The 144,179-nt window shown below is 42.4% G+C and overlaps 2 protein-coding genes across 5 annotated transcripts; both read right to left on the bottom strand.

Annotated features, from left to right (window-relative positions):
• Positions 1-31,353: 31,353 nt before the first annotated feature.
• On the bottom strand, positions 31,354-89,411 carry LOC106604576 (gamma-aminobutyric acid receptor subunit alpha-2). Of its 4 annotated transcripts, none has more exons than XM_014199347.2 (10): positions 89,063-89,411; positions 88,456-88,540; positions 87,320-87,435; positions 76,087-76,154; positions 71,564-71,784; positions 68,712-68,794; positions 66,678-66,821; positions 54,894-55,046; positions 42,991-43,193; positions 31,355-33,098 (listed from the first exon to the last, which is right to left on the bottom strand). In XM_014199347.2, exons 2-10 carry the CDS (start codon positions 88,524-88,526, stop codon positions 32,790-32,792), a joined length of 1,368 nt encoding a protein of 455 aa, XP_014054822.1. In that variant the 5' UTR covers positions 88,527-88,540; positions 89,063-89,411; the 3' UTR covers positions 31,355-32,789. The 4 variants fall into 4 exon arrangements, with proteins under 4 accessions (XP_014054825.1, XP_014054826.1, XP_014054822.1 ...); XM_045718042.1 differs by lacking the exon at positions 31,355-33,098 and adding an exon at positions 42,655-42,845; XM_014199350.2 differs by lacking the exons at positions 87,320-87,435; positions 88,456-88,540; positions 89,063-89,411 and adding an exon at positions 84,414-84,558 and having other exon boundaries at positions 31,354-33,098.
• Positions 89,412-104,790: 15,379 nt separating this feature from the next.
• Positions 104,791-119,500, bottom strand: gabra4 (gamma-aminobutyric acid type A receptor subunit alpha4). The gene is made up of 9 exons (XM_014199352.2): positions 118,869-119,500; positions 118,517-118,635; positions 117,392-117,459; positions 117,024-117,244; positions 116,722-116,804; positions 114,831-114,974; positions 114,370-114,522; positions 110,311-110,567; positions 104,791-108,430 (listed from the first exon to the last, which is right to left on the bottom strand). Exons 1-9 carry the CDS (start codon positions 118,952-118,954, stop codon positions 107,876-107,878), a joined length of 1,686 nt encoding a protein of 561 aa, XP_014054827.1. The 5' UTR covers positions 118,955-119,500; the 3' UTR covers positions 104,791-107,875.
• Between the last annotated feature and the right edge of the window lie 24,679 nt (positions 119,501-144,179).

Here is a 144,179-nt window from a genome sequence, read left to right on the forward strand (position 1 = left end):
TTGTTTCTTATGGTAACCATTACAGTGAACCTTGAGAGGAAATATCTATTATTGAGTTGCAGGGTGATGACAGATGTTCCAATAATGTAATATATTGTGTAGCAGCCTATACTATGAATGGTGCTGTTTCTAGGCTATTCCATTATTTTCCACATGGTGTCCCCTTGCACAGATGACAAGAATAGGGGTAGAGGGTGGAAAAATCATTGCCATGGCAACATAAGACAGCAGCCCACTCATACTGAGTAGGTCCCCAGAATAATGTTCAGATAAGAAATCAAATGAAATATCTTGCCACCGCTTTCATCTCTGACTTCTGTGTGTGTGTGTGCCTCTTTCTCACGTTGACGTCGCTATTACAATTCTCCTTCCTTACCAATTGTGATACATCAAGGGCAATTGTACTGTTTTTCTAGGTATTCTACCAATATGAAAACGCTAAGCTTTTTCATAATCAGTTTGTTTCCAACTCGTTAATTGTAATAATCAATTAGCTCAATCGGTTGCTGATGGATGCAGGTTTTTCAGTGCCAGCACACTCATTAAGATTCGGATTAATTCGGCAAGCAGATAAAACGAGGCTTCAGACTACCTGTCACAAGTGAATTATTCAACATTTATTGATTCTCTATGCTATGAGGGTACTCATTTTAATTTGTTGATCAACTACCCAATGACTCAGGCAAGACACTCAGGCACTTTATCTGATTTCATGAATTTGGGATTCAAACAGGTTCTGAGAATCTTTAATGCAGCACCACCGACCAAATAGGACTGTGAGAAAATGTGGGTTGATTTATTTTATTCAAATAATTAATAATAGTTTAAAGTTAGAGATTTTCACCATTGAGTCCTCATTGTAAACAGTCTCAACTCATTCTTGATGTACCACAGTATTCTATGACTGTAAATATCTAAAACTATTCTTATGTTTTTTTTTACACCTAAAATTGATATATTGAGTGATTAGTTAAAGGTCCAATGCAGAAGTTTTTATCTCGATATCAAAATATTTCTGGATAACCATTGAGTACCTTTCTGTTAAACAAATCGTTTCTTAGCAAAGAGCAATTTCTCAAGCAAGAATTTAGCTAGGACTGTCTGGGAGTAAAGGAGGGGAAAACTGAAAATGAGGTGTTATTGGCAGAGAGGTTTGGAACTCTATTATTGGTCTATTAACTGCCCAACGCATCACTGTGGGAAAACTACCTGCCCTCCAGGACACCTACAGCACCCAATGTCACAGGAAGGCCAAAAAGATCATCAAGGACATCAATCACCCGAGCCACTGCCTGTTCACCCTGCTATCATCCAGAAGGCGAGGTCAGTACAGGTGCATCAAAGCTGGGACAGAGAGACTGAAAAACAGCTTCTATCTCAAGGCCATCAGACTGTTAAATAGCCATCACTAGCACCTTAGAGGCTGCAGCTATATATAGTCTATATACATAGACTTGAAATCACTGCTCACTTTAATAATGGAACACTAATCACTTTAATAATGTCTACATATTTAGCATTTCTAATCTCACGTGTATATACTGCATTCTATTCTACTGTATTTTAGTCTATGCGCCTCCGACATTGCTCGTCCAAATATTTATATATTCTTAATTCCATTCCCTTACTTTAGATTTGTATGTATTGTGTGTATTCTTGTGAAATTGTTAGATATTACTTTTGAGATATTACTGCGCTGTTGGAGCTAGAAACACAAGCAATTCGCTACATCTGCAATAACATCTGCTAAACATGTGTATATGACCAATAACATTTGATTTGATTTATGTCACCAGGCGGGCCAAAACTCCCACCAAAACAGGCTGAAATTTCAGGCAGTCTTTTCAAACAATGCCCAAAAGGGCATTATCATAATTTTCAAAATGTTACACTGTTATTCTAGTGCTTCTACATCTGTATTGCTTGCTCTTTGGGGGTTTAGGCTGGGTTTTTGTTAATGCACTTTGTGACAACTGCTGATGTAAAAAGGGCTTTATAAATATATTTGATTGATTGATCATGTGTGGAAATATAAGTGTGTGTGTGTGTGTCACTCAGATTTCATCCAGACAGTGTACATCCTGCATCCATGAAAAGCAGTGAACAGCTGTCTGTATACTGACTCAGGACTGTACATTGTACTGACTGATGAGTGATAGATTGCATTAATATAGGCTAGTACTAGGTTAGCTAGGGCACTTGAAATGGGACAAATAAAATTACGCACATTGTCCTGCCACCATGTTTACATCCAAATACGCTACAATGTCCACTAAGACTACCTGTGTAGTAATATTCTTTACTAACAACATTGTATTAGCGGTCTAGGGCACTGCATTGCTACAGAACCGTGTTTGATCCCGGGCTGTGTCGCAGCCGGCCACGACCGGGAGATCCATGAAGTGGCGCACAATTGGCCCAGCATCGTCTGGGTTAGGGGAGGATTTGGCCGGCCAGGATGTCCTTGTCCCATCATGCTCTAGCGACTCCTGTGGCGGGCCGGGAGCATGCACGCTGACACGGTCGCCAGTTGTACGTTGTTTCCTTCGAAACATTGGTGCAGCTGGCTTCCGGGTTAAGCGAGCAGTGTGTCAAGAAGCAGAGCGGCTTGGCAGGGTCGTGTTTCAGAGGACGCATGGCTCTCAACCTTCGCCTCTCCTGAGTCCGTACAGGAGTTGGAGCAACTGTAACTACCAATTGACTATCTACAAATTTGGGAGAAAAAGGGTAAAAAAATAAATAATAACTGAAATAAAATGTTATATTTGAACAAGTTATGAATGAGAAATTGGCTCTAAATCCCTAGTTCCATATCACCTCCAAGAGGCCATTATTATCCAGGAAGGGTTTTTCATATTGAGTTTGTAATCAATCAAATCAGTCAATGTAAAGGTTGTACCCTACCTGGAGGCAATTTGACTGTATATTAATATTATGCTCTTCTATTTCCAATTACTTGATATGATTGATTCACTCAGGCCCCTGTGCATCCAGATACCAGAGCATCTATCTGCCATGTTACTGCTCTGACAAGTTTTGTGTTTTCAAGGCCTGGTCTCAGAGACTAGACGTAATATAGTAAATGTAAATCAGGGAAGTTCAAATGAGTATATGTTAAGTTTGATATGGTTACATAAGACAGATGCTTACTTAAGGCAAAAACGGTGGTTGATTGGGGTGGATGGGTGGTTGTCTATTGCTAAGATCTAACAACACAAAGGTTGCGAGTTCAGGCTGCAACTTTAGTATTTTAGCCAATTAGCAACTTTTCAACTACTTGCTAATTTACAACTACTTAGCGTGTAAGATAAACATTAACCTTTAAGCTAACCCTTCCCCTAACCCCTAATCTTAACCCCTAGCATAGCTAACGTTAGTCACCTAGCTAGAATTCGTAACATATTTCATACATTTAGCAAATTTCTAACATATTGTACGTTTTGCTAATTCTTAAGATATTGTATGTTTTGCAAATTCGTAATATAATCAGAATTGTAATTCTTAACATATTATACATTTTGCTGATTCATAATATATCATACTAAATGGAGTGTCGCGGATTTACGTTGCATATCTTGCACTTCAAAAGTATTTGAGTGGGGGGTGCTCTACAAATCAACACAACAATGAAGATGCGTTCTTATATTCACTTTGGAACAATCTGTTCGTCTTAGCCAAGGCCCCAATATTGTACAGACTGTGCTATATAGCCAAAGTGTTTGTCGGTCAGTTATACAATCGCTCAAGACTACATGTATACCTTTTCATTTATACATTTCATTCAACATAGCAACAGCCTTTCAGTTGATATGCAATTCAGTAACAAAAATGGATAACAAATTAAAAATAGAGATGGGAGATGTATGAAGGGTGGAACTTTGATTGAATCATAGTAACAAATGAAACAAGCAAGCACTAAATTTAACTTCAAACTGTAGTTTAGTCTCTTGAATGAACAATGTTCACCTTTGTTATTTTGTGCTGAATGCTGAATGCACTAGCACGTTGTGAAGCCTGCTTTTTCGGTACCCTCCACTCGTATCCTGCAAAACTACTGGTTTATAATCTCCTAAGGCCCAAGGACTGATCTCACGCTTCTTACCCCATAGTCCATGTGCTTTGCCCCTTTTCTCTTCTGCTGGGCACTCATTCGAGTGGGTACACACATTGAGATCAGAGCAGACCAGGGGGAATCGTGACACAGTATCGTGCAGGGATCATCCACTAGATTCAATAAAAGGGCAAAACATTTTATTTTTTTATTTTCTTGAGTGGATGGTCAGGGGGCCAGAAGATAATGTAAAAATAATTTGTAAACTCCAAATTGACAGCAAGAAGCCCAAACAGATATAATACTTGACTAAAACATAATCATTTCAAACCTTGCTTACACTTATATACAATCACTTGTCTCTCTATTATGTGTGGGAATACTTGGGAACAGTTTTTTTTGCCTCAGGGGGCAAATAAAACCAGATGGGGAACCCTGGTATCACAGGAGGTTGGTGGCACTTTAATTGGGGAGGACGGGCTTGTGGTAATGGCTGGAGCGGAATAGGTGGAATGGTATCAAACACATCAAACATGGTTTCCATGTGTTTGATGCCATTCCATTTACACAGTTCCAGCCATTATTATGAGCCGTCCACCCCTTAGCTGCCTCCTATAATTGTGTAGGGTTCCTGTAGGGCTAAAGTCAAACACAAATTTTAATACCCAAGCTATTTATCATTAAAGCATGTTATTCCCAGAGTTCCCTTGTGTTTTCCTAGCACTCTCTCTATCTACGTGTATCTGAGGTGAAAGCTGGTGCAGAGAAGCCACAAAGGGCTGTTTCAAAAAAAATTATATAAAAAAGTAAAATATAAAAGGATTCCAACCAGAACAGTTCCCCTTTGAAGGGGACTAGAAAGATGGGGAAGGGACAAAGAGAGAGAGGGGGGATGAAATCGTGAAGTAGAGAGAGGGGGATGAGATAGTGAAGTAGAGAGAGAGAATGAGACGGAAATATGTTTCAGAGAAGTTAATGCAGGGTCCTGAAACTGCTGTTGTGACTAAATACCATTAGTTTACCAGCCAACAAGTGTTTTTTTTCTTCCTCATCCCCTGAAGAGATTTCAGTTCACACATTTGTGAGAACTGCCCGGCTGGCCAGTGCACAAAATCTTTAAGTTCTGATTCCACCCCTCTTTGAGCCTTTGATGATTGCCTTGTTAAACAGAATTTCCAGCCATCAATGGTCTCATATCACTTATATCAAGACTTACTGCTATTACTTATACATAGTATTTTAAAGTGCACAACGCATCACCGGGGGCAAACTACCTGTCCTCCAGGACACCTACAGCACCCGATGTCACAGGAAGGCCAAAAAGATCATCAAGGACAACAACCACCCGAGCCACTCCCATTTCACCCTGAGAGACTGAAAAACAGCTTCAATCTCAAGACCATCAGACTGTTAAACAGCCATCACTAACATAGAGAGGCTGCTGGCAACATACAGACTCAAATCTATGGCCACTTAAATAAACAGACTTAATAAAAGTATCACTAGTCAGTTTAAATAACGCCACTTTAATAATGTTTACATAGAGGTATCAATAGTCACTTAAATAAAACCACTTTAATTGTAACGGTCCTCGTAGTAAGTGGACCAAAGCGCAGCGGGTTGAGTGCTCATTATATATTTATTTTGAACACTTAAGAAAACCAAAAAAACGTACGAATGACCATGATTACAGGCTAAACACAGCTATGCAATCACAACTTCCCACAAAACCCAAACAAAACACACCCCTCTATATAGGACCTTCAATCAGAGGCAACGTGGAGCAGCTGCCTCCAATTGAAGGCCAAATCAATAAACTAAACACAGAACTAAAAAGACTAGACTAGAACATAGAAATATACTAACATAGAACATAGCCTAAAAACCCCGGAAAACACTAACCAAACACCCCTCTACATAAACACACACCCCAAACCACATAAAACAAATACCCCCCCTGCCACGTCCTGACCAAACTACAATAACAAATAACCCCTTTACTGGTCAGAACGTGACATTAATAATGTTTACATATCCTACATTACTCATCTCATATGTGTATAAACTGTATTCTGCACCATCTACTGCATCTTGCCTATGCCGCACGCCATCACTCATTCATATATTTATATGTACATGTTCTTATTCATCCCTTTACATTTATCTGTATTTGTGTGTATAAGGTAGTTGTTGTGAATTTGCTCGATTACTTGTTAGATTTTACTGCATAGTCGGAACTAGAAGCACAAGCATTTCGCTACACTCGCATTAACATCTGCTAACCATGTGTATGTGACCAATAAAATTTGATTCGATTTTCTTTAATGGAGCCTAAGCATTAGATCCCACTGTAGCACCAAGTTTCACACCAGGTGCTGATTCAATCATCATCTCATATCATATCAGTTGTACCACAAGCAGATGCTGATATTCAGTTGTAGGTTTTTCTAATTATAGCCAGTAAGAATACAGTAAGAAAGGCGGGAGATAATATTCTAATTTGCACTGCATCTTCAGCATTGCATGAAGAATTTATGATGCATACTTCAGTTTTACAATGATGATTCTATTTTTAGTACACAAAATAGTTGCCCCATTTGGAAGGATAATCAAAGCCATAATGATCTTGGATAGAAAACATGACATTTTCTTGGATATAAAGTCTTTGCCTTTGAATGGGAGAATCGAGGCGTTATGTTTAATTTGTGCTGAATTGATTGGCATGTTAAAAAGATGGGAAAGCAATGAAAGGGCCTGAAATGGTACACAATTATGTCATAGTTTGCTTGCTCCAAAATTGGAGCTTTTTACATCTAACATAATTTGATGTATGTGTAGTGTGGAGGCAAATGGAAAGCTGTCCACAGTAATTATACAGTAATTATCCATTGGCATGTCTCTGTGCTCTGTAATTACATTTGAATTAAACCTGTAATGAATACTGATGGTCAGGTCTGACAGTAGATAACGGATACTACTATTATATACTACTATAATACTACATATATACTACTATCCAGAGACAGATCTTTGTCAAGATTACAGCACCCCTTCTGTTCTAATTTTGAGCTATCCGTCAGCCATGTCCGATCCAGAAGCTGTCTTATAAACTGTAGAGAAACTGCAGAAGATAGAATGTGATAGAAGGGGGGAAAGTAGAAGAATGATACTCTCATAAATGAAGGTGCTATCTAGAACCTAAAGGGTTCTTCGGCTGACCCTTTTGAGGAACCCTTTTTGGTTTCATGTAGAACCCTTTTAGTTCCAGGGTTCTTCTATGGGGACAGCTGCAGAACCCTTTTGGAAGTCTTTATTTTAATTATTTTTTAAAGAGTGTATAAGACAACTGGAATGTGATGTATTTCATCAGATGAAAGCGTGTTTTATCTACGGGTCGACTGTGGTAGTCTGTGCACACATGGGATTTAGCCCGTGGTTGGTAGAAACTTCAAACTCAGGCTAGAAGAAGGAAATCTAGATGTTAATTTCCTCTTCAGCTTACTGAAAGGGACTCACGCACACAGCTTCTATTTGATTTCTGCCAAGCAGACCATGAAGTAATCTCTCTCCTCCAATTTCTGGAATGTATTGACAGCAAGGTGAAATAAGGAAAGCACCAATCTCGACCGTGCGCTGGTTAGAAAAATGTGTCTTGTCCTTCTCTACTTCTCTCTTTCTCTAGCTTGCGGCTCCAAAACCATTCAGAAAGTACAGTGGTATCCATGACCCTCACGACCAACTCTCTGTGATCTGTACACTGTGTTCATACAAGATGTCTCTGTATAGTCACATTCATTGAAAGAATAATAATGCTTACAGATTCTTCTCACAGATGTCAACACAGCTGTGGATTGGGTCTGGTTCTGAGTGTTCACATTGTCTGCTGTTTGTCTCTCAATAAGAGGAGCCACAAACTGTGATGTAACTGACAAGTTGAGGCAGATTGCCTGGTGCTTCATGACCCATGGTTCTAAACATCTGCTGCCATTGCACCATTGAAAAATGCATTGAAGAGGCTTTTGTAAATTGCTCTTGTTATTTTACACAAGACTGACCCATAGGGAATTTCAGCTCTTAATAATGAACGGTTAATTCTAATTCTAATCTCAATTCAAGAGATATTCTATATCTTCGCCTACACGTTCTCACTTATCATCCACTGGTAATATGAAGGGTGACCATGTATCACTGATTGGTGACCATGTAGCTACACTCTTAGAAAAAAGGGTTCCAAACGGGTTCTCCAGCTGTCTCCATAGGGGAACCTTTTTTGGTTCCAGGTGGAACTCTGTAGTATTCCATGTAGAACCCCCTGTGGAAAGGGCTCTACATGGAACCCAAAACAGTTCTACCTGGAACCAAAATGGGTTCTTCAAAGGGTTCTCCTATGGGGGCAGCCGAAGTACCCTTTTTGTTCTAGACGGCACCTTGTATGATTGGTGACCATGTAGCTCTGATTGGTGGGTTTGACCTCAGCCTCCTTAATTCCTTCCTTCCAGAGAGTGACTGTAGGTTCCTCTGAGTGACTGGAGCTCTTCCAAAGTGAAGTTACAGACTGCACTGTTGGCATGACAACCGCCAGGATTGTCAGTGACATGACTAGAATTTACATGAGCTTTGGTTTCCTGTTCTAAGGATTATTAAACCCCCCAAAGAATAGGATATCTTTGGATATAAAGGATATTATGTCTGAGGAACTTTATTGAATCAATGAACAATCGACTATTACAAATGCATCTATCTATATAGGCCTACTGATTATGGTTTAGATCAAAGAACTTGAGATAAATCCAGAAGATCATACTCACTAGAATATTCATTTTATATGGTGCATTTTGGATGCCTAGCATTGTCAGGGAAACGGCCACTCTGCTAAGATCCTGTTTGGCTCTTCTCAGACAGCTGAGCATGGGCCATCTGGACTGTCTAGGCTCCAGAGATAGGCCCATCTGGACAGATCATGCCACCCATGCAAGATGCCAAGTCCAAAGGCATGTCAGCAATCATAGGCTCTTATGACCTTGGTCTTTCAAATCTGATGAAGATCGGGCCATATTTACTTCTCCCTTTTTAAAGGGATAGTTCAATTTAAAATGGTCCATCGTTTTCATCCATTAGCAGTCGCTCAGACCTGTAAAACTGCATTATTGTGTTGTTTAAAATAAAATGTTTACCACAGTTATCAAAAAACAGCAATACATCTAACTTTTAACAATAAGTGACTAAATGTGAATTATAATTACACCGTTTTACACATGAAATGTGACTGTCCCATTTAAGTCTTGTCTTACAACTATTTCAGACATGGAGGGCGTATTGAGTATACAGCATTCCATACAGAGCTCAAGAAGTTTATTAACCTTTACAGTGACAACTATATCTATCTTTTATGATTTGTTATGGCATGATGACAGCCAACTGCTTTGGTGTAGCAGACCTCAGTCACTGGTCAGTGACACAGGACACTTGGCATGCTTTATTTTGTAATACTGCATCATCTCTTCGTCTGCCCACGTTTTCTCGCATACCCCTAGAGCATCGAGCCAGCGGGGTGGTGGCACTGGAATCCTCATCTCTCCCAAGTGGACATTCTCTCTTTCTCCCCTGACCCATCTGTCTATCTCCTCATTTGAATTCCATGCTGTCACAGTTACCAGCCCTTTCAAGCTTAACATCCTTATCATTTATCGCCCTCCAGGTTCCCTTGGAGAGTTCATCAATGAGCTTGACGCCTTGATAAGTTCCTTTCCTGAGGATGGCTCACCTCTCACAGTTCTGGGTGACTTTAACCTCCCCATGTCTACCTTTGACTCATTCCTCTCTGCCTCCTTCTTTCCACTCCTCTCCTCTTTTGACCTCACCCTCTCACCTTCCCCCCCTACTCACAAGGCAGGCAATACGCTTGACCTCATCTTTACTAGATGCTGTTCTTCCACTAATCTCATTGCAACTCCCCTCCAAATCGCCGACCACTACCTTGTATCCTTTTCCCTCTTGCTCCCATCCAACACTTCTCACTCTGCCCCTACTCGGATGGTATTGCGCCGTCCCAACCTTCGCTTTCTCTCTCCCGCTACTCTCTCCTCTTCCATCCTATCATCTCTTCCCTCTGCTCAAACCTTCTCCAACCTATCTCCTGATTCTGCCTCCTCAACCCTCCTCTCCTCCCTTTCTGCATCCTTTGATTTTCTCTGTCCCCTATCCTCCAGGCCGGCTCGGTCCTCCCCTCCTGCTCCGTGGCTCGACGACTCACTACGAGCTCACAGAACAAGGCTCCGGGCAGCCGAGCGGAAATGGAGGAAAACTCGCCTCCCCTGCGGACCTGGCATCCTTTCACTCACTCCTCTCTACATTCTCCTCTTCTGTCTCTGCTGCTAAAGCCACTTTCTACCACTCTAAATTCCAAGCATCTGCCTCTAACCCTAGGAAGCTCTTTGCTACCTTCTCCTCCCTCCTGAATCCTCCTTCCCCTCCCCCCCTCCTCCCTCTCTGCGGATGACTTCGTCAACCATTTTGAAAAGAAGGTTGACGATATCCGATCCTCGTTTGCTAAGTCAAACGACACCGCTGGTCCTGCTCACACTGCCCTACCCTGTGCTTTGACCTCTTTCTCCCCTCTCTCTCCAGATGAAATCTCGCGTCTTGTGACGGCCGGCCGCCCAACAACCTGCCCACTTGACCCTATCCCCTCCTCTCTTCTCCAGACCATTTCCGGAGACCTTCTCCCCTTCCTCACCTCGCTCATCAACTCATCCTTGACCGCTGGCTACGTCCCTTCCGTCTTCAAGAGAGCGAGAGTTGCACCCCTTCTGAAAAAAACCTACACTCGATCCCTCCGATGTCAACAACTACAGACCAGTATCCCTTCTTTCTTTTCTCTCCAAAACTCTTGAACGTGCCGTCCTAGGCCAGCTCTCCTGCTATCTCTCTCAGAATGACCTTCTTGATCCTAATCAGTCAGGTTTCAAGACTGGGCATTCAACTGAGACTGCTCTTCTCTGTGTCACGGAGGCTCTCCGCACTGCTAAAGCTAACTCTCTCTCCTCTGCTCTCATCCTTCTAGACCTATCTGCTGCCTTTGATACTGTGAACCATCAGATCCTCCTCTCCACCCTCTCCGAGTTGGGCATCTCCGGCGCGGCCCACGCTTGGATTGCGTCCTACCTGACAGGTCGCTCCTACCAGGTGGCGTGGCGAGAATCTGTCTCCGCACCATGCGCTCTCACCACTGGTGTCCCCCAGGGCTCTGTTCTAGGCCCTCTCCTATTCTCGCTATACACCAAGTCACTTGGCTCTGTCATATCCTCACATGGTCTCTCCTATCATTGCTATGCAGACGACACACAATTAATCTTCTCCTTTCCCCCTTCTGATAACCAGGCGGTGAATCGCATCTCTGCATGTCTGTCAGACATATCAGTGTGGATGACGGATCACCAGCTCAAGCTGAACCTCGGCAAGACGGAGCTGCTCTTCCTCCCGGGGAAGGACTGCCCGTTCCATGATCTCGCCATCACGGTTGACAACTCCCTTGTGTCCTCCTCCCAGAGTGCTAAGAACCTTGGCGTGATCCTGGACAACACCCTGTCGTTCTCCACTAACATCAAGATGGTGACCCGATCCTGTAGGTTCATGCTCTACAACATTCGCAGAGTACGACCCTGCCTCACACAGGAAGCGGCGCAGGTCCTAATCCAGGCACTTGTCATCTCCCGTCTGGATTACTGCAACTCGCTGTTGGCTGGACTCCCTGCCTGTGCCATTAAACCCCTACAACTCATCCAGAACGCCGCAGCCCGTCTGGTGTTCAACCTTCCCAAGTTCTCTCACGTCACCCCGCTCCTCCGCTCTCTCCACTGGCTTCCAGTTGAAGCTCGCATCCGCTACAAGACCATGGTGATTGCCTACGGAGCTGTGAAGGGAACGGCACCTCCATACCTTCAGGCTCTGATCAGGCCCTACACCCAAACAAGGGCACTGCGTTCATCCACCACTGGCCTGCTGGCCCCCCTACCTCTGAGGAAGCACAGTTCCCGCTCAGCCCAGTCAAAACTGTTCGCTGCTCTGGCACCCCAATGGTGGAACAAGCTCCCTCACGACGCCAGGACAGCGGAGTCAATCACCACCTTCCGGAGACACCTGAAACCCCACCTCTTTAAGGAATACCTAGGATAGGATAAAGTAATCCTTCTAACCTCCCCCCCTTAAAAGATTTAGATGCACTATTGTAAAGTGGTTGTTCCACTGGATATCATAAGGTGAATGCACCATTTTGTAAGTCGCTCTGGATAAGAGCGTCTGCTAAATGACTTAAATGTAAATGTAATGTAATGTAAATCTAGCATCTGCAGTGCAACATCCAAGTATGAGTCAGGGCAGGAATGGGAAAGTCCTTGGGGGCCTGATTGGCAGTGGTGGAAAAAGTACTAATTTGTCATACTTGAGTAAAAGTCAAGATACCTTAATAGAAAATGACTAGTAAAAGTGAAAGTCACCCAGTAAAATATTACTTGAGTAAAAGTCAAAGTATTTGGTTTAAGTATCAAAAGTATAAACCATTTCAAATTCCTTATATTAAGCAAACCAGACGGCACATGTTTTTTGGGGTTGACGGATAGCCAGGGGCACACTCCAACACTCAGACATAATTTACAAACGAAGAATGTGTTTAGTGATTCTGCCAGATCAGAGGCAGGGGATGACCAGGGATGTTCTCTTGATAACTGTGTGAACTGAACAATTTTCCTGTCAAAATGTAACGAGTACTTTTGGGTGTCAGGGAAAATGTATGGAGTAAAAAGTACATTATTTTCTCCTGAACGTAGTGAAGTAAAAGTAAAAGTTGGCAAAAATATAAAAAGTAGAGTACAGATATCCCAAAAAACGACTTAAGTAGTACTTTAAATGATTTGTACTTAAGTACTTTACACCACTGCTGATTGGCGTCAAACCTTTTCCGAGGGCAGTGGATGAATATGAGTTTTGGTTTTTGGTGTCGACATGGTGATTTAGTGGCAGGGATGCTCTTTGTACAGACAAGCTCTTCTTCATTGGTCATATTATTAGCCCATGTACTGTCAAGGGAAGCTTGGCTGTTAAAGAAAATCCCTTCTTTCTATGGTTGCCAAGGAAACTGTTTAGAGGCTATTTTCTCCTCACATTTTTTTATAGAGAAAAAGACAGATTCTGAGGACAGTTGACCTTCAGCAAACAAAAACACAGTGAATGATTCATATTCTTACAAATCCATTTAATCTTGTGACATTATGTCATAATAACAGTAAATTGAAATGTTGTATGATATTATTTCCCCTCAACCCTACAGTTTAATTATAAGCCATGAGCTTTATTTTTTATGCCTTGTATAGTGTTTATAACAGTTAAATCTGTGAAAGCAGGAAATCCCTATCCATTTTTACCTTCGAAGACAAGACATGATATATTTTTAGAGTTGTTTGGTTCTAGCTAGCTTGTCACTGAAAAGTGTAGGTGTAACTATGTGATATTATCGTGAGTTACATATGTAAAGTAAAAATATCATCAATTCCTATGGAAGAACACCTGCCAAGGAAGGTCACCCTGAAAGTAAAAGGTTATATTTAAATGAGAAAACGCCACAGCATGACCGAGGGGAAGTGTTTACATCGTCTTTGATAAGAATCCATTCGTGCTATTTTGAGGTCTCTTTCAGTTGAGACCTTTGATGTCACCAGTTATGACATCTGTTCAGCCTCTGCTCTGGCCCAAGCATGCTGAACTAAGTAAGCCAGCAAATAGTAGTCTGGCCAAGCTTGCAGAGTGGTGAAAAGCCTGCAGCACTTAAGACATCTTCAGTCTACAACAGAATCCTTCTCAATTGTGGTGTGTACGTCGATTCCTGTGGAGCCACTGATGTATGAACAAAACAAACAATTGTTTAATCCGCTCATTTAATCAAGCCCAGTTGTCCAGTGAAATTTCAGGCACTTATGGTAAACCTCCTTCACTCCAATAGTTCATGGAAGATGGGATTCCCCGGTGAGACTATAGGTGTCATCAGTTACCACAGAGTGTGACATGTACTGCTCTACTTCACAAATGAAATCACACCACTCAATAAGGCTTCACACATTTGGGGGAAAAAAGCATTGCTTCCAGGAATGTGATAGATAGATAGACAATGTGTGCATACTGTGAAATGCGGCACCGGTGAAGCCAACCATAAGGGTGGAGAGTCTTCCGCCTCAGTAAGACAGCCACTGAACCAGAAATTACATGGCTTCGAGGATATTTTTTATAAAGTCAGGATGTTATCCAAGATGGCGTAGCAGTCAGACATCTTTGTCTTTGTCCTGTCGTGTCCCTTGTATATATATTTTTATATATTTTTCTTCACATATCTTTTTAAAATATTTTCCTAAACCTCAACTTCTAAATACTCTCATGCAACCCGCCTTAACCAATATGGCGTGGATCTGTATTTTTCTAAAGTATTTCTATTTACTTTGGATCTGGAATCCTTTAACTGAAGCTAGTCAGCTAACAAGCTACCAGCTATCAGTCAGCCAACCACTGCTAGCGGTCATCAGCTAACCTTTAGCTCGGAAAGTTCTCGCCAGTTCGTACAACGTGACTCAAACCAGAGCATAACGGACCTATTTTTTTCTATCCATATCGCCGGATTCCTACTGCAAATCCTGAACATTTTCATCTGGATCTTCGCAACCAGCTAACCACAATCCCGGGTGACTACTCCTGGCTAGCGTTTCCATCCCGGAGCAAGCACCAATTAGCCTAAAGCTAGCCCAGCTAGGGCTCCTGGGCTACCACCGAAGCCCACTCCTGGGCTACAATATCCGGATCCCTTCTACTGCCGGTACGGGGCACGGAACCCCGCCGATCCTCTACGACTGGAATACCGACAATCTGCCCGAGGATTCCAACAGGCCCCTCAGGCGTGACGTCTGCTGAAGGCCCATTCTGCTAACCGCAGCCTGCTAGCTACCTAGAGCTACTTGGAACCCTACTAATCCACGACTGGTCTATCGACGTCACTGCACGAAGAGGCAAAAACAGACTTACCTCCATTGCGACGTCCCCCAAAGGCCCTTCTGCTAACTTGCTAGCCCCGGTCTGCTAACTTGCTAGCCCCGGTCTGCTAACTGCTAGCTTGCTAGCCCCGGTCTGCTAACTGCTAGCTTGTTAGCCCCAACCTACTAACTGCTAGCTTATTAGCCCCGGCCTGCTAACCGTCTGAATCGCCGTGTCCCCAGCCAACCCAACCTCTCACTGGACCCACATGATCACTTGGCTACGCATGCTTCTCTCTAATATCAATATGCCTTGTCCATTACTGTCCTGGTTAGTGATTACTGTCTTATTTCACTGAAGAGCCTCTAGCCCTGCTCAATAGGCCTTAACCAACCATGTTGTTCCACCTCCGACATATGCGATGACATCACCTGGTTTAAACGTCTCTAGAGACTATATCTCTCTCATCATTACTCAATGCCTAGGTTTACCTCCAATGTATTCACATCCTACCTTACCTTTGTCTGTACACTATGCCTTGAATCTATGCTATCGTGCCCAGAAACCTGCTCCTTTTACTCTCTGTTCCGAACGTGCTAGACGGCCAGTCAGTATAGCCTTTAGCCGTACCCTTATCCTACTTCTCCTCTGTTCCTCTGGTGATGTAGAGGTTAATCCAGGTCCTGCAGTGCCTAGCTCCACTCCCACTCCCCAGGTGCTCTCATTTGTTTACTTTTGTAACTGTGAAAGCCTTGGTTTCATGCATGTTCTTAACATTAGAAGCCTACTCCCTAAGTTTGTTTTATTCACTGCTTTAGCACACTCTGCCATCCCGGATGTCTAAGCCATGTCTGAATCCTGGCTTAGGAAAACCAGCAAAAACCCTGAAATCTCCATCCCTAACTATAACATTTTCCGCCAAGATAGAACTGCCAAAGGGGGCGGTGTTGCAATCTACTGCAGAGATAGCCTGCAGAGTTCTGTCTTACTATCCAGGTCTGTACCCAAACAATCTACTTCTAAAAATTCACCTTTCCGGAAACAAGTCTCTCACTGTTGCCGCTTGCTATAGACCACCCTCTGCCCCCAGCTGTGCCCTCGACACCATATGTGAATTGATTGCCCCCATCTATCTTCTGAGCTCGTCCTACTCGGTGACCTAAACTGAGACATGCTTACCACCCCGACCATCCTACACTCTAAGCTTGATGCCCTCAATCTCACACAAATTATCAATGAACCTACCATGTACAACCCCAAATCCGTAAACACGGGCACCCTCATAGATATCATCCTAACTAACTCGCCCTCCAAATACACCTCTGCTGTTTTCAATCAAGATCTTAGCAATCACTGCCTCATTGCCTGCATCCGTAATGGGTCTGCGATCAAACGACCACCCCTCATCACTGTCAAACGCTCCCTAAAACACTTCTGCGAGCAGGTCTTTCTAATCGACCTGGCCGGGGTATCCTGGAATGACATTGACCTCATCCTGTCAGTAGAGGATGCCTGGTTATTCTTTAAAAGTGACTTCGTCACCATCTTAAATAAGCATGCCCCATTCAAAAAATGTAGAACTAGGAATAGATATAGTCCTTGGTTCACTCCAGACCTGTCTGCCCTTGACCAGCACAAAAACATCCTGTGGCGTTCTGCATTAGCATCGAATAGCCCCCGTGATATACAACTTTTCAGGGAAGTTAGGAACCAAATATACACAGGCAGTTAGGAAAGTTAAGGCTAGCTTTTCAAACAGAAATTTGCATCCTGTAGTACAAACTCAAAAAGTTCTGGGACATTGTAAAGTCCATGGAGAATAAGAGCACCTCCTCCCAGCTGCCCACTGCTCTGAGGCTAGGAAACACTGTTACCACAGATAAATCCACTATAATTGAGCATTTCAATAAGCATTTCTCTACGGCTGGCCATGCTTTCCACCTGGCTACCCCTATCCCGGTCAACTGCCCGGCACCCTCCACAGCAACCCGCCCAAGCCCCCACCATTTCTAGTTCACCCAAATCTAGATAGCTGATGTTCTGAAAGAGCTGTAAAATCTGGACCCCTACAAATCAGCTGGGCTAGACAATTTGGACCCTCTCTTTCTAAAATGATCTGCCGAAATTGTTGCAACCCTATTACTAGCCTGTTCAACCTCTCTTTCATATCGTCTGAGATTCCCAAAGATTGGAAAGCTGCCGCGGTCATCCCCCTCTTCAAAGGGGGTGACACTAGACACAAACTGCTACAGACCTATATCTATCCTACCCTGTCTTTCTAAGGTCTTCGAAAGCCAAGTCAACAAACAGATTACCGACCATTTTGAATCCCACCGTACCTTCTCCGCTATGCAATCTGGATTCAGAGCTGGTCATGGGTGCACCTCAGCCACGCTCAAGGTCCTAAACGATATCATAACCGCCATCGATAAGAGACATTACTGTGCAGCCGTATAACATCGACCTGGCCAAGGCTTTCGACTCTGTCAGTCACCACATTCTTATTGGCAGACTCGACAGCCTTGGTTTCTCAAATGATTGCCTCGCCTGGTTTACTAACTACTTCTCTGATAGAGATCGGTGTGTCAAATCGGAGGGCCTGTTGTCCGGACCTCTGGCAGTCTCTATGGGGGTGCCACAGGGTTCAATTCTCAGGCCGACTCTCTTCTCTGTATACATCAATGATGTCGCTTTTGCTGCTGGTGATTCTCTGATCCACCTCGACGCAGACGACACCATTCTGTATACTTCTGGCCCCTCTTTGGACACTGTGTTAACTAACCTCCAGACGAGCTTCAATGCCATACAACTCTCCTTCCATGGCCTCCAACTGCTCTTAAATGCAAGTAAAACTAAATGCATGCTATTCAATCGATCACTGCCCGCACCTGCCCGCCCGTCCAGCATCACTACTCTGGACGGCTCTGACTTAGAATACGTGGACAACTACAAATAGCTAGGTGTCTGGTTAGACTGTAAACTCTCATTCCAGACTCACATTAAGCATCTCCAATCCAAAATTAAATCTAGAATCAGCATCCTATATCGCAACAAAGCATCCTTCACTCATGCTGCCAAACATACCCTCGTAAAACTGACCATCCTACCGATCCTCGACTTCGGTGATGTCATCTATAAAATAGACTCCAACACTCTACTCAACAAATTGGATGCAGTCTATCACAGTGCCATCCGTTTTGTCACCAAAGCCCCATACACTACCCACCACTGTGACCTGTATGCTCTCGTTGGTTGGCCCTCGCTTCATACTCATTGCCAAACCCACTAGCTACAGGTTATCTACAAGTCTCTGCTAGGTAAAGCCCCGCCTTATCTCAGCTCACTGGTCACCATAGCAGCACCCACTCGTAGCACGCGCTCCAGCAGGTATATCTCACTGGTCACCCCCAAAGCCAATTCCTCCTTTGGTCGCCTTTCCTTCCAGTTCTCTGCTGCCAATGACTGCAACGAATTGCAAAAATCACTGAAGCTGGAGACTCATATCTCCCTCACTAGCTTTAAGCACCAGCTGCCAGAGCAGCTCACAGATCACTGCACCTGTATATAGCCCATCTGTAAACAGCCCATCTACCTCATCCCCATACTGTATTTATTTATTTATTTATCTATCTTGCTCCTTTGCACACCAGTATCTCTACTTGCACATTCATCTTCTGCACATCTACCATTCCAGTGTTTAATTGCTATATTGTAATTACTTCACCACCATGGCCTATTTATTGCCTTAACTCCCTTATCTTACCTCATTTGCACTCACTGTATATAGACTTTTTTGTTTTATTTTTTCTACTATATTATTGACTGTATGTTTTGTTTATTCCATGTGTAACTCTGTGTTGTTGTATGTGTCGAATTGCTATGCTTTATCTTGGCCAGGTCGCAGTTGCAAATGAGAACTTGTTCTCAACTAGCCTACCTGGTTATATAAAGGTGAAATAAAAAATTCTTTGTGATTTCATAGTCAAAGATACTACAGAATGAGTTAGTAATGCGTGATAAAAATATCACTTCCCCCTCTGTTTGCTGCTACATCAAGAAATAGGTGAAAATGTCCCCTTAAAGTTACAAGGCATATCAAGGTAATTTGCTTATAAATCAACTTCTGTTAGGCCAAATCGTTTCACAACAATTCTGGCTAAGCCCTATTCCCCCATTTTTCATGAATAGGTTGTTCATAGCATGTGAAATTGTTAAATGAATTCTACAATGTAGTATTTTTCATACTATTTACTATAGCAGTGCAAAAAGTGCATTATGATAGATAATAATAATAAGTACCAAAAAAATGCTAAACATCTGATTTTTCTAGCAGTATAAGGCATTACTAGGTAGCATTCATGACCCTCTCATGAAGATATGTTTTATATGGCCTTCCACTTAACATTAACATTAAATTACAGCTCAATTTGAGCAAAATCTGAATTTGCGATTAATCGTGATTAATCAATGCAAATCCTGCGATTTAACTTGATTTAAAAAATAAAAATGTTTGACAGCCCAAGTTTAGAGGTATTGATTTGTTGCCCAAGATCAAGGAAGTGACAAAACAGCAGCCAATTCTCAAAAGACTGACTTAGTCACTTCTTAGACAAACATAGCACCACCCACTTCTATGAATAGGTCTGGCCTCAATTCCCTAGGAAAGCAGACCTCTGTACAGGGATTGGGTTGGCCAGATTGAAGTACTCGGCCAACCCACCTCGGTTCACTTTAACTCCTGGTGAGTACCAGTGTTATAGATACAAGAATGGCACCAAGAACTTAGGTGATTTTAATGGCTGTAGGCAATAGTTAATGTGACTGACTTAGGTTTGGAAGCACAGGAGAAAATTCTAAACCTCACAGCACCTATGACTGATGTATGGTGGGCTTGTACCAGCAAAGGACGCATACGACAGACACTACCAAAAGGGTGGTCAGGAACTGGCGCCCCGGTGTTATTGGTTCAACCAGTTCGAGTTAGTCATCAGAGGCCAGTTATAGGAGGCCAAAGTAGGCACAGGAGGAGTTTTGACCAGGGTGGGAGTAGCCCTGTCTGGATGGATGGTATTGGAATCCCCATGGGAGTTCCAGATGAATACAACGATATGAATCAAAATAGGTGAAGGCTTTAACACTATGTTCTTTTGGTGGTTGATAATAAATAAAAATGTGGATTGGATTAATTACATCTATTATAAATCAACAGAGATTCATGAATGAAACCGGGTATGCAGTAAAGGGGATCTCTGACCAATTATCCGCCACCTCCCTCATGACCTGGGAAAATAGGCTGGCTCTCGATATGTTATTGGCAGAAAAAGGCTGGGTATGTAGAATGATAGGGATTCATTGTTGTACTTTATTCCTAATAATACAGCTCCAGATGGATCAGTGACCAAGGCCCTGGCCGGTTTAACCACAGAACTCTGGGGTGGATACCACACTGACTGGGTGGTTTGATAGTATGTTTGGAAAATTGAATTCTTTTATAATCACCGTGTTGTGGGCCGCTTTCACCTGTATGAGTGTGTTGATGTTGTGTGGTTGCTGTTTGATTTCGTGTGTGAGAGGTCTAACCACCAGGACTCTAGAGAGATCGATGACGCAACAAATGATGAGGTACGGACCGATTCCGAGCTCCGACCAGTGGGATGACAAATACAGGCCTCCAAACCTAGTAGATGGCTCTGATTCCTTCAATCACGAGGAGCCCATGTTGGATGAGACTATATTTAAGATTATAATGAAAATCCTAAAAAGAAGAGTTATAATTGGAAATAGGCCTAGAACAGTCGTTGATGAGTATATGATGTAAATACATGTATTGGTTTTGTTTGATTTTGTGTGACATTTATAATCCCAATCAAGGTTGAAGTATCAGTGTGTAATATTTAGTCAAAGGGTGGATTGATAAAGGAATTTATATGTTTAACCTCTCTGGGGTATGTGGGACGCTAGCGTGGGACGCACACTATTCAACAGCCAGTGAAATAGCTGGGCGGCAAATTCAAAACAACAAAAATCTCATAATTCAAATTTCTCAAACATACAACTATTATATCCCATTTTAAAGATACACTTCTCGTTAATCCAACCACATTGTCTGATTTCAAAAAGTCTTTACGGCGAAAGCATAACATTAGATTATGTTAGGACAGCACCTAAACAAGAAAAACCACACAGCCATTTTCCAAGCAAGGAGAGGTGTCACAAAACCAGAAATACAGCTAAAATTAATCACTAACCTTTGATGATCTTCATCAGATGGCACTCATAGGACTTCATGTTACACAATACATGTATGTTTTGCTCGATAAAGTTCATATTTATATCCAAAAACCCCATTTTACATTGGCGTGTAATGTTCAGAAATGTTTTGCCTCCCAAAACTGCCGGTGAATGAGCACATCAATTTACAGAAATACTCATCATAAACATTGATAAAATATTCAACAATTATTTAAAGAATTATAGATACACTTCTCCATAATGCAACCGCTGTGTCAGATTTAAAAAAAACTTTACAGCGAAAGCACACTTTGCAATAATCTGAGTACAGCGTTCAGACACGAAACCAAACCCGACATTTTGTGTAGTCAACAAAACTCAGAAATAATTTTAAAAATATGAACTTACCTTTGATGATCTTCATCAGAATGCACTCCCAGGAATCCCAGGTCCACAATAAATGTTTGTTTTGTTCGATAAAGTCCATCATTTATGTCCAAATACCTCCTTTTGTTCATGTGTTCAGTCCACTACTCCAAATGCGTGCAAATGTCACGACGAAAAGTAAAAAAAAGTTATATTTACGTTCGTAGAAATATGTCAAACAATGTATAGCATCAATCTTTAGGACGTTTTTAACATAAATCTTTAGTAATAATCCAACCGGACAATTCCAATGTCTTCAGAAAAGAAAAGGAACACAGCTAACTCTCACGTGAGTGCGCGCCTCTGAGCTCATGTCATTTTCTCACTCATCAACTTCCAGGCCCTCTTGTTCGCTCCATATTCACAGTAGAAGCATGAAACAACGTTCTAAAGACTGTTGACATCTAGTGGAAGCCTTAGGAAGTGCAAAATGAACCCTAAGTCACTGTATACTGGATAGGGAATCACTTGAAAAACTACAACCCTCAGATTTCCACACTTCCTGGTTGGATTTTTCTCAGGTTTTTGCCTGCCATATGAGTTCTGTTATACTCACAGACATCATACAAACAGTTTTAGAAACGTCAGAGTGTTTTCTATCCAAATCTACTACTAATATGCATATCCTACCTTCTGAGCCTGAGTAGCAGGCAGTTTAATTTGGGCGCGCCTTTCATCCGGACGTCAAAATACTGCCCCCTACCCTAGAGAAGTTAAAGTAATGACTAAAGAATTCCACCCTGAAACGTATAAGACTATGTGAAATGTATTAGAATTATAAGACTATAATCCAACAATGTATGTGTGAGACAAGTTAAGGGCGAGAAATGTATGGTTGAGAAAACAATGGACAATTGAACTACACATGACCTGGTTGTAACTCTGAAAACTCACAACAGGAAAGAGGGCCTCTAATCTAGAGGCTCCCACTCTAATCTAGGGAGGAGAGGCTGGTAGAAAAGTGAAACTGTGTGTGTGTGTGTGTGTGTGTGTGTGTGTGTGTAAGTGGGGGTTATAAAATGACTGTGTATGCATTTTTGACTTCAGAGCTCTTGTGAATAAAGAACAACAAACCTTTTGTAGAATCTGAATCTTTGCCTAATTATTATTAAACCCAGGGTCTTACAAACCTCGGGAATTGGTCAAAGCTTAAATGATTGTTTAGTTATCATCATTGGGATTGAAAATTCTCGTGACAATAGTAAATAATGGCTACTTCTCAGAGAGTTTTGAACTGTCAAGAGGAGTTAAACAAGGGTGTCCGCTGTCAACATATCTATTCGTTATGGCCATCGAAATGCTAGCTATTAAAATCAGATCCAATAACAACATTAGAGGATTAGAAATCCAAGGCTTTAAAACAAAGGTGTCCATGTATGCCGATGACTCAAGTTTTATATTAAGTTCGCAAGCTAGATCCCTGCAATGTCTCATTGAAGATCTAGATAACTTTTCTGTACTCCCTGGACTAAAACCTAATTATGATAAGTATACAATATTACATATTGGATATTTAAAAAATACAACTTTTACATTACCTTGCAGTTTACCTATAAAATGGGCTGATGGTGAAGTAGACATACTTGGTATTCATATCACAAAATATATAAGCTCTCCACAACAAATTTCAATAGAAAACTTGTAAAAATAGACAAGATCCTGCAACCATGGAGAGGTAAATACCTGGCTATTTATGGAAAAATTGCCCTGATTAACTCCTTAGTCAAATCTCAGTTTACTCACTTACTTATGGCGCTGCCTACTCCTGATGGTTCGTTTTTCAAATCATGTGAACAAAAAAGTATCTCGCTTTATCTGGGATGCTAAACCAGACAAAATAAAACGTGCCTATCTATATAATGAATATGAATTGGGTGGGTTGAGATTATTAAATATAAAAGCACTAAACCTCTCTCTAAAAGCTTCACACTAAATGGTTCTCAAGGAGACCACTAAGAAAAGCTCATCCATTGTTTAAAAATGGCCTTTTTGCCGATTGCCATGACTTATTTTCGATTAATTGAAAATTATACTTTTTTCAAAGTATCTCTCTTCTTCAAACAAGCATTGCAGAGCTAGCTACAATTTCAATTTCATCCCCCTGAAAATATAGAACAAATATTATGGCTGAGCTCAAATGTGCTGGTTGATAAAATACCTGTATTTTTGGGAAAGATGTTTGAAAAGGGTATTTTGTTCTTAAATTATATTGTAAATTGGAATGGTAGAGTTATGTCCTTCATGGAGTTATCAGAATTGTACGGGAAGGTCTACTCAATCCAAGAGTACAAACAATTGATTACAGCATCATCCCAAAAATGGAGGAGGCAAGTGGCAGAGGAGGAGGTAGGGAACTGGTCTGTCTGCCCAATATAAAGGATCAAAACTGGCGGAGGAATAAAAATAGCATAAATCGGAAAGTATACCAGTTTCATTTGAGGACCAGGATGTTGACAACTGTGCCATACAGATTGCAAAATAGTTGGGAGAAGATTGTTGATGTACTGATTCCATGGTACAGGGTGTATGAATTGATATATAAAACAACACAAGATTCAAGACTTTGTGCTTTTCAGCTAAAATTATTATATAGAATTCTTGCCACCAAGAAAATGTTGACTATTTCGGGCATAAAATCATCGAAGCTCTGCAGATTTTGTTGTGAGGATACAGAATCAATCGTCCATTTATTTTGGTATTGCCCTCAGGTAGCCTGTTTCTGGTCTCAGGTTCAGGAATGGCTAAAAATGCATAGCATTGATCTAAAATTGACCCTAGAATTAGTATGTTAGGAGACTTGGAGAGACCGGGTCAGTCAATTACTAATATACTAATATTCTTAGTAAAAGTATTTATCTTCAACTCGCAATCTGTGGATTCTATTCGATTAGATAGATTGAAATTGTACGTTAAACATCACAGCATAGTTGAAATATATGTTGCATAGAAATCCGAAGAGGATGGCCAGCAGAGATAGGTGGGATGGGCTGGGGGAAGCTGAGGGTTGGGATGTGGAATTGGAGACCAGTGGGAGTGGAGTTGCTGTGCGGGAGATAGAATGATGGTTAAAGATAAAAGTCAAAAATAAAGTCAAAATAAAACATAATAAAAAGTACATTTGAATGACACTGAGGGGCAGTGTTTTTACAGCCAATGCCAGTTTGCCTGAGGCTGATGCCGTGCAGGTGTTTGTACACATGCATATACACACTCTCATTCAAATAAACGCATACAAGAATACACACATACATGTAATAGTGCCAGACTTGCACACAAACATATACAGTTGGCATTGCTGTTATGATTTTAGTTGTCCTTGATGTCCTTTGTTTTTATTATATATTTTTTGTGCTTTTTTTCCATTGTTGTTTGCCGTTTTCTTCTGTCTTTTTCTTTTTTCTCTTTAGTTCATTCTCTTTCTTGGTTGTTGGTGCATTGGGGGGTTCTTGGGGGTGGGGAATGGAATTAATTGTATTTTTTATTTTTATTTTTCTTCTGGGGGGACAGTGGGAGGGGTCTCGGATGGTTGAGGGACCAGCTATTAGGGAATTGCCAGGGGGATCTTGGAGGGTTCGGGTTCACGTTTTTTGGCCTGGTGGGAGATCTGTTAACGTGCCCTTGAGCAGGGCATTGACCCTGTATGCTTCTGTGGTATGGTGTAGGTGTTGTTCGGCTTCACTGCAAGTATATTGTATATTTCGGGTATTAAATATTTTTTTGTTGTCTTTTTTTCCCCTCGCAACATTAAAATAATGTCCCATTTACATTGTTACATTTATTGACAGTCCCTAACTAGCCCCAGAGATAGGCTATCCAATGTCAAACCAACTTTGCCACAGTCACACACCAGCTGGCTGAAGCTAATTGGCTAAATAAGTTGGCAAGCACTAGCTACCCTAGGCGACTTCAAGACACAAGACCTGGTTAGACTATTTCAAGTTATCTAGAAGGGTGAGTGACTGCAACTGTGTACTGTTTTGGCAGAGTGAAAGTACAAACGCTTTCCACGTTCAAACACACACGAGACATTCACATCAAAGCACACCTCCAAGACCCAAATCTCGTTCTCAGGCGCATTTGCTAATGAGGAGAATTGAAACCGAGGCTACATCAGGAAGTTCAGCCCCCCTTTCATAGAGAAGCTGTGGAGTGAAACCAAAAGACCAAATGTGTAATGAATTAATTGAAAACTTTACTCAGATATTCTATGTCTTTAGCTTGCAGCTATGGAAAAAATGACAATTAGAGCTTTGTAGAAATTAGAAGCTGCTTGTGTAGGAATGTCGGGTGGATTTCTATTTACACCTGCAAACTGTGTCCCTAAACAATACATACTGTACAGTATATGCTATCTTAATTCGATGAGCAGGATAATCCTGCAGCAACAGGATAAATCAAGTCTGGCATTTTAAAGTAGAAATTACGTTCCATAAGTACACAATGTTGAGAGAATTTCATCCATCGTCTTTAATGCGTTGACATTTCCAGATGAACCATGATGCGGAGTCGTTAAAACACCTAAAATAACCTGCACAGCACATTAGTCATTCTACTCCCATATCCAATCTGATGAGTAAAAGCGTTTGGTAAACAGAGCAATCGTGGCAAGATTCCTGCTTTTGGCCCTGAAGTCATGTAACTGTAGCAAACACTGAGCATCGCATCCACACACTCATCCCTACATTTCTATAGGAACTTGAACTGGTACAGAGGCTCGACTGAAGTCTTCTTTTCATCTGTCTGCATGAATTACATTTAGTTTGACAGATCACAACATGGAAAACAAATAAAAAGAATTACAGTAACCTTGGATTCCCATGAGATATCACAGTGGAACATCTAATTAAATCGATATGACTCATCGGAGCAAGTTCTCAAATGATATGATATCAACCTTTTTAGATTGATATTGGATTAGACTAGCTGGTGATGACAGAGAGGACAGCCACATTATATCACATAACACACACTGGCTGATTGTGTTCCCTACCATTATATGGGGATGCGTTGTTATAAGAAGACATCTTTTATGCTTTTTGCTCATATAAACACAATTTAATGGTGATTTGTTAGACAAACTTAATAACAAAACAATTGAAATTGTTCTCTATGTCACCAATTTTGGTAATGTAGAAGTCTTCATACAGTACACATGAAAATGTACACTTCAATAGTTCATAATATATTAAAACTCTTGAGACAAAGAGTTTGAAGAATGAGTAAAGTGAATAACAAACATGACATAAACAAGATGGTGCATGTTAATAATCAGTAAAGGTAGGACCTCCCGAGTGGCGCAGTGGTCTCAGGCACTGCATCGCAGTGCTAGCTGTGCCACTAGAGATTCTGGGTTTGAGTCCAGGCTCTGTCGCAGCCAGCCGCGACCGGGAGGCCCATGGGGCGGCGCACAATTGGCCCAGCGTCGTTCGGGTTAGGGAGGGTTTAGCCGGCAGGGATATCCTTGTCTCATCGTGCACAAGCAACTCCTGTGTACACTGACACGGTCGCCAGGTGTACGGTGTTTCCTCCAACACATTGGTGCGGCTGGCTTCCGGGTTGGATGGGCATTGTGTCAAGAAGCAGTGCGGCTTGGTTGGGTTGTGTTTCGGAGGACGCATGGCTCTCGACCTTCGCCTGTCCTGAGTCCGTACGGGAGTTGCAGCGATGAGACAAGACTGTAACTACTACCAATTGGATACCACGAAATTGGGGGGATAAAAAAATAATAATCAGTAAAGATTTGATAAACACATTCATAGTTAGTACCCTGAGTATGCGCTGGCAGGAAAACCTCAGGGCCCTACAGTACATAACCATTAAAACACAAAGTTAATGATGAGCAGATTGGTAGAAAATGAACATATTTAACACAAACATATATAGATACATGATAACTTTATATAAAGGTAAACAAATGTATTAATAGAGTGTACATACTGGTCCAATTTTACTTTGAAGCACTTGTGGGTGTTTGGTCCACGATCAACCTGTAAAATATGGCTAAATTGATCTGAGGATTTAGAAGAAGGTAGCACCATTGTAGTCATCAAACAATGCATTGCATTGATTCCACTTCATACAAAGCAGGGGTTGGAACTGGTTCAGGGAACAAAGGCGGAAAATAACAAAACATTTAGAGGAACAGAAACAGAACCGGGAACGAAAGTAATCTATAATGTTACGGAAAATAACCATTATTATAATTTTTTCAGTCCTACAAAAAAACGTTCGCAACAGGCTGTAAAAAACGCCAGCGACAGGCCGTAAAATCACTAGCAACAGGCTGTAAAAAACACCAGCAACAGGCCGTAAAATAAAAAGCCAGAAACAGCGAGGGACACAGTCCCCCTCAAAAACTAGTAGAGACGCTACTGAGTGTTTGCCACCTCAGTTTATTTGAGACAGGTAATAAAGTTCTCTCTACAATCCAATATGTATTTCATATACAGTGTATTGTATTGGGGGCTACGTAGGGGGAGAGTAAAAAGCCAGCTACAGTCTGTACGACACAGTCCACCTCCAAAACTAACCATATTTGTTTAGTAGAGACCCTACTGAGAATTTTCCACCCCACTTTAGCTAAGACAGGTAGTCAAGTTTTTCTCTACAGTCCAATATGTGTATTGCACTGCTGTTAATGGAATGGGTGGAAGGGTCCAGCACCACTAAGTACAGTGCATTCAGACGATTTAATCAATCGACACTCAATAGACCATAATTACAAAGCAAAAACATGTTTAGATTTTCTTTTGCAAATGTATAAAAATAAACGACTGATCACATTTAAATAAGAATTCAGACCCTTTACTCAGTACTTTGTTGAAGCACCTTTGGCAGCGATTACAGCCTCAAGTCCTCTTGGGTATGACACTACAAGCTTGGCACACCTGTATTTGGGGAGTTTCTCCCATTCTTTGCAGATGCTCTCAAGCTCTGTCAGGTTGGATGGGGAGCGTTGCTGCACAGCTATTTTCAGGTCTCTCCAGAGATGTTCGATCGGGTTCAAGTCCGGGCTCTGGCTGGGCCACTCAAGGTCATTCAGAGACTTGTCCCAAAGCCACTCCTGCGTTGTCTTGGCTGTGTGATTAGGGTCGTTGTCCTGTTGGAAGGTGAATATTTGGCCCAGTCTGAGGTCCTGAGTGCTCTGGAGCAGGTTTTCATCAAGGATCTCTGTACTTTGCTCTGTTCACATTGCCCTCAATCCTGACTAGTCTCCCAGTCCCTGCCTCTGAAAAACTTCCCCACAGCATGATGCTACCACAACCATGCTTCACCGTAGGGATGGCGCCAGGCTTCCTCCAGACGTGATACTTAGCATTCAGGGCAAAGTGTTCAATCTTGGTTTCATCAGACCAGAGAATCTTGTTTCTCATGGTCTGAGAGTCTTTAGGTGCCTTATGGCAAACTCAAAGCGTGCTGTCATGTGCCTTTTACTGAGGAGTGCCTAGAATCTGGCCACTCTACCATAAAGGCCTGATTGGTGGAGTGCTGCAGAGATAGTTATCCTTCTGGAAGGTTCTCCCATCTCCACAGAAGAACTCTGGAGCTCTGTCAGAGTGACCATCAGGTACTTGGTCACCTCCCTGACCAAGGCCCTTCTCCCCCGAATGCTCAGTTTGGCCGGGAGGCCAGCTTTAGGAAGAGTCTTGGTGGTTCCAAACTTCTTCCATTTAAGAATGATGGAGGCCACTGTGTTTTTAGACCTTCAAAGCTGCAGAAATATTTGGTACCCTTCTCCAGATCTGTACCTCAACACAATACTGTCTCGGACCTCTACAGACAATTCCTTCGACCCATTTGTTCTGACATGAACTGTAAACTGTGGGACCTTACATAGACAGGTGTGTGACTTTCCAAATCATGTCCAATCAATTGATTTGACAACAGTAGGACTCCAATCAAGTTGTAGAAACATCTCAAGGATGATCAATGGAAACAGGATGCAACTGATCTCAATTTCGAGGCTCATTGCAAAGGGTCTGAATAATTATGAAAATAAAGGTTTCTGTTTTTTTATTTGCAAAAACATTCTAAAAACATTCTAAAAACTGTTTTCACTTTGTCATTATGGGTAGTGTGTGTAGATTGATGAGGAATAAATGTATTTAATCCATTTTAGAATAGGGCTGTAACGTAACAAAATGTGGAAAAAGTGAAGGGGTCTTAATGCTTTCCGAATGCACGGTATTAAACCATTTGCCCACACAAGACCACTTTTTTTTCCTTTTTTTTTTACAGACTATTGGGTAATGACATTAACATACTCATATACATGTTATTAAAATTGCATTTATTTTAAATGTACAGTATCAGTCGAAAGTTTGGACACCTACTCATTCAAGGTTGTATTTATTTTAGACATCAAAACTATGAAATAACACACATGGAATCATGTAGTAACCAAAAAAAGTGTTAAACAAATCCAAATATATTTTAGATTTTAGATTCCTCGAAGTAGCCACCCTTTGCCTTGATGACAGCTTTGCACACTTTTGGCATTCTCTCAACAAGCTTCACCTGCAATCCTTTTCCAATAGTCTTGAAGGAGTTTCCACATATGCTGAGCACTGGTTGGCTGCTTTTCCTTCACTCTGCGGTCCAACTCATCCCAAACCATCTCAATTGTGTTGAGGTCAGGTGATTGTGGAGGCCAGGTCATCTGATGTAGCACTCCATCACTCTCCTTGGTCAAATAGCCCTTACACAGCCTGGAGGTGTGTTGGGTCATTGTCCTGTTGATAAACAAATGATAGTCCCACTAAGCGCACACCAGATGGGATGGTGTATCGCTGCACCATCACACCTCCTCCTCCATGCTTCATGGTGGGAAGCAAACATGCAGAGGTCATCCGTTCACATACTCTGCGTCTCACAAAGACACGGCGGCTGGAACCAAAAATCTCACATTTGGACTCATCAGACCGAAGAACAGATTTCCACCGGTCTAATGTCCATTGCTCATGTTTCTTGGCCCAAGCAAGTCTCTTCTTCTTATTGGTGTCCTTTAGTAGTGGTTTCTTTGCAGCAAATCGACCATGAAGGCCTGATTCACGCAGTCTCCTCAGATGTGTCTGTTACTTGAACTCTGTGAAGCATTTATTTGGGCTGCAATTTCTGAGGCTGGTAAATCTAATGAACATATCCTCTGCAGCAGCGGTAACTCTGGGTCTTCCTTTCCTGTGGCGGACCTCATGATAGCCAGTTTTATCATTGAGCTTAAATGATTTTTGCAACTGCACTTGAAGAAACGTTCAAAATTCTTGAAACGTTCCGGATTGACTGACCTTCATGTCTGAAAGTAATGATGGACTGATGTTTCTCTTTGCTTATTTGAGCTGTTCTTGCCATAATATGGACTTGGTCTTTTACCAAATAGGGCCATCTTCTGTATACCCCCCCCCCCCACCTTGTCACAACACAACTGATTGGCTCAAACGCATTAAGGTAAGAAATTCCACAAATTCACTTTTAACAAGGCACACCTGTTAATTGAAATGCATTCCAGGTGACTACCTCAAGAAGATGGTTGAGAGAATGCCAAGAGTGTGCAAAGCTGTCATCAATGCAAAGGGTGGCTACTTTGAAGAATATAAGAATATTTTGATTTGTTTAACACTTTTTGTTAGTTACTACATGATTCCATATGTTATATCTACAATGCAGAAAATAGTCAGAATAATGAAAAACACTGGAATGAGTAGGTTGTCCAAACTTTTGACTGTTACTGTACATTGTTTTCAACATAGCAGTATTTGAGCAAACTTTCATAATAAATCCTGTTATAAATAACAAAATAATTGACAGAAAATACATCAAATGATCTATGTATTTTTTTCATATGGTTGCAATGCTGTAAAACACTGCACTAGAGTGCTTAAAAAAATCAATATTCCCAAAGTTTAGCATGTCTTTGCAGGGCGACTTTTTACATAATTTGTTTTTAAAGAGTTTTGTTTTCAGCATAATGACTTGTTGCTAGCAGAATGGAATTTTGGTTCCAACCCCTGATTCAAAACAGTTAGTTCACCTATATGTTTTTCATGACAAAATAAGTTACAGAAGCTTATCAAGTTAGCATTCAGTTCTAGGTGCTCAATACGGGGCGGCAGGTAGCCTAGTGGTTAGAGCATTGGGCCAGTAACCGAAAGGTTGCTAGATCAAATCCCTGAGCTGACAAGGTAAAAATCTATCATTCTGAGTTTTGGTAACTCTTGCTAGTGATTGAGTAGCGTGTAAATGTGTGTGTGTGTAACGCATTGTCATGCTCTGGTACATAATAACGCCTTATCCAATACATGTATATCATAGACGAAAGGTTACAAAATAAACCGCACAGCAGATTATCATGCTGCAGTATTTCTTGTGGTCTTTCTTTTGCGCAGTTCAGTGCTGTTTTGTGTGAGGAAAATGGCACCTGCCTTCAACGTAGTATGTACATATATATATTTTTTTTTATAATAATCAACTTGAAACATTATTACACAGTATGGTTTGTTTTGCTTATGTTGATATTTTCTTTAACAATAATAAGTTACATTGCAATACAACAAAAGCATTCAAAAAAAAGATTACTCTTTTTTTGCATTGGCTTGTATAGAAAAAGATAACTTCATACCATAATTGAGAAATCACTGGTTAATGAGAAATATTAAATTGTTAGCCCACAAAAAAGTTAACATAAGAAATATAAAAAAAATATTTAAAAAAAACGTTTTGACTTAAATCTCTCGATTCTGCAAATAAACATCTCAAGGTTCCTTTCGTAGACTTTTCAAATATGTAAACATCACTGGTCAATAAAACCATAAGATAAAATAAATGTATTGTTCACTGATTTACATAACCAAACACACAAGTCATGACTATAAATACATCTATATTTACAAAAGCAGTTCTTTCCAAAAGCACTGCAGAATGTGGTGTAGAAAAAACAGGACAGAGAGGGAGAAAAAGCAATCCAGGGCTTGTCTGTCTTGTACCAACAAAACAAGAGTTAGCAGATACTGGTCGTATTTGGTAAGTATTTTAGTTCCGTAATTTGGTTATATTACAATGCAGGAGGGAGAGACCTCTAGGTTGAGGGCACCATATCCTTTATATGCGGTTCTCTGTTTAGGTATGTGGCCCAGTAGACTAAATTAAAGCTGCTAAACAGGACTGGGAACATAATCCTTGAAATCCTATCGATTTTGCTCACACTATTGAAAGTCTTCTTTGGGTCCGTTTTGCCACCCACCTTGCCAACCGCCATGTTGGGGTCAGCGGCGCCGCCCTTGGCGATGGTGGACAACCCAGAGTCCTTGGTGATGTTGGGCGCATAGTTGGCCACTGCCACGGCGTACGCGTTGTTCTTCTTCATGGCGGAGGCCTTCTCTTTTTTCTGTGGAAGGAGCCAAAGTTAGTAGCTAGCAGTCGTCAGACGGACCTGTCACTTCCGGCCAGCATGTGTTCCTGACAGTCCTGGATGATGAATGCACCCAGGGGAGGGTCTTGTGATAATAATGAATGGGATCTGGGATAGGATAGTGCATCAATCTAAATGCAGAGAAGTGGTAAAATGAAGGTTAGCCGGGCCTCCGATATGCTGTCAGGCACCACACTGTCAACACAAATTACTGTCACCGCTCACTCTGTCATTCATTCACTTGGCTATTTACAATTTACACAAGTTTGCGAGGTGAGAATGAGTATTTTATATATTCCCTATTTCCTTAGTTACAGAGGTAATGCTGCTTTCCATTCTACCGTCCTAGCCACTGTCATTTCCAAGTGAATTCAGCTGTCATACTGTTGTTCGGTGGGAAATAGTTAGTGATTCTATGGGCAAAAGCCACAGTGCATTTTAATTTCCTTTTATTACTTTGAAGGAGCCCTGCAGTATCCACTATATTTAAATATACTACAGGTAACTGCCAAAATAAAGGAAACGCCAACATAAGGTGTCTTAATAAGGCATTGAGCCAACACGAGCCAGAACAGCTTCAATACACCTTGACATACAGTAGATTCTACAAGTATCTGGAACTCTATTGGAGGGATGCCACACCATTCTATCACGAGAAATTCCATAATTTGGTGTTTTGACTCAGGCGCTGCTCCAGAATCTCCCATAAGTGTTCAATTGGGTTGAGATCTGGTGACAGACGGCTATGGCATATGGTTTATATTGTTTTCATGCTCATCAAACCTTCCTGTGACCACTCGTGCCTTGTGGATGGGGGCATTGTCATCCTATGGGGCATAGCCCCAAAAAATGATGGCCTGCACAGCATTTTTATACATGACCCTAAGCATGATGGGATGTTTTTTGCTTCATTATGCTGAACAAAAATATCAACGCACCATGTCAAGTTTTGGGCCCATGTTTCATGAGCTGAAATAAGATGCCAGAAATGTTCCAAATGCACAAAAAGCTTATTTTTCACAATTTCTTTTACATAAGGAGCATTTCTCCTTTGCCAAGATAATCCATCCAACTGACATGTGTGGCATATCAAGAAGCTGACCATTACACCGGAGCATTTTATGCTGGGAACAATAAAAGACCACTCTAAAATGTCCAGTTTCACATAACACAATGCCACAGATGTCTCAAGTTGAGTGAGCGTGCAATTGGCATGCTGACTGCAGGAATATCCACCAGAGCTGTTGCCAGATCATTTAATGTTAATTTCTCTACCATAAGCCGCCTCCAACATAGTTTTAGAGAATTTGGCAATATGTCCAACCGGCCTCACAACAAGGGCTGTTGAGGTGACTGTATTACCGCCACACGGGCGGTCACGAGTCATGAAGGCAGTCAAATTCCACATGAATATGAATGCCTTCATGACTCGTGACCGCCTATATCTTCACGTAATTAGGTTTCTCCAAGCTCTGATGCTGCTGATGGTCATTAGTAGCCTACCAAACTTGATAACTGCCTGGCACTCAGCACTCAAGAATAGTCTGATGGGTGATATTAGCCTATCACTTGGGAATTATATATTATCACTTGTGAATGATGCCCAGCATAAGAAAATATATATATTTTTTAAACATTCTAATCATAGATGTACACCTTATGTAGCCTAGCCCATAGGCCTATATGTTTTAATAAGGTTTGTATCACAACTAAAGTTACAACTCAAAGCTTAGTATATAGGAATACCTATTTCTTTGTTAACCGCTCAACACAGAATAGCAGCATGTGCGCACTACCTCAAATCGTTTGGAGAAAATATCCTTTCTATTTTATTCAGCTTTGTTCAATTGTATTCTTCATACTATAAAATAATGCCATGGAATTCTAAGCAAATCTTGTCTGCTTAATGAACTAGTGTAGCCCACAGCCATTTGGCGTAGCCAGATCAGGACCTAACATAAGGCCAACTCAGAGTATGCTATTCTGTTCTTCTGAAATAGACTACATTTTCTTCATATCATGCTTCTTTAGACATGTCTAAAATAAATAAGGGATTTATTGTGAAGGTGTAGGCTATATTACATGGATTTATTATACTTTTTAAAATGTAGATGTTCCAAAGGTCAGCATCAGTGGCTTGTTGGCACTGTGGAAGCCAGGAGATGCTAAATGTGTTTATGTTAATTAACGGTCAATTACCGTAGAGCCGACAGTTATTTGCTTGTCAATCACAGGCTGACTAAATTCCGTGACCTCCAGAGCCCTACTCACAACTGCAGACCATATGTAACCACGCCAGCCTAGGACCTCCACATCCAGCTGCTTCTCCCCTGGAAACGTCTTAGACCAGCCTCCAGACAGCTGATGAAACTGTGAGTTTGCACAACCAAAGAATTTCTGCAAACTGTCAGTAACCTTCTCAGGGAAACTCATCCGTGTGCTCGTCGACCTCACCAGGGTCTTGAACTGACTGCAGTTCGACATCGTAACCGACTTCAGTAGGCAAATGCTCACCTTTGATGGCCACTGGCACGCTGGAGAAGTGTGCTCTTCATGGATGAATCCCGGTTTCAACTGTACCGTGCAGATGGCAGATAGTGTGTATGGCGTTGAGTGGTTTGCTGATGTCAACGTTGTGAACAGTGTCCATGGTGGCAGTGGTGGTATGGTATGGGCAGGCATAAGCTATGGACAACAAACAAAATTGCATTTTATCAATAGCAATTTGAATGCACAGAGATACGTGACGAGATCCTGAGGCCAATTGTCGTGCCATTCATCTGCCGCCATCACCTCATGTTTTAGCATGATAATGCACGGCCCCATGTCAAAAGGATCTGTACACAATTCCTGGAAGCTGAAAATGTCCCAGTTCTTCCATGGCCTGCATACTCACCAGACATGTCACCCATTGAGCATGTCTGGGACGCTCTGGATCAACGTGTACGACAGTGTGTTCCAGTTCCCGCCAATATCCAGCTACTTCGCACAGAAATTGAAGAGGAGTGGGACAACATTCCACAGGCCACAATCAACAGTCTGATAAACTCTATGCGAAGGAGATGTGTCGTGCTGCATGAGGCAAATTAGGCAAACCAGATATTGACGCCCCTAACTTGTTTTTGTTTTATGCATCTGTTGGTCACATATACCTATCTGTATTCCCAGTCATGTGAAATTCATAACATTTATTACAATTGACTTATTTCCTTATATGAACTGTAACTCAGTTTTGTAACTAATTGATGCATGTTGCATTTTTATACACTGCTCAAAAAAATAAAGGGAACACATAAACAACACAATGTAACTCCAAGTCAATCACACTTCTGTGAAATCAAACTGTCCACTTAAGAAGCAACACTGATTGACAATAAATATCACATGCTGTTGTGCAAATGGAATAGACAACAGGTGGAAATTATAGGCAATTAGCAAGACACCCCCAATAAAGGAGTGGTTCGGCAGGTGGGGACCACAGACCACTTCTCAGTTCCTATGCTTCCTGGCTGATGTTTTGGTCACTTTTGAATGCTGGCGGTGCTTTCACTCTAGTGGTAGCATGAGACGGAGTCTACAACCCACACAAGGGGCTCAGGTAGTGCAGCTCATCCAGGATGACACATCAATGCGAGCTGTGGCAAGAAGGTTTGCTGTGTCTGTCAGCGTAGTGTCCAGAGCATGGAGGCACTACCAGGAGACAGGCCAGTACATCAGGAGACATGGAGGAGGCCGTAGGAGGGCAACAACCCAGCAGCAGGACCGCTACCTCCGCCTTTGTGCAAGGAGGAGCAGGAGAAGCACTGCCAGAGCCCTGCAAAATGACCTCCAGCAGGCCACAAATGTGCATGTCTGCTCAAACGGTCAGAAACAGACTCCATGAGGGTTGTATGAGGGCCCGACGTCCACAGGTGGGGGTTGTGCTTACAGCCCAACACCGTGCAGGACGTTTAGCATTTGCCAGAGAACACCAAGATTGGCAAATTCGCCACTGGCGCCCTGTGCTCTTCACAGATGAAAGCAAGTTCACACTGAGCACGTGACAGACGTGACAGAGTCTGGAGACGCCGTGGAGAACGTTCTGCTGCCTGCAACATCCTCCAGCATGACCGGTTTGGCGGTGGGTCAGTCATGGTGTGGGGTGACATTTCTTTGGGGGGCCGCACAGCCCTCCACGTGCTCGCCAGAGGTAGCCTGACTGCCATTAGGTACCGAGATGAGATCCTCAGACCCCTTGTGAGACCATATGCTGGTGCGGTTGGCCCTGGGTTCCTCCTAATGCAAGACAATGCTAGACCTCATGTGGCTGGAGTGTGTCAGCAGTTCCTGTAAGAGGAAGGCATTGATGCTATGGACTGGCCCGCCCGTTCCCCAGACCTGAATCCAATTGAGCACATCTGGGACAACATGTCTCGCTCCATCCACCAACGCCACGTTGCACCACAGACTGTCCAGGAGTTGGCGGATGCTTTAGTCCAGGTCTAGGAGGAGATCCCTCAGGAGACCATCCGCCACCTCATCAGGAGCATGCCCAGGCGTTGTAGGGAGGTCATACAGGCACGTGGAGGCCACACACACTACTTAGCCTCATTTTGACTTGTTTTAAGGACATTACATCAAAGTTGGATCAGCCTGTAGTGTGGTTTTCCACTTTAATTTTGAGTGTGACTCCAAATCCAGACCTCCATGGGTTGATAAATTGGATTTGCATTGATTATTTTTGTGTGATTTTGTTGTCAGCACATTCAACTATGTAAATAAAAAAGTATTTAATAAGATTATTTCTTTCATTCAGATCTAGGATGTGTTGTTTAAGTGTTCCCTTTATTTTTTTGAGCAGTATATTTTTGTTCAGTGAAGTTCAGAAACCACACCTGTGTGGAAGCACCTGCTTTCAATATTGTTTGTATCCCTGGCAGTTACATGTATATGCTTTTTTGAAAATGAATAAATACATTCTGAAGGATGGGTTGAAACCTTTCCACCTCAGCTTTTATGTTTTTTTGTTGTTGTCACTAACTGATTAACAAGGTGCAAAGTGTCTTTTCCCCATCAAAGTCTTATTCACTTCAAACGTATCTCCCGACACAGAAAGAGCCCTTATCACTCTATGGCTCTTTCACCGTTTCCCTCTCCTTTTAGTTATTTTCTTTCATCTCAACTCAGTTATCCTGGCTTTGCTTCATGGGGTCGCCATCCCTGAATATTAACCCATTTATCCTGGCTATGCTTCATGGGGTACCAATTTACTCTCCCCTCTCTGAACATTTAAGTAAAATATGTGCAAACTAGATGGGATGGCGTATCGCTGCAGAATGCTGTGGTAGCCATGCTGGTTAAGTGTGCCTTGAATTCTAAATAAATCACAGACAGTGTCATCTGCAAGGCAACCCCACACCATCACACCTCCTCCTCCATGCTTCATGGTGGGAACCACACATGCAGAGATCGTCCGTTCACCTACTCTGCGTCTCACAAAGACACGGCGGTTGGAATAAAAAATCTCAAATTTGGACTCATCAGAACCAAAGGACAGATTTCCACCAGTCTAATGTCCATTGCTTGTGTTTCTTGGCCCAAGCAAGTCTCTTCTTCTTATTGGTGTCCTTTAGTAGTGGTTTCTTTTCAGCAATTCGACCATGAAGGCCTGATTCACGCAGTCTCCTCTGAAGAGCTGATGTTGAGATGTGTCTGTTACTTGAACTCTGTGAAGCATTTATTTGGGATGCAATTTCTGAGGCTGGTAACTCTAATGAACGTATCCTCTGCAGGAGAGGTAACTCTGGGGCTTCCTTTCCTGTGGCGGTCCTCATGAGAGCCAGGTTCATCATAGCGCTTTATGATTTTTGCGACTGCACTTCAAGAAACGTTCAAAGTCCTTGAAATGTTCCGGATTGACTGACCTTCATGTCTTAAAGTAATGATGGACTTTCGTTTCTCTTCGCTTATTTGAGCTGTTCTTGCCTTAATATGGACTTGGTCTTTTACCAAATAGGGCTATCTTCTGTATACCCCCCCCTACCTTGTCACAACACAACTGATTGGCTCAAACGCATTAAGAAGGGAAGAAATTCCACAAATTCACTTTTAACAAGGCACACCTGCTAATTGAAATGCATTCCAGGTGACTACCTCATGCCAGCAGCCTACCACCCTGCATCCCACTACTGGCTTGCTTCTGAAGCCAAGCAGGGTTGGTCCTGGTCAGTCCCTGGATGGGAGACCAGATGCAGCTGGAAGTGGTGTTGGAGGGCCAGTAGGAGGCACTCTTTCCTCTGGTCTAAAATATATCCCAATGCCCCACTGCCGTGTAGGGTGCTGTCTTTCGGCTGGGACGTTAAATGGGTGTCCTGACTCTCTGAGGTCATTAAAGATCCCATGGCACTTATTGTAAGAGTAGGGGTGTAAACCCTGGTGTCCTGGCTAAATTCCCAAGCTGTCCCTCATATCATCATGGTCACCTAATCATCCCCAGCTTACAATTGGCTCATTCATCCCCCTCCTCTCCCCTGTAACTATTCCCCAGGTTGTTGCTGTAAATGAGCATGTGTTCTCAGTCAACTTACCTGGTAATAAAAGCTGGTTGAGAGAATGCCAAGAGTGTGCAAAGCTGTCATCAAGGCAAAGGATGGCTACTTTGAAGAATCTCAAATGTAAAATATACTGCTCAAAAAAATAAAGGGAACACTTAAACAACACAATGTAACTCCAAGTCAATCACACTTCTGTGAAATCAAACTGTCCACTTAGGAAGCAACACTGATTGACAATAAATTTCACATGCTGTTGTGCAAATGGAATAGACAACATGTGGAAATTATAGGCAATTAGCAAGACACCCCCAATAAAGGAGTGGTTCTGCAGGTGGTAACCACAGACCACTTCTCAGTTCCTATGCTTCCTGGCTGATGTTTTGGTCACTTTTGAATGCTGGCGGTGCTTTCACTCTAGTGGTAGCATGAGACGGAGTCTACAACCCACACAAGTGGCTCAGGTAGTGCAGCTCATCCAGGATGGCACATCAATGCGAACTGTGGCAAGAAGGTTTGCTGTGTCTGTCAGCGTAGTGTCCAGAGCATGGAGGCGCTACCAGGAGACAGGCCAGTACATAAGGAGACATGGAGGAGGCCGTAGGAGGGCAACAACCCAGCAGCAGGACCGCTACCTCCGCCTTTGTGCAAGGAGGAGCACTGCCAGAGCCCTGCAAAATGACCTCCAGCAGGCCACAAATATGCATGTGTCTGCTCAAACGGTCAGAAACAGACTCCATGAGGCTGGTATGAGGGCCCGACGTCCACAGGTGGGGGTTGTGCTTACAGCCCAACACCGTGCAGGACGTTTGGCATTTGCCAGAGAACACCAAGATTGGCAAATTCGCCACTGGCGCCCTGTGCTCTTCACAGATGAAAGCAGGTTCACACTGAGCACATGTGACAGTCTGGAGACGCCGTGGAGAACGTTCTGCTGCCTGCAACATCCTCCAGCATGACCGGTTTGGCGGTGGGTCAGTCATGGTGTGGGGTGGCATTTCTTTGTGGGGCCGCACAGCCCTCCACGTGCTCGCCAGAGGTAGCCTGACTGCCATTAGGTACCGAGATGAGATCCTCAGACCCCTTGTGAGACCATATGCTGGTGCGGTTGGCCCTGGGTTCCTCCTAATGCAAGACAATGCTAGACCTCATGTGGCTGGAGTGTGTCAGCAGTTCCTGCAAGAGGAAGACATTGATGCTATGGACTGGCCCGCCCGTTCCCCAGACCTGAATCCAATTGAGCACATCTGGGACATCATGTCTCGCTCCATCCACCAACGCCACGTTGCACCACAGACTGTCCAGGAGTTGGCGGATGCTTTAGTCCAGGTCTGGGAGGAGATCCCTCAGGAGACCATCCGCCACCTCATCAGGAGCATGTCCAGGCGTTGTAGGGAGGTCATACAGGCACGTGGAGGCCACACACACTACTGAGCCTCATTTTGACTTGCTTTAAGGACATTACATCAAAGTTGGATCAGCCTGTAGTGTGGTTTTCCACTTTAATTTTGAGTGTGACTCCAAATCCAGACCTCCATGGGTTGATAAATTGGATTTCCATTGATTATTTTTGTGTGATTTTGTTGTCAGCACATTCAACTATGTAAAGATAAAAGTATTTAATAAGATTATTTCATTCATTCAGATCTAGGATGTGTTATTTTAGTGTTCCCTTTATTTTTTTGAGCAGTGTATATTTTGATTTAACACTTTTTTTTGTTTTCTACATGATTCCATGTGTGTTATTTCATAGTTTTGATGTCTTCACTATTATTTTACAATGTAGAACATAGTACAAATAAAGAAATACCCTTGAATGAGGTGTGTCCAAACTTTTGACTGTTACTGCAAGTATTCACACCACTGATTCAATACTTTGTAGAAGAACCTTTGGCAGTGATTACAGCTGTCAGTCTTCCTGGGTAAGTCTGTAAGAGCTCTCCACACCTGGATTTGGCAACATCTGCCGTTTATTCTTTTCAAAATTCTTCAAGCTCTGTCAAATTGGTTGTTGATCATCGCTAGACAACCATTTACAGGTTTTGCCATAGATTTTCAATTAGATTTAAGTCAAACTGTAACTCAACCACTCAGGAAAATTCACTGTCTTCTTGGTAAGCAACTCCAGTGTAGATTTGGCCTTGTGTTTTAGGTTATTGTCCTGCAGAAAGGTGAATTAATCACCCAGTGTCTGGTGGAAAGCAGACTGAACAAGGTTTTCCCCTTGAATGTTGCCTGTGCTTAGCTCAATTCCATTTCTTCTTTTATCCTGAAAAAACTCCCCAGTCCTTAACGATTAGAAGCATACTCATAACTAATGATGCAGCCACCACTGTGCTTGAAAATATGGAGAGTGGTACTCAGTCGTGTGTTGTATTGGATTTTCCCCTAATATAACACTTTGTATTAAGGACAAAAAGTGAATTGCTATGGCAATTTTTTCCCCCTCAGTATTACCTCAGCGCCTTGTTGAAAACAGGATGCATGTTTTAGAATCTAATTTTTATTCTGTACAGGCTTCCTTCTTTTCACTCTGTCAATTAGTTAAGTTTTGTAGAGTAACTACAGTGTTATTGATCCATACTCAGTTTTCTCCTATCACAGCCACCAAACTCTGTAACTGTCTTAAAGTCACCACTGACCTCATGGTGAAATCCCTGAGAGGTTTCCATCCACTCCGGCAACAGAGTTAGGAAGGACACCTGTATCTTTGTAGTGACTGGGTGTATTGAAACACCATCCAAAGTATAATTAACAACTTCACTGTGCTCAAAGGGATATTCTTATTTTTTACCAATAGGTTCACTATTTGACTGAGGGACCTGACAGATGATGGTGTGGGATAGAGATGAGGTAGCCATTCAAAAATCATGTTAAACACTATTATTGCACACAGAGTCCATGCAACTTATGTGACTTGTTAAGCACATTTTTTACTTTCACTCGTGATCTTATTTAGGTTTGCCATAACAAAGGGGTTGAATACATATTGACTTTTCAAAAAAAAAATATATATAATTCCACTTTGACATTATGGGATATGGTGTGTAGGCCAGTGTAACACAACAACTTGGAAAAAGTCACGGGATGTAAATACATTCTGAAGGCATTGTATGTATACATTCATACGTATGCAGATGGTCTTCCAGGTACAGCATTGCCTGTGGCTGTCGAACAGGAAATGACCTGAATGCTGATGCAAACACAACACATGCAAAGGACCTCGGGTTTAAAATCATATGGAAATGGTTGGCCACCTTCAAAACAAACAGATCACCATATACTATCTCTGAAAATGCTGCCTTTTAGGCCATCGGAGGGGGTTATGCTTCCATTACCTTGTCATTCACAATGCTCTTCCCATCCCAGGCCCAGCTGCGCTTTGTGAAGTAGTTGACGGTGGCAAACTCAATAAGGGCAGAGAAGACAAAGGCGTAGCAGACAGCGATGAACCAGTCCATGGCCGTGGCGTAGGCCACCTTAGGGAGGGAGTTACGAGCACTTATACTCAGGGTGGTCATTGTCAGGACAGTGGTTACACCTGGGGGAACAGCAAACAGTTTCAGCTTGGTCAGTTTCCTTTGATTATCATTCAATTATTTAAGTACCTTATCAACAGATACCATGTACAGCCAAATAATTACATTCGGGTTAGCAAAGTAGTGTAGGTGTATAGTAATGACACAACATAAAGTGAAATGTTACTGTTTTATGTCATTTAGGAGAATGCATAACTGAACATGTACCAACATATGCTTTACTGTAACATAAAAGCAAGATGACATTTAGGATGCTCCAGTGTTACAGGAAAAGCCTGGGGCACAACTTGAAGTTATAAGGAGATATCTAGGCAAATCTTTTTATTTCCCATCTATTCAATGGAAGATGGGATTAAAAGGACAGGCTACAACACCAAGAGCCAACAGGTAGGCTGCGATTTAATAATCTGAATGGTGTTGTTGTTATTTACTGTAGGATTTGGAAGGGGAGAAAGTGGACAGTTAAAGTTATGTAGACTCAATTAGCCTAGCTAATGTTAAATAGCTTTTCTTGGTTTGATCAGCGGGGAACCATCAGGTCCTTGAAGGCCTAAGGATTTATAAAAATGTATAAATAAAATATAAAAAACATTTTAATTTCCATTTCATATTTACAATAATTGTAATAATTTTCTGATTTAATTTCTTCAGTTTGTGTTAGAAAGAGAAGGGTTAATACTGAATAGAAACAATTATCCAATCAGGATATTCTTTAGTGGTATCTGGGTAGAAACATTGAGCCCGCTCAGCCAGCCATTGGCTAGGTCTTCAGAAGCTGGACAGCTTTACTATTGTATTAAAGCATAATTTTGGAGTGATAGTGGAATGAACATAGGGCTGTGGCGGTCACAAAATTTAATCAGCCGGTGATTGTCAAGCAAATAACGGTCGGTCTCACGGTAATTGACCGTTCGTTAATTAACAAACACATTTAGCATCACGTGGCTTCCACACATGTTCAAAAGTCTAACAAATCCATGTAATATCAAATTCAAATCAAATTGTATTGGTCACATACACTACCTACTCATTCAAGGGTTTTCCTTTATTTTTACTATTTTCTTCATTGTAGAATAATATTGAAGACATCAAAACTATGAAACAACACATGTGGAATCATGTAGTAACCAAAAAAGTGTTAAACGAATCCAAATATATTTTATATTTGAGATTCTTCAAATAGCCACCCTTTGCCTTGATGACAGCTTTGCACACTCTTGGCATTCTCTCAACCAGCTTCACCTGGAATGCTTTTCCAATAGTCTTGAAGGAGTTCCCACACATGCTGAGCACTTGTTGATTGCTTTTCCTTCATTCTGCAGTCCAACTCATCTCAATTTGGTTGAGGTCGGGGGATTGTGGAGGCCAGGTCATCTGATGCAGCACTCTATCACTCTCCTTCTTGGTAAAATAGCCCTTACACAGCCTGGAGGTGTGTGGGTCATTGTCCTGTTGAAAAACAAGTGATAGTCCCACTATGCACAATCCAGATGTGATGGCGTATCGCTGCAGAATGCTGTGGTATACATGCTGGTTAAGTGTGCCTTGATTTCTAAATAAATCACAGACTGTGTCACCAGCAAAGCACCCCCACACCATCACACCATCACTCCTTGCTTTACGGTGGGAAATACACTTGCGGAGATCATCCGTTCACCCACATCACGTCTCACAACGACACGGCGGCTGGAACAAAAATCGCACATTTGGACATCAAGACCAAAGGACAAATTTCCACCACTCTAATGTCCATTGCTCATGTTTCTTGGCTCAAGCAAGTCTCTTTTTCCTGTTGGTGTCCTTTAGTAGTGGTTTCTTTGCAGCAATTAGACCACGAAGGCCTGATTCACGCAGTCTCCTCTGAACAGTTGATGTTGAGATGTCTGTTACTGAACTCTGAAGCATTTATTTGGCCTGCAATTTCTGAGGCTGGTAACTCTAAACTTATCCTCTGCATCAGAGGTAACTCTGGGTCTTCCATTCCTGTGGCGGTCCTCATGAGAGCCAGTTTCATCATAGCACTTCATGGTTTTTGCAACTGTACTTTAAGAAACTTTCAAAGTTCTTGAAATTTTCCGTTTTGACTGACCTTCATGTTTTAAAGTAATGATGGACTGTCGTTTGTCTTTGCTTATTTGAGCTGTTCTTGCCATAATATGGACTTGGTCTCTTACCAAATAGGGCTATCTTCTGTATATCACCCCTACCTTGTCACAACACAACTGATTGTCTCAAATGCATTAAGGAAAGAAATTCCACAACTTCACTTGTAAGGCACACCTGTTAATTGAAATGCATTCCAGTGGACTACCTCATGAAGCTGGTTGAGAGAATGCCAAGAGTGTGCGAAGCTGTCGTCAAGGCAAAGGGTGGATATTTGAAGAATCTCAAATGTATTTTGATTTGTTTAACACTTTTTGGTTACTACTGTACATGATTCCACATGTGTTATTTCATAGTTTTGATGTCTTCACTATTATTCTACAATGTAGAAAATAGTAAAATAAAGAAAAACCTTTGAATGAGTAGGTGTTCTAAAACTTTTGTTCGGTAGTGTATGTCAGTTAGGCTCCACACCCCTTGTAAATCAGATTCGTGTGATTCATTTTAAGATGTTATTTGGCCACTTAAGTTGTGATACAAACCTTATCAAAACCTATAGGCCTATGGGCTAGGCTACATGAGGTGTGCAACTATGATTCGAAAAAGTTGCAAAGTGATAGGCTAATATTGTCACCCATCAGACTATTCTTGATTTAATCCCGTCTTTACATATTCTAAATAATAATGTGTCAAATTTGATTTGATTTAGATTGGACCATTATCATGCTCCTGTCTCAAAACAGGGGCAATGGGGAAGAATACATGTAATCTATGCACTTAAATAACTAATTGAGGACACTTTTCCCCGTGGTTTATTTTCATGCCAGCCAGGTAGGCTATTACTCCTGTTTTAAAGATAAACAATGCGCTTAATATTAGTAAAGTTCAGAAATAAATATAGTAGGCCTAGCCTATAGAAAGCTGATGGATCCTCCTCTTTTTAGTAGAGGCCATCACTGTTTTCTCAAGCAATTGCATAGCCTATAGAAATGTTGCGCAACATGAGCACATGGGCTCTCATGAAGTGTTTGATTAGATTTTCGAATACATTTGCATTGATGTCAGAGTGATTAGAGGGAAAATAGAGTGCTGGGTACCAGGCAGTTAGCAAGTTTGGTAGGCTACTAATGACCATTAGCAGCATCAGAGCTTGGAGAAACCTAATTACCGTGGCTAAACAGTCACGTGGAATTTGACTGCCTTCATGACTTGTGACTGCTGGTGTGGCGGTAATACAGTCACAGCAACAGCCCTAAATGAACCAATCACATTTTGACTTGCAATGGGTGGGACCATTTATTTTTTAAAGTGATGTGTCTAGGCCTCACTACTGAGAGTGCAAGAGGTAATGAATTCATAATACAGAATAACAGTGGGTGGCGGCAATACACTAATAGTCTGCCATAAAACATTGAAGAAGAAAGGGGCGCATGATAAAATAATCAGCGTTAGCTAGCTTGTGTTGTAGTAGTGTGACAAAGGTGACAGCGTCTGTAGCAGCTTTTCAAGGTGGACTTCAAGTTGGATGTTGCTAATTTGTTATAGATTAACTTTCAAACTTCATTTACAAATGTCGATCATCTGGTAAGTGGCACTGATTTTTGTTGCAGCTCGCTTGTTGTGAGATATCTCTTTGAAAATAATGACTGAAATATTATTGCAATTAAACTTTAGAGCACAGGTTAGTGTGATGAACGTGATAAAATATATTTGCAATGGGAAGTAATAGCTGGTTTGTTAATTTCATTTTGGAAATGAAATGGTTGTGCTTTTGTATTGTTATGATTTTATGGGGCCTACTCCAGTGAATGGGCTGCTTATTCTTTAACATTATTTGATGCTGTGTGTGACTGCTGTCTCTGCGTGTCATCAAAACGGGCTCTCTTTCAGCACCATGGAGTGCACAGGTATTAGGGTCGCTGTCCTTTCAGCACCATGAGCCTGTCAACTTTGATGTGACACTGTTGTTGTCGCTATTGGTGATAGTGGTGTTAGCTACCATAGGTTGTGTTAACGGTGCATTATTTTATGCTATGTGTCACATACCAGTTCTGTCTGTGTGTGCAGGAGCCCAAAGAGCAGCCAGGCTCTTTGGGCTCCTCCTTCTGTTTTTCAGTTAGGGATTTTTTCTTAACGTTAAGGATCCCAATTTTGTTTATACGTTTTAATATTTAAACGTTAACACTCCTAATTGCAACATATGGTGCATTTGTTTTCTTGTAGGCGTAAGTAAAATACCATGTAAACTACTTGGTACCGGTGGCCCCTGTATATAGAGTCTTTATTGTTGTTCTTTTTGTGTTACTTTTTATTATTTTAGCCTACTTGGTAAATATTTTATTCTTATTGAACTGCACTGTTGGTTAAGGGCTTGTAAGTAAGCATTTCACGGTAAAGTCTACACTTGTGGTATTTGGAGCATGTGGGAAATAAAGTTTGATTTGATGTCTTCTACCTGAACAGTGCACCTTGTATGTCAATGGTGACATTGATCGATGACACAAAATATATCAAAATAATAAGCAGACTTCTCAGATTTTCTCGTGCCACATTTGCGCCTGATGTTTTGATTTGAGGGCTGTATGAAAACATCCCCACTGAAGTTCAGCTTAGCTCAGATTTATTTTAATGAGTGGGAGGGGGGGGGGGGAAGTATCTGCAGATTAGAGATGAGACTGTATTTACTCAGAGTATTTTTAGAACTAAGGTCCAGAATAAGTTCTTTGAATTTCTTTAACCAAGTTTTTTCTTCAACGTTCATTCGCTGCCAACTTCTCTGTGGCACTGAAATAATGAGGAGACTTAAAGGGACACAGAGAATAATAAACCGACTAACTCCTCCTTTTCAGAGAAAACCCAATCATATCTAGAAGTGGCCTGATCCCTTAAATCTGGTTACACAGCTATGGGCCATTTCTACCATGAACACATCAGGAATGCTGTTTTTCGGTGCATACTATTTTGTGATGTACTTCTCCTTTATGTGATATACTGTGTTTATCATGTGAATGGTATTCACCTCTGCAGTGATATGACATCTACACCATTATCCAGAAAACCAAAGACCCAATCCAATTCGCATACTGCACCAACAGATAGTGCCCACGAAGCGCATCACTAAGCTAAGGACCCTGGGACTAACAACTCCCTCGGCAACTGGATTCTGGACATCCTGACGGGCCGCCCCCAGGTGGTAAGGGTAGGCAACAACACATCTGCCACACTGGGCCCCTCAGGGGTGACATGCTTAGTCCCCTACTGTACTCCCTGTTCACCCACGACTGCGTGGCCAAGCACGACTCCAACACCATCATTAAGTTTGCTGATGACACAATGGTGGTAGGCCTGCTCACCGACAACGATGAGACAGCCTATAGGGAGGAGGTCAGAGATCTGGCAGTTTGGTGTCAGGACAACAACCTCTCCCTCAGCGTGAGAAAGACAAAGGAGCTGATCATGGATTACAGGAAAAGGAGGACCGAACACGCCTCCATCCACATCGACTGGGCTTTAATGGAGCGGGTTGAGAGCTTAACCTGTTGGGGGTAGGGGGCAGTATTGACACGGCCGGATAAAAAACGTACCTGATTTAATCTGGTTACTACTCCTGCCCAGTAACTAGAATATGCATGTAATTATTGGCTTTGGATAGAAAACACCCTAAAGTTTCTAAAACTGTTTGAATGGTGTCTGTGAGTATAACAGAACTCATATGGCAGGCAAAAACCTGAGAAGATTCTTTACAGGAAGTGCCCTCTCTGACAAGATCTTGTTCTTCTTGTCTCTGTTTATTGAAGACTGAGGATCTTTGCTGTAACGTGACACTTCCTACGGCTCCCATAGGCTCTCAGAGCACGGGAAAAAGCTGAATGATATCGAGGCAGCCCCAGGCTGAAACACATTTGCGCGTTTGGCAAATGGCCGATCAGAGGACAATGGGCTTAGGCGCGTGCACGAGTCGACCCCGTGCTTTATTTTCTTTCGTCTTTTTACCTAAACGCAGATTCCCGGTCGGAATATTATCGCTTTTTTACGAGAAAAATGGCATAAAAATTGATTTTAAACAGCGGTTGACATGCTTCGAAGTACGGTAATGGAATATTTAGAATTCTTTTGTCACGAAATGCGCCGTGCTCGTCACCCTTCTTTACCCTTTCGGATAGTGTCTTGAACGCACGAACAAAACGCCGCTGTTTGGATATAACTATGGATTATTTGGGACCAAACCAACATTTGTTATTGAAGTAGAAGTCCTGGGAGTGCATTCTGACGAAGAACACCAAAGGTAATCAAACTTTTCTAATAGTAAATCGGAGTTTGGTGAAGGCTAAACTTGCTGGGTGTCTAAATAGCTAGCCCTGTGATGCCGGGCTATCTACTTAGAATATTGCAAAATGTGCTTTCACCGAAAAGCTATTTTAAAATCGGACATAGAGTGCATAGAGGAGTTCTGTATCTATAATTCTTAAAATAATTGTTATGCTTTTTGTGAAAGTTTATCGTGAGTAATTTAGTAAATTTTTTGTAAATTCACCGGAAGTTTGCGGGGGGGTATGCTAGTTCTGAACGTCACATGCTAATGTAAAAAGCTGGTTTTTGATATAAATATGAACTTGATTGAACAAAACATGCATGTATTGTATAACATAATGTCCTAGGGTTGTCATCTGATGAAGATCATCAAAGGTTAGTGCTGCATTTAGCTGTCTTCTGGGTTTTTGTGACATTATATGCTAGCTTGAAAAATGGGTGTCTGATTATTTCTGGCTGGGTTTTTGAAATCGGACAGTGTGGTTAGATTAACGAGAGTCTTGTCTTTAAAATGGTGTAAAATAGTCATATGTTTGAGAAATTGAAGTAATAGCATTTCTAAGGTATTTGAATAACGCGCCACGGGATTTCACTGGCTGTTACGTAGGTGGGACGAAATCGTCCCACTGGCCCTAGAGAAGTTAAAGTTCTTTGGTGTCCACATCCCAACAAACTATCATGGTCCAAACACCAAGACAGTCGTGAAGAGGGCACAACAACACCTATTCCCGCTCAGGAGACTGAAAGGAGTTGGCATGGGTCCCCAGATCCTCAACAGCTGCACCTCGAGAGCATCCTGACTGGTTGTATCATCACCTGGTATGGCAACTGCTCGGCATCTGACTAAGGGTAAGGCGCTACAAACATTAATGCGTACGGCCCAGTACATCACTGCGACCAAGCTTCCTGCCATCCAGGACCTCTATACTAGGCTGTGTCAGAGGAAGGCCCAAAAAATTGTCAAAGACTCCAGTCACCCAAGTCGTAGACTGCTCTCTCTGTTACCGCACGGTAAGCGGTAACAGAGCGCCACGTCTAGGTCCATAAGGCTCCTTAACAGCTTCTACCTCAATCAATAAGACTGCTAAACAATTAATCAAATGGCCAGCTGGACTATTTGCATTGACACCCCACCCCCTTTGTTTTTACAGTGCTGTTACTTTCTGTTTATTATCTACGCATAGTCACTTTACCCCTATCTACATGTACATATTACCTCGACTAACCTGTACCCCCGCACGTTTACTCGGTACCGGTACTCCCTGTATATAGCCTCGTTATTGTTACTTTTTTTACTTTAGTTGATTTAGTAAATCAAATAAAATCAATTTATAAATGTCTCCATGTGTATAAAGCATATTTTTGTAGTTTATATTCCCCCAGGGACTACAATCAACCCCCTGCCTTTTGTAAACAGGCCAAGTCCTGTTGACACTGGTCACACCATTAACCTGTTGGGTCTAGGGGGCAGCATTTGCACGTCTGGATAAAAAAAATGTACCCGATTTAATCTGGTTACTAATCCTACCCAGTAACTAGAATATGCATATACTTATTATATATGGATAGAAAACACTCTAAAGTTTCCAAAACTGTTTGAATGGTGTCTGTGAGTATAACAGAACTCATTTGGCAGGCAAAACCCTGAGACATTTTCTGACAGGAAGTGGATACCTGATGTGTTGTATTGACTTTAAACCTCTCCCATTGAAAAACACAGGGGTTTAGGAATATTTTGGCACTTCCTATTGCTTCCACTAGATGTCACCAGCCTTTACAAAGTGTTTTGAGTCTTCTGGAGGGAGATCTGACCGAACAAGAGCCATGGAACGGTGATGTCCCATTAGACACCTGGCGCGCTACTTCATGTTGGGTACCCTCGTTCCAATACGTTATAAAAGGCTATGCATTCGTCCACCTTGAATATTATTCATGTTCTGGTTAAAAAAGGCCCTAATGATTTATGCTATACAACGTTTGACATGTTTGAACGAACGGAAATATATTTTTTCCCCTCGTTCATGACGAGAAGTCCGGCTGGCTTACATCATGTGCTAACGAGACGGAGATTTTTGGACATAAATGATGAGCTTTTTTGAACAAAACTACATTCGTTATGGACCTGTGATACCTGGAAGTGACATCTGATGAAGAGAATCAAAGGTAATGGATTATTTACATAGTATTTTCGATTTTAGATCTCCCCAACATGACGTCTAGTCTGTATCGCAACGCGTATTTTTCTGGGCACAGTGCTCAGATTATTGCAAAGTGTGATTTCCCAGTAAGGTTATTTTTAAATCTGGCAAGTTGATTGCGTTCAAAAGATGTAAATCTATAATTCTTTAAATGACAATATAATATTTTACCAATGTTTTCTAATTTTAATTATTTAATTTGTGACGCTGACTTGACTGCCGGTTATTGGAGGGAAACGATTTCCTCAACATCAATGCCATAGTAAAACGCTGTTTTTGTATATAAATATGAACTTGATAGAACTAAAAATGCATGCATTGTCTAACATAATGTCCTAGGAGTGTCATCTGATGGAGATTGTAAAAGGTTAGTGTATCATTTTAGCTGGTTTTATGGTTTTGGTGACCCTGTCTTTGACTTGACAAAACATTACACACAACTCTTGTAAATGTACTGTCCTAACATACTCTAAATTTATGCTTTCGCCGTAAAACCTTTTTGAAATCGTAAAACGTGGTTAGATTAAGGAGATGTTTATCTTTCAAATGGTGTAACATAGTTGTATTTTTGAAAAATTTGAATTTTGACATTTATTTGGATTCAAATTTGCCGCTCTTGAAATGCACCTGCTGTTGATGGAGTGCACCACAGGTGGCACGCTAGCGTCCCACCTAGCCCCAAGAGGTTTTAAGCTAGCCTTCCTCTTGGCCACTAGCACTCGATTAAATTACCTTGCTACAGGAAGAATGAAAATTCACTTGGCTTTTCAGGCTGTCGCACAGGATTGCATTTAAAGTGTTGCTCATTCATTGCACAGCAACACAAACAGCTATTGGGGCTGCAGAGGGGGTTGGAAGACAGGCTAACGCACACACAGGGCACATCCCCAAGGCTCCTGGCACCACAGAGAAACACTGAACCGCAGTTAGACACGCAGAGGGGTTCGTCTAGGACAGTGGTTCCCAAACCTTCAAACATTCACCCTCCAGCTGCGTGCCTCCTCTAGCACCAGGGTCAGCGCACTCTCAAATGTTGTTTTTTTCCATCATTGTAAGCCTGCCACACACACACACTATATGATACATTTATTAAACATAAGAATGAGTGTGAGTTTGTCACAACCCGGCTCGTGGGTAGTGACAAAGAGCTCTTATAGGACCAGGGCACAAATAATAATAATAATCTATAATTTCTCTCTTTATTTAACCATTTTACATATAAAACCTTATTTGTTCATCGAAAATTGTGAATAACTCACCACAGGTTAATGAGAAGGGTGTGCTTGAAAGGATGCACATAACTCTGCAATGTTGGGTTGTATTGGAGTCCCAGTCTTAAATCCTTTTCCACACACAGTCTGTGCCTGTATTTAGTTTTCATGCTAGTGAGGGCCCAGAATCCACTCTCACATAGGTACGTGGTTGCAAAGGGCATCAGTGTCTTAACAGCGCAATTTGCCAAGGCAGGATACTCTGAGCGCAGCCCAATCCAGAAATCTGGCAGTGGCTTCTGATTAAATTTTCACAGAACCACTTGTTGCAATTTCGATGAGGCTCTCTTGTTCAGATATCGGGTAAGTGGACTGGAGGCAGGGCATGAAAGTACCTGTAATTGCGCACCCAAGTCAGTCAGGTGCTTCGCTATACCACATTTGACACTGTCCGTAAGCTGGAGTTCATTTGCACACAAACAAATCATACAATGATGGAAAGACCTGTGTGTTGTCCTTGTTAATGCAGACAGAGAAGAGCTCCAACTTCTTAATCATGTCCTCAATTTTGTCCCGCACATTGAATATATTTGCGGAGAGTCCCTGTAATCCTAGATTCAGATCATTCAGGGGAGAATAAACATCAGCCAGATAGGCCAGTCATGTGAGAAACTCATCATCATGCAAGCGGTCAGACAAGTGAAAATGATGGTCAGTAAAGAAAACTTTAAGCTTGTCTCTCAATTTAAAATAACTTGTCAATACTTTGCCCCTTGATAACCAGCGCACTTCTGTATGTTGTAAAAGCATTACATGGTCGCTGCCCATATCATTGCATAGTGCAAAAAATACATGAGAGTTCAGGGACCTTGCTTTAACAAAGTTATCCATTTTCACTGTAGTGTCCAAAACGTCTTTCAAGCTGTCAGGCATTCCCTTGGCAGCAAGAGCCTCTTGGTGGATGCTGCAGTGTACCCAAGTGGTTTCGGGAGCAATTGCTTGCATGCACGTTACCACTCCACTATGTCACCTTGTTAATGTGGTTGGATGTTAATTATTTGACTAGGATGCCTGTATTTGACATTGTGTTGTTATTTCGCTGAACACTAGATGGTTTCATTTGATTTTTGGCAGTGAAACGAGGCTACTCAGATGAGAAAAAAACCTCACCCAAATGTATAGCCCCGTTGGAAAACATAAATGGACTGTTTTAAAAAGATATATACAGTTGAAGTTGGAAGTGTACATACTCCTTAGCCAAATAAATTTCAACTCAGTATTTCACAATTCGTGATATTTAATCCTAGTAAAAATTCCCTGTCTTAGGTCAGTTAGAATCACCACTTTATTTTAAGAATGTGAAATGTCAAAATAATAGTAGAGAGAATTATTTATTTTTTATGGAATTTTCCAAGCTGTTCAAAGGCACAGTCAACTTAGTGTATGTAAACTTCTGACCCACTGGAATTGTGATACAGTGAATTATAAGTGAAATAATCTGTCTGTAAACAATTGTTGGAAAAATGACTTGTGTCATGCACAAAGTAGGATGTCCTAACAGACTTTCCAAAACTTTAGTTTGTTAACAAGAAATTTGTGGAGTAGTTGAAAAACGAGTTTTATTGACTCCAACCTAAGTGTATGTAAACTTCCGACATCAACTGTATGTATGTATGTATGTATGTATGTATGTATGTATGTATGTATGTATGTATGTATGTATGTATGCATGTATGCATGTATAAAATAAAAATATATATCACTTTTTTATTTGCCGTACCCTGACGGCATTGCGCATACCCCTGAGGGTACGCGTACCCCAGTTTGGAATACCTGGTCTAGGATAACATCACTGTCGGATAAGGAGCCCCATACTCACCAAACACAGTCCTAGCTGGCACGGACTCTCTGTTCAGCCAGAAGGACACCTGGGAGAGGATGACGGTCATAATGCATGGTAGATAGGTCTGGATCACAAAGTAGCCAATCTTCCGCTTCAAATGGAAATGTGCCGTCATGACAGTGTATTCGCCTGTAGAGAGAGAGTGCTTTATTCATTTATATGGCCTCAACTACAGTGCCACTCTTTGAAGGATAGCGTTATTTATTTACATCCGATTCTATTCATTTTTTCACCAGTTCATATGTGAATTCATAATAATATGGATGTGGATGCTTTGGGTTGGATATGCAATGTTCAAAAAACTATGGACTTTTCAGAGTTCAAACAATAAGCCTATTGAATAAAGCTTTGTACATTGTATAACCGCAATGCAAAACTAAACCTCTAACGAGGATATTCAATTATGCCAATGCCGCAGCAGCATGCATGACTTGTAATGGGAGAATATCTCAAAGAGAACCCAAGATGAGATGAGAAAGATGTTTACCCGTGTCAACAGAACAGAGAAATAGATCACATTTGCTTTGATTCTGCAATGACGACCTTGATACTGCAACTTGGCAGAAGGAAACTCCTTTTCAGCAGACTGGAGGGAGGGAATTTTCCCCACCTAATCCCAAAATATTTATTATTCCCTGTTATTTGAGAGCACTTACAGTATTGCCTGCTTTCACCCCATTTACAGGGAGTCTTAATGCTCTCTCGCTCTCCTGTCTTTACACACACGTTATGGTCTTCTATACTCGTGAGGACCTAACATACATTTCCATTCAAAATCCTATTTTCCCTAAACCTTAACATAAACTTATCCTGTAGCCCTAACCACCAACTCCTTACCCTAACCCTAATTCTAACCCTAATTGTAACCCTAACCTTAAATCTAACCCTTAAGCTTAAAATAGCCAATGTCCTCATGGGGACGTGGGAAATGGGGGAGGTTAATTTGCATGCCTGCCCTGATGTCTCTCTGTCGTGGATGGGGAGGTTAATTTGCATGCCTGCCCTGATGTCTCTCTGTCGTCGATGGGGGGAGAGAATCTGCGAGACGTGGTGGGATTTACTCCAGAGAAGCTTACGCATGCTTCCCTGCGAGCGGGAAGACTGTAATTACAGGATGAAGATGATAATCACTCCACAGACACCGACATAACAGACATAAGGTCCTCTACCGCCATTGCAATCAAGTGGCTCAATCAAGTGGCTCAAACACCAAAAGATTGTGGAGCATTTTGTGTAGATCGGTAAAACAAATCCCAATTAACTGGGTCTCAATATCCAGGCTCCATGTCAACAATTTGTGGAAATTGTGCAATGGGGTAAATACTTGTTATTGGCTCTTTATCTGTGGCTTAACAATGCCAAATTAAAAACCTCTACGGGATCGGTGTCCCTCCACTGGGACAGTTGAGCTAACGTGCACTAATGTGATTAACATGAAATTGTAAGTAATATGAAAAGATTCCTAGGACATAGACATGTCTTATATGTGCAGAAAGCTTAAATTATTGTTAATCTAACTGCACTGTCCAATTTACAGTAGATATTATAGTGAAACAATACCATGCTATTGTTTGTGGAGAGTGCAACAACAACAAAACTTTTATCATGGCAACTGGTTTGATACATTCACCTCTGAAGGTAAATAATATACTTACATTCAATAATCTTGCTCTGATTTGTCATCCTGAGGGTCCCAGAGATAAACTGTAGCATAGTTTTGATTGATAAAATCAATTTTTATATTCAAATGTAGGAACAGTGTTCTACAGTTTAACCTGTTAGGGCTAGGGGGCAGTATTGACACGGCCGGATAAAAAACGTACCCGATTTAATCTGGTTACTACTCCTGCCCAGTAACTAGAATATGCATATAATTATTGGCTTTGGATAGAAAACACCCTAAAGTTTCTAAAACTGTTTGAATGGTGTCTGAGTATAACAGAACTCATATGGCAGGCCAAAACCTGAGAAGATTCCATGCAGGAAGTGGCCTGTATGACAAATTGTGTTTCATCTTGGCTCTTTTTATTGAAGACTGAGGATCTTTGCAATAACGTGACACTTCCTACGGCTCCCATAGGCTCTCAGAGCCCGGGAAAAAGCTGAACGATATCGAGGCAGGCTCTGGCTGAAACACATTATCGCTTTTGGCAAGTGGCCGATCAGAGTACTATGGGCTTAGGCGCGTGCCCGAGTCGACCGAATGCTTTATTTTCTTTCGTCTGTTTACCTAAACGCAGATTCCCGGTCGGAATATTATCGCTTTTTTATGAGAAAAATTGCATAAAAATTGATTTTAAACAGCAGTTGACATGCTTCGAAGTACGGTAATGGAATATTTAGAATTTTTTTGTCACGAATTGCGCCATGCTCGTCACCCTTATTTACGCTTTCGGATAGTGTCTTGAACGCACGAACAAAACGCCGCTGTTTGGATATAACTATGGATTATTTTGAACCAAACCAACATTTGTTATTGAAGTAGAAGTCCAGGGAGTGCATTCTGACGAAGACAGCAAAGGTAATAACATTTTTCTTATAGTAAATCTGACTTTGATGAGTGCTAAACTTGCTGGGTGTCTAAATAGCTAGCCCTGTGATGCCGGGCTATCTACTGAGAATATTGCAAAATGTGCTTTCACCGAAAAGCTATTTTAAAATCGGACATATCGAGTGCATAGAGGAGTTCTGTATCTATAATTCTTAAAATAATTGTTATGCTTTTTGTGAACGTTTATCGTGAGTAATTTAGTAAATTCACCGGCAGTGTTCGGTGGGAATGCTAGTCACATGCTAGTCACATGCTAATGTAAAAAAGCTGTTTTTTTATATAAATATGAACTTGATTGAACAAAACATGCATGTATTGTATAACATAATGTCCTAGGGTTGTCATCTGATGAAGATCATCAAAGGTTAGTGCTACATATAGCTGTGGTTTGGGTTTATGTGACATTATATGCTAGCTTGAAAAATGGGTGTCTGAATATTTCTGGCTGGGTACTCTGCTGACATAATCTAATGTTTTGCTTTCGTTGTAAAGCCTTTTTGAAATCGGACAGTGTGGTTAGATTAACGAGAGTCTTATCTTTAAAATGGTGTAAAATAGTCATATGTTTGAAAAATTGAAGTTTTTGCATTTTTGAGGAATTTGAATAACGCGCCACGGGATTACACTGGCTGTTGAGTAGGTGGGACGCAAGCCCATAGAGGTTAAATCCCTGCTGTGTCTGGCTCCACACCCACCCCGCCCGGCCATCTAGATGTGTAAAGGAGGCCCCGGTGCACAACTGAGCAAGAGGACAAGGACATTAGAGTGTCTAGTTTGAGAAACAGACGCCTCACAAGTCCTCAACTGGCAGCTTCATTAAATAGTACCTGCAAAACACCAGTCTCAACGTCAACAGTGACGAGGCGACTCCGGAATGCTGGCCTTCTAGGCAGAGTTGCAAAGAAAAAGCCATATTTCAGACTGGCCAATAAAAAGAAAAGTAATATGGACAAAAGAACAGACTGGACAGAGATATGGCTTTTTCTTCATAACTCTGCCTAGAAAGCCAGCATCCCAGAGTTGCCTCTTCACTGTTGATGTTGAGACTGGTGTTTTGCAGGTACTATTTAATGAAGATGCCAGTTGAGGACTTGTGAGGCGTCTGTTTCTCAAACTAGACACTAATGTACTTGTCCTCTTGCTCAGTTGTGCACCGGGGCCTCCCACTCCTCTTTATATTCTGGTTAGAGATAGTTTGCGCTGTTCTGTGAAGGGAGTAGTACACAGCGTTGTACGAGATCTTCCATTTCTTGGCAATTTCTCACATGGAATAGCCTTTATTTCTCAGAACAAGAATAGACTGAGGAGTTTCAGAAGAAAGGGCTTTGTTTCTGGCCATTTTGAGCCTGTAATCGAACCCACAAATGCTGATGCTCCAGATACTCAACTAGTCTAAAGAAGGCCAGTTTTATTGCTTCTTTATTCAGAACAACAGTTTTCAGTTGTGCTAACATAATTGCAAAAGGGTTTTCTAATGATCAATTAGCCTTTTAAAATGATAAACTTGGATTAGCAAACACAACGTGCCATTGGAACACAGGAGTAATGGTTGCTGATAATGGGCCTCTGTACACTTACACAGATATTCCATAAAAATCTGACATTTCCAGCTACAATAGTCATTTACAACATTAACAATGTCTACACTGTATATCTGATACATCTTATGTTATTTTAAATGGACAAAATCTTTTATTTTCTTTAAAAAACAAGGACATTTCGAAGTGACCCCAAACTTTTGAACGGTAGTGTACATATTACCTAAAGTACCTCGACTAACCTGTACCCCCGCACATTGATTCGGTACCGGTACCCCCTGTATATAGCCTCGCTACTGTTATTTTATTGTTGCTCTTATTTTTTACTTTAGTTTAGTTAGTAAATATTTTTCTTAACTGCATTGTTGGTTAAGGGCTTGTAAGCATTTCACAGTAAGGTCTACAACTGTGGTATTCGGCGAATGTGACAAATAGAATTTGATTTGAACCCTCCTGCCTCAGCCAGGGTTGGGAGGGCCAGAAACATGGATCTTACCCTTCACCCCTGGCTGAAGATAACCAACAGTGCACCTCAGCCACGCTCAAGGTCCTAAACGATATCATAACTGCCATCGATATAAAACAGTACTGTGCAGCCGTCTTCATCGACCTGGCCAAGGCTTTTGACTCTGTCAATCACCGTATTCTTATCGGCAGACGCAACAGCCTTGGTTTCTCTAATGACTGCCTCGCCTGGTTCACTAACTACTTCTCAGATCGAGTTTAGTGTGTCAAATCGGAGGGCCTGTTGTCCGGACCTCTGGCAGTTTCTATGGCGGTGCCACAGGGTTCAATTCTCAGGCCGACTTTTTTCTCTGTATATCACTGATGTCGCTCTTGCTGCGTGTGATTCTTTGATCCACCTCTACGCAGATGACACCATTCTGTATACTTCTGGCCATTCTTTGGACACTGTGTTAACCTGTTGGAGATAGGGGGCAGTATTTGCACGGCCGGATAAAAAAAACGTACCCGATTTAATCTGGTTACTACTCCTGCCCAGTAACTAGAATATGCATGTAATTAGTAGATTTGGATAGAAAACACTAAAGTTTCTAAAACTGTTTGAATGGTGTCTGAGTATAACAGAACTCATATGGCAGTCAAAACCCTGAGACAAATCCTAACAGGAAATGGAAATCTGATGTGTGGAATCACTTCAAACCTTTGCCATTGAAACACACAGGGACTTATTAATCATTTAGCACTTCCTAAGGCTTCCACTAGATGTCAACAGTCTTTACAAAGTGGTTTGAGTCTTCTATGGTAGAAACTGACCCAAAGAGAGGCTTGGGAAGTTGGTCACAGGGGGAGGGCTATTACTACTATGACGCGGGTGCCATTGGGAAACCTTTTGTTCTGAAACGTTTAGTAAGAAAATGCAATCGTCCGCCTTGAATATTATTGAAGCTCTGGTTGAAAAAGGCCCTAAAGATTTATGTTATACAACGTTTGACATGTTTGAACGAACATGTCCCGCGCGCTTCAGTACATTATGAGTAGCCTTCGGAACGCGCTAACAAGAAGGAACTATTGGGACATAAATTATTAACTTTTTCAAACAAAACTACATTTGTTGTGGACCTGGGATTCCTGCAAGTGCCTTCTGATGAAGATAATCAAAGGTAAGGGAATATTTACAATAGTATATTTGATTTTAGATGGTTCCAAGATGGCGCTAACATGTATCGCCTAGCCTATTTTTCTGAGCATACCACGTCGTTTATTGCAAAGTGTGATTTCCCAGTAAAGTTATTTTTAAATCTGGCAATGCGGTTGCATTCACGAGATGTTAATCTATAATTCTTTGAATGACAATATTACATTTTAACAATGTTTTCGAATAGTAATTTTGTAAATTGTAGCGCTGATCCACCGGAAGCATTTGAGGGAAAATATTTTCTGAACGTCACACGCCGATGTAAAATGCTGTTTTTATATATAAATATGAACTTTATCGAACAAAAAAAATGCATGTATTGTGTAACATGATGTCCTAGGAGTGTCATCTGATGAAGATTGTCAAAGGTTAGTGCTGCATTTAGCTGTGTTTTGGGTATTTGTGATGCATGCTAGTTGCTTTGAAAATGGCAGTGTGATTTTTTTTGTCAAGGTACTCTCCTAACATAATCTAATGTTTTGCTTTTGCTGTAAAGCCTTTTTGAAATCGGACAACGTGGTTCGATTCAGGAGAGGTGTATCTATAAAATGGTGTAAAATAGTCATATGTTTGAGAAATTGAAGTTATAGCATTTATGAGGTTTTGTATTTCGCGCGACGCGATTCCACTGGCTGTTGACTAGGGTGGGACGCAAGCGTCCCACGTTCCCATACAGGTTAACAAACCTCCAAACGAGATTCAACACCATACAACACTCCTTACGAGGCCTCCAACTGCTCTTAAATGCTAGTAAAACGAAATACATACTCTTCAACCAATCGCTGCCCGCACCCGCCCGCCCGACTAGCATCACTACTCTGGACGGTTCTGACTTATGTGAATATGTGGACAGAATATGTGGACAACTACAAATACCTAGGTGTCTGGTTAGACTGTAAACTCTCCTTCTAGACTCACATTAAGAATCTCCAATCCAAAGTTACATCTAGAATCGGCTTCCTATTTCGCAACAAAGCCTCCTTCACTCATGCTGCCAAACTTACCCTCGTAAAACTGACTATCCTACCGATCCTTGACTTCGGCGATGTCATTTACAAATTAGCCTCCAACACTCTACTCAGCAAATTGGATGCAGTCTATCACAGTGCCATCCATTTCGTCACCAAAGCCCCATATACTACTAAAACCAACACCCCCATTTGGCTGCCTTTCCTTCCAGTTCTCTGCTGCCAATTACTGTAACGAATTGCAAAAATCACTGACTTATATCTCCCTCACTGTAAATAGAGATGGTGGTGGTGAGGGACTCTTCACTGTTCTATTGTGGAAGATGGGAGATGCCCTCCCCTATAGCTTGTTAAATCAGCCACATTTGATTGGGAATGGAGTAGACCAGGGGAAGGATGCCTTTCTAGCAAATGAGCAATGCACGCTCATTCCAGAAGGAGGCAGGAGACAGGGCAGCTTGACATACTCCTCTGTGGGTGCAAATGAAGATGGAGAGCCTGGTTCTAGATAGCTTCAGCCTCCTGTCGGCACTGATGACGCCAGCACACCCACACTTGAGATGCTAATGTCCAATGCATCTGATGGAATCTAGGCCAAACTTTTGTCCTCTGAGCAAGTTGACGTTTAATGGGATGAATCTTGTCCTGGAGGTAGAGCTGTATGATTTCCCCTAAATGGGCCAGCTGCAAAGTCAAAATTGGCTATATATCATTAAAAAAATAATGAAAACAAAAATATGCTTTTTGGTCTTTAATTTAAGGTTTTGGTTAGGATTAATGTTAGAAGTGTGGTTAGGTTTAAAATCAAATGTATGACTTTGTGGCTGTGCCAGCTAGTGACTAATATGCCAAGCTGCCTACAGTACATGAGTCACCCCAATAAATGCCAACCTGTGACCTCTGATAAAGGACAGAGGGAAGCATGGGCTAGAGTGCCTATGTAGGACTGCTGCCATTGACCCAGGTGAGGGGGATAAAGACAAATAGATAAAGATGAAATGTCAAAAAGGCTTGAATACACTTGATTGGTTAGAAAACAAACCCACAATATTTTCATTAAAGGTCCAATTCAGCCTTATATATATATCTCAAATCATTGCTGGGTAACAAATAAGTACCTTACTGTGATTTTTTTCAATCAATATGGTCCTAAATAAACAAAAACAGCTTAGCAAAGCATTTCCCTAGGACCGTCTGAGAGTGTTATGAGTGGGGAGGGAAAAACTGAAAACCTGCTGTAATTGGCAGAGGTTTGGAACTCTCTTATTGGTCTATTAACCTAAAGAGGCTGACATTTCAGACTGTGGTTTCAAACAGCTCTTACACTAAAGGGACATTATCATAATTTTCACAATTTCACAGTATTATTCCAACCTTACTTCTAATGCTATTTTGTCATTTTCTGTCCACACATTTGCGTTGGAGAACACCCCTCTGTTCTCTCTATGTGAGTCAATGTAAAAATATAACAAAATGAAGTGATTTGCTAAAAGTATTTTGCTGTTATGCTCGTGGTCCTATTGCAAGATGTCCCTTGCACTCAAGCCTCAGTCACCCAAGATGTCCCTCGCACTCAAGTACAGTCACCCATGCTAAATGACCTAGTTTACCCCCACGGTTGATGACACACTGACACAGTGCTGATGAATGATTCATTTAAAGTCAGACAGTCAGCAAATCTGTAGTGGGAAAGTACAACAAATGGATTTTCAGCGAAGGGGGTTCCTCCGTATTTCACTTGGGAAATGTTCCTAGTGGCCCAGGAATTAAATATTTTACTCACTTTCAGACTAGTAGCATCTCAGCTAGAACATTTGGTTCCTTGGAAGCTGTCAGAAGGTACATTTTTGGTTTGCCATTGGTTCTGGGAACGAAGCCATACGTTTTCTGATCAGTTAAACAACATTTGTTTTAAATGTTCTGAGAATTTGAATAACTTCCTTAATTAACTTTCACTGAATGTTTCAATAAGACTTCATAACACTGCTAGAGTAGCTTATTTGGGGTTGACTTTAAAAAAATCAAAGCACAGATAGGACACATGGAAATTAATTTCCATAGGCATTAATAATTTTTTATTGTGACACGGCATCAGTGAGATTCAAAACAATAATCTTATGTTCTCTATCCATGGAATTAGTCCACTGCCCCACCAAAGTGGCGCTAGCATGCCATGTTTTTTTGATGATAACAAAGCTGTTCATTTGAGTAATTTCAAAGGAAACAAGCACTCATTAAGATCAGGTGTGGCCCATTAGTGGGCGCGGCCAACACACCTGAACACATTTAACAAGATTGAGGATAGAAAGTTTTGTTGATGCCGAGAATGGAATGTATATGTTTTTAAATAACACTTAAAACATTCTCTGAATGTTAAAGTGTTGTGGTTTTTATAGAAAGTTGTCTTAACATTCTGAAAACTGAATTTATGTATTTAAAAACAGTCTTACAACTGAATATTAAAGTTTTCTTGTCATTTTCATGGCAAGTTTTCTTAATGTTCTCGGAACAATTTGAGAACATGACTTTAAATAGAACCACAAGGAAACCTTTAGGAAACATTATGCTGAAGTACTAAAATTCCCGTAGACGAACATTGCTAAAGTTCTTAAATAATTTGATAACATGACTTTAAATAGAACCATGTGGAAACCTCTAGGAAGCGTTATGCTTAAGTACTGAAATTCCCACAGAACAATTTAAGAACATGACTTTAAATAGAACCATGAAGAAACTGATGTACTGAAATAACCACAGAAGAACATTGTTTCTTAACATTCTCTGAACAATTTGAGAACATTCCCAATGTCAAACGTTCCTAGAACATTACCAAAATTGAAATTAAATGTAATCATGTTTGAAGTTTTAGGAAACGTTCTGTTTAAAGGAATGAAACTGTAGATGAAAGAAAGGAACACCTATTTAGGTGAGGTGCTGGCTAGCGGAGTAGAACACTTGAAAAATTAAAGGAGAGCCGCACACTTTAGGAGCTCAGATGCAATAATTGAATAACCTAATAACCAATGTTTCTGCATCTGAGCTCCAAGAGTGTGCAGCTCTCTTTATCTTTTTAAAGTAATGCAACACATTTTTTTGGTCAAGTTTCTTAAATGTGCTGAGAATGTTCCAAAGCAACTATCCTGCATCATTCCCAGAAAGTGTGGGAAGATTGTATGCAAAATAACCATAGGACAAGCACGCTCTCACCAAGCTCTAAGAAACATATGGTTCTCAGAATGTTATGTGCTAGCTGGGATTATGACTGGAGCATTTAGTTGAGATTGGCTTTTCCTAAAGGAAAACAGAGTCGGGATTGCAATTGGATGTTAAAACAGCCAACAGTAGTATTCTCTACATCGTTGGAATGTAGACATCTGCGTAATAATGGAGAGTGGGAGTCTGTGTTTGTCTAAGTGAAGGAGAAGAAGGAAGGAAGGAAGTGGGGAAAGGAGGAGAAGAGATCATCAAGAGCATTTCAAACATGTCGTGACTTGTCTGATGAGAGTGCTCCCCAGAGACGCATGTGGATACATGCAGAGGGGGCAGATACTAATCATTGAAGACCACTACATGAGCCACCGTATTGATCCGCCTGGCTGATCCATGCCATGCAACACAGCTGTGTCCTGTGGCTTTTCTGACCTATAATGAACTGCTGTTCTGTATCTTCACAGGAGCTCGTACAGTTTGCTTTTGTTCCGATGGTGAAGCTCAATTATGTAATGTATTAAAAAAGGAATATACTGTAATTCCACGAACCTTCTGCTTTCCCCTCAGTACTATAAATAAGTTGTAACTCCTCTTAAATTAGATGTGTAATTGCATTTTAAAATGTCATAATGTTCAATGATGACAAACAACCCGTTAGCCATACTCCAGCTAAAACAAGCCTGTCTGTCATCTCGATGGAGTGTGTGTGTCACTGTCGGTTCCCTTTCTTTTCGCTAATGACTCCCCTCCATCTCCTTTGTTGAATGCTTTCCCCATCTGTTCCTATACGCAGGCTTCTTCCTTCCTGTGTTTCCAAGGCCCAGAACACCACAGTTCCTAATTTAACGCTCTGGTGCACTTTTGTGAGACAAGGCTCCTTTTGTGTCTTACAACGGCTCCAAAATAAGACCACCAGCAGCAGCCCAGCTCAGGAATAAGGAGGCGGCTTGCCTTTCAGAACGGAGCTCCCCTGTGTGTCTGAGTGAATGGCAGCTCCTACAGCTGTGCTTTTGTTTCCCATTAATGTTGCAATTAGGCACAAAGTGCTCACTCGCTCCCTCCCCTCCCCTCTCCTCTCCTCTCCTCTCTAACCGACTGAGGAGAACAGGAGTTCTTGCCTCCCGTAGGAGGCGGCGCGCCTGTGTCTCCGAAGCTTTTGTAGTCCAATGGGTCCAAAGTGGAAAGTCTTGTTTTCCAACAGTCAAAGCAGAATCATCGGTTGTTGTTTTGTGCTGTTGGTTCCCTAGTCAGACTAAAATGTATTTTGGAGAAATTCTAGTAGCAGCTCCTATGAATAAACTCAGACATGTAGTATCTCCTGCTGAGAAGACATGGACTAAACATTCTTTCAGCCTCTGTTATCCACAGGCTGAGTCAACTAACAGTGTTTTGCAACCTGAGTTGTTAGTACTCTTGAGGAGGAGACTTGGCCTATCCACAGTGGGACCATGGGAAGATTTCATAAGAACACAGACTTAGCCCTTGGCTGCACAAGCAGAGTGAAAGATAAAAGAGTGAAATGTGATTGGTGGATTCAGTAGCCAAAACGTGTTGAGAACCACTGAACAAACCGATGCAGCCAGTAGTAGCAAGCAGTGCCTCTCACTGATGTGGGCATCAGGAATCTTAAATGATCTGTAGTAAAAACATCCACATCTGCTCCGCTAAACTTTGGCCATCTACAAAGTGATCTTGGATAAATTATGGATTTTTGTTTCTCACTTTCTTCATTTGGCGGCAGCGGTGGGATCCAGGCTTGCAGAGAGAGCTTGTGCTCATGATCTAGTTGTCTAATTGGATGAATAACCAAGCAAAGTAATATCCTGAGCTTACCTGTGCTGGACTTGATGGTTTCTTGGCCCACTGTTTGGCCGAGCAGGTCGTACTGGTTCAAACGGGAGCTCTCTCCTTCCACCACCACAGAGTCGGCAGCCTTACTGGTCCAGACGTAAGTCACCTCTGACATTGTATAGGCATCTGAGATCACAAAGGGAGTGAGGTTAACACCATCAGTGTGGTATGTGAAAAATAGGAATATGAAAATAGGGCAGTGATTCATTCTCTTGGGCAGTGATTCATTCTCTCTTGGGCAGTGATTCATTCTAATTTCTGATGATTCAAGAGAATAGTGTCTAATGTCATGTAACTGTAAGGGTTGTATAATTTCCCCGCCAAAAAAAATCAACTCCATGACTATGTTGCCCATTGTAAGCAAGATCATTACATTTTGTTAGGCAACTGAAAGAAAATGACTACTGCCTTGAGAAATCAACACCGTATAAATTATATAAGATCCAAATCACACCATATTATATTATACACACACACACATACATACATACATACATACATACACACACACACACATACATAAAACAAAGCCATCACATCTTCGTACCATGGGTGTTTTATACAGAGAGACAGATATCTTCCTAACTGTGGGTTTTTTTTATACAGAGAGAAATATCTTCCTAGCAATGGGGGTTTTATGCAGAGAGACAAATATGAAGAGGCTAAGACATTTCAAAGAGTAAACATTGACACAGTGAGTCATCAACGCCATTAGAGAATGATTTTCTCCCGCTGCCCGTCTTGCTGCGCCATGAAAACACTTAACATACAGTATTAACTCCTAGAAACATTTAAAGTAAGGCTTGTATTATTAATTGACATTGGCAATGGTTGAGTTTCTTTTAATAGGCTGAAGGTTCTATAGCCAGGGGACGGCTTGCAGTGTATTTCACAACATGCAATGACATACTGACTCAGGTAGCGTTTTATTTGATTTTAGGGGATGAAGCATTTGGCCCCATTAGTTTGTTTTGTTTATCATCTGAACAATAATTCATCATGCAACTGAACGAACATATCCACATTGTGTATGACAATATTTTCAGATTCTACTTTTTCTATTATTTATTTATTTATTTCACCTTTATTTAACCAGGTAGGCAAGTTGAGAACAAGTTCTCATTTACAATTGCGACCTGGCGACCTATTAGCATAACTTCTAGAGCTCCTTCAAGAAAGTCTTTATAATTAGGTTTTGTGGTATGGAGCAATATGCCAACAGAAATTGAAAAAAAATATTTTGTTGTCCCACAGTGTGCCACTAACTAACATCCAAGGGTAGTAGCAGCCAAAGGATAGGAGAGCGCTGCATCGACACTAGGATGAAAACAGAGAGCTCAACTCAGCAGCCAAACCCATCAACACTACCTTCTTATCTTTTTCCCAGAAGCTCAGAGCTGGTAGATCACATGGGGGCCATTTCTCTCGACCAAAGCCTTTCTAAATATGTGCTGCTGCTGACAGCGTGTGTTTTAAGTGAAAAGTGTGTGGGGGGTGGAGGGGGCAATTCTACACCCTTGGTGGTTATGGAATGGTTATTGCTGTAACTGGCAGAGTTGAAATTTAAAGCTCAGTGTTTGTAGCAGCAAAAACAGAGTCTATACTTATCCTGTGTCCTGTTTGGTCGTGTATCCCCTGTTTGGTTTGTTTAGTTATGGTGTGGGACTCGAGAGTGGGACTGTATGCGGGTTTAGGCTCAAATCAAATGAAGCAAGAAGATCAAATTCTGCCTCTTGGAAAAGACAATGTGACAGTGTTGTTGACATGGAGCAGAGCGAGGAGCAGCGCTGAACGACACTTAACACAAAGGTCACAGTGGTGATTCACTCAAAACTGGTGGCCCCCCAACTAAATCAATGTGACCTACACACATACGACACATGACCTATTGTACGACTTAAACTAGACACATTTTGATTCCTGCACGTGTTTCAAATTGCATGTTCTTTTCACGAGAGTAATGCCCTGGCAACCCAGCGACCCCGTGCGTCTATGTATTTGGCGTGCATTACTCACAGCTGCCAAACTTCAGGGGACATGAGTGGAAGTCCATGGGGAAGTCCTCCAGATGCATCGGACACTCTGCGTGAACCGTCAACCTAGATACAACACAAAGCCCAATGCGTCACTGTAGTGTCCCAAAACACACATACAGTTGAAGTCGGAAGTTTACATACACCTTAGCCAAATACATTTCAACTCAGTTTTTCACAATTCCTGACATTTAATCCAAGTAATAATTAGGTCAGTTAGGACCTAATTAGGTCAGTTAGGATCACCACTTTATTTTAAGAATGTGAAATGTCAGAAAAATAGTAGAGAGAATTATTTATTTCAGCTTTTATTTCTTACATCACATTCCCAGTGGGTCAGAAGTTTACACACACTCAATTAGTATTTGGTAGCATGGCCTTTAAATTGTTTAACGTGGGTCAAGCGTTTCGGGTAGTCTTCCACAAGCTTCCCACAATAAGTTGGGTGAATTTTGACCCATTCCTCCTGACAGAACTGGTGTAACTGAGTCAGGTTTGTAGGCCTCCTTGCGCGCACACCCTTTTCCAATTCTGCCCACAAATTTTCTATAGGATTGAGGTCAGGGCTTTGTGATGGCCACTCCAATACCTTGACTTTGTTGTCCTTAAGCCATTTTGCCACAACTTTGGAAGTATGCTTGGGGTCATTGTCCATTTGGAAGACCCATATGTGACCAAGCTTTAACTTCCTGACTGTTGTCTTGAGATGTTGCTTCAATATATCCATGTAATTTTCCTCCCTCATGATGCCATCTATTTTGTGAAGTGTACCAGTCCCTCCTGCAGCAAAGCACCCCCACAACATGATGCTGCCACCCCCGTGCTTCACGGTTGGGATGGTGTTCTTCGGTTTGCAAAGCCTCCCCCTTTTTCCTCCAAACATAACGATGGTCATTATGGCCAAACAGTTCTATTTTTGTTTCATCAGACGAGAGGACATTTCTCCAAAAAGTACACTCTTTGTCCCCATGTGCAGTTGCAAACCGTAGTCTGGCTTTTTTATGGCGGTTTTGGAGCAGTGGCTTCTTCCATGCTTTGCGGCATTTCAGGTTATGTCAACATAGGACTCGTTTTACAGTGGATATAGATACTTGTGTACCTGTTTCCTCCAGCATCTTCACAAGGTCCTTTGCTGTTGTTCTGGGATTGATTTGCACTTTTCGCACCAAAGTACATTCATCTCTAGGAGACAGAACGCGTCTCCATCCCGAGCGGTGTGACGGCTGGGTGGTCCCATGGTGTTTATACTTGTGTACAATTGTTTGTACAGATCAACGTGGTACCTTCAGGCATTTGGAAATTGCTCCCAAGGATGAATCAGACTTGTGGAGGTGTACAATTTTTTTTATGAGGTCTTGGCTGATTTATTTTGATTTTCCCATGATGTCAAGCAGAGGCACTGAGTTTGAAGGTAGGCCTTGAAATACATCCACAGTCAACTTAGTGTATGTAAACTTCTGACCCACTGGAATTGTGATACAGTGAATTATAAGTGAAATAATCTGTCTGTAAATAAGTGTATGTAAACTTCCCACTTCAACTGCATATGTTTAGTGTGTTTGGTAGTGTTAGAATGAACAAGCAATGCATTTGTACCAAACAAACATGAGTGCCTCTTTCAACCTAAATGTAACTAACGTTAAATCAATAATTAAGCAGGACCAGAGTTGATGGAAACCAAATGGATAAAAATGCTTGTAGGGCACACACTGAGCATCCCCAGATTATAGTGGGCAATTTCTGAAATATATTGCACTATGTGCAGTGAAGATGCTCTGTGTCTATTTCCATTCCTGCCAATTTTTTTATTATTATTATTATTATTATTATGTTTACCTTTATTTAACTAGGCAAGTCAGTTAAGAACAAATTCTTAATTTTCAATGACGGCCTAGGAACAGTGGGTTAACTGCCTTGTTCAGGGGCAGAACGACAGATTTTGTTTTTACCTTGTCAGGCCGGGGATTCGATCTTGCAACCTTTCAGTTACTAGTCCAACGCTCTAACCACCTAAAAGGACCTGACAATGCCTTTTCCTAAGTGATTCAATTCAAATGGCCTCTATTGGGCAATATTTTTCTTCTGTATTCTGAAAGCACTCGCTTGTCAAAATAATGGCCCTTTTGGCACTGAGTGAGTAAAATCCTGCAATAAAACCACTAGCACAGATTCAACCCTCTCTCAGCCTCATTGCAAAATGTGTACCTATAGATGAGCTATAAAACTGAACATTTTTCTCCCTGCCCCATGGCAATATGTGTAGAATTTCAGGAAATTAGCTTTAAAACAGCAACATTTTCTCTCAGCCTCGTGAAAAATATGTAGAATGTGGGGCGGCAGGTAGCCTAGTGGTTAGAGTGTTGGACTAGTAACCGAAAGGTTGCAAGATCAAAGCCCCGAGCTGACAAGGTAAAAATCTGTCGTTCTGCCCATAAACAAGGCAGTTCACCAACTAGTTAACCCACTAGGCCGTCATTGGAAATAAGAATGACTTAACTGACTTGCCTAGTTAAATTAAGGTAAAAATAAAATAAATTAGCTATAAAACTGAGATGTAATGAAATGTGTTTGGGTTGAGGTGACATTGGGGAGACTGGTATTCCTGTATTTTCCTGTTCCACATTAATTGTAAGGCCCTGAGATAGACTAGCATCCTGTCCTGGGGGTGTACTTGTACATCAAGCTGCCTCACGCTACAGAAACAGGAGACATGAGCCATTCCGACTCCCACAAGACAAGGCTTTTACTGGAAAGAACACAAGCTAAACCTGCTACGTTAATAACATTTCATTAAAATGTATTTGCCCTGGCAACCCAGTGACCCCATGTATTTGCCTCATGGTGTAAAGCAGGGTGCCATCGTCTTGAATCCTCAGTAGTTTATTGGGCATGGTCATGTTGTGAGCCACTGACTTCTTCCCGTTGTGGAAGAACGTGTCTGGCGTCCATATTTTACTGGCCATCAAGTTGTTCAGCCGCAGTATGTTCATGGGCCCGTCGAATTTTAACCTCTCATCTTTCCAGCTTTGCCGGAAGAACACGTCTATTGTGTATTCCTGTGGGAAGAAATAACATTATGGCTACAATCGACAACAATCACACAGATGAATGTCACAGGTACAGACAATGCCACCATAAATTAATCTCCAAATAAACATAGCAAACGTAATATTTCTGCACTGTGAATATGGAATACCTGCTCCTTAATTTTTAAATAAAGTGGCACTTCTAATGATGCCGTACTATCCCTACTAATGACGCCGTACTATCCCTACTAATGACGCCGTACTATCCCTACTAATGACGCCGTACTATCCCTACTAATGACGCCGTACTATCCCTACTAATGACGCCGTACTATTCCTACTAATGACGCCGTACTATCCCTAAAAATTCTATGAAGCAGATAAACAACAAACTAAAGCAGCGCCTAGCGAGAGGCTTTGAAGATATCCTGTGGTAAACCAATGTGGATGGCACCATCTCTCTCCCTTCCACTCCAGGCTGTGCATCCCATAACATCCATTACTGACTCACTGCGCCTCCTGCGTGCACTTGGACCTGCCATTTATCCACACTGGATGTTTGGTTTTTTTCATGGTGTTTTATTCCAGAGTGGAGCAGCCTCTACAAGGTGAGGTCCCTGGTCTTAGTGTACTGTCTACCTACCACGCCTCTCAGACCCCACTGACCATGTTTACATGTGCACATTGTTCCGGATAGTAGCTCATATCCCTCTTAAGGTCTTATCTGGGATAAGCTGTTTACATGCACCTTTGATATCCCACTCATTGGTATCCCTGTATCCATGAATAAACAGAATATTCCTAATTTAAGTGTATGGGTTAAATTGAATAGTAATTGAAATATGGACACCTGCTGCAGGCCTATAATCTCTCACATGTAGCGTAATCTAGTCTTAACTCCTGCAGAATTATGCATTTCTTGCAGTGAAATTATTCAACAAATGTTAATTTTGTCTCAGGAACATATGATTTCTTTCTTTCAGCATCTCTCGAGAAAATGTGAATGTTTGTGTAAGGTGTTATCTTTAACACTTATGCAAAAAGGCAGTTTTTCAACCACATAAAATATGCACCCAAGATGACTTGAAGTCTTATCAGAAATGTGTTTCATTGTTTTCTCAGCTTTTCATTTCTTTAAAACTGGTCAAACTGATGACATTTTGCACAGGACCAATCTTTCCACTGTTGCATTTTCCCCCACGGCCCCTAAACAAAACAGACCACTTTACCAGTGTTAACTCGATTACTAATGCATTCAGTCTATCGATGTAAGATATTATTCTGGTGAGCACTACTTTATTTAGTCTTCTGGGCAACAAGTTATGACAGAAGAGAAGCTGCATGTATCAAACTATAGTTGACAAACAAATGTCAGAAATTGTAAGCAGAAACTTGTCTAAATTTGGGGTGAAAGTTGCCAGTAGTAAATAATAGTAGGGGAATTATAGTAGGCTAAATTATTATGGTGGATCGAACTGCGCAGGTAGCCTTCTTTTTGAAGTGATTTATTTGACAATCAAATGAAAACATCACACAACACCCATGAAATGTGAAACAGCCTGTGCAGAGTGCAAAAGCAACAGTAAACAGGATAAGATGTTTACATGCCACACTATCCTGTCTTAGATCATCATATCCCAGGAATCTAATCCGTCCTTCTCCAAATCCTGCCCTCAAAAGGATACCTGGCTTGTTAAGGGCTCCAGGGCAAACGGTATGCGTTTTGGTGTGTTCAAAATCATATGAGCTGGGGAACAAAATACAGTATAGGCCTTAGGTGTGATGTCCAGCATATTACATCTTATGAGACCACATGGGCAATGCAAACGGTCAATTCATCATTCTTTAGCCACTAGGAATTTGATGGCAATAACAGATAATGTATTATGCGCTTTATATCTTTTATATGCAGCTCGTTTAGTCCACTGGACAATGTTTGGGATTTCCCTACTATGTTGAGTTATCATTCATATATCCCAGCTTCCAACAACCATGCACAAATCCTTATTCTATAAATGCAAAGCACAAATTTTAATAAATAAGAATACAGTTAGTCTCCCTAGGATTTTAAGTCATGGCTTTGCATCAAGATCATCGTACACATCTTACGTTAATGCTCCTTGCCATGATATGGAACACTCGCCTACTGAATACTTAATAGTTGTCCGTAATGTATATTTTGCTATTCCATTAATGAGCTTTTGAATTATGCATTGCATTTCAAACATCATAAATGTTTAATCATTAGCAGCGGAACCATAATGTTGCTTTACAGAATGGCTTGTGCTGGATATTGTCATTTTAAAGGGTGTGTATTTTTTCAAAAACAAGCCCGCGATAAATGAAGAAGTGACTTGAATAAAGAGTAGATTTTCAATAATTCATAAGACAAAACTGTCGAAGGAAGAGGGAGAGCGAGAGTCCAATCAAAAACACATATTTTGACCAATGGGTAAAATAATAATGTTACTTGTGTAGATACTCCTCCAAGAAAACCAATGGTCCAAACCCCATGTCTATATCATAATATGTTTAAAAGTTATTGGAGCTTTTACCCTTGTAGGGTGGCCCAATTTAGGGTGACTAAATCAATGGATGCCAGAGAGAAAAAGTGGTAAAAATTCTACCTGACAGGCTCACTTTCCCAATAAAGTTGTCATCTTTCTCTGAAATCCGCAGGACATAAAACAATATAGAGGTAAGATGGATATCGATTTTGAGACATGACATTTTTGTATACGCTTTTCATATTAACTTGAAATTCCTGTTATTTTTTCAAATATTTCTCACAAAAACAAGCATATCTATGCCTTTACCAAGCCTTTTTCATTTTCAAAGCCTTTTATATTTAATTAATCTTGTGTCATGCAAATGTTACTTTAAGCAATCCACAGAAACAACTTTGAAGATGACAACCACAAAATATGAAATCCTCAAAAGTTGTTACGGGAAACCTGCCAACTGAGCTCGGTGCTTATTATTGGATGCATTAAGTTGCGAAATCCGACTTTCTAGATATAATGTTAATGATATGTTAGAGAAAGACCCAACTGAACGATTCAGAACATGAATAATCATATTTGTCTTGGTAAATGTATTTTATAACATAAGGAAGTGAAATTTCATCCCCAAAGTGTATTTTCACCCTAAAATGTGTCAATGTGTTGTCACGAGGGGACAAAAATGCATGGGGATGAGCTCCAGGAAAGAAACATATGGACAATTCTGCCCTTGAAAAGAAACTAAGAAAACATTAAAAGAAGGGAATGATAGGAGAACTAGATACATACATAGATACATACATACATCTCAAGTTCTCCTATCATTCCCTTCTTTTAATATTTTCTTAGTTTCTATATGTAGCTGTACCAAACGGAGGCCAGACAGTGAAATAGCAGTCAGGATGAAAAAGAGTAGAACACGGTAGCTAAGGTAGAGACACAATGGGAATATAGACCAAATCTTAAGGAGTCAGGGTTACTGGGGCTTTGTTGCTTCACTATTGCCAAGCTAAGCTGCTTGGAACGAACACAAACACCGGTCCCATTCATTTGGCACCAAACTGAAGAAAACAGACCGAAACAGGAATGGGCAAACGGAACATGTTTAATAAGAAACGCTCCTTTTCATTTTCAGTTTCAAAACGTTTTGTTATGGTGTGCCCTAATGAATACGACCAGAACTAAGTGGTCCAAATAAGCGACAAAAAGGAAAATGGTTCACAATGGTGCCAAGGTTTTGCAATGAAGCGGTAAACAAAACATATAGAATGACAAAAATCATTATTTGTTTATTCTGTGGTGTTATGTAGTATTTAAACTAAGGGCTCAGTTCCACCAAAGTTCTGTGTAGTACCATATTATCCTGTTATCTGTTATCCTGCCTATTGATTTGTTTATTCTGTTATCCTACCCATTTACTCTCCGTTTTGATTGCAAAACACTACAGAAACGAATCACAAGAACCAATTTGGTCCTTTACCCTCCTAACATGTTTATCACAATTGAGTTTCCATGGTTATCAGTTGCAGAGACTTCTGAATAGTGGTACAATGATTCAGATAAAACTAATTTCCCTACATACAGATACGCTATTTTAAATTGAAAAGTTTCTCATAGCAGGAAAATAATCCGGCAGCAACAGGAAATATAAATTATTATGTGGATTATAATTAATGGATATTTCTGTTAAGTGGAAATTACAAACTTTTGAAGCCTTTTTAAACCTCGAATACATTACAAGCTCACTTTATATGATGAATGTGTAACCAGGCCAACCCAGCACAGCTCAGTTTGGGAACAAGGTACTTGTAAGACTGGAATGTGGTCTCACCATGTCTGTATCTGAAACTGGGCCAAAGCTGGTGACGTAGACATTGGTATTCACCTCTGTTATACGATCTGAAAAACATAAAGATAATTAATATAGAACAAAACAAAGTCTGATCACGAGACCATTTCTTCCTGGCTGGACATGAATAAACCTGGAAAAAATACTATTATTACAGATTTAAGTAGGACTGTAGCTCATCCTTTGAGTGGCATTTCCCTGCCTTGCAATAAAACATCACTTAGACTTTTACACCTAACACCATCCTATCAGGCCTGCCTGTAACACCATCCTATCAGGCCTGCCTGTAACACCATCCTATCAGGCCTGCCTTTATTCAGAGCGAGTGAAAACAGTACACACATTTTGCTTTCTCTCCTGAGTTCTTCTTTCATTAAGTTAGATCTAACATGCTTGGGTAATTTCTTAAAAAAGCTTTCAGACTTAACGGCTATGTTATCCACTCTCTGCTGCACAAACACACACACACACAGTCACTTACACATAGTAACTCAGACACACACCCAGTAACTCTCCCTCTCTCTCACACACACAACACACACAGTAACTCACAAGACACATACAGTCACTTACACCCAGTAACTCAGAAACACAGTAACTCACACGACACACAGTAACTCACACACAGTAACTCACACACAGTAACTCACATGTATTCTAAAGAGCTTCTCATTGGCCTAAAATAAAGTGAGTGCTCTCATGCAAGGTGACTAGGCAAGGCAAAACAGGCCCAGTGCACTCACCACTCCCTGTTCACTGCGTCTGCTGACAAAATGCATCCAGACAGGTAATGGATATGCTTAGTTATTTATGAAGTAGTGCATATTGAGAGAAACAGGCAGATCGGTGGGTAATGTGTGCAATAAATGTAGCAATACATACACTGGATTGCATGATAAAGTAGGTGTTTACGTGTGTAAACCAGACACGTGCAGACACACAATAGATGAAGAAAATACACCAGAGGTGTAGAAATCTGAAATATGACACCAGTGACAGTGACCCCGATGTACCCCATCTTAATGCACTGTTTTAATGTGAAGCCTTTACAATGCAGTAATACCATAGTTATCCTGTGGATAGAGACCCTATAATACACTGCTCTATGATTCTATGGTCATAACTACAGTCAATAACTCCATAGAACCAGATCACCAATAACAGCAGACGTGGTGCGTGTTCATATTCGATGGAACATTAAACCAAATCGTGAAAAACAAAACAAATGATGCATACTTAATACCAGCCCAAGTACAAAGGAGCGTCCCTTGGGGACAAATCACTTGTTTATTACATTGGATTCTTTTCAGAGTGCATTTGAATCCCAAAGATGTGAGGCCACTTTATTTATCGTACCATGTAGTGCAGGTTCACTTCTTCAGCTCAGACGGACCAAAGCGAGTGGTTTAGTCATGTTCCCTTACAGCTTGTCATTTATGTGATTTAGAGCTGTCAACTGTCTAAACTAAGTGACAATAGTAAACACCCAAACTGAAGACGCGTGCACTATTTATAGTTGAATACAAAAATAGCATCTATCTATAAAGTGAGATATTGTTCTTTCAATTAACGTAGAACAGGGTTGAATTAAGACAAAAGGGTGGACAATCATACCCAGCCTTCTTTAACTCTATATTAAGGACAACTAAATGAACTAGGAAGCATGTATATGACCTGCCTGGAAGGTCAACTTTAGATATCCTCCAATATAGCTGCTCTGAATGACATGAATAGTTCCACAACACTGTGTTGACAGAGGATACAACTCATTAGTTTGGAGTGTCAGGAATTCAGACGATTCCCTAGGTGCACATGTGAGGGGGTGGGGTTGTGTGCTCCTGACCCTCGTACAGACCAGTGAGCAGCTAGCCCTGGTTAAAATAATCCGGCTGGAAACCCAGAGGATTAAAAGGGCAGGTTTGCAGGCTATTCTGCTGCTACTGCTTCTGCATTGGGTAGTCTTCAACAACAGCTCACCCACACAGATTCTGTTTTAGCGATTAGTAGTGACGTTGTTTCGGCTAGTGGCTACGATACATTTAAAGAAAACCTGGACACAAAGCAAAGAGAACTCTTGGAGAAATTATAGGGGGAAAATGTAATGCACTTTCTAAAGAAAGGCAGACACTATTAATCTGCATCATGAAAATATTCAGTTATTTATCGCTTTCGAATACAAGTTAAATGACTCTCTGGGATCCAACGTCTGTCAAACAGATGGCAAAACAAATGCAGCCTAGGCATCAATTAATATTTTCTTCATAAGCCACTCAATTTTGGGTTACATAAGTCTGTGGATGATTCCGTACCTCTAGGCATGAAGACATTTTTCCCAGAGAGAAAGTATGTCAGTGCTACTGTACCACATACTGCCATCCAGGCCTTTCCCCGACGCCAAAGACTATCACCATATGGCTGATGCTGTTCTGGGCTGATGGCCCCTTGAATATCTGTTTAAATGTAAAATGACACCAGATCCTGTGGGAGGCCCAGGCTCTGGGCCACCTAGAAATCAAATCAAATGAGATACAGAGGGATGGAGTGAGAGGATGGAGGAGGGAGGCAGATGCATTTTTTCATGAAGGTAGGAGATGCTTTCATAGCCATACATAATAATTACACTTAAAATGATTTCTCTATGAATTGTTGTAGTAGTAGTAGTAGTAGCAGCAGCGGTAGTAGTATTAGCGGTGTAGTAGTAGTAATAGTAGTAGTAATAGTATTAGCGGTAGTAGTAGCAATAATAGTAGTAGCATCTCACAAAGACACTACACTTCAAGCAATAACTACAGTAATTGGCCCTACAATTCCACTTCTTCGCAATGCTTCTAAATATAACATTTGCTTTGTTGTTTAACATCACACCTAGAGACTCATTCACCTTCAGCTCAACCTTCCTCTAGAAGGCAGCATGATCATTATGTGAAGGTTTCTGCCAACAGTGTTTGGCTTTTTATGAGCTTGTTAAAAGGCTAGAACACAAAAACACACACAGTTACGCACACCTCTCGGAGGAGGGAACGCAACACCCTGCTACACGCAACTCCCCGTGGAGTGAAAGAGGTAAGTGACTGTAGATGCGGGTAAGGATGTGAGACAGAAAATTTTACCATTAACAGGGAATTTATTCCTTCACACAGTAATTTGGGGAAAAAGGGGCTGGACGGAAAGAGCCCCTCTCCTACCTTACCTGCCTACCCACTACTTATCTATTCTTAACGCCACCTGGCGTGATAACCAAAATACAGGGAGTGATCCGCCCAGTTCTTACCTAGTGTGCATAGACAAGAGTACATACTACGGGTATATGTATGCCCGCAGGCCTCTTACCTAAGCACTCCCAAGGTGCCTTCCCCTTCCCCCCTGGGAACAAAAACAGAATAATTACTAACGTAAGTAATCAATTTAAATAATCAAAACAGTCCTTGTGACAAAAACATACCTCAGCAGGACCGGTTACAAAATACTTTACAAAAACCTTTGGGCAACAACCAACACAGGACATCAAAGAAGCTTTATCTGAGCAACAACCAACACAGAACATACCAATAAGCTCTCCCTTTGAGCAACAACCAACACAGAACATACCAATAAGCTCCCCCTCCAAACAAAGGAACACTGGCTTATAAAACTGCAGAAGGAGTCTGCAATTAAAGACAGCTGTATCCTTTGATGAGAGGGCGGGGTCAGAGCTCCAAATATCGATGGGGCCGACCAATCAGCTGCTTTGGACTTCAGGAAGCCATCCTGAAACACATACATACAAACAAACCCACAACACAGAAACTGGGGAACGTAACACACACGGTGAGGTGTCCAGGGGGTGAGAGATGACTCCTGGGTCTAGCTACCCACTAGCCACATACATAGTTAATTACATGGAATGACCCGGTGGTGGTCAACAATGAGACATCTGATACATCAACCAATGTCCATGATGACGCCTGAGGGCCGGTGTTCCATCACACAACACCTCCCCACCAGAACGTGTTCCCCTTAAAGATCTTAAGGGAAATTTTGGAGCTAAACTGTGAAAATATGAACACTTTGTGGTAAATTGTATTTATGAACAAATGACACAAAGAAAAACATGGATGTCGCAGTATCAGAGTCTTTAAAGAAAATATCACCACAACTATTCAGGTTACTAGTACTGTATCTCTGTTGACACTAGCATGGTATCAGGTTACTAGTACTGTATCTCTGTTGACACTAGTATGGTATCATGTTACTAGTACTGTATCTCTTGACACTAGCATGGTATCAGGTTACTAGTACTGTATCTCTGTTGACACTAGCATGGTATCAGGTTACTAGTACTGTATCTCTGTTGACACTAACATGGTATCAGGTTACTAGTACTGTATCTCTGTTGACACTAGTATGGTATCAGGTTACTAGTACTGTATCTCAGTTGACACTAGTATGGTATCAGGTTACTAGTACTGTATCTCAGTTGACACTAGTATGGTATCAGGTTACTAGTACTGTATCTCTGTTGACACTAGTATGGTATCAGGTTACTAGTACTGTATCTCAGTTGACACTAGTATGGTATCAGGTTACTAGTACTGTATCTCTGTTGACACTAGCATGGTATCAGGTTACTAGTACTGTATCTCTGTTGACACTAGCATGGTATCAGGTTACTAGTACTGTATCTCTTGACACTAGCATGGTATCAGGTTACTAGTACTGTATCTCAGTTGACACTAGTATGGTATCAGGTTACTAGTACTGTATCTCTGTTGACACTAGCATGGTATCAGGTTACTAGTACTGTATCTCTGTTGACACTAGTATGGTATCAGGTTACTAGTACTGTATCTCTGTTGACACTAGTATGGTATCAGGTTACTAGTACTGTATCTCTGTTGACACTAGTATGGTATCAGGTTACTAGTACTGTATCTCAGTTGACACTAGTATGGTATCAGGTTACTAGTACTGTATCTCTGTTGACACTAGTATGGTATCAGGTTACTAGTACTGTATCTCTGTTGACACTAGTATGGTATCAGGTCATTTTGTCAAATCACCACCATAATAAGAGTTGTCCAGTACAATGTCCCGTATTTCTGTGTTAATATTTCTGAACAACATACAGATTCTTTAGACATTCAGATTCTTTAGTGAAAAAATGCATACTGAGGGAAAATAGAGCCCCTCTACAAATTATTACTAACCCAAACACAGTGGGGGAAAAGGAGCCTTCTAAGCCATCAGAGAAGGGCTCAGGATTTATAAAATAATGATTATGATAATATAGTGCCTTCGGAAAGTATTCAGACCCCTTGACTGCTTCCACATTTTGTTACGTTACAGCCTTATTCAAAAAAAGATTTTTTTTTTTTAAATCCTCATCAATCTAAACACAATACTCTATAATGACAAAGTGAAAACAGGTTTTTTAAATTTTTTGCAAATGTATTAAAACCCTTATTCAGTTAAGTATTCAGACCCTTTGCTATGCGACCCGAAATTGAGATCAGGTGCATCCTTTTTCCATTGATCATCCTTGATATGTTTCAACAACTTGATTGGAGTCCACCTGTGGTAAATTCAATTGATTGGACATGATTTGGAAAGGCACATACCTGTCTATATAAGGTCCCACAGTTGACAGTGCATGTCAGAGCAAAAACCAAGCCATTAGCTCGAAGGAATTGTCTGTAGAGCTACGAGACAGGATTGTGTCGAGGCACACATCTGGGGAAGAGTACAAAAACATTTATGCAGCATCAAAGGTCCGCAAGAACACAGTGGCCGCCATCATTCTTAAATGGAAGAAGTATGGAATCACCAAGACTCTTACTAGAGCTGGCCTCCTGGCCAAACTGAGCAATCGGGGGAGAAGGGCCTTGGTCAGGCAGGTGACCAAGAACCCGATGGTCACTCTGATAGAGAGCAAAGTACAGAGCAAAGAACAGAGAGATCATTGATGAAAACCTGCTCCAGAGCGCTTCCAACAGGACGATGACCCTAAGCACACAGCCAAGACAACGCAGTAGTGGCTTTGGGACAAATCTCTGAATGTCCTTGAGTGGTCCAGCCAGAGCCCGGACTTGAACCCAATCGAACATCTCTGGAGAGACCTGAAAATATCTGTGCAGCGACGCTTCCAATCTAACCTGACAGAGCTTGAGAGGATCTGCAGAGAGAAGTGGGAAAAGCTCCCCAAATATAGGTGTGCCAAACTTGTAGCGTCATACCCAAGAAGACTCGAGGCTGTAATCACTGCCAAAGGTGCTTCAACAAAGTACTGAGTAAAGGGTCTGAATACTTATGTAAATGTAATGTTTCAGTTTTTTTTATTTGTATACATTTGCAAAAAACTCTAAAAACCAGTTCTTGCTTTGTTATTATGGGGTATTGTGTGTAGATTGATAAGAGGAAAAAACGATTTAATACATATTATAATAAGGCTGGAAAATGTGGAAAAAGTCAAGGGGTCTGAATACTTTCCGAATGCACTGTATAATAATAATACTATTATTTTCAATGTGTTCTGATTTAATCTCTTCAGTTTTTGTTGGAAAGAAAATGGCTAACACTGAAGAGAAAAAAATATCAAATCAGGATTTTTCTTTGCTGGTCTCTGGGGCGAAAAATCTAGCTAGCCAAGTCAGCCATTGGGTAGGCCATCAGAAGCAAGATGAAGGCATCTGCCATTCAACTGTATTAGGGCAACATTTTGGAGTGACAGTGGAATCAAGCGGTCACATTTTGACTTAATGAGTGGGACCGTTTTTACAAAAATGTATGGAAACTTCTGCCTACTTGAAGGCCAACAGGTCACTGCGCAATAGCGAGCAGTAGTTTTCCCACAGTCTAGCTAGCTAGCTTTTGTTATCGGCTAGTTTGCAGCGGCTGCAGCAGGTGTTATCAAAGAGGATGTTACATTTAACATTTAAGACATTTAGCAGACGCTCTTATCCAGAGCGACTTACAAATTGTTGTTGCTAATTTGTTAGCTTCTCACTTTTCAAGAACACATTTGACCAAAAAGTTAGTTGTAAATGATCATTCCCTAGTGAGTGGAATTGTGGGGGGTTTTGCAGCGCGCTTGCTATTGTTAGCCATCTCTTTGAAAATAACTTGTGTGTGAAACAATGCTGCATTTAAATTGGAACTGACAATATTTTAGCAACATGAAATCTTATTAAAATCTGTTCATATACACCCCCAGGAAGAATATGAAACCAAAAAGACAAATTCTGACAAGCGACCGCTTAGATATGGTCATTTTTAAGTTTTTCATAAATTTGTTGAATGTTTGGGAAATACGTACTGTATACTAAGGCACTTGTGAAAATTCTATAGCAATATAGAATGGGAAAGTGGGCGTGCGTTTGGACAATTAATAGACACTGGTGTAAAATAAAACCAAATAAAAACATGTCTTGTCTAAGACAGGAGTCCACCAGACTGGTGCGCTATAGTCAATCAGAGCTACAGTAGACCTTTATACAAACAAGCCATTTGCCACACTGGCCTGCCATCATTCACTTTGAACTAGACTGGCAGTCGCAACAGCGCGAATTTAGATCATTAGAACGCATTCACCAAAAGCCACAACATACACCTGAATGGATTTCTGCGAATGTGTAAACACCACGGGAGTCCTCTTACATTTGGGAACTTTACAGATCTATTGATCAAACCATTATGAAGAGGTAGGCTCTCTCCCTCAGTTAGGCACATCAACAACAAGATCAACAACTAATGCTACTCAGAGCAAGATGAGCTAAAATCGAACGAAGGAACATTAGATAAACCTCTCAAACTTTTTCAACTAGTTGGCCGTCAACATTGCACTGATAAACGATGGGGAATTGTAGCCCCCTTGTCCTTCTGCAGCTTGCATGCCAATGCATGCTTGTCCAAACCAAGCACCCAAGCTAACTGGCTAAAGTTGGCTAGCTTGCTGGCTAGCTACTTCCAGACCCAAATGAGAAAACACCTCACTCTGACCATTCTACTTGGCGTAGCAGAGCTGGTTAGGCTGTTTACATGTTATCTAAGTGTTCTTGACTAACTATTACTTTTCTTGCCAACATTTACTGACCCCAGTCATATTCAGCAGGTGTTGCGAGTTCGTAAATTCACCAGTTGTTCTGCCCTCTGGCACACTCAGACGAGAGTGCACTTAAATCAGAGTAGATAGCCAGAGTAAATTTGCAAACACAAGAGATAAGATATGAAAACAGTCATTAAAGTTTTTTGTAAGCTAACCAAATAACACCTGCATCTCTAGCTGTGTATAGCCACCAAAAAAACGATATGGAAAAAGTCAGTCAGTCACTCACCCACCCACCCACTCCTCCAATGGCATGGCATCCTCATAGTAGCTAAAGTTAGGCTTAGGTTTTTAGCTTGCTACATAAATAGATACGCTAACCTATTAGCCACGTTATGGCTGACTTGTGACCATCGCCCTTGCTCGTTTGATTGTATTGCCATTCCCAGTCTTAGTTACATTCGTCCGTTTTTGCGCGAAATATTGAGTCATTGAATCTGAAAAAGTGCATCCCGAATGGAGGCAGCAAACAATGTACCATTTACAACCTGATAGCAATATTTTTTGGACTACCAAGAAATGTATTGGTGAATTATATTAATCATTCATTGAACTGCATCCATCTATTCTGCCAACAATGCCTTAGTGTACGTTATGGATCGTTGAGTATACTAAAACCTATTTTTAAAACCTCTTATAAACTTGGTTTTGTAGCATAAACTGGGAATTGTATATTTTTAAATGATATTATGATTGTCTGTTTGTTTCATATCTGCAAAGTAGTTAAAATGCTGTCAGTTCCACATTAATCTTTAGGTCACCGCTTACTTTGTGTGCTAAACGTGAAATGTTTTTGCGATTAAGTAATAGTTGTAAATGTCAATTGGGAAATGATTAATGGTTGTGTTTTTGTATTATTATGATTGGGACCTACTGGCTTATTATGTCCAAGTTTAAGAACTGCGTATCTTTAACATCATGCTGTGTGTGTGACTGATGTCTTTCCATTGGTCCTACGCAGTGGTGTAGTGGTGCCAGGAAAAGTGGTTAAACTCTAATTTTGCCCAAAGGTTCCCAAAAGGCCCACCTAGTGTTAAAAATCCTATATTTTCCTATGTTTTTATGTGTTTTGCTATTGATTTTTCTGATTTTCACTCTCAAAATCAAACTTTTTTAAAAATTTTTTTTCCTTCCTCATTAGGCAATCTATTTTGTGAAGTGCACCAGTCTGCCACCCCTGTGCTTCACAGTTGGGATGGTGTTCTTCGGCTTGCAAGCATCCCCCTTTTTCCTCCAAACATAACGATGGTCATTATGACCAAACAGTTCTATTTTTGTTTCATCAGACCAAAGGACATTCCTCTTAAGAGTACGAACTTTGTCCCCATGTGCAGTTGCAAACCACAGTCTGGCTTTTTTATGGCGGTTTTGGAACAGTGGCTTCTTCCTTGCTGAGCAACCTTTCAGGTTATATCGATATAGGACTCGTATTACTGTGGATATAAATACTCTTGTACCTGTTTCCTCCAGCATCTACACAGGGTCCTTTGCTGTTGTTCTGGGACTGATTTGCACTTTTCGCACCAAAGTACGTTCATCTCTAGGAGACAGAACATGTCTCCTTCCTGAGCGTTATGATGGCTGCATGTTCCCATGGTGTTTATACTTGCGTAGTATTGTTTGTACAGATGAACTTGGTACCTTCAGGGGTTTGGAAATTGCTCCCAAGGATGAATCAGACTTGTGGAGGTACACAATTTTTGACACTAGCATGGTATCAGGTTACTAGTACTGTATCTCTGTTGACAGTAGCATGGTATCAGGTTACTAGTACTGTATCTCTGTTGACAGTAGCATGGTATCAGGTTACTAGTATCTCAATTGACACTAGCCTGATTATGATGTCTGATATTGGTGATACAGTAGCTGTGTGCTGGGTCGGGGTCCAATGTCAAAGTGCACAGGTCAACGTTTACTGAGGAGGAGGACCGAAAGCAAGAAGGGTTAAGACATACTTGAGCAAAAAGGATGGGCAGGTGATTGCCCCCCTTCACACAGGAGAACAGAACTGACAAAACAATATGGGGCTGACATACTGTTAAATCAACGGCCATTCATTCTTCTATTTCCAGGCATAATTGTAATCCCAGATTGATGGAGTGGACTGCACTGATCTGTCCTTTATAAAGCATGTCTTTGTGTCTAGTGTAGATCCCTAACTAGACCATCATGCCAAAACACAGAGCGGGTTTTCCCAGGTGGCCAATGTGCTAGTGCAGCAAATAGCCCATCTGAAAAGACGCCAACCAACATCTTGATCGTGTGGATTGAAAGCAGCTGTAACAGGACAGGGCAGTTTCCTAATAAATTGTTAAGGAGACTCTTCTGTGTATGGTGGTGAAGGGCAGCTCAGTGTCGATGCTGTTTCCTCTGGGGAACCGTTGTTGAAACGCCTCCTGCTGCCTAGACAACACTACTTTCAACAAACAGGCAGGAGGGTAATCAAATAGTAATCTTCCCTTTATAGTGCACGACTTATGACTAGGGCCTATAGGGCTCGGGTCAAAAGTAGGGCATTGTGTAGAGAAAAGGATACCATTTAGGAAACAGATTTGTACTGAGGATTTGGGATAGCAAACCCACTGATGACCAATATGTTCATGTGCAGCACCATTAAATGTAATGAGAAAATATTAGCTTATTTTTATGACAATCACTTTGTTGTCATGGGGGAAACATTGTCTGAACTGTGTTTTGCTTCTCCACACAAATGTCTGCTGGGCACACAGCTACACTCTACATGATTTATGATCACACTATTTCACACATTACAAGACAAGTAGACACATCGCTGGCACTATTTCTTCTGCATGCTGACGGAAATACTGTGAGGAATACTGCCACTAAACCTGACAGGAAAATTAATCAAATGAAGCCAACAAAGTTAAAGTCATCACAATCTGTGATGTGAATTTATGCCATGTCTTTCTAAAAGGTTTGTTCACAAACTGGAACCGTATTCATAGTGTTTCAGAGTAGGAGTGCTGATCTAGGATCAGGTCTCCCCCTGTCCATGTAATATGAATTATGATCTAAAATGATAAACTTATCAGCACTCCTACTCTGAGACCATTTATGTATACAGGCCCTGAGCTTGTTTTGTCATAGTTATTGAAGCCAAGAGATATTCCTTACCCCCAAGGCCGGGTCGAAGACGATTATCATAGCCATCTAGAAGTCTGTCAAGGATCTGTGTGAAGAGAGTGATGTTGTTCTTGAAGGCATCTGTTGTAGGATCAGCAATCACCGGCCTGGGATACAGACAAGTCAGATTGATGAGGCCTTTGCATAGTTACTCCAGAGGGAATGAAAGAGGAGATAAAGTCAAAAGGTAAAAGAACACACATACACACACACTCTCCCCCTTTCCCAAGCACCCTCCCAGATGACCCAGTTCTGTGCTGAACATTTGTGTGCTATCTGATCTTGGAGCAAAAACAAAATTGAATATGCAAATGTCAACAGAGCTGTATATTCATGAATCCAATAATCAGAAGAGGCATACATTCATTAAATGTGCTCTCGTTGCATGTGATTGATGTGGATAATTACTTGGTTAATCAAATGACTGACATATTGGTTTCTTGATTGATTGTATACTAATATCAGTCTACAAGCTATATTCATGAGGGCTCTTGATACAGTGACATAAGTGCAATGTGCCAAAAATGCCGGAACCATGAGACTTCCTGGTCAATTTGAGAATTACACTACCTTACTAAAATAAGCTGTGTTACAAACACTATATAGGCTATACACTACATATACTGTAAGTTGGCCATACAGTACAATGTCCCACTTTACAAAGTGTCCCAACACAAACGTATGCATTCCTATAGTAGTTACATAGGCACAATTGAGATAACTGAGTGATCTCATGGAATGTCTTTTCTTGAGCATTGAAATCAAGCGCTATTTACATATTAGTGACTCACGCTCAATGGCATCTGAAGTGAGTGCTGCTTTTTCAGACTGAGAGTAGCGACTGTACTCTATCGCCACCCGCAGGAACATAATCAGAAAATCACCCACTTCATTAATCTCACAAAGCCCCCCACGTCGACAAAGCCTGATTGATGTTCACCATGATAAATACATAGGCTATTCATAGGTTAGGCTACTAAAACATAGTGTCCCTACATTCGGTTGTGTTGCGTACAAAACTAAAGGAATTCAATTCCAAATCCCAGATATAGTGGTATACTTTCAGTCTTCCTGTGTAATGTGACAAAACATAATTGATAAAAAAAAAAGATTATTCAAGGACTTACCTCGTTTGCAAGAGGAGCGTCAGTGTGAGGCAGTTGAGTAGACATTGCAAAATGTAGTCTCTATTCCTCATAGCTGCATGTACACCTACACACCAGGGAAGACTATACATCATGGAGCCATAATGGTTCAGCTGTTGATTTTGCGTATCTTGTTCTAGGTGTAGGCCTATTTCTACGGGAATATATTCAAATTAACACACAATAAACACAGATAATAAATACCTAGATACAGTATTACTGGAAATAATTCATTTGAATGCGCGTAGAAAAAAAACATACATTACATTTAACATTTACACCATGTTAACTAGGGAGACTGCAATTACAATTCATTGACACTTAGGCCTAACATGCCTCTGTTGAATAATCATTTCCACTGTCTAACACTAAACATTTAGCGTTGTTCAAAAGAGCGGCTCCTTCTCAACCACAGTTCTAAAATCCCTTGCTCGTGTGCAGAAATGTTTTAGGGGTATCCCCACTGAGATAAACTCTACATGATATCTCGGCTAGGCTACTTACGATGTATGAGATCAGCGGAGAAACAGACAGGAACTCTCATATCTTTCTCATCACAAAACGACTTTTCATCAGCGAGGAGACTCACCTGGAATGCTGGACGTAGCCTAATTGCAAGCAATTATTCGTACAGAAATTGAGCCAGATGTTAAAGTTGAACCTAATGGAACCACTACGATGTGCCGTCTCTCAAGATGGAATGAGCGCGCCGCGCGAAAATAACGAGAGTGATACTTATTATAAATTCAAAGCACCAATAGATCACAGTTATGGCAAATTATGCACTGTCTTAATAATTTAATAGCGGACAAATGCATAGTCCTTGATGTCACTGGGTCTTGTTCAGCGTGTCATATTTTCCCATTCTGCTTCCAATTCAGTTTACCTCGTGACAGGGGAAAGGCACACAAGCTCCGCGACTCTCTCGCTTCTCTCTCTCTCTCTCTCTCACACACACACACACACACACACACACACACACACACACACACACACACACACACACACACACACACACACACACACACACACACACACACACCTAAAAAGGCAGATGCTAAAGTTTGATTGCATTATGGATTACAAACTAAGGTTTTAAACAGATGTAACAATTTTCCAATGAATTAAAAACATTTAATTAGTACACATTAAGGTTGACCAATATTTGTTTATACATGAACATTTCTGTATCCTTCTTGTTTAACCCAGTAACTACACAACAATAATAGCATAATACATATGTAATAACACAAGGGTGTTGCATACACTGCATGGCATTTTATTAAATCTTTATTGCTCTTAAGAAAAACAAATCTGCAAAATTATACACTATGAGATGAGCTGTAACCATCCCTGAGAGAAAATGGCTTAGGAGGAGAAAGACCTTGTTTCTGAAAAAAAAAAGACATATGACAATCTTAAGGAGGTGGAATTTTGATCCTACTCTAATTGAATTTTCCACCTACCAGATCCATATTTCAGAGTAAAGAGGAATGTTGATACTTCAAAAGGGGGAAAGTCAATGTGCTTGGGAACCACTTCCATCTGAACTATACACATTTGCACATTTAAATGATTTATTTCTTTATGGAAATGCATGAATTGCCTCATTCAGTCTATATGATGTATAATACCAGTGGATACATCGATTATGTCTCCAGTTTCTTATTTAAAACTACATTCAAATCGAGAGCAATAGCCATGGTGGCACAGTGATATGTAGGTGGCTAGTGAGTGGGTGCATGAAGGAATATGAATGAAGAACATAAACATGGTTACCTTGACAAGTTTACAGACAGATTCAACTAGTCATCACTCCTTAGCTGAGAGACATCCCCAAAAATGACTTATTGTTTCAACAGGGAAAGACATGGTTGCTGTAAAGGGTAAGGAATAAACACACCCCCTCTCAATCAATGAATCAACACACTCATAGACAAAAAGATGCTATCTAGAACTAAAAAGGGTTCTTCGGCTGTCTCAATAGGAGAACCCTTTGAAAAAAACATATTGGGTCCCATGAACAACCCTTTCCACAGAGGGTTCTACCTTGAACCAAAAAGGGTTCTGCCTGAAACCAAAAAAGGTTCTCCCAGAACACTTTTGGAACCCTTTTTTGTAAGATTGTACTTAGCCAAATCTCACAATTCAATATAGGCTTTGGGGGCAAAATAAATTCCATATAATTACATAGTGACATCCCTGTCGCTACATTTAATGTCAACAAGCACATGCAATGAGATAATCTATGTTCAAATGTGTCCATCCATACTGCTATCTAGATGGCACCACACAACACACACTCTCTCCCTTCCTTACCCTCTGTCCTTTCTCCCCTCCCATCTGCTGAATAGTTTGCCACGCTTTCTCCTTGATGCCGCTACTGTCACCATTCTCTCTGTCCTCTCCTTGTTCTCCCTGTTGGTTACAGCTACATAGTTTGATGGACTATTAAATGGCCAGCAAACATGTGAGATTTGCTTCCGGGTTCCAAAATTAGGTTATATTACAGCACATGTTCATTTGTGTAGTACTAGTACTGTGTAAGACTATGATATTACAATAACTGAATTATAACCTTTAACCTTAGAAATCAATACCCCTCTTTCATCACAAAACTATTCCCCCCCCCCAGCACGGAGACATTACTGCAGCTCATCACCCTGTTGTCATTCCAGACCAGGAGGCTGCTTTCATTGATCCCATTACTGGACATACTTGGGAGTCTGTGACAGGTCATCAATGGCATTTTCAGTCTCATTGCCATGACCTTTGAGGGTCCCAGTCCCACCGTCCAGTCAAGCCTGGAGTGAACTGTGTTCACGACCTCCATGAATGAAAGGGAGACCAGTCTGACAGAAAGAACCCTAATTGGATTAAACTAACAGACAACAATACTTCTACTTACAGCAAATTGTCCCTTTTATTTATCTCTGCATCATTGAGGAAGAGCTTGTAAGTAGGCATTTCACTGTAAGGTCTACACCTCTTGTATACGGCCCATGTAACAAATACCATTTGATTTCAACAATACTCAAGAGTCAATATTCACGTCATAAGAAGGAATTCCCCTCGACCATGCCCACAGGAGTTCGAGGTGGGGGAAGATGCATTCGAGGGTTCGAATTCAAACTAGGAAGCGAAATACAATCCATCGTTCTATATAGGGGGAAGAGGTTTTAGCAACAGCTGGGCTGGACTGTGGTCGACATGGATGATAGTTCTAATGGTATGGTTGGGGATGATGAAAGTCATGGACCTGGATGGTCTGGTGAGAAGGAAAAGGAATGTCCCTGCGACAAGCACAGTTGACAGCAGTGGCACTTCTAGTGTTGAGAACGTGTAGAGGGTGAAGGTAGTGAAAAAGAAAGTAACAATGTGTCAGAGTGGAAAGTTGCAATTGTGTTTGATGTGACCACGGGGTGTCATCTACACCTTATTCAATTAACCAATGCTGTTAAGAAAGAGATAGGTGAAGTCACATTAGCCCGGTCCATTGGTAATGGTACATTTTTGTAGACACTCTTATCCAGAGCAACTGAGTGCATACATTTCATTTCATTTCATGCATTTTTTTTTTGTACTGGCCCCCCATGGGAATCGAACCCACAACCCTGGCATTGCACACACCATGCTGGCGTTGCAAAAACCATGCTCTACCAACTGAGCCACAGGGAAGGCTGTTAACAGACTGTTAATATTCTGTGCTGACCATGTTCAGCAAGGGAAGATTCTGAAAATGAAAACTCTCAATGGGAAGAAAATCACAAGTCATGTCCCTGGAGCGTTGGCTAAGCTGAGGCTCATTTCTGGTGTTCCACTGTCTATGTCCATAGATTATATAAAATGTAGAGGGGGGCATAGTGGAAAGAGTGGCAGAGAAGTGAAAGCCTGTCAGTACTATTAATGTTTGAGAAGGTTTTACCTAAGAAAGTACAGATGGGCTTCCTTGCTTTCAATGTTAGAGAGTTTGTGCAAGAATGGGACATGTAGCGGTTCTGTGCAATGGAAGGAAAAGATGTGTCAAGTGTGGAGGGGAACATGATTATGGTGAATGTGGGAACAATGTCAAGGCTAATTGTTGTGGGCCTCCTGAGTGGCGCAGCAGTGTAAGGCATCGCAGTGTTTGAGGCATCACTACAGACACAGGTTCGATCCCAGGCTGTGTCACAGCCAGCTGTGACGGGGAGACCCATGAGGTGGCGCACAATTGTCCCAGTGTCGTCTGGGTTAGGGGAGGGTTTTGCCCGCCGGGATTTCCTTTTCCCATCATGCTCTAGCGACTCCTTGTGACGGGCTGGGCGCCTGCAAGGTGACTTCGGTCGCCAGCTGGACGGTGTTTCCTCCGACACATAAGTGAACAGTGTGTCAAGAAGCAGTGTGGCTACGAAAAGGTTGTGTTTCGGAGGATGCATGGCTCTCAACCTTCGCATCTCCCGAGTCTGTAGGGGAGTTGCAGCGATGGGACAAGACTGTAACTACCAATTGGATATCACAACATTTGGGAGAAAAAGGGGGAAAAGTACAAAAAATGAAAAGTTAACTGCTGTAATTATGGGGGGGACACAGCAACAATTGGTGGATACCAGGTGCAGAAAGAGGCTAGAGAGGCCCAAAGATATAAAATCACTCATAATGTCTCTTATGCAGAGGCTGCAAGGCAGATTGGTGGAACTATTAGGCAGAATGATGAAGATAATGGGGTTACTCATGGAATAAGTGATAGATCAATTGGACAGGGTACTGTAGGAAATGTTGCTTATGCTAGTCCTGACATGGATACGAGACCTGCTCAGAAATCTTCTGCTCACAAGTGTCGTGTCAAAGGACACCTTAATAGTTCAGCAGATTGACTTTATAACCTTCATTGGAAAGGTTATCAACCTGACTGCATTTGTAGAAAGAACTGCCAAGTTGAAGATCATTGTGGAAGCAGCAACAGAGTTTTTAGGAGTAACAGATGTTACTGTTGCCATGATTGTTGATATGTTGACTCCTAATAATACTAATGATGGAATGTCTCAGTATGATGATCGTTAAAGTTATGTTTTTTGTTATCCTTCAGTGGAATGCCAGAAGGCATACACCAATTGTGCAAGTTCTCCCACTTAAAAAGATGAGAGAGGCCTGTAATTTTCATCATAGGTACACGTCAACTATGACAGACAAAATTAGTTTTTTTTTCTCCAGAAAATCACATTGTAGGATTTTTAATGAATTTATTTGCAAATTATGGTGGAAAATAAGTATTTGGTCAACTACAAACAAGCAAGATTTCTGGCTCTCAAAGACCTTCTTTAAGAGGCTCCTCTGTCCTCCACTCGTTACCTGTATTAATGGCACCTGTTTGAACTTGTTATCAGTATAAAAGACACCTGTCCACAACCTCAAACAGTCACACTCCAAACTCCACTATGGCCAAGACCAAAGAGCTGTCAAAGGACACCAGAAACAAAATTGTAGACCTGCACCAGGCTGGGAAGACTGAATCTGCAATAGGTAAGCAGCTTGGTTTTAAGAAATCAACTGTGGGAGCAATTATTAGGAAATGGAAGACATACAAGACCACTGAAAGTCTCCCTCGATCTGGGGCTCCACACAAGATCTCACCCCGTGATAATAAAATAATCACAAGAACGGTGAGCAAAAATCCCAGAACCACACGGGGGGACCTAGTTAATGACCTGCAGAGAGTTGGGACCAAAGTAACAAAGCCTACCATCAGTAACACACTACGCCGCCAGGGACTCAAATCCTGCAGTGCCAGACGTGTCCCCCTGCTTAAGCCAGTACATGTCCAGGCCCGTCTGAAGTTTGCTAGAGATCATTTGGATGATCCAGAAGAGGATTGGGAGAATGTCATATGGTCAGATGAAACCAAAATATAACTTTTGGGTAAAAACTCAACTCATTGTGTTTGAAGGACAAAGAATGCTGAGTTGCATCCAAAGAACACCATACCTACTGTGAAGCATGGGGGTGGAAACATCATGCTTGGGGCTGTTTTTCTGCAAAGGGACCAGGATGACTGATCCGTGTAAAGGAAAGAATGAATGGGGCCATGTATCGTGAGATTTTGAGTGAAAACCTCCTTCCATCAGCAAGGGCATTGAAGATGAAACGTGGCTGGGTCTTTCAGCATGACAATGATCCCAAACACACCGCCCGGGCAACGAAGGAGTGGCTTCGTAAGAAGCATTTCAAGGTCCTGGAGTGGCCTAGCCAGTCTCCAGATCTCAACCCCATAGAAAATCTTTGGAGGGAGTTGAAAGTCCGTGTTGCCCAGCGACAGCCCCAAAACATCACTGCTCTAGAGGAGATCTGCATGGAGGAATGGGCCAAAATACCAGCAACAGTGTGTGAAAACCTTGTGAAGACTTACAGAAAGCGTTTGACCTGTGTCATTGTCAACAAAGGGTATATAACAAAGTATTGAGAAACTTTTGTTATTGACCAAATACTTATTTTCCACCATAATTTGCAAATAAATTCATAAAAAATCCTACAATGTGATTTTCTGGATTTTCTTTTCTCATTTTGTCTGTCATAGTTGAAGTGTATCTATGATGAAAATTACAGGCCTCTCTCATCTTTTTAAGTGGGAGAACTTGCACAATTGGTGGCTGACTAAATACTTTTTTGCCCCACTGGATGTCATTAATTTAGAGATCAAACCTGATGTGATCTATGTTCAAGAAACATGGCTTGGACCACATCTTGATTGTATTATCCCTGGTTATTGCTCAATCAGATCTGATAGATCAATTGGACAGGGTGGTGGGTGTGGTCCGTTCATAAGCAAAGGTCTTGTATATCGTAATATACCTGTTCCATCTGAATATGAATGTGTGATGCTGGAAATCTACAGTGCAGGTAGTAATATTAAGTTACAACATTTTTACAACACTTGTCGTAAAGTCTCTGTTGCGATGTTTGATGAAATTTCAGAAGAATTGGGCTCTAGAGATATGGTGCAGAGACTTTAATACACATGATAGTGTATGGGGAAGCACACATACAGATGCTAATGGTACTATTGTGGAAGATATGATGGAAACAAGAGCATTAGAATGTCTTAATGATGGATGTGGTACAAGAGTTGATGTTGTTAGAGGGGTTACATCCTGCCTGGACCTCAGACTGGCTTCTAACTCTATTGCATGTACAGTTGAAGTCGGAAGTTTACATACACTTAGGTTGGAATCAATAAAACTCGTTTTTCAACCACTCAACAAATTTCTTGTTAACAAACTATAGTTTTGGCAAGTCGGTTAGGACATCTACTTTGTGCATGACACAAGTAATTTTTCCAACAATTGTTTACAGACCGATTATTTCACTTATAATTCACTGTATCACAATTCCAGTGGGTCAGAAGTTTACATACACTAAGTTGACTGTGCCTTTAAACAGCTTGGAAAATTCCAGAAAATGATGTCATGGCTTTAGAAGCTTCTATTAGGATAATTGACATCATTTGAGTCAATTGGAGGTGTACCTGTGGATGTATTTCAAGGCCTATGTCAGTGCCTCTTTGCTTGACATCATGGGAAAATCAAAATAAATCAGCCAAGACCTCAGAAAAAAATGGTAGACCTCCACAAGTCTGATTCATCCTTGGGAGCAATTTCTAAATTCCTGAAGGTACCACGTTCATCTGTACAAACAATAGTACGCAAGTATGAACACCATGGGACCACAAAGCCATCATACTGCTCAGGAAGGAGACGCGTTCTGTCTCCTAGAGATGAACGTACTTTGGTGCGAAAAGTGAAAATCAGTCCCAGAACAACAGCAAAGGACCTTGTGAAGATGCTGGAGGAAACAGGTACAAAAGTATCTATATCCACTGTAAAATGAGTCCTATATAGACATAACCTGAAAGGTCGCTCAGCAAGGAAGAAGCCACTGCTCCAAAACCACCATAAAAAAGCCAGACTGCGGTTTGCAACTGCACATGGGGATAAATATCGTACTCTTAAGAGAAATGTCCTCTGGTCTGATGAAACAAAAATAGAACTGTTTGGCTACCCAAAATGTTTGACCCAAGTTAAACAATTTAAAGGCAATGCTACCAAATACTAATAGAATGTATGTTAGCTTCTGACCCACTGGGAATGTGATGAAAGAAATAAAAGCTGAATTAAATTACTACTATTATTCTGACTTTTCTCATTCTTAAAATAAAGTAGTGATCCTAACTGACCTAAGACAGGGAATTTTTATTATGATTAAATGTCTGGAATTGTGAAAAACTGAGTTCAAATGTATTTGGCTAAGGTGTATGTAAAGTTCCGACTTCAACTGTATGTGTGAATGGGATATAATTAATGATTCTACTGTTGGAAGTGATCATTTCACAATTTGGTGTACCATGAACTGTGTAACTATTCCAGATAGAGTACCATTCATGAAGATGGGGCTTTCATGAAGCAGACTGGGAAAAGTTTGGTGATCATTGCTTAAAGTCTGTTTGACAGTTGTCTTTAGAGAGGCCGGTTGATTTATTTGCTCTCTCTGCAACCTCTCTGATTTTGAGTGCTGCAAATGTATATGTACCATTGAGTGAAGTGGGTGAGAAAAAGGTGGTTCCTTGGTGGACTGAAGAGTGCACTGTGGCTATTGGAGAAAGAAATAGGGCTTATAGAGTGTTGCGGAGGAATATGACTCCTGAGAATCTACTTTATTTCCAAAGGAAGAGAGCTTTAGTACGTAGGGTCATTAAGTCTGTCAAGAGAAATGCATGGAGACTGTTCTGCTCTATAATAGGGAGGGATACTGAGCTGGGGGATGTATGGTCTATGTTGAAAAAGATGACTGGAAGAAGCAAGTCAACTCGAATTCCAGTTTTGGTTGTGGGTCAAAACATGTCTAACTGATGAAAGAAAAGCTGACTTGTTGGGGAAGACATTTGCTAGGGTACATAGTGGGGTTACTTTGGATGAAGTATATAAGCAACGCAGGTGTGAGATTTGAAATGCTAATTTTAGTGTGTATAAGAAAATGAATACAGTTGACTCTTCTTTGGATGCTGTTTTTAGCATAGATGAGATGTGTTAATAGGCTGTGGATGTACAGCCCCAGGTTATGCCATGTAATGTTTAAGCATCTACCTGAAGAGGCCATACATGTTCTCCTGGGATTATTTAACAATATTTGGAGTGAGAAGGTTCTACTTTCTGGTTGGAAACGTACAGTAATATTACCTTTTGTAAAGCCTGGTAAGGAGCCTTCATGTGCTGATAGTTTTAGACCAAAAGCACTGCCCCCTAACTTGTGTAAACTGATGGAAAAGATGATTGTTATATTTCCTGGAACAAAGAGGTTTATTGAGTCAATTTCAAAGTGGATTCCGTAAAGGTAGGTATACTTTGTATGCATTAGTAAAGGTGAGCAATGAAGTAAAAAAAACTCTGTCTTTTTTGACATGAAAAGACTTATGACACTATGTGGAGAGAAGGCCTACTAATTAAGATGGAAGGACTTGGTATTGGTGGGAGATTATATAACTGGGTTTTGGCCCTCTTATTTAAATCGCTCTTTTCAAGTTAAAATAGGATCCATTTTATCTGATGACTAAGGAGTTGACAATGGGATTCCTCAAGGCAGTGCTATCAGTCCATTTTTGTTCAACATTATGATTAACGATGTTTTCGAATGTAGGCAGGGGTATTGGTTCATCCCTATATGCTGATGATGGATCTATTTGTAAGAACGGAAAGGAAAGCCTCTTGTGATCAAATCTATTCAAGAAGCTATAATGGATGTTGAAAGATGGTGAATTGACTGGGGTTTTAAATTGTCAGTAGAAGAAGGTTACTGATATTATACAGTTGTTTCTGTATGGACAGCCAATGGGGAGGGTTTCTAAGTACACATATTTGGGTCTTTGGTTCAATGAGTGATATACATGGAAATATCATGTCATAAATGTTGAAACAAAGTGAAAGAAGGTGGTTAATCTTATGCACGCAGTCTCTGGTTATGAATGGGGTGCTGACAGACAATCGTTGATGGATATTTACAGAGCTCTGATCAGGACTACAATTGATTACGGGTGTATAGTTTATGGAACAGCAGCGAAGACTTGGCTTCAGAGGCTGGACAGAATCCAGTATTTAGCTTTAAGGATATGTATTGGTGCATTTAAATCAACATCTGTATATGCCTTACTAGTGGAGGCAGGTGAGATGCCTTTGGATATACGGCGTAAAAACATTTAATTTGCTTATTGGGATCGGTTGAAAGGCTGTGAGGTTGAGCATCCCACTGCTACTGTTCTAGATGACTGTTGGGAACACACTAGTAGACAAGGCAGAGGTTTTGGTTAGACAATTGTAAAGCTTGCTGATGAGAGTGGTTTGAGGGAGTTGGAGGTTGGCCCTTCTGTGGTGATAGGGGATGTGTAGATCAAACCTTGGTTGAGATAAGGAAAGATTGGTTAGAAGCCAGTGATATAGGGAAAATGGTGGACAATTACATAGGTAGAAGTTTATGCTTTTTTACCGTTTTTCACAGATGGATCCAAGGATGTGCAGATATGTAGATGACTAACAGATGAACTGTCAGTATACTCAGTTGAACTGTTGGCGATAGCAGTTGCCCTCAAGTGGGTGGAGGACCTACAACCTGTTAGAATTATAGTATGCTCAGATTCTCTGTCTGTATTGCATAGTTTATAATCTGGTAAATCTACTAGGAGTGACCTATTATTGGAGGTATTAATGTTACTATGTATAATTGAGAAACTGTTGGGTCCCAGCCAGTGGTACTTAAGTAAAACCACTTTAAAGTACTACTTTAGTAGTTTTTTGGGGTATCTGTACTTTACTTCACTATTTATATTTTTGCCAACTTTTACTTCACTACATTCCTAAAGAAAATATTGTACTTTTTACTCCATACATTTTCCCTGACACCCAAAAGTACTTGTTACATTTTGACAGGAAAATTGTCAAATTCACACACTTATCTAGAAAACATCCCTGGACATCCCTACTGCCTCTGATCTGTAAGACTCATTAAACACAAATGCTTTGTTTGTAAATTATGTCTGAGTGTTGGAGCGTGCCCCTGGCTATCCTCCAATAAAAAATAAAATTGTGCCATCTGGTTGCTTAATATAAAGAATGAAATTATTTATACTTTTAGTACATTTTAGCAATTCCATTTACTTTGATACTTAAGTATATTTAAAACCAACCACTTTTAGACTTTTACTCAAGTAGTATTTTACAGGGTGACATTCACTTTTACCTGAGTCATTTTACTTTTACTAAAGTATGACAATTGAGTACTATTTCCACCACTGGTCCCAGCACATTCAGGTGTGGAAGGGAATGAAATTGTAGACCAGTCAACCAAAAGAGCTTTGAAATGAGACATGATTGATATTGATGTTCCACTGGGTAGAGGGGAGGCCAAATGTAAGATCAAAGCCATTTTGATAGATGTGTGGTCGAAAAGATGGGACTCTGAGCCCTCCAAAGAAAGGTTGGATCAAGATTCAAACTCGTCATTACATCTGGTTGGCAAGCATGTGAATGGTTTGTGTCTGGAGTGTATGGTCAATGAAACGGTGGAGGATGTGTTGTTATATTGTTGTAAGTATTTTAAAGGAAGGGAAAGATTAGGGGGGGTTGGGGGGGTTTTGAATGGATTTTTGGGATGGGAGGATCTATTAGAAGTTAGTAGGGCTCTTTTTTATTTTCTCAGAAGTACTGAGTTAGGTAGGAGGATTTAGAAATGTAAACCGTGATTGACCACACACTCCAGCACAGTAGGTGGCGGCATGCAGCTTTAACATTTGTTTGCGGACCGCCATTATGTCATAGAAGAAGAAGACCACGCCCACAAATTAGGGAAAACAAACATTCTTTCCCATTGACCCCCATTGTAAAAGAGACAACTTCGTAGTCTATTTTCAGTTAAACAGAAATAAGAAAACATGCCAAAAAGCTGCTGTATTGTTCAAACTACATGGAACTAGGTCAAAAATTCCAACCTAAGGTTCACAATGCTCCCTTGTAGGGAAATAGAGCCTGCGAGAAGAGCCCTGTGGCTTCAGGCTATTTGATGTGGGAGAGTGGGAATTGTTGGGATTCGGTGTCCAAGAAGGCTACAGGTAGCTAGCTATGTGTGTGGAAAACATTTCATCACAGGAAAGACTTTATTTGTTTAGTATAGTCCATTTGTAACTCCACTAAATACTTGTAGCTGTATAGTTTGTTTGTGTTGTTGGTCTTGCCTAGTTTAATTTTCCGATTGGTAGCTAACTAGCACTCATTCTCTCAGATGGCTTCTAGTGCCACCATGAAAAAGGGCATGCAGGTAGCCCTACAATATTACGTTTTTCTAAGTCGTGTGAACGCTCGGGAGCAGGCAATGTTGAAAAGACATCTTTAGACATGTACTTTTCTTAAATGTAGTTTTGTAATAAACCAAAACAAGCAGACAACAACAAAAAATATTTGAAAAGTCACATTTTTGCTGTGAACCAATGGGGTAACCGAGGTAACCACAGGTGGCCAGAGGGGGCCATGGCATTCTCTAATACAGACTGTGGGACTATCGATGATGACGGTGATGACTGCGTCCTCTGCTGGAGACACATATTACTGTAACTCAACAGATCACTTCCCATGTTTGTTTTGTATTTTTATATAAAATTATCTTTACTCTTAATATTTATTATCTAAATTGTTTCTCATAATATAGGCATATCATCTGTGAGGGGAAGATTGCAATGTTACCAGCCAAGATATGGTGCATTCAAAATAGACACGTTACACATTCTATTCTATACGTAATGATATTGGGCATTCATGCATTTACGTTATTATAAAATGGCAAGATAAGATGCTACAGTAATTGTGTATCTAAACTATACATGCTGGAAATATGAGGAAAATGTATAACAAGGACAATTAACATCAATCAGTGATTTATGAGAACATATAAATTATACACTTAAATCAGCCGTACAATATCATCATCATTTTGGTCAGCTGATCCCACACATGTTGCTGGAACTGCCAGACCTGTCTCACGCCTGTTGCCTCGGCAACAAGCCTTGCAGAATACAGATGAAGAGGCTGTCGAGGGTCTGTGACGCCGATAAAGACCACACTGCTCCATGGAGGAAAAGACAAGCCATGTTACATCTTTACAGGTAGCAAGGACTTTGTGGAGAGTGTGTGTGTGTGTGTGTGTGTGTGTGTGTGTGGGAGAGAGTGCGTGGGAGAGAGAGTGTGTGTATGTGTGTGTGTGTATGAGTGAGAGCGAGAGAGTGAGGGTGTGAGAGAACAACAATGAGAGAGGTGGAGAGGTTACAAGGCTAATGGGTTCAATGAAGTATGTATAATTGCTCAATTTGTTACAACATTGGCTTGTTAATTCAATGTACTTTGTAGCTAGCTATATTATTACCATAATGTTACAGGATGTTCTGATGTAATACATTCATTTCTCACCATTTATTTTCTCCTTCTCAGACTACATTAGTCTTAAAATATGTAAAATGAAGAAGAGCTCTTATAAAGTCTTTGCCATTGACCACTGCCCCATCCTTTAGAAGTGTAATAGCACCACTGTACTGGATCAGCCACTCATCATGCCCTCTCCTGGATTCTGGAGGGTCTCATTGTATGTCTCATAAGAATCCTCTGTCCTCAATTTGTCCAGTCTTACATGACAAGAAGAAAAAGTGGTGTGTGTAGACAGTCAGCACAATTCTGATCTTTCTTCCACTAATTGGTCTTTTGACCAGTGACATCAGATCTTTACACATCAGATCTTTTTTAGAGCTGATCTGATTGGTCAAAAGACCAATTAGTGGAAAAAAATATCATAATTAGGTTGCCTGTCTAAACGCAGCTAAGTAAGACATTCTCTACTGAGGGTTGTCTGAGAACAGTCTCAGAAATGGCCATTAGATAAATGTTCTCTGTCAACGTAATTAAGAATAGTTTGGTCATTGTGTAACCATTAATTAGACCTATTATCCCTGTCCGTCACTGAAGGATTTGCTTTAGGAGGTCACAAAGGCAGTAGTGATGTCCACACAATTGGAAAAACATTCTACCTTTCATAAAGGGTTCTATGGCTTGTCTCTGTAGAACCCTTTCCAGGTAGAACCTGTTCACCCAACAAAGAACCATTTTAGAACCTGTACTTAATCTGTTAAACATTTTTGCAATATTTAATAATTGCATATGATTACTGTGCTCTGACCGAGATGGTAACATGAACTCAGTCGTGCTTCACAAATCCATAGCTTTTCCTCAGTTGCAGGTGTTGCTTATTGCACTCCAATTAAGTATGCACTTTAGGAGGAATAAATGCCTGATTTAATACATTAATTAATTAAATGGGTTACACACCTACATGGATAGGTCTTGCTGAAATAATGATGTTTAAATGATGAAACATGTTTTTCACATAATTATAAATAATGGAGGTGTAGCTTTTGTGTTGTTTGCTCAAGTGTAATGGCAACCCCAAATGCTTCCCCTGATAGGAAACAATAGTAAACAACTGAATGAGGTACAAAATAAAGAAAATTGATTACTTATAGATGCAACTAGGGAACAGGCTTGGCACATAGTTCAATTTGGGTGTCATTTTAGGCGCAAATTGAAAAAAAAGGGTCCAATCCTTAAGAGGAGTCTATTGACGCACCTACGCGTCAATCTAAATGATCATAAAAAAAATCCCCAGCAAAATCAGACATACTTTAAAGTAGTACTTAAGTAGTTTTTTTGGTAGCTACTTTACTATTTATATTTTTTTACAACTTTTACTCCACTACATTTCTGAAGAAAATAATGTACTTTTTACTCCATACATTTTCCCTGACACCTCAAAGTACTCGTTACATTTTCCATGCTTAAAAGGACAGGAAAATTGTCTAATTCACGCACTTATCAAGAGAACATCCCTGGTCATCCCCTGCCTCTGATCTGGCAGACTCACTAAACACAAATGCTTTGTTTGGAAATTATGTCTGAGTGTTGAACTGTGCCCCTGGCTATCCGTAAAATAAAAAAAACTAGAAAATCGTGTCATCTGGTATGCTTAATACAAGCATTTTAAATGATTTATACTTTTACTTTTGATACTTAAGTACATTTAAATACTTAGACTTTTACTCTAGTAGTATTTTACTGGGTGACTTTCACTTTTACTTGAGTCATTTTCTTTTAAGGTATCTTTTACTTTTACTCAAGTATGAAAATTGGGTACTTTTTTTCACCACTGGAGACCCTTGCCCTCGTCACTTCACCAGAGGTCACAAACAATCAAAATATATCTGAGTTTCTATTGTCCATTTCCCCTGGAACTTTAAATATTTCTAAGAGAACAATGCACAATTCATCTTTCTTAGGTTAGACAGCAAGACACATTACTGAGAAAATTCTGACTATATAAAATCTTGGTAAGATTTCAAATGACCGCGCCCACATTATTTTAAGTTTCTGGTGTAACATCATTAAATGTCAGCAGGGGGCATAATACTAAACATATTTAATATGCCTTTTTATGTACCGGGGGAGGAGTGAGGAGGATGTGTGTTGATTTTGGCAAAGGTTAGAAACAAGGTACAATTACAATAATTTCAAGTAAATTAAATATAAGCCTTGATTATGAAGCATAACAGTCTTACCATAACCCCAAAAAAACAAAAGGACTACATGACCAGTCAAAACTGTTCTAGGTCAAGACTGTACTCAGACACAATACTCCGCTAATTGAGAAATGTTCTCATTTCACTCCAGTTTGGGGTTGTCGTCGAGTTGCTTACACATCATTGACTGCTGTGACATGCTAACCAGTGAGATGTGTCTGTGTAAAATTGGGATAGCAGCAGCAGGACATAACAAGCATGAGTCATAGCCCCTCAGCTTATTGCCTGGCACTTGTCAATGACAAGCCCTCAGCCAACCATCTATGAAGTCATTTTTCTTAATTATGCTTTAATTGCTTTGTGAAATTACCTCTCGAGTCGAGCACCAACAAACTGTTCATGTTATTTACAGGCAATATATTATTAAATTAAGGCCAGGGCTGTCACTGCAGTTACTAACATTTTAGCCATAAGGGTTAGGAAGTCCAAAAACAGAGAACTGAACTGGATGGATGATGTTTTTACCTGAGCAAGGGGTGAGGTTTGAGGACCATGACTGAAGTGATACTAACATGGATGCCATTAAACATTTATACCAAGAGATTCACAGATTAGTTTTTATGCACCACATTTCATATAACATATTAATTACTTTAACAATATAGAAAGAGGTGATCAAGAAACCAGACCCATCAATGTCACATTATGCACTCTGTTTATTTGGCTGAGAGTGATGTCACTTCCTCTCAGAAGACCTAGAATGGGTACCTGCACTGTCACAATTTCAACGTGTTAGTCTTGCATAGCCAATCGCAATGGTAAATATTCTCTTGACTACAAAAACACACAACGTCAGTATTTTGTACAAAGACATTCGGTTATTGTTGTGAGTATGTACAGTCAGGAGGAGTTCACCATTTTGTGTAAGGGTTAACCTCTTGGAAAGAAGTAACTGCCTTTTTTATTCCACCTACGTGTATGCCATCCCAATCCTTCTTGCAGTTTTATTACTCGCCTGGGCTTGGTTCTGGAGGCAGTCCAAGGAGCGTTTATGGATATTTGCTCACATAACTGCTTGCACAATGAAAACAAATCTATCCCCAGTTACTCTCAGAGACAAAGACTTACATTGCTAAATCAATTACCAAATCTGACTCTCTTCCAGTGGCAGTAGATAGGAATAGGCTTATCTAGGTCTGTGAAATCATCCCTAAAACAGAAAACAAAGACAAAGCTCAGTATCTGAGTCCAGTATGACAGACATATTCAAATTGGTGGAGGAAAGCCTAATGTGATTTCCAAGCTGAAATGATGCTTGCCGCTTAAGAACACAAACCCCACAAGTCTTTTGTGTAAGACACAATTACACTGAAAAGTAATCTCACATATTATTGAATTGAAAGTACATTGCTTTTATAACTAACTTATGTCCCATAAATTGATCTACTGACCTTCAGGACCATGTCTCTGAGAACTTCTTTAGGGGCCACATTTATTCAACTTCAACCATCGGGCTTAAGCAGTGGACAGATTAGGCCTGGGTTTGCGGTGAGTTGACACATATCCACAGGTCTTCTTCTAAGCAGTCTCATTTAGATATTCAAGACATAGATCAAACAACATACTGAGGGCCTGTACGAATAAAACAGTGATGTCGATGTGTTCCTTTATTGGGCATGCATAATGACCTCCCTCCCCCTCTGCTGTAGCGTGGCTGAACACCCAGGGGGATGCTTTCGTATCAGACGTAACCAGTCAACCACATCCTCTGCAAGAGCTCTCTGCATATATACACTAGACCCGCTACACTCCTCCTCTGTTCTGTTGCTCCCAAACAGCAACCAGGAGCTCTTTAGGTAAGACCCAACTTTCATTAGCCGGCCGCCGTCTAGCCTGAAATTATTTCAACAAGCAAGGCGAACTACCCGTGACACCCACAATCAATCACTAGGCAAGGTGTGTTATTGAGACGGAGAAAATAATGGGGACAGCTGGGAAATAGAACACACAGAAATGCATCAAAAAACACAATCTCACCTGTTGCGAACAAGTTCCTTAAAGAGTGTGTGTGAGTGTAGTTGGGAGTGCAGAATCAATTTCACACATGAGTGCATCGAGGAGACATGAGGCTGAGGCAGACATCTTGATCTGTCTATCAGCCTCTGTTTTGAGCCCCACCTGCAGGAAATGAGTGCACTATTATGTCAACAGTGACTGAGGGGCCAACTATGTAAGACCTGTCTGGGTGATAATAGCCATTAGCAGGAAACCAGGCATCAGGATAGACACTAACCATGCCTCTGTAGATGACATCACCTCAGCTGATAACGAGATACGAGTTGTCCTCAGGGATAGACAGCAGTATACTTTTACTATAAGAGAGGTTGCATAGATGCAATGGACATAGCACGTTTAGGACTGAGAAATGTGGAACTTTGTACCTTATCAGTGGAAAGCTGTCCAAAGTTGGTATAGGACCCTAAAGACCCTCAGCACTCAAGGCTAATGCACTATGAAATGATACCTAACGCCCAGAGAGAATTGCATAGTCACTATACACTTTCCTCCCCATCTCTCAGGTCCCTAACCAACATAACTTGTGGTCTCTGATGGTGTAGAACGCAATTACTATGCGTCCAATGTAACAAATTCTGATATGGGGAATGACCCTTCCTCTGACCTCATGATGGACAATAACAGGTACTGTACATAAAAGGCCCATGAAAACCCTCAATCAGGCCCCCCACATATGCAAAGAAATTAACATCCCTGAACTCAGAGGAAATGTTCCCAAAACAAAGGTTTTCACCAGATTCCTACAATATATTCCTTTGGGAGTTATCAATATTCTTATTTCATGTTTAATGAATACATTAATACACTGTTCCAGAAACAGACTATGTATAAGAAAAACACATAATTTCATAGTTGAACATTCAACCAAAGACTTCCTAGAATGTTGTTGGAGGGAATGTACTCAGAATATTGAACTAATAGGGCTTACAGGAACCTTATCCCCTGGAAATGTTGTTTGTAGGGTACTGCGCAAAGTAGGCCAGCATGTATGGTAACCTCATTCTACGCTTGTTAACAAAGCTTGGTCGAGGTTCGCTGTACAGGCTTGGGAGTGCAAAATAGATTTGAGTGGAGAAAATGGATCTACTTCTGATACCAGAACAAATGACAACATACCCAGATATCTACTGGTGTTTATCAGTAAGGGAGAAAATACACCCAAAATCTGCTTGTCAATGCATCTTTTCTTCTTGACACCTTGTGACTTGTAGTGTGTCTGGCTCACCCTCAGCGTTATTGTGACTCCTAATCCTTTGTCATTGTAGCAACGCCTGCTAAGACTAGAGTGATCAATTAGCCGTTTTCGCTAAGATCAGTTATTACTGTATTTTGCTTCAGTGAGGGTACTTGCTAAGATCAAAACTAACCAATCCATCAAACCGTTACCGTATTGCATATTGGAATATGGCCACTCAGGGTATGGCCTAGTTGTGATATTTGTTTGATTCAGACTTATTTGGAATGGTTGTGTTACCATGCTCATTCTCAGAAGCCCTCTAGAAAATGAAACAGATGTTCTGAGATTAGTATTCCTAGGTGTAATTATTTAAGGCTCTTGTCCAGCATGTTTTGTTTCCTTGTCATTTCATCTTCCGTTTCTCCAGAGCTCTGATAGGATTCAAGAGAACCCATTGTTGTTATTCCGTCACTATACATTGTGTAGAAAACGATTCCCAAGATCACCACTAGAGGAGCTAGAAACTAGATTTGGCCTCGAAATTTGGCCTCCATGGTGTCTTTGGACAAGTAAACCACCCAGTAGACCATGTTGAAGGCTCCGAAGGACACTGGGAACAGGATGCGAGCGTACTTATCAATTTTACTGGTCCCGCCCATACCGGTGGTGGTCGGCTGGGAGCATGGCGACTGCTTGGGCTCATTTTTACCCATCAGTTGAATGTGCTCCAGTCTAGGTCCTAGGAGGTCCTGGAGGGAGGAGTCAGCAGTGGGCTGGCTCTGATTGGCTGGTATTGTTGGGGTGGTGGGTGGAGCCGGGGGCGTGTTCTTGACGGACAGGGTGGTGAAGGAGGTGTTCGGTTGGCTGGCAGGGCCGGGGCTGGAGTGTGGTAGGATGATGGCGTCCCCAGTCGACCCCGTGGATGAAGACGATTGGCCAGACTGGGGTTGTCTCCTGGTTACCCCTGTAGCTGCTGCGCTGTTGGACTCAGCTTTCTGGATGTCTTGCTGGGACATGTAGTTCATCCGTTTTCGAAGGTTACCGTTGGTGTCTGCGTTACCGTTGGTGTCAGGGTTATGCTGTGGAGGAGGAAAAAATAAGCAAGAAACCCATATTGCAGTGATGTGAATGAACTGTGCAACAACAAGCGCACACCTTGAAGAGGAGACATTTGACTGAAATTAGACTTTCACTTAATTCTTTGTGGTAAGGTAAAATATGACAATTGCATTGTGCTGATAAATATGAACTATATAGACCTCTCAGTGCTGGATGACTATCAGGTTAAAAACAGCCAGGAACCTCCCATTCTAAACATGGCCTATGGGCCTGAACATGACTGGCTTACTTTAGTCTGTATGGTAGAATAACCCAGCTCAAAGATGTTATTTGGGTAGGATTTTGGTAATTTCACACAAACTTGTGTCACAAGCACGGTCCCAAGGGGCGGTGTGGCAGTACAGTAAAACATCAAAAGAGCTCGTCTCCTGAGAGCGATCATAGCATTTCAACCCCAGTAGAGGGAGCTGCTGCACTCTAACCACAGCCTCACCGGTGATAATTCCCCCACTGACTCCCCAATGGAATGTTGCTAAACAGCTGGCCTCCTGTCTGAGAGATGTGAGGCGGAGAACTGTGGATTCTAGGCTAAGTTTGACAACACTATGGCTGGAAGGTAAAAGGCTTAGAAAAATCTGCGCCACAGCAATATACACCACAGGTCCTAATGCCGAGCAGATTTCCCCACTGAAATCAACACTGGGGCTGGGGCCACGGCTCTCTAGGAAAAGAGGCATCTCAAACCTATATACACACACACGTGCCCCGGCTGCGTTGCTGTGGCAACCTGCTAATCCATTGATGTGCCGTTGTCACTAAACTGCATTCAGGCGAGATTATTCCACACGAGGATTTGAGATCCACAGCGAAACTTTAAGTAGTCTTCGGGCCATATATGGCTGTTTTCTGGTGGGTTTCAGCCATCAATCAACAGTTGAACTGTAACGCAAGAAATGTAGCACTGCAAAATGTAATGCCCTCAAATGAAGGATTGTGTTCTTACTCCAGTAGGCCTGTGTTTCCGGTAGATCACACATGTATGGAGTAATGAATTCAATAAAAATATGTTTGGTCAAACCCCATTACACGCGCTTCAGGCACACACATGCTTTCAAGAGAACAGATTGTAAAATGCTGAACAATGTTTGCATCACATTGCAACTATAGGTAAATTATTATTATAACTATTTAACACGTTACACATTCTATAACGCATGTCTTCAAAACACGTTTATCTTAAAATGCTGGAGAGTTTTTTTAAATCACGAGAAAGCAAGCACATGTAGGACATTCAGAGCATATTTAGAATTTTTAGGGATAATATTGCTAAGCCTCTGCGCTGGATTACAAATGGCGTGCATTGATCTAAGCAGACAGCTGTACTCTAAACAGGCCAAACTTAATGTGTATTCACCATTTACTATTCTTATTTGGCCTTCAGGAAGCGAATCGTCATCATGTTTCTAGCTCATGCTATCATGGAGAGGGGGAAAGAGTGATAGAGGGAGAGAGTGATAGAGAGAAAGAGGGGTACAAAGAAAGAGAGAGGTACAGAGAAAGAGGGAGGAGAGATACTTCAAACTATCAATGATAAAGTAACTTTCAGTTACAGTATTGTCTGACATTTCCAATGCAGGCAAATGCATTTCTTTGAATGGGTGATCACCATGTGATTAATGAAATGCCAGTCATTCTAAAAGCTTCTTTAATTTTCATCCCTGTCACAAAATAGTCTTTAAAGCAAGTCGGAAAATTTGAAAAACATGGCATTTCAATATCTCTGATATTTTAGACTTGAATTGAATCTCCATTGAAGAGATTAGCAAACAAATTAGCAAGTGGAGTGCACAAGTGCACACTTCAGTCTCTGATTGGTAAAGGGAATGAGAATAAGTCTCACCTGCAGAACTTCCTCCATATCCTTCACTTTCACTGGGGTTGTTTGGGGCGCTGGTGGGCATTTTGCCGGCTTCCTTTTCAGTCTCTCCATCTCTGCGTTGGTAAAGTAGTTGACGGCAGCGAACTCGATGAGGGCGGAGAAGACAAAGGCAAAACACACGGCAATAAACCAGTCCATGGCTGTGGCGTAGGAGACCTTGGGGAGGGAGTGGCGTGCGCTGATGCTCAACGTGGTCATGGTCAGGACTGTGGTGATGCCTGAAAATGAGGAAAAAGTTTAACCTTGGCTGTAGTCAAAATAATACAAGTTATGTCAACACACTAAAATAATAAAACTAAAACAGTAGGCCTAACCATCCTCTAAATCAGAATTACTCAACGCTTTCCTCAGGGACTCCCCAGCTGTTCAATGTATTTGATATGTTCCAGGGCTAGCACACCTGATTCAACTGATCAACTAATCGTCAAGCACTTAACTAATTGAATTAGGTGTGCTAGTTCAGGTCTACAACTTCTTAGAAAATCAATGAAAATGATTTAGAAAATTCAGCACACAAAGCAATGCATGACAGCCTTAATGCTTGATATGAAAAACAGGAAAAGGTAATGTTTGTGACACTAGAATGACCTGTAAACCTCTAGTCGATGACCTATTGACCTTTGCTTCTAATGTGTTCCCTCTTAATGAGGTTGCCCTAGCGACCACGTAGCATACCTACTTTCCCTCCTCTCTAATTCCTTTTTAAACAATAACCAATCTGACCTGCGCCAAGGATCATACCATTACAATAACTGGGGAGTTATAGTAAACCTGTAGGTCGCTTGTCCTTGGGATTATTAGCAAATAGCTATAATGTGATTTAGAGAAAATCATCTGTATGTTAGAGATATGACACAATATGTACCGCCAGGCCACCTGCTCTGACGTGACTCGCAGCATAATTATGTGTCTAAACTCAGCTGACCACCGGACGATTCTGTAATGTATGATTCCGAGGACGAGATATCCAGAGGTAGATATTAGCTTTAATATTAGGATATTAGTTAATATTCGTGTCTTTCATTTCGTTAATTGGCGAGATCAGAGGCACAATCGTTCTTGGTACAGATTAACAAGGTGTGACTGATTTAATCAGATGAGCTATTACAATCCAATTTTTGAGTAATGCCTGTTTCTATTGGAATACATTCCTCATCTTGTGACACATTGTGACACATTCCTCATCTTGTGACACATTGTTAAGATTAGAACGCATTGCTTTGGAGTTGCTTGGATTGGGTCTCATTGATTTGGAGTGGAGTTGCTTGGATTAGGACAGAATGGGTCTCATTGGTTTGGAGTTGCTTGGATTAGGACAGAAAGGGTCTCATTGGTTTTGAGTTGCTTGGATTAGGACAGATTAGGTCTCATTGCTTTAAAATTGCTTGGATTAGGACAGAATGGGAACGTATTGCTTTAAAATTGCTTGAATTAGGACAGAATGAGTCTCATTGCTTTAAAATTGCTTGGATTAGGACAGAATGGGTCTCATTGCTTTAAAGTTGCTTGGATTAGGACAGAATGGTTCTCATTGCTTTAATTAAGGTTGCTTGGATTAGAACAGAATGGGTCTCATTGCTTTAATTAAGGTTGCTTGGAGTAGGACAGAATGGGTCTCATTGCTTTAATTAAGGTTGCTTGGATTAGGACAGAATGGGTCTCATTGCTTTAATTAAGGTTGCTTGGATTGGGACCGAATGGTTGACATGACCAGTGCATGTTCAAGAGGCGGAGCCAGTTTCATTAGCCTGGTCCCAGATCTGATTGTGCTGATTGTCATGCCAGACATTGATTGGACGAACATATCTGAGACCAAGCTAGTTTTATATGACGTCAATGTCAATTTCCAACATCACCAGACAATAACATCTTGAGCCTCCAGGGGGAGCTTTCCTAATCATCCCTCAAGCCAATGTCTTTTTCCCTCCCAAACATAGTCCTACAACCATTATATGTGCCAGGTTTGGAGTCACAGAGTCAGAAAATGGAACATTTATCTTGTGGAAAGAGGAGAGAAGGGAAGAAAAAGCCAGTCAGCCTGTGCGTGCGTGCTACTCCCCCACATACACACACGCGAGAGACGAGAGAGTACTGTAACAGCCCCACAGCCCGGGGGATTGGCCAATGCAACAATATTTATGTTCCCACGACACCCTCCTGTCACACATTGGACAGTTTCATTAGCTTGCCACTGAGACGGGAGGGGACTGAGGGGACGCATTGGGGCGTTGTGTAAATCAATGTGGCTGTGGAATAACACACACTGGCCTCTACAGCTGCTGAGATATGAGTAGAACCCATTGACTCAGCGATATGTGTGTCCCTGAAAGAAAGTCAGCGGGCTAAACGAATAGGCCCATAGATGCAACAGATGCAGTAACCAACATCATGTGGAGTAGCATGTAACAAAGTGCCAAAAGTGGGTGCTCATAAAGAAATGTATATTTCCATCAACACATGCAAGAGCAAAAAGCAATTACCTACTCATGACATTAAACCTACTGTATTTTCAACTACCAACCCCACTGGATCAGCCAAAACAGTACTTTTCCCAAACAAAATATCCTCCAATTATTTTACAGTGGTGCTCATGAAAGTCACACATCCTCATAGACACCCATTAAACAAACACCCCTGCAATCACCCACATAACCAACACCCCTGCAATCACCCACATAACCAACACCCCAGCAATCACCCACACAACCAACACCCCTGTAATCACCCACATAACCAACACCCCAGCAATCACCCACATAACCAACACCCCTGCAATCACCCATATAACCAACACCCCTGCAATCACCCATATAACCAACACCCCTGCAATCACCCATATAACCAACACCCCTGCAATCACCCATATAACCAACACCCCAGCAATCACCCACATAACCAACACCCCTGCAATCACCCACATAACCAACACCCCTGCAATCACCCACATAACCAACACCCCTGCAATCACCCACATAACCAACACCCCTGCAATCACCCATATAACCAACACCCCTGCAATCACCCACATAACCAACACCCCAGCAATCACCCATATAACCAACACCCCAGCAATCACCCACATAACCAACACCCCAGCAATCACCCACATAACCAACACCCCAGCAATCAATAGTAAAGGAATAGAAGAAGCTAGCAGGAGGGCAACAGTACGCTTCAGAAACCACTGACCTTACATTACTCAGCCACATGCACTAGATTTCTTCTGTCCGAAAAGGACCCTATCCTACACAGCTAATCCTCTACAACCAGGCATGGAATTTAAGGATTTTGGGCACTGGCCAGTCAGGATGGTGGGCAGCACTTTTTACTAGCCCGTGTCCAAAATCTGTGCTATGGGATATTTCAAAAGATAAAAATGTTACTAGCCGGTGGGCTAGTTTGGCTCATTTTCTATTAGTCCCGTCTAAAAAGTACTAGCCACGAGCTAGCTAAAATTCCATCCATGTCTACAACTCGCAAAAAAAATGCCAAGAGAGGTTAATTAAGTGCTAAAGTTCATTTCAGTTCAGCAAACTAAATGGGCATGAAAAAGAATAAGACTGAAGACTATAATACAAGAAATGGATACTCAATTATGCAATACAGAAATGCCGATTTACACAGAGTACTTGTAAAAGCCTGATTATGCAACGAAGGGAAGAGTGCTGTGGAATTGACAGGAGACCAAGCAAACAGACAGAGGATGTGTACTCTTTCATTTCTGACTCCACCCACAGTGAGAACCTAACACTTCTGTTTCTAAACAAATGGGCGTATTGGCAAATGCAACTGCCACTTAGATGGGAAACAAAATAGAAGTATAACACACATTTAATTAATCGTAGACCTTAATGGTTGTGTGAGAGGCTAAAGACAGAACGTTGAATGCTCTGGCTACACAGTTACAAAAATGGAGACTGAGAGATGCACAGAAGAGGCACTTCCCTCTTCACATTTGCATCTTCTCTGCCCTCTATAGACGTATTCTACAGAATGGCGGGATTTGTGAGTAATACTTACCGAAGACTGTTCGAGCCGGGACTGATTCCTTATTTATCCAGAAGGATACTTGGGAGAGGATTACTGTCATGATGCAGGGGATATACGTCTGAATCATGAAGTAGCCCATTTTCCGCTTCAAGTGGAAGTGCACTGTCATCACCACGTATTCACCTGGCGGATAGCCATAGATATCACAGTTGATTAGTTCATGACTGGCATGAGACAATGAGCAAGAGGACAGGAAATAATGGACTTCTGGTAGCATGGAGTTTTTATTGTGTCTTCTCTGTTCTCTGAGGTGAATGGTGTCAAACAGTTATTTGGACAAAGCCACTGTAGAGAAAACATTCCAAACTGAAGTAAGAACTGATGAAGAAATGTAAATGGTTATTAACAAAGAATGACATCACCATCATCAGAGTTGGGGATATCTACTATATCTAACCAACGGTAGGTAGCTTTTCACCAGCCCATCATACCTGTGATTGACTTGACCTCTTCACTGCTGACAGTGTGGCCAATGAGATCGTACTGCACTAGGCTGGATGATTCTTGGGGAACCTCCACTGAATACTGTGGTCCTTTGGTCCAGGTATAGATCATCTCTGTTTTAGGGTATGCATCTGAGGGTGGAGAAGGAAAAGATTTGGATTAAACCCTCAAGTGGGGGGGGTGAGGCCAGTTCTAAATTGTAGAGTGAGACAGAGAGAGAGGAGAGGCTTTATTATAGGATAGAGAGAATGTCACATTTAAGTTTATGAGAGAATGACTACTGTAAGCCAGTGACATCCTCTTCATAACTCTAAGCTCTGTGAACATGAGAAATGCTTCTACCTCCCCCATTTAGTCAGGGGATCACAATGCATTTGAAAGAGACATATTGATGTGATGGTGTGCAGTCCAGTCACACATGGTTTCCCCACTTGATCTGCACTTCACTCACTGACTTAATACATGCAAATGTTGAAGATTACCTCAAATGGTACACTCTCTGGATTTTCAGATATCTTTTCCTCATAATTTGATTGAAAATGAGTAGTACAATTGCATGGTATTAGATGGCATGGGTGTCTACTGTGTGCTCAAATGACTTGGCTTTTAAACAAACTACCCGGTCTCACGAGCTCTCTGGTACAAAGTTTTTGCATATCCAACGTTGCAAAGATGTTTCAAAAATGCTGAAATGTGACATGAGAGTTCCTATAAGACAGGGCTGAAAGAAAAACGAGAACACAGGCTTGGGTTTATGTTAGGGTCTGTCTCCGGCTACGCATGCCCCCTCACGTTGTTCTCATTCGCCGTTTCCCACAGGGGACTCGAAGTCGGCAGGACACCAACTGCGCCGGGAAAATGGGCCAGCTGGGGCATGTAGTGGAGCGGAAAGCTGCGCGGCGCTCCGACACACACCGGCTCTGGAGAGAACCGGAATGGGTCTGAGCTAACCAGGGGCGAGGAGAGGGATTCTGACCTTTACACCATCGGGTCCAACATCTACTTCCCTGACTCTGGGCCAGGATGGGAGGATGGGATTGGAGGATGGGATGGGAGGATGGGATGGGAGGATGGGATGGGAGGATGGGAAGGTACTATCTTAAACCAAGAGCAATGTGACAGAATGATAACAGAGGAATCTATTTTGTCCTCTACAATGTCACCATTGCTGATAACAGATTGGGGGAGGATTGGGAAGTGCATGGGAAAACCATCCTTCATTCCTCATTCCTTTCTTTAGTTTTCCCCTCAGCAGATGTTATCTTAGATCACTACTGTTTTCTGACAAGAAAGAAGGCTCATTGGAGAGATCCTTTCATCGGAGATAAGTCACTGTTTTGCTGACCTCTCATTATGAATAATAGTGCTGATTTTGGGTTTCTTTGTTCTGTTTTTGGTACAAAAAGAATGTAATGTATTATTAGCATTTTAGTCAGAAAAAGCAATTACTTCTCACTCTGGGAATGTGTCTGAAATCCTCAAATATGACAAAGCTGGAAGAATTTGACAATTCATATGGTAATGGTATTACAATAGAATGGTACATTTTTCTAACCCAATTAGTAAACTTCATGTATGTGATGAACTGGGACAGATTTAGTGCATTGAAGTATAAATATGTTTTTTTTAAACATTGCATACTAAATTAGTTAAGACAAAGAACAAATGAGTTTACTATGAAAGCATGTAAGCGTGTAATCAGTGTCAGGTTTAAGATCTACTAAGAAACAGTACAAGTGGATTTGCTTTGGTGTGTATGTCAATAAATACACAGTGTTCCGAAGTATGCATGTCATCATAACAAGGACGAAGAACCACTTTATCAAGTCACTCCTGATACAGTATTAGAATAGACGTACAGTGTCATATCATACTTACAGCTTCCAAACTTGAGAGGGCATGCATGTCCATCCATGGGGAAGTCAACCAGCTTCATGGGACACTCTGCGCTGATAGTCAACCTATTGGGGACACATACACTCAAACATATTAAAACCAATGGGAGTTGGAGAGCGTTAGGACCCGTCCAACCAGAACTCAAACATGTATCATATCTATACAGTGGAGCCCTACTTTTAGGATGGGACTGTAGGTAGGCTGAATAGCACTTAGCATTGTAACACTGGCATGCTGGGTAATGTAGGCATCAGGGTGTAAAGCATTTTTGGCAAATGTAGTACCTCATGGTGTAAAGAATGGTGCCGTTCTTCATGATGCGGAATAGCCTGTTGGGGGCAGTCATGTTGTGGGCCACAGACTTCTTCCCATTCCTGAAGAAGGTGTCTGGAGTCCACACATTGGAGACCATCATGTTGTTGAGGCGGAGGATCTCGATAGGCCCCTCATACCTCAGCCTCCTGTCCATCCATGTCTGTCTGAAGAAGACGTCCATGGTGTACTCCTGAGGAAGCAGAAGACAGAAATTGGCAAATGTCAGAAATAAACAGTTATGTTTGAGACTTCATTCTTATATGAAACGTTAAGTGCATGGTCAGTCAAACTTATTTCCGGGTACTCATCTGTTTCAAATTCTTGACTTGGTACATACCATTTCAACATCAGAGACAGGCCCGAAACTTGTCACATAAATGTCTGTTTTCACCTCTGTCACTGGACCTATTGAGAGAACAATTCAATCAGTTTCACAATGCCTAGACTATCCTAGGCATATCCCATTACAGACCCAATAGACCTTAGACTAGTAGTTCTGGTTTGCTAGGCCACCCTTTAAGCGTCAACCCTCATTTGACCTGTATTCACCTGTAGGCCTGGAATAATATGTAAAACATGAAACCCCAGTAACAGCCTTACATGGGCCAAAAGTTGGGTTGGTAGTGCTGTGTGGATGTGTGCCAAAACGACTAACCCAAATAGCTGACAATGCCCTGTATGCAATTGCCTATAGCTTATGCCTACCTAACAACCTGCACCAGTTTCTAAGCATGCATATAATGGAATGCAAAATAGCTAAATAGGTTTAAAACATAAACCTCTGGGACAAGCCGATCACTATCTAACCTATGCTATGCACACTTGAAGGGTGAGTTCGGAAGTTTACGCGCCCTGAGGTGGAATATTTTTTAGGGTTGAGTTGAAGAGCGTAGCCTAAGGTATTTTCAAGCACAACGACATGCATGTCAGATGTCATTGCTGTAGGCCTAATGAACGATAAAGAGGTTACTTCTCATTAAATGCATAGTCTTTAAACGTGCGTCTGATACTTTGAGCACGTGGAGGATTTGAGAGACACGAAAAGTACACCTGCACTCCTTCTACTTAAATTGTGCATTAAGCGGCTTTTTCCACAGCGATAACTAAACTCGCTTAAACATTTGAAGGTAGCATACCGTTTTCAGTCGCACATGAGAGTCAAAGCAGTGAATATAAGAAAGTGTTAATTCAATCCATGACAACCAGCTTTTGAAACATGGAATGTCATTGCACATCTGTGGGAGGTAGTGCTCATAACTCATTAGAGCAACATGTTTCACTTGAAACAGTATTGAAAAGCTCTGGTTGAAAAATACAATGCAATTTTGATCGCAACCTCATACCCTATCTAAACTATTCAATAGCATTGGCACAATAGTGATAATAATTTTCGACCATCTCTGAGCCACATAGAAACTCATTCAACAGACGAAAACTGTCACTGCTTCACATAGGTACCTACCACCAAATCCAGGTCGCAGTCTGTTGTCATACCCATCCAGTAGTCGGTCTAAAATGCGTGTGAAATTTTCGGGATATATTCTCTCATCCTTTTTTATCGCTCCAGAGATTCTCTTTACACTGAAAAACGACACAAATAATCAAAATAGTTTGTTATCGTGCAAGACAGCAGCCTCCCCGATACCCAGGCTATGGATGACAAAATTAGGAGTCACAACCATATGACACAGTTAGAGCACTTTTGGATTTCAGCACCTAGAGTCTTCAGGATCGTGGACAGCGGCACCAGAGCAGCTCGCGCCAATCTAACAGGAGAAAATCAGCCCCCCAGATCATGTATTTTAGGAACTCACCAAGCAGTCAGGCAGAAAAGGTAGAAGAGAGTCGAAATATAACTGGGGTACATCGCAGTCACCATCTCCTTCTTGGCAGAAACCATCGTTGCATGCCATACTTTAAGCCTCTTCACATCTCCCTTAGGCAAATGTCTTGTCCCAAGGAAGGATTAAAGCCAGAGAGACAGAGAGAGCGGAACAGCACAAAAGCAACTCCAGCAGCATCTCCCGTTATCTCTCTCTTGCCAGGGAAAAAAGCCCGTGCCAGCGGAGCATCTGAACGCGCGCACCTTTCAGGCTGTCGCTCGATGACTTAACCAAACACCTTCTTCTCTCAGTTGTTGGCATCCATCCACCCCAAGTCCAGTATGTATGCTCTCCCTCAGTCTCACACCATCGTTTGACTTGAGAGATGAATAGAATAGACGTGCACGGTGCACTGTTCTGTGTTGAAATTTTGTATGGCAAAATTGTCTTGTGCGTCTGCCGCGCAATAAATCCAGTGGTGAGACCAACAGCTTTCAAATCAGTATGTGACTGTATTTAGTTACACCCCCCCACCCAAAGCTATAATGACAAAGGTGCTGTTAAACTTTTTCATTTAGAGTGGACCATATGCTATGCCATATAAGCTGAGAAAAAAAATTATGACTGTGTATGTGTGTGTGTGCCTGTGTGTATGTCAGATATTCAGTTTTCGTGTGCAAAATCAAAAATGTCTGCATCAGTCCATCACTTCACCACATCTAAAGCAATTGATGAGACTTAAGGAGTCATGTTGCTTGTGGAACTCTGTATAAGACTGCATTCTAGATTCAAATGGGTCAGTCTTGTCGCAATACGCAATCACACACACACACACACACACACACACACACACACACACACACACACACACACACACACACACACACACACACACACACACACACACACACACACACACACACACACACGTAGAGTAGAGTAGAGGAACTGGGACAAGCCACATGCTGCTTCACAGATTTCTCTGGACCTGAGATAGGAACTTCAGAGAGACAGTGTGTGTGTGTGTGTGTGTGTGTGTGTGTGTGTGTGTGTGTGTGTGTGTGTGTGTGTGTGTGTGTGTGTGTGTGTGTGTGTGTGTGTGTGTGTGTGTGTGTGTGTGTGTGTGTGTGTGTGTGTGTGTGTGTGTGTGTGTGTGTGTGTGTGTGTGTGTGTGTGTGTCCTAAATCTTAACAGGTAATGAGAGCTTAGAGGAAAAGTGTGTGTTTGTGTGTGCCCAGATCCGTGTGTGTGCCCCTCTGAGCCTACGCCCCTAGAGGTGGGGTGCAGGAAAAATCCCTGCTCCGCAACCAGACAGAACATACCTGTCTAGGCGCTTACACAGTACTGGCTTTAACAGAGGAGAAGCTAATTAGAACTCTGTTTGTTGGGAGTCTGAACAATGTGCTGGCAACACAGGAGGTTGATTTGGAGCTGGAAATGTGCACACAGTGAACAGTCAGAGTGAACCTGGTACAGAATGCATCCCAAATGGTACCCTATTCTCTACCTAGTGCACTTATTTTAGTCTAGTCAAAAGTAGTGCACTTTATAGGGAAAGTAGTGCACCACATAAAGAATAGGGTGCCATTTAGGATGCAACCCTGGAATCATGTGGTAACAGCAGTTCCCTATGTTCTACCCACAACCCTCCCACCCACCTTAGTCCACCCACAACACACTGAAGCATCGCTGCTTTCTTTGTGGGGGATGAGTAATGCACATGCTCTTTATGGGGAGGGCTTTGTTCCAACTATAACACCTTATGTATGTTGTTCAATTATAATTTGTATGTTTCACATGAGGACTCTGGGTATGTACAGAAAATAATTGGACATATATGTAATAGTATTCATAAATGTATACAATGGAATGTCATAAAGTGTTTTGGTGAAAAGGCATGTAAAGCTTATTATGCTATCTTGACCTTTCATAGTCTAACCTGACCTCTGTCTTAGAGAGGACATCATGTATCGTAGCCTTCAAATAAGGGATGGTGTTTTAGTCTTAAGATAATAATGTGCTGCTTTACAATGAGGACAGGACGGTGATGAGAAATCAACATATTTTAGTCTGTCTGTGTCTGTGTCTGTGTGTGTGTGTGTGTGTGTGTGTGTGTGTGTGTGTGTGTGTGTGTGTGTGTGTGTGTGTGTGTGTGTGTGTGTGTGTGTTTGGTAGTCCACGTCCCAGGACTCCTTGAAACAGGTTCTCTTGCTCTGTAAGCTATATACCCTGCAGCAAAATTACTGCTATGATAACCTAGTTTCTCACCTGTGTGTGTGTGCGCGCGTGCCCATGTGTGCGAATACATGTTTGAGTCTGAGCATGTGTACAGTACGTGCAGGTGTGTGTGTAGGTTTGTGTGTGTGTGTGTGTGTGTGTGTGTGTGTGTGTGTGTGTGTGTGTGTGTGTGTGTGTGTGTGTGTGTGTGTGTGTGTGTGTGTGTGTGTGTGTGTGTGTGTGTGTGTGTGTGTGTGTGTGTTTGTGTGTGTGGCTATATGCTGGTTAAAACCTAAATGCCAAAAGAAAATAACAAAAATATTTTAATGAAAACATTTTGTTCATACCCAGACATTTTCCTGACATGCTCAGTCAGTATCCCCTCAAATACAGATTTACAGTAAATGATGGTATTTTAACAGAAAACGAAGCCATACAAACGCCATTGTAGCTGTATATTAAGCATGCCATTGTGTGTAATTGTTTTAGGTCATTGCGTTGAGTACACAGAATGTAATGGGCAGGTAGAGAGAGAAAGCAGCCCCTTTGCACTGGGGCTGGGATTGATGATGCTACACGGCGGTGTTGGCACATGAACCCAATGAGTCAGAACCGTGAGTCAAGCTGTCTAGTAATCACACCCCAGCCAAAGACTGACATCTTAGCTAAACAGAAGCACATCAAGCATAGGGAAAGAGATAACATGAAAGATGGTATGTTGCAGCATTAAACCCTCCACTGCATCAATGCCTAGGTTTTTGACTGGGTGAACAATGATTGATGGTCATCTTCGTCGTCATCAGTTAAAGCCTTGCTATTTATGTTTCTTGCTATCTTAGGCTTTTTATGCATTTCATAATGTGACGACATATTTAACAAAGTGACAAAGGTAAATCCCCAAACCTAGCACAAGCCCATGAGCTTTGAAAACAGCTGGCTGATATCTCAATAGAGCCACATTATATAAAGTTAATACATTTGGGAATGTATCCATACTCTCTGAATTGCAGCGCATCTTGTTGACTAGTGCATTTGAATTCATTTACAAACGTTTGAAGGGATTTACAATTGCTGCAAATTACAGTCTGGCAGGATTATTTGGCTAACCTTATTTTAAATGATAGTTTCCGATCGGATCTGATGACAGGCAAAACATGGCTCCAGATGGTGCAACACATCATGGTGCTTCAGGAACCAAACCGATGACACAGTTATTGTAACATGCAGAGTTTGGTGTGTCAATGCTTTATCTAATGCAAGGTTATGGTGATGTCACTTGGTTTCCGTCCCATTTGCCTGCGGCTCAGCAAAAAGGCCCAGCACAAGTGTTGTGCATACATCTGCTGCTGCTGGTGGGGGGCATGGGCTGCCGTGGCGACGGATGAGGAAGTGATGCAGGATGCAAACTGTGACTATCTTTCCATGATATCCTCAAGAGGGGGCAAGGAGATGAGATCACAGAGAGGGAGAAAATAGCAGCTTTCTGTGGCACAAAGCAGTCTGATAAAAGTACAGTAGATTATCAAAGGATGAGGATATGAACCCAAAATACTTGTTTACTTTACCCATAACCTACAACGCATAGTGACTTTGAACAAAGCACCGATCGAGATATCAAAATGATAAATTGTGCCCTGGGAAGGTCACAGCTCTCAAGCCAACTGATAAAGGAAAGATCCTGTCCATCATGAGCATCAAACACCCGATCTTCCAAAGAGGGGAGAAAGAGAAGCTCATTAAAGAGCAAAATATTTCCTGAATTGAGCCCAAACTGAAATACTTAGTGGTGTGCGTAGTAGTTGCTAAGGGTAAAGGAGTGAATAGCAATATTTCCATAGACACCCACACAGGACAAGTATCCTGCCAATGTCCAAGTTATAAAATAAGACATTTTGCAAACCCATGCGACCCAAATCCTTTAGTCTCTGTAAGAGGCTTTTATGAATGTGGGGTGGTTTCTTATTCCAAATAGAGGAACCACTGCATTAAAAGAGATTTGGGAATAAAGATGGGGATTGACTAAACCAGATATTGAAATGTAGGTAAATAAGAATTCATCCTGCTAGGAAACTACAAATTGTACACTAGAAATGCATGTGTTTAGAGTTATTGTCACACAAGTATTCACATGTATCGTAGGAAAACGTGAGTGAGACGCACTTGAACTCAATTCTTCGCAGCAGGATCGAGGCCATTGCTCTCCAGTCTCTCCAGTTTCTCCTCTGAAGGGGCAAAGGTTACCAGATCACTGAAGGTGATCATCCTTCTCATGGTGGAGCCAGGAGCATTGCAGAGGCCATGAGGTAGTCTGGTGAACTCGTACAGACCAAACAGGAGTTGTACAAGGAGTACATTTCTTGTCAACTTCATGGAGAATGGTGTTATGGATGCACCTTGAAAGCCCAAGGGACCAATATATGGTGGAAAAGTAGTACTAGTCTCTTTATCATTCATTTTTAGAAATGAACAGCAACTGCCAGGGTATTTTTTAATTTCTGGGGAAAGGAGAAAGCTCAAATCTAATCAGACCGTTTTGCTTTTGCCTTTCACATTCTCTTTCACTTTAAAATTGAACTATTACATTTTCATAATAGGATGACGAGGATCAAGTTATCAAGCAAGTAGACCATTGGACCATTGGACCAGTAGACCATCAAGCAAGTAGACCATCAAGCAAGTGTCACCATTGGGGCATTGTACAGCATACATGCATCTATAGATGACATCATTTGATGTCTCACATTCAAACCCCTCTATATCAGACTATATTCACTAGAGGAGAGAATCAGGGGCTTGCTTTATTTGACTGCATCTGAATGGAGAAAGAGAGAGGAAGACAAGACTGCATTGCAACAATAGTCAGTTTCCAGTCTTACTGTTTCCAGTCGTTCCACAATCGATTGGAGAGGGGGTGCTTCATAAAGCGCACAGTTGATGCGCCAGAGGAGTAATGTATTCATGAAAAGCGGAGAGAGAGAGAATGAGAGAACACTACACTTGCACACACAAGCTCTGGGGCAAACGTTTTCCCACCAACGTTATTTTACGCCTCTCCTTACATCTCCCACCAGCCCGTACCCCGGAGACGCATGCAAAATCATCACCAGAAATGGCTTATAAAAGAACGCCTAATTTCCGCCCTTGTTTAAGAAATAAAGACCTGCTGCCTACAAGTGCCAGTGTATACTGTGTTAGCTTGTATGTACAGCAAACAAAGCATGCATCAACGAGGCTCATCAATGTCCATTAGACCAAGTAATGAGAGAGAGGACACGGGAGAAAGAGAAATGTCACCAGCTGCTTAAATGCTAGAAAACATTCTACTGTAATAACAAGCTCGATTCCGCAAGATTTTTAATGCATTTCATTGAATGTTTGGTACATGTCTTCCATATAACTTCGGGTATCATACCATGTGACTTTGTTAAGTTTGAATTCTGGAAGTTTGTTTTAGCGTCTTCCTTAATGCCTCAACATTAATGTTGTTTGTGAATTAGTGTGCGCTGCATTCCATAACCTTGGAGGACTCCATCTCATTAGTATCTGTACCCTGAAGCGGCTTCAAACACATCCAGCACAGTTGGGGACTTGACACCAAAAATGACTACACACACACCCCACTCACAAATAGACACAGCAAAAGGCTAATGAACTCAATCACTTCCTCCTGATCATTTATGATCCACACCTCCTGTTGTGGTACAGTCCATTTGTTGAGGTGATCGTGATCTCACAAGTCTGAGGATTGAAACTGACCTGGACTATCAAAATACTCAACCAAGCCACGGCTTTGATTCAACAAGGCCCTTAGTCGGACAGATTACTGGCCTGATTGCTTGAAAGATCCAGCTAATTTTGCTTCTCTATTGAGGCGAGCAGTACTGTATAAATAGACTAGTTCACTGGAAATAGCCCTCGGATCTCAGAAGAGGCTCTCAGGAGATGGCTGGACCCATGGCCAGATTCCCAATTGCTACCCTCAATATACAGTTATAGAGCTTACTGTAACAGTAAGACATTCAGATGTGAGACCCCTTTTACTTCATGAAGCAGTTTTTTTTTATTACATATTTGAAGTGGGTGTTGATATCTTTCAGGAATTGAGACACCCTGTTTTGAATCATGCATAGCCTATATAGGGCATCTGGAATGAAGTGTAATTTATTCTAGCCTAGTTTGATGTCTTGAAGCTGGTGACAGAAATAGCCAAATGATGCATTGTTGTCCATTTGTGAATGAGTGTTTTTGCCAACTGTAAACCAAAAGGTAAGCTACATGTACGTTTGGGTGTACGTGACATTTACTCTTGTCCACTTTAGGTTCTATGCCACTCTTCCAGCTAACAGGCACTCCTCTCTAACTTCCTCTCTTGAATATTGTTGCTGTGAGTATGTTGAGCATTAATTGAAGGGAAACGTGAACGGACATGTTTAACATTCTCCCTCAAGCATTTCATCGGCCGCACAATCGGTAGGTGCTAATTAATGTTTATTTTCCCACTTTTATCGCAGGACACAATTTGCAGTCTTACTTTCGCCTCCTAATTCGCAATGACCACACAACACCCAGGGATAACGCGTGAAGACTCAAGCATCTTTTGTCCGCTGTCATTCTTGTCTTCGCTCACACACAGTGGTTCAGCTCATTCATTTGAGCAGGGCACACATGAGGAATGATTGGACGTGATGTCATTGATTTGCATGTGACGTGTGAAGTTTTCCACATGACTGCTGCCCCTGCAGGGGATGTGTTCGCTGACAGAGACGGGGGCTGTTGACACTCTGGGATGGCGATGACTTGGTGCATATTGACCTCATTTGATGCTGCTGAACTGGGGTTGAGGCATGAGAAGCACAGTGTCTGTCAGTGGTGTCCTTCATCCGCTGTGACAGGTCAGTGGCATGCAAGTGTGCCCCCTAAATATATTTTTTACTTCATTGAAAAAAGTGTAGCTAAGTAGTCTAAAGCCATCGGGGTGTAATTCATATCGTTCTGCCTATGATAGTGGGCTGAAGCTGCAGGAACCTGAGTCAAGCGTAATGTAAAATCCCTCCTGTGAACTGACCGTCCAGATCACAGCAGAACTGGATGAGCAATGACTTCTGATAATTGCCAGCCGGATGAATGAAAGCAGAACCAATCTTTCTGGAAAGCAAGGGACCACTGACTGGGCACTGACATCAGTTCTATGTCTACTTTTGACCACTATTTGATTTAAGTGCTCAACCAAAGTGAATTTGCAAAATCAGCAAAACCTTTAGACATTTCGTGTTCGTTAAAGTTTGTCAGGAAAAAATATGACAATTCTCTAAATGCATGTACGTCGATGACTTACAAATTCAATACGTTTTCCACATGAATACAACATTGACCAACTTATTCCCAGTGGTAGAAGTGTCAACGTTGGACAAGGGGGTTAAAGCTGAGTAGTCCAGTTCACTTCATGACATTAGCATGTAACGCTGACATAAGACTCCTCAGTACCTACCATTTCAATCCTCTACCCCCCAAACAGTCATCTTGAGTAGAATACATTACCACTATCTATAATAACTCCATTACATAAATAAGGCATCCCGATGCTGTACTTACTTAATGGTGACTCATAGCTAACATTAGCACAATGGCTTTATGTGTGGGAAAAGAAAAATCAAGGAATTCCAAAGGACTAAAATGGCTGCGGAGTAGATCCAAGCTAAATCTCCCTCATCTACGTCTCCTGGGTAGCACAACCCTTTAAGGGAGACTGATTTCCTCTGATGAAATCCCAATCTATTTTTACCACAGTGATGAAACAATCTTTGTGAAGAGTCCTCTTTTAAATAGAGCTGGAGGACTTTTCAGCTCCACCCCAATACATCCAGAGCGACCGACGGTACAGTACAGCGGCAAAAGCTACACCGTGAACCCTGTCCCTCTGCTTCAAAGCTGTGGTTCCTATAAAGTGACGATAGAGTGAGTGTTTGGGCCAAGCATATACTGTAGGTTTCCCATTGATGGGCTGATGTTTTGATTGGAAAACAGAAAGGAAAACGCCGCACACCGCTGCTCATGCTCCCTGGTGATATTTATTAACAACGTTTCGACCCTTAGGTCTGGATCAGGCATCTTTTGATTACCCAGCTATCACCACTCTATCATAAAGAATGATACATGGTTAGTTATATTCCAAAGTAAGCTTTATGACACCATAAATGTAAAGGAATTGTCAATAACAGGCAGAGACCATTAAAATCATGCACTGAGCTTTTCATCATTGGGAAAAATGATAATTGAGTTGGTGTCCTCGGATATAGTTTTTTGAGGCCAAGGTGAAAAAGTACATTATTTTTAGTAATTTCTCTCTGAATGGTGGATTGCACAGTACTCACAGTAAGTCTCACTGGCAATTCATTTTGCAGTGGCATAGTATATAAATAGTTTCTTTCTTTATTTTGAAACCTGTTTTCTATGCTTCACATTACATTATTTTAGAGATTTTATTAGGTATAGTACATACTATGTATAAGCCATTTTCCAGACAGAAGAACACAGCACAATCCAACAATGACATACTGTATATAGTAGCCACATACTCCACTACTTACAACTTGGCTTTCATATACCTTAAATCAATAAGAAAGGACAATATACGTTTGACATACTATACTGCTGAAACATTGGGGCAAATTTAGGGAATTATGTGCTTCATGGCAAGCCTGGGATTCTCTCACTCCCAGCAAATGTAATAATTATTGCCTGTTAATTTACATTAGCCATGGTTCTGAATAGGCTATATTTAGCCTTTCTAAAAGAAACCTACATTTACTCCAATTCTTTCTGCGAAGCAGATTGCATAGACATATACAATGTACAGTTTATATAGTGGGACGTGCCTTTCAATTACTGTCCCTGAATACTAGTTTAGCCATATATGATCCAAATGTATGATACAAGTTGGCATAGTCTAGAAAACGTATTGCTTCTGCCTGAGGACCAATATGCCTACAGTCCCCACTGCTATGTGAAAGACGCAGAATTGTTCATGTGCACAGACCGACACAGTTACCCACGGCTTGTGAATTTTCCACACATGCCTCTTAAAACCCTCTAGAGTTGATGTCTGCGTCCCCGGCGGAAATGTAATTAGCATCAAAATCAGTTTACAGTAGAGATACCGGTTCTTTTGTATGGGCTGCATCTCAATCCACCGCATCGGCCAATGGCGGCCTTCTGCATCTGTGGTGGAAGGTGACCGAGCTACAGCGGTGTTTGTTAGACCATGAAACATCCCAAAAATTGCTCTTCTCACAAAAACGTCTGTAGCAGCTGAATGGTTTGGCTTACAATGGTTAGGCCTACTCTATGGAAAGAGGAAAATCTCACGAACACGATGGGGTTTTCCATCACAGGACTCACGAACACGATGCAATCTCAATAGACAAACATTGGCAGTAGAATGGCCTTACTGAAGAGCTCAGTGACTTTCAACGTGGCACCGTCATAGGATGCCACCTTTCCAACAAGTCAGTTCATCAAATTTCTGCCCTGCTAGAGCTGCCCTGGTCAACTGTAAGTGCTGTTATTGTGAAGTGGAAACGTCTATGAGCAACAATGGCTCAGCTGCGAAGTGGTAGGCCACTCAAGCTCTCAGAACAGGACTGCCGAGTGCTGAAGCGCATAGCACATGCAAATCATCTGACCTTGGTTGCAACATTCACTACCGACTTCCAAACTGCCTCTGGAAGCAACGTCAGCACAAGAACTGTTCGAGCAGGTTTCCACATAGTTTTGGTCAATTAGTGTATATTATATGGTACACTACATGTATAAGTACACTACATGGCCAAAGGTATGTGGACACCTGCTCGTCGAACATATCATTCCAAAATCCTTGATCCTCCCTTTGCTGCTATAACAGCCTCCACTCTTCTGGAAAGGCTTTCCCCTAGATGTTGGAACATTGCTGCGGGACATGCTTCCATTCAGCCACAAGAGCATTAGTGAGGTCGGACACTGATGTTGGGCGATTAGGCCTGACTCGCAGTCGGCGTTCCAATTCATCCCAAAGGTGTTCGATGGGGTTGAGGTTAGGGCTCTGTGCAGGCCAGTCAAGTTCTTTCACACCACTCTCGACAAACCATTTCTGTATGGGCCTCGCTTTGTGCACGGGGGGATTGTAATGCTGAAACAGGAAAGGGCCTTCCCCAAACTGTTGACGCAAAGTTTGAAGCACAGAGTCATCTAGAATGTCATTGTATGCTGTAGCGTTAAGATTTATCTTCACTGGAACTAAGGCGTCAGCCCAAACCATGATAAACAGCCCAAGACCATTATTCCTCCTCTACCAAACTTTACAGTTGGCACTATGCATTCGGGCAGGTAGCGTTCTCCTGGCAGCCGTCAAACCGAAATTCGTCTAACAGATGGTGAAGCGTAAATCATCAATTCAGAGAACGCACTTCCACTGCTCCAGAGTCCAATGACGGCGAGCTTTACACCACTTGAGTCAACGCTTGGCATTGCACATGGTGATCTTAGGCTTGTGTGCGGGTGCTTGGCCATGGAACCACATTTCATGAAGCTCCCAGCGAACAGTTCTTCTGCTGATGTTGCTTCCAGAGGCAGTTTGGAACTCGATAGTGAGTGTTGCAACCGAGGACAGACCGCATTCCCGCTCTGTGAGCAACTTCGCGGCTGAGCCGTTGTTGCTCCTAGACATTTCCTCTTCACAATAACAGCGCTTACAGTTGACCGGGCAGCTCTAGCAGGGCAGAAATTTGACGAACTGTTGGTGCCACGTTGAAAGTCACTGAGCTCTTCAGTAAGGCCATTCTACTGCCAATGTTTGTTTATGGAGATTGCATGGCTGGGTGCTCAATTGTATACACCTGTCAGCAACGGGTGTGGCTGAAATAGCCGAAACGACTAATTTGAAGGGCTGTCCATATACTTCTGGACATGTAGTATGGATACACATATATATATAAATAATGTTCTGATTTTTCTCATAACTCTCAGATATAGGACAGACACTTTAAAACAAACTTCCTTTTGATAGATTTTTTTACTCTCTGTTTTTCCATCCATGAATCTGTTATTTAATGCATTTCTATGGGCTAATAGCAGCAAATACACAGCCCCCCACTACTAAAAACACATTGGTTTGAATGATATTCTCAATGGCTCACTTACATTTGTACTTTGGCTCCCTCTGTTCACTCAAAAACAGCAGACTTTGCGAGGAATAGTCATTAAAGTGACAGATTGAGGGGGGGTGTACAAGAGGGTAGAAGTCTGTTAATTCACCTGACTGCATTTACTTAATATATTGATGTATTACATGAGTAGTCAGGAGGCGACAGGGAGCCTACCATTCAGAAAGACCTGTGTGTCATGGTTGTCGTTGGGAAAGGAGGACCAAAATGCAGTAGGTATGTGGTTGCTCATCTTGAACATTTATTAAACTCCAAAATGAACACCAAAATAACAAAAACGAACTCACGATCAACGAACAGTCTTCTCATGCTCACACATGCTCGACAAGAAACAATCTCCCACAAAACCTACACCAAACAATTACCCATATATAGGACTCTCAATCAGAGGCAACGAGGAAGCACCTGCCTCCAATTGAGAGTCCCAATCCCCCCATTAACCTAACATAGAAATACACTCACTCGACTAAACATAGAAATACCTAAACATAGAACATAAACCAAAACCCGGAAATAATAAATCAAACGCCCTTCAACGAACACACCACCCCGAACCACATAAAACAAATACCCTCTGCCACGTCCTGACCAAACTACAATAACAATTAACCCTTATATTGGCCAGGACGTGACAGTACCCCCCCCAAATGTGCTAACCCCGGAAGCACCTCAAGAATAACGAAAACCCCAAACAACAACAAAAAATCCCCCTAAACTAAAGGGAGGGAAGGGAGGGTGGCCTCCGTCACCGACGGCACTTGTGCTACACCTCCCCAACCCACCTATGCAGGTGGTGGTTCAGGCTCCGGCCTATTGTCCTCCAGAGTGCCGACCGACCCGATCAGCCTCGGACCGTAGGCAGACTCCCCCTGCTCCGGATCATGGGCAGACCTCCTCTCCACCCTGTATGCAGATTCATCAATTATACAGTTAATCAAAATTCCTTTTAAATTGTCAGGCTTACTCAGTTCAGGGTTGCTGCTAAACTCCCTTGGTTTTAGGTCATCGGCAGACTCTGGGCAGATGGGCCACTCTGGCTGATCCTGGCCGATGGGCCCCTCTGGCTGAACCGGGCCGCTCTGGCGGCTCCGGGCAGGCGGGCCGCTCTGGCGACTCCTGACTGGCGGGCAGCTCTGGCGACTCCTGACTGGCGGGCAGCTCTGGCGACTCCTGACTGGCGGGCAGCTCTGGCGACTCCTGACTGGCGGGCAGCTCTGGCGACTCTTGACTGCACCGACGCACTGGAAGCCTGGTGCGTGGTGCTGGTACTGGGGTTCTCTGCCTGGGAACATGCACCTCCAGGCTAGTGCGGGGAGCGGGAACAGGACGAGTCAGACTGGGCTGACGCACTTGAAACCTGGTGCGTGGTGCTGGTACTGGATGTGCCAGACTGGGAACATGCACCTCCAGGCTAGTGCGGGGAGCGGGAACAGGACGAGTCGGACTGGGCTGACGCACTTCCGGGTCCGCACGAGAGACAGGAACTGGAAACACCGGGCTATGGAGGCGCACAGGCGGTCTTGATCTTACCTCCTGCACAACCCGTCCTGGCTGGATGGAACTAGTAGCCCTGTAGGAGCGGGGTGCTCGTACAGGGCGGACTGGGCTGTGCAGGGGCCTGATGGTTGCCGTGCGTAGAGCGGGAGTTGAGTAGCCTGGTCCTAGGAGGCGTACCGGCGACCAGATGCGCTGCGCAGGTGTAACCGATGTGAAATGGCTAGTTAGTTAGCGGTTGTGCGCTAATAGCGTTTCAATCAGTGACGTCACTCGCTCTGAGACTTGAAGTAGGGTTTCCCCTTGCGTTGCAAGGGCTGCGGCTTTTGTGGCGCGATGGGTAACGATGCTTCGTGGGGTGTCAGTTGTTGATGTGTGCAAGGGTCCCTGGTTCGAGCCCGGGTTGGGGCGAAGAGAGGGACGGAACCTACACTGTTACATTGATGCTGTTGACCCGGATCATTGGTTGCTGCGGAAAAGGAGGAGGTCAAAGGGGGGGTGAGTGTAACCGATGTGAAATGGCTAGTTAGTTAGCGGTGGTGCGCGCTAATAGTGTTTCAATCAGTGACGTCACTCGCTCTGAGACTTGAAGTAGGGTTTCCCCTTGCGTTGCAAGGGCCGTGGCTTTTGTGGCGCGATGGGTAACGATGCTTTGTGGGGTGTCAGTTGTTGATGTGTGCAAGGGTCCCTGGTTCGAGCCCGGGTTGGGGCGAAGAGAGGGACTGAACCTACACTGTTACCCAGGCATCCTCCTACCAGGCTGGATGCCCACTCTAGCACGGCACTTGCGAGGGGCTGGAATAAGTCGCACTGGACTGTGCGTGCGTATGGGCGAGATTGTGCGCTCTTCCGCGAAACATGGCGCCCTCCACTCCATACGCTCCTCCATATAATCACGGGTAGCTGGCTTCTGGCTCTTCCTTGGCCTAGCCAAACTACCCGTGTGCCCCCCCAAAATTTTTTATTGGGGGTGCCTCTCGTGCTTTATCGGCACGTACAAGGCCTCGTACCTCCGCCTCTCCGCCTTGGCTGCCTTGATTTCCTCCCGTGGGCGACGATATTCCCCAGCCTGGTGCCAAGGTCCAGCCCCGTCCAGAACTTCCTCCCAGGTCCATTTCTTCCACCAGTCCATCTCGAAATCCCCTTGCTCCTTACTCTGCTGCTTGGTCCATTTGTGGTGGGAGATTCTGTCACGGTTGTCGTTGGGAAAGGAGGACCAAAATGCAGCAGGTATGTGGTTGCTCATCTTGAACATTTATTAAACTCCAAAATTAACACCAAAATAACAAAAACGAACTCACGATCAACGAACAGTCTTCTCATGCTCACACATGCTAGACAAGAAACAATCTCCCACAAAACCTACACCAAACAATTACCCATATATAGGACTCTCAATCAGAGGCAACGAGGAAGCACCTGCCTCCAATTGAGAGTCCCAACCCCCCCCCATTAACCTAACATAGAAATACACTCACTCGACTAAACATAGAAATACCTAAACATAGAACATAAACCAAAACCCGGAAATAATAAATCAAACGCCCTTCAACGAACACACCACCCCGAACCACATAAAACAAATACCCTCTGCCACGTCCTGACCAAACTACAATAACAATTAACCCTTATATTGGCCAGGACGTGACACTGTGAATGTAAAATCATGTTCACCCTCTGTGTGATTTCTCTGAGACAACAGTGGTTGCTCCTAGTCAATCCACCATTAGCAATGGAATGCTGATAAGGATTCTAGCAGAACCTCATGTGCTGAGCTGAAAAAAAATGATTGAATATCACATTAAAAGCGTAGAGATTTGCCATTGTTATATTAATTGCAGAATCATTGGGAATTATTTGGAGGTTATGGAGATACTATGAAATGATTTGATATGAGTGAGTATGTGTGTTAATGCTCTCACTGGGACAGTGGGACCAAATCTACTAGAAGCAATGCGGCCAATTATAGAAGCAGTGTGTGGAAATGACAATTCCAGTAAAGTATTGAGAGGTCTGCACACCACCACTGAGAATATTTTCCTAAAGCATCTGGTATGTGCCCCACTACCCCTGTTACCTGATTTGACAAGCTGTTCAATAACTGTGGAACTCTGATTGAGAATTTTCGGCCCCCAGCTTCAATTTTATACACCTTGGTTATCATTAACATACCTTGAGAGTGTAGCATCTTGCCTGGGTTGTATGGAAGAACCATGTCTATCATGGAGTGCCTTGCAATTTAAAGGGAGAACCTTGCTGTTAGCTCAATACTTTCATGTAATGACGATAGACCTGGAGTGAGACGCTATCAAAACAGTAGACATAGCATCTTGGTTAACATGATGTCAGAGGTGGAGTGGTGCCCTCCCACTTCTGACACCAAAGCAGCGACCATACAGTAGCGTTCTGCATGTTTTCGAGGTGCAGGCCAAAATCATTATTTAATGTACTGAATCAACAGCTTATGGGTCCATTTTCAGTCCATTCCCTTTTTTTCTAAACATTGCAACTTATTTTAGAACACAAGTATCAACTTGCTTCAACCTTTCCCTCCTTATGCAGCTAGCCCTCCATTTTCCTGCTGTGAGAATTTACACTCCCCCATGTATGATATACAGTACGGTCTGGAATAATTGCCATCCTTGATAAAGATGAGCAAAAAAGACTATTGAGTAAATAATACAAATACTGATCTATATTGTATGCAACAAAAAAAATGGGGGAAATGATACTACTACTACTACAATTTCTTCGAGAATTTTTTTTTTAATAACAACTAATATATTTGTTTTTCTTCTAAAAAGAGTTTAACATTATTGGCACCCCTGTTTTCAATAACCCACCTTGTGAGGATAACTGCACTGATACTTTTTCTAAAACGTTTTATGAGAATGAAACACATCCGGTATTTTAGACCATTCCTCCATACAGAATTTTTCCAGATCCTTGATATCCTTCGTCTGCGCTTATGGACTGCCCTCTTCAATTCAAACCACAGGTTTTTATTGGGGTTCAAGTCCTGAGACTGAGAAGTCCATTGCAAAATGTTAATTTTGTGGTCAACCATTTGTTTTTTGATTTTGATGTGTGCTTGGGGTTATTATCTCACTGGAAGATCCACTTGCGGCTAAGTTTCAGCCTCCTGACAGAGGCAACCAGGTTTTTGACAAAAATGTCCTGGTACTTGGTAAAGTTCATGTTGCCGTAAACCTTATAACAAGGGCTCCAGGACCAGTGGAAGCAAAATAGTGTCACAGTTGACTTGGACTGGTGTAGAGGCGGAATCAGATGCAGGAGACAGGTGCTGGAGGTGAGTGTCTTTTAATAAATTGACACACACAAAAAGCCGCGAGGCACAGGGCGCTACATACAGTCTGCCTGGGAAAAACACATTCCCATAAACACGAAAAAAATATATTCACACGGCACAAAAAGTAAGGGGCGCAGCCCGGTAAATCTTCTGATGAAAACTGTCAGTAAAAATGTATAAATCACGGGCCACCGTTCTGAGTGGACAATAAACAATCCCGCACAAAACCCCAACTGAAAACACACACTAAATAAGGCCCCACTAATGACAGACACAAAACAGGTGCGGAACAGACAGACAAAACCAAAAGACACAGAAACACCGATCGATGGCAGCTAACAGGCCAGCGACGACGACCGCCGAGCGCTGCCCGGCCGAGGAGGGGCGCCACTTTCGTTGGATCCTGTGACAGTACCCCTCCCCTGGCCGCGTGCCGACGCCGGCCCCGGGGACGGCCCGGAGGGCGAGGCGCCGGCCGATGCGGTCGGCGACGGTGGAAATCCAGCAGCATAGGGGGGTCCAGAACGTCCGCCGCCGGAACCCAGCACCTCTCCTCCTGACCGTACCCCTCCCAGTCCACGAGGTACTGCAGGCCCCCTACCCGACGTCGGGAGTCCAGGATGGCTCGGACTGTTTACGCTGGGACCCCCCCGATGTCCAGGGGGGGCGGGGGGACCTCCAGCACCTCATTGTCCTGCAGCGGACCAGCTACCACCGGCCTGAGGAGAGACACATGAAACGAGGGGTTAATGCGGTAATACGAAGGGAGTTGTAACCTGTAACACACCTCGTTTATCCTCCTCAGGACTTTGAACGGCCCCACAAACCGCGGACCCAGCTTCCGGCAGGGCAGGCGGAGAGGCAGGTTCCGGGTCGAGAGCCAGACTGTATCCCCCGGGTTAAACACGGGGGCGTCACTGCGGTGGCGGTCAGCGCTCTCCTTGTGACGTTTGCTAGCCCTCCTTAAACATTCCTCAACCGCGTTCCAGGTCTCCTTAGAGCGCTTACATTTACATTACATTTAAGTCATTTAGCAGATGCTCTTATCCAGAGCGACTTACAAATTGGTGCATTCACCTTATGATATCCAGTGGAACAACCACTTTACAATAGTGCATCTAAATCTTTTAAGGGGGGGGGGTTAGAAGGATTACTTTATCCTATCCTAGGTATTCCTTAAAGAGGTGGGGTTTCAGGTGTCTCCGGAAGGTGGTGATTGACTCCGCTGTCCTGGCATCGTGAGGGAGCTTGTTCCACCATTGGGGTGCCAGAGCAGCGAACAGTTTTGACTGGGCTGAGCGGGAACTGTGCTTCCTCAGAGGTAGGGGGGCCAGCAGGCCAGAGGTGGATGAACGCAGTGCCCTTGTTTGGGTGTAGGGCCTGATCAGAGCCTGAAGGTATGGAGGTGCCGTTCCCTTCACAGCTCCGTAGGCAATCACCATGGTCTTGTAGCGGATGCGAGCTTCAACTGGAAGCCAGTGGAGAGAGCGGAGGAGCGGGGTGACGTGAGAGAACTTGGGAAGGTTGAACACCAGACGGGCTGCGGCGTTCTGGATGAGTTGTAGGGGTTTAATGGCACAGGCAGGGAGCCCAGCCAACAGCGAGTTGCAGTAATCCAGACGGGAGATGACAAGTGCCTGGATTAGGACCTGCGCCGCTTCCTGTGTGAGGCAGGGTCGTACTCTGCGAATGTTGTAGAGCATGAACCTACAGGATCGGGTCACCGCCTTGATGTTAGTGGAGAACGACAGGGTGTTGTCCAGGATCACGCCAAGGTTCTTAGCACTCTGGGAGGAGGACACAAGGGAGTTGTCAACCGTGATGGCGAGATCATGGAACGGGCAGTCCTTCCCCGGGAGGAAGAGCAGCTCCGTCTTGCCGAGGTTCAGCTTGAGGTGGTGATCCGTCATCCACACTGATATGTCTGACAGACATGCAGAGATGCGATTCGCCGCCTGGTTATCAGAAGGGGGAAAGGAGAAGATTAATTGTGTGTCGTCTGCATAGCAATGATAGGAGAGACCATGTGAGGATATGACAGAGCCAAGTGACTTGGTGTATAGCGAGAATAGGAGAGGGCCTAGAACAGAGCCCTGGGGGACACCAGTGGTGAGAGCGCATGGTGCGGAGACAGATTCTCGCCACGCCACCTGGTAGGAGCGACCTGTCAGGTAGGACGCAATCCAAGCGTGGGCCGCGCCGGAGATGCCCAACTCGGAGAGGGTGGAGAGGAGGATCTGATGGTTCACAGTATCAAAGGCAGCAGATAGGTCTAGAAGGATGAGAGCAGAGGAGAGAGAGTTAGCTTTAGCAGTGCGGAGAGCCTCCGTGACACAGAGAAGAGCAGTCTCAATTGAATGCCCTGTCTTGAAACCTGACTGATTAGGATCAAGAAGGTAATTCTGAGAGAGATAGCAGGAGAGCTGGCCAAGGACGGCACGTTCAAGAGTTTTGGAGAGAAAAGAAAGAAGGGATACTGGTCTGTAGTTGTTGACATCGGAGGGATCGAGTGTAGGTTTTTTCAGAAGGGGTGCAACTCTCGCTCTCTTGAAGACGGAAGGGACGTAGCCAGCGGTCAAGGATGAGTTGATGAGCGAGGTGAGGACTTGACCCATGCCTCCACCACAGGAGCCTCTGTCTGGCTCTGTTGCCATGGCACCAGGACCGGCTGATACCCCAGCACCACCTGGAAGGGTGACAGGTTAGTGGAGGAGTGGCGCTGAGAGTTCTGGGCCATCTCGGCCCATGGCACGAACTGCGCCCACTCCCCTGGCCGGTCCCGGCAATACGACCGCAGGAACCTGCCCACATCCTGGTTAATGCGCTCTACCTGCCCATTACTCTCGGGGTGGAACCCCGAGGTCAGGCTGACCGAGACCCCCAGCCTCTCCATAGACGATTTCCACACCCTGGAAGTAAACTGGGGACCCCGATCAGATACGATGTCCTCGGGCACCCCATAGTGCCGGAAGACGTGGGTGAACAGGGCCTCCGCGGTCTGCAGGGCCGTAGGAAGACCGGGCAAAGGGAGCAGACGGCAGGACTTAGAGAATCTGTCCACAACAACCAGGATCGCCGTGTTCCCCTGAGACGGCGGGAGATCCGTAAGGAAATCCACCGAGAGGTGAGTCCAGGGCCGTTGTGGAACGGGGAGGGGCTGTAATTTCCCTCGAGGTAGGTGCCTAGGAGCCTTACACTGAGCGCACACCGAACAGGAAGAGACATAACGCCGAACATCCTCAGCCAAGGTGGGCCACCAGTACCTTCCCTTCAGGCCCCGCACTGTCCGTTCCACCCCAGGATGACCCGAGGAGGGTAGAGTATGGAACCATCGGATCAGGCGATCGCGAACACCAAGCGGAACGTATTTCAGACCCACGGGACACTGCGGTGGAGTGGGTTCTGACCGACCCGCCCGCTCGATGTCCGCATCCACCTCCCATACCACCGGTGCCACCAGACAGGAGGCGGGGAGTATGGGAGTGGGATCGATGGTCCGCTCCTCGGTGTCGTAGAGACGCGACAGTGCGTCAGCCTTCCGGTTCCGGGAACCTGGAATGTACGAGAGGGTAAAGTTAAACCTCGTAAAAAACATGGCCCACCTTGCCTGACGGGGATTAAGTCTCCTCGCTGCTCGAATATACTCCAGGTTACGGTGGTCGGTCCAGATGAGAAAAGGGTGACGTGTCCCCTCAAGCCAATGTCTCCACACCATCAAAGCCCTGACCACGGCTAACAGCTCCCGGTCCCCCACATCATAGTTGCGCTCCGCCGGGCTCAGCTTCTTAGAAAAGAACGCACATGGGCGGAGCTTCGGAGGAACGCCCAAGCGCTGTGATCGCACAGCTCCTACCCCAGCCTCGGACGCGTCCACCTCCACTATGAATGGCAAAGAGGGGTCCGGATGCGCCAGGACAGGTGCATTGGTAAACAGAACCTTCAGACGATGGAAGGCTCTGTCCGCCTCTGCTGACCATCGTAGCCGCACCGGCCCCCCTTCATCAGTGAGGTAATGGGAGCTGCCACCTGGCCAAAACCCCGGATAAACCTCCGATAATAATTAGCGAACCCCAAGAACCGCTGCACCTCCTTCACAGTGGCTGGGGTTGGCCAATTACGCACAGCCGTCACGCGGTCACACTCCACCCCCACCCCCGAGGTGGAAATGCGATATCCTAGAAATGAGACGGCTCGTTTGAAGAACTCACATTTCTCAGCCTTGACGTATAGGTTATGCTCCAGCAGCCGCCCAAGCACTTTACGCACCAGGGACACATGCTCGGCGCGTGTGGCGGAGCAGATCAGGATGTCATCGATGTACACCAGCACACCCTGCCCGAGCATGTCCCTAAGGACCTCGTCCACAAAGGATTGGAAGACAGCGGGAGTGTTCTTTAACCCATACGGCATGACGAGGTACTCATAATGGCCCGATGTGGTACTAAATGCGGTTTTCCACTCGTCTCCATCTCGGATACGCACCAGGTTATACGCACTCCTGAGATCCAATTTCGTGAAGAAGCGCGCCCCGTGAAATGACTCCACTGCCGTAGCAATGAGAGGTAGCGGGTAACTGAAACCCACTGTGATAGCATTTAGACCTCTATAGTCAATGCACGGGCGCAGACCTCCCTCCTTCTTCTTCACAAAAAAGAAGCTCGAGGAGACGGGGGACTTAGAGGGCCGAATGTATCCCTGTCTCAAGGACTCAGTGACGTATGTATCCATAGCCACTGTCTCCTCCTGAGACAGAGGATACACGTGACTCCTAGGAAGAACCGCGTCGGCCTGGAGGTTTATCGCACAATCCCCTCGTCGATGGGGGGGTAATAGAGTCGCCTTCGTCTTACTGAAAGCGCTAGCCAAATCGACATACTCTGAGGGAATGTGCACGGTGGAGACTTGGTCTGGACTCTCCACCGTAGTCGCACCGATGGAAACTCCTATGCACCTACCTGAGCACTCCCACGACCACCCCCTCAGAGCCCTCTGCCCCCACGAAATCTGGGGGTTGTGTGTGGCTAGCCAGGGGATTCCCAGTACCACCGGAAATGCTGGAGAGTCAATGAGGAACAGGCTGATACGCGCCTCATGACCCCCCCCACGTCTGCATCACCAGTGGCACGGTGACCTCCCCTACTTGGCCTGACCCTAGCGGTCGACTATCTAGGGCGTGCACGGGGAAGGGGTGATCCAGCTGAACCAGGGGAATCCCTAACCTCTTAGCTAACCCACGGTCCATAAAACTCCCAGCTGCACCTGAATCGACTAGCGCCTTATACTGGAAGTGAGGGGAAAAATTAGGAAAACAAACGGAGGTGTACAAGTGGTCGACAGGGGGCTCTGGGTGTGGCTGGTGTGGACTCACCTGGGGGGTCGAAGTAGTGCTCTGCCTGCCCTCCGAACTCCCGGAGGGACCTCTCCAGCACCGGTCCACAGTGTGTCCTCTGCGCCCACATCGGGTGCAGGAGAGACCCCCCCCCTCCGGTCCTCCTCGATGCAGCCCCCCCTATCTCCATGGGCTGTGGAGCGGGAGGACTGGGAGGCGGAACGAACAGGCCCCGACTGGAACGTCCCCGGGCAGCCAGTAGGTTGTCCAATCTAATTGTCAAATCCACCAGTTGGTCCAAATTGGAGGTGTTGTCCCTACAAGCCAGCTCCCGGCAGACGTCCTCGCGAAGGCTGCACCTATAGTGGTCTATCAGTGCCCGCTCGTTCCACCCCGATCCAGCTGCGAGAGTCCGGAATTCCAATGCGAAATCCTGAGCGCTCCTCGTCTCCTGTCTCAAATGGAATAGTCGCTCACCCGCCGCCCTGCCCTCCGGGGGATGATCGAAAACCGCCCGGAAGCGGCGGGTGAACTCAGGGTAGTCACCCCGGGCCGAGTCTGGACCATCCCAGACCGCATTGGCCCATTCCAGGGCTCGACCCGTGAGACACGAGACGAGGACGCTCACCCTCTCTTCGTCGGAGGGAGGGGGGCGGATGGTCGCCAGGTATAGGTCTAGTTGGAGCAGGAACCCCTTGCACCCAGCGGCCGTCCCATCGAACTCCCTGGGAGGTGAAATCCGGATCCCGCCGGCACCCGCTTCAGTGGGTGTGGGTAGGGGCACAGGGTGAGGGACCGGAGCTGGTCTGGCTGGGGAGGCACCTCTCTCCCAACTCTCCAACCGGGCCAACACCTGATCCATGGCCGAGCCTAGGCGGTGGAGGAGGCCGGCATGTTGGGAGACCTGCTCAGCCATGGATGGCGCTTCTGCTCCTGCTGACTCCATAGGTGAGGGTGCGGGATTCTGTCACAGTTGACTTGGACTGGTGTAGAGGCGGAATCAGATGCAGGAGACAGGTGCTGGAGGTGAGTGTCTTTTAATAAATTGACACACACAAAAAGCCGCGAGGCACAGGGCGCTACATACAGTCTGCCTGGGAAAAACACATTCCCATAAACACGAAAAAAATATATTCACACGGCGCAAAAAGCAAGGGGAGCAGCCCGGTAAATCTTCTGACGAAAACTGTCAGTAAAAATGTATAAATCACGGCCCACCGTCCTGAGTGGACAATAAACAATCCCGCACAAAACTCCAACTGAAAACACACACTAAATAAGGCCCCACTAATGACAGACACAAAACAGGTGCGGAACAGACAGACAAAACCAAAAGACACAGAAACAACGATCGGTGGCAGCTAATAGGCCGGCGACAACGACCGCCGAGCGCCGCCCGACCGAGGAGGGGCGCCACTTTCGTTGGATCCTGTGACAAATAGACCCATAACATCAAAGATCCACCTCCCTATTTTACAGTAGGTATGGGGATCTTTTCTGGATATGGATCTTTCTTTCAACGCCAAACCCACCACTTGTGTGCGTGGCCAAAGAGCTCTATTTTCATGTATTTGTTGCTCATCTTTTTCAAGGGTGTCAATAATTTCGGACCTGACTGTATGTGCGTTACACGAAGGCTCTTTGACCCATTGATATTGGGATTGCTCACAAGAGAGTGTGTGTGGGCTGTCTTGACGATTTAAGATGTGCAGGGTCATATGTGGATGGGTGGGAGGAGATACATGGTTCTGAGCATTTTCAGCCTTACACAAAATGCAAGAGAGAGTGGGTGATTCAAATCAACTTAGACCAAATCACACTTTGTTATCATGGCATTGTACACATGCAAATTGGACTGATAAAATACCAATCAATACAAATGCTTCTGTGTCTTCCCAGAAAACCTCTTCTACCATTTACGGTTAGACCACTACATTATTGGACTACTGTATCTTATTGTTTTATTGTAGAGAGATACTGACTTAACAGAAATTTGCAGAGCGTACCCGTATCTATTCCATCTGGTGGATCACTATGGATATGTGGCTGGGAGGCATTGCTGATCTGGGTTGAAGTACCAAGTTGCTGGGGTCCGGATTTCAGCATCTGGATGTAATGAAGACAGGAGGTAACTCTGAGAAGGTATCCATTTTCAAAACGTTGACGCAATAATAACATTTGATGCCCGGCCGGATCTACTTACTTCTTATGAACAGCAGTCCTAAGTTTACACTCGGGTTATACACAGTAGAAGGGAACATGAAATTAGATCACATGGTTTGGATTAATGACACCACCCTCCCCTCCACAAACACAGAGAGAGAGAGAGCATGTCCTAGTAGCAGGAAACTGGTTTGCACCCAGCACACTCCCAGAAAGTAGTGAATAACACCATTGGGAAACCAGGGTCTTTCCACTTCCATGTCCTCTGAATTGAAATGGGGTTTTCCTGTGTAGCCCAATGAACCTATTACTGAAGGGCACAACACAGTAGTTATCATCTCTGATCAGGGATTGACTAAAAACAGATGTTGGATCAATGAAGCCATATTGTACATATCTATTACAGAGAGTGTTGAAAATGAAGATGAAGCAATTTACACCCATCACTCCCCATGGAGCTACAGAAGAGTCTGCCCTGCATAGGAAACTTTGCTAAATGACCTATATACAGAAGGAGTGGTGTCTGTCTTTGTCAACTTAGTGTACTGGGGCTTATAGGCAGTGCTAAAACTGAACACGGTTCCACAGGGGGCCACTCACACTCTGTCCCCCCACCAGACAGCTAAGGCAAATCGCTTCATTTGGACCTGCCACTAGAAAACCCACCAGCACCAGCCCAGTGTAGGTCAGACATTAACCATGGCAACCCGATTCTACTGACATGGCTACCATACCGCTGTATATCTGTCTGTAATAAAGCCCTTTTGTTTGGAAAAACAAATTCCGATAGGCTGGGCCTGGCTCCCCCTTGCTCTCCAAGGCCCACCCATGGCTGTGCCCCAGCCCAGTCATGTGAGATCCACAGATTAGGGCTTAATGAATGTTTTTCAATTGACTTATTTCTTTATATGAACTGTAACTCAGTAAAATCTTTTAAATTGTTGCACGTTGCGTTTATATTTTTGTTCAGTATATTTTAAAGGTTACTCTACAATGTCACTCCTCTGGGCTGCAGACAGAGTAATTTCTTTATGACACTATGAAGCCCTGCAGGCTCCAGCACGCATATGGTCGAGGTGACTCCAACGTCAGTGTGAGGAAATGGGAAATTAGCAAAGTACTCTAGAGACATGTTGAAGGGGAGCATTTATTAGATGTCAATTACTGCTACTATTTGTGGTGTAAAGTCACTTCCTGTAGTGTGTGTGGTGTGTGTGTGTGTGTGTGTGTGTGTGTGTGTGTGTGTGTGTGTGAGAGTTTTATCTCATTAACTATTGCTGACAAGATGGCCTACAAACAGCAGATTTCATTTTAACCTCAACTTCACTATTTCCCATTTTAGTAACCCTAAGATAATGAAGGTCATTTGAGATGTGCTGTATAATCACCATAGCCATTTATCATAATATGTTCTTTATTTGACTTATTTGAATGGAGAACCACTCATTGGCAGTATCTCCTCTACAGGGTACTGTGTAAAAATTGGGACAGCAGTGATATTTGTTTTGTTAACTCACTAGCATCATGGAAAATCTGTCTTGGCTCTGCTTTCACTTTTCCATGATGATGTCAGACACCATTGTGAGAGGAAG

Source organism: Salmo salar, chromosome ssa05 (genome assembly GCF_905237065.1).
Source record: "Salmo salar chromosome ssa05, Ssal_v3.1, whole genome shotgun sequence".
Lineage (NCBI taxonomy): Eukaryota > Metazoa > Chordata > Actinopteri > Salmoniformes > Salmonidae > Salmo > Salmo salar.

Bases quoted from the DNA above. Each gene is read 5' to 3' on its own strand.
- LOC106604576 (XM_014199347.2), bottom strand. From the start codon at position 88,526: ATGAGGAATAGAGACTACATTTTGCAATGTCTACTCAACTGCCTCACA. The intron at 43,194-54,893 runs GTGAGTATGGGG...CTGTTCCCCCAG, and splicing joins GCCAGCTAGGACTGTGTTTG to GTGTAACCACTGTCCTGACA. The intron at 33,099-42,990 runs GTAATGGAAGCA...CTCCTTCCACAG, and splicing joins AGAGCATTGTGAATGACAAG to AAAAAAGAGAAGGCCTCCGC.
- gabra4 (XM_014199352.2), bottom strand. From the start codon at position 118,954: ATGGTTTCTGCCAAGAAGGAGATGGTGACTGCGATGTACCCCAGTTAT. The intron at 116,805-117,023 runs GTACTACATTTG...TGTCCCCAATAG, and splicing joins ACCATTCTTTACACCATGAG to GTTGACTATCAGCGCAGAGT. The intron at 108,431-110,310 runs GTGAGACTTATT...CCTCCTCCACAG, and splicing joins ATATGGAGGAAGTTCTGCAG to CATAACCCTGACACCAACGG.